The sequence below is a fragment of the Pipistrellus kuhlii genome, unplaced genomic scaffold (genome assembly GCF_014108245.1).
Source record: "Pipistrellus kuhlii isolate mPipKuh1 unplaced genomic scaffold, mPipKuh1.p scaffold_m20_p_4, whole genome shotgun sequence".
NCBI lineage: Eukaryota > Metazoa > Chordata > Mammalia > Chiroptera > Vespertilionidae > Pipistrellus > Pipistrellus kuhlii.
Genome location: NW_023425540.1, coordinates 58,772,054 through 58,884,098, shown reverse-complemented (window position 1 = coordinate 58,884,098; position 112,045 = coordinate 58,772,054). Strand labels below are relative to the sequence as shown.

The 112,045-nt window shown below is 37.0% G+C and overlaps 2 protein-coding genes across 16 annotated transcripts; both read right to left on the bottom strand.

Moving 5' to 3' along the window:
• Positions 1–3,781: 3,781 nt before the first annotated feature.
• SRP19 (signal recognition particle 19) lies at positions 3,782–10,011 on the bottom strand. 4 transcript variants are annotated; one of them, XM_036409743.2, is made up of 5 exons: positions 9,668–9,827; positions 8,742–8,817; positions 6,741–6,812; positions 6,538–6,649; positions 3,782–4,319 (listed from the first exon to the last, which is right to left on the bottom strand). In XM_036409743.2, the coding sequence occupies exons 1-5, from the start codon at positions 9,706–9,708 to the stop codon at positions 4,186–4,188; spliced, it is 435 nt and encodes a 144-aa protein (XP_036265636.1). In that variant the 5' UTR covers positions 9,709–9,827; the 3' UTR covers positions 3,782–4,185. The 4 variants fall into 4 exon arrangements, with proteins under 4 accessions (XP_036265636.1, XP_036265638.1, XP_036265639.1 ...); XM_036409745.2 differs by lacking the exon at positions 6,741–6,812; XM_036409746.2 differs by lacking the exon at positions 8,742–8,817 and having other exon boundaries at positions 9,668–9,824.
• Positions 10,012–15,552: 5,541 nt separating this feature from the next.
• On the bottom strand, positions 15,553–108,781 carry APC (APC regulator of WNT signaling pathway). 12 transcript variants are annotated; one of them, XM_036409719.2, is made up of 17 exons: positions 108,663–108,781; positions 75,885–76,037; positions 70,834–70,918; positions 68,447–68,648; positions 63,051–63,159; positions 60,339–60,452; positions 51,505–51,588; positions 45,030–45,134; positions 40,107–40,205; positions 36,679–37,057; positions 34,856–34,951; positions 33,533–33,586; positions 29,863–30,002; positions 29,236–29,313; positions 28,843–28,959; positions 24,664–24,878; positions 15,553–22,955 (listed from the first exon to the last, which is right to left on the bottom strand). In XM_036409719.2, the coding sequence occupies exons 2-17, from the start codon at positions 76,017–76,019 to the stop codon at positions 16,382–16,384; spliced, it is 8,586 nt and encodes a 2,861-aa protein (XP_036265612.1). In that variant the 5' UTR covers positions 76,020–76,037; positions 108,663–108,781; the 3' UTR covers positions 15,553–16,381. The 12 variants fall into 12 exon arrangements, with proteins under 12 accessions (XP_036265612.1, XP_036265610.1, XP_036265619.1 ...); XM_036409717.2 differs by lacking the exon at positions 108,663–108,781 and adding an exon at positions 108,450–108,591; XM_036409726.2 differs by lacking the exon at positions 108,663–108,781 and adding an exon at positions 108,450–108,591 and having other exon boundaries at positions 36,679–36,754.
• Positions 108,782–112,045: the final 3,264 nt, after the last annotated feature.

Here is a 112,045-nt window from a genome sequence, read left to right as displayed (position 1 = left end):
CAAAAGAAATCCAAGGAGGACCACACCAAGACACATCATAATTAAAATTCCAAGAGCAAAAGACAAAGAGAGAATATTAAAAGCAGCAAGAGAAAAGCAGGTAGTTACCTATAAAGGAACACCCATACGATTGTCAGCCGATTTCTCAACAGAAACCATGCAGGCCAGATGGGAATGGCAAGAAATATTCAAGGTGATAAATAGCAAGAACCTACAGCCAAAAATAATCTACCCAGCAAAGCTATCACTCAGAATCAAAGGACAGTTAAAGAGCTTCACAAATAAAAAAAAGCTAAAAGAGTTCATCACTGCCAAACCAGAAATTATATGAATTGCTGAAGGAGGTTATTTAGGAAGAGGAAGAAGATAAAGATAAAAATTATGATCAACAACAACAAAATTATGATCAACAAACATGTAACTATCAACAAGTGAATCTAAAAACCAAGGGAATTAAAAAAATCTGATGAACAATATTAACTGGTGAATATAATAGAATTAGAGGTATGGAAGGGGAGTGGACTGACGATTCTCAGGGAAAAAGGGAGTGGGGGTGCGGGAAGAGACTGAACAAAAACTGTGCACCTATGGATGAGGAAAATGGGGGATGGGGAAAGGACAGAGAGTGAGGTGGGAACCTGATGCAGGGGAGCAACTGAGGGGGGGGAAGAGGATCACATTTGTAATAATCTGAACAATAAAGATTTATTTAAAAAAATAAAAATAAAAAAAAAACTTAAAAAAAAAAAAGGTAAGAAAAATCAATGAAATTTTCAATTTCCCCAGAACTTGAGAACACAAGCTCCCAGGGGAGGCCAGTGCTGCTGAACCTCCCACCACACTTTTGAGTACCTTAGTACATGGCTCAGCGACAAATGGAATAGATGGTAACAATGTAAACGGTGAATAGTGATTAAAATTATGATAGGAGGGAAGGTTGGAAGCAGACATGCATGTGGTGGGATAAAGGAAGAAAATCTAAATCCTCCTAAGATGGAAGTTAATATCTAAAATTGAAACCATGAAAACTAGCTGGCTCTTTAAATTATGTACAGATATAATATTGATAACAATAAAGCCTTTTAAAGTAGGCAAAGGATATGAACATAATTCATTGAAATAAATATAAGTGGTATTTCAACATATGAATAAATGCTCAATCTTGCTCATTAGAGAAGATTCTGTTTTTCACTTGACTGGCAAAGAAAAGCTCAATTATGCATTCATTGCAATATGAAGAGCAATACAATGTTACAGCAATAGTTCTGAGATCTTTCTGACACTTATTGCCAAAACAATTTTAAAGTCACCTTTTCTTTAAAAAATATATTCTTTAAAATATACTTTTGATTTCAGACAGGGAGAGGGATAGACACATCAATGATGAGGATCTCTGATTGGCTGCCTCCTGTACGCGCCCCATTGGGGATGGAGCCATAACCCAGGCATGTGCCCTTGACAGGAATCAAACCTAAAACGTTTCAGTCCATGAGCTAACGCTCTATCCATTGAGCCAAACCGGCTAGGGCTCCAGTCATCTTTCTGTGACAAATATTTTGTTAACTGCCCCAATATCCATTCTCCACTACTTTCTTGTTGGCTGCCTCTATCAGGACTAAAAAAACCATATATCCACTTTCCCAGCCTGCCTTGCAGCTGAAAATGGACATGTGCCACAGGTCTGAACCATGAGCATACATACGTAGGCTAAATAGTATATTGTTCCCAGGCTACAAACCTGTTATTGTACTGAACACTGGAGGTGAGTGTAACACGACGATTAAATATTTGTTTATCTAAGAGAGCACACCTAAACATAGAAAAAGGCAAAGTAAAAATATGGTATAAAAGCTAAAAAAGGGTACACCTGTATAGGGCACTTACCATGATTGGATCTTATAGAACTGTAACTTGCTCTGGTGATCCAGAAAGTGGTGAGTGAATATGAAGGCCTAGGACAGGACTATACAGTACTGTAGATTTTATAAACACTTTGCCCTTAGGCTACATTAAATGTATAAAACAACATGAGATGAACGAAATTAAGTACAAGACAAATGATGTAATCAAGAGCCACAGTAAGCACAAGATGTGAGCTGCTGATGGTATAACATGGCAAATGGTTTTATAGCAAACTTTTTTTTATAAGTAGAAAACGTACATTCTAAAATAGTAATAAAGTTTAGTATAGTAAATACATAAACCAGTAACAGTCATTTGTTATTATCAGGTACTAGAAGCCTGATGCACGAAGATTCATGCTAGAATGGGCTTTCCTTTCCCTGGCTGCCGGCACTGCCTTTCCACTCCGGCCCAGCCCTTCTGCTCAGGCCCCAGCAGGCTGCCTCCTTCCACTCGGAGAGCAGCCTCTGCTCTCTCCGCTCCCGACACCCCCTGCCTTCCCATGCTGCCCAGAGGCCCGGAGACTGGGGGTGGGGCAGAATGCCTGCGTCATTGCCAAGGCAATGATGCAAACTTTCCACCCTTCACTTGGTGTCTGTATATGCAAATCAACCACCACCTTTGTTGGGTTAATTTGCATATCACTCCTGATTGGCTGGTGGCATGGCAAAGGGTATGGTCAATTTACATGTTTGTCTATTGTTAGGTAAGATTATGTACTGTGTATAATTGTATGTGCAATATTTCTATGTGACTGGCAGTACAAATTTGTTTACATCAGCATCAACATAAACACAAGTAATGCCTGTTGTGCTCCAAATTTACAACAGCTACTACGTCATTAGGGGATAGGAATGATAGGAATTTTTAGCTCCATTATAATCTTATGGGATCACAGTTGTATATGTGGCCCATCCCTGACTAAAACACTATTAGGCAGCACATGACTAACAGCACTTCCAAAAGCATAGGGAGTCACAGAAGGCAGTTCGCCCAAGAGTCTCAGTGGCAAAAACATAAGGCTAGATAGGGATTCTCTTCAACTTTACAAAAAATTCAGACAGTGCTTTGCAATAAAGATAGAATTAGCAATCCAATTTAATTTATTGAAAAAGGTGTATCTCAAGGTGCTAAAGCATAAGTAATTTTAGAATTCAATGAAAACAATGTCCTTAAGCTTACAAAATAAGCAAATCTAAAGCTTAAACTCCAGGACTGTCCATGTCAAAAAACCAGTTATTGAACTATTCAATTACAGTAACTAATTAAAAGAATATGATCTAGCCCTCACTGGGTGGCTCCGTTGGTTGGAGCGTCATCCCATACACTAAAAGGTTGTGTGATTGATTCCTGGTCAAGGCACACACTAGGTTGTGGGTTAGATCCCCAATTGGGGTGCATAAGGTGGCAGATTGATGTTTCTGTCACATCAATATTTCTCTTGCCTTTCCTCCTCTCTAAAAAGAAAATCATTAAAAATTAAAAAAAAAAAAATCTATAGACTGGGTGTTCATAGACCTCCAAGAGGAATTTACTACTTTCTTCTACTTTTAAGGTCATGCTAAACACCCACTACCCATTTTATTCTTTTATATTTTTATTATTATTTCTAAAATATATTTTTATTGATTTTTACAGAGGGAGAGGTTGAGTGAAACATCACTGATGAGAAAGAAGCATTGACTGCCTGCCTCTTCCATGGCCTATACTGTGGAATCAAGCCTGCAATCCAGGCATGTGCCCTGCCCAGGAATCAAACTGGGGCCTCCTGGTTCACAGTTCGACATTCAACCACTGAGCCATGCCAGCCAGGTTTCCCATTTTATTCTTTTAAATTATCTCTTCCACTGGCATTAATTCATAAGCAAAAACTACATAGTCAGTTTTGAATTTTATTTCATTAGCTTAAAAGGTGAACGATATGTGTTTTAAATCTTATTAAACTCATTTATCTGAACATTTTTACATAGAGCACAGATACAGGATTTCAAGTAACTTATGGCAGAGGCCATTGTCCTTTTAAAAATAAGCTTCTTTCTTCCACAAAAACTGCATTGAAAGGCAAAAAAATTTTCTTTTATGGTATACTGCATAAGAGCTAGATGCAAACTTTTTGTGTAAATTTATTTCATTGTCAACTCTCATGCTAAAGCTGGGAGGCACAAATGTTCATAGTTCAGTTAAATGATACAAACAGAAAGCTTCAGCTCCTCCCAGATACAAAGCAGAAAGCTCCCTCCACGGCTCTTACAGCTGTATGTCCGACTTGATTGTCTTGCCAGGTCACTTCTTCTTCTTTCCTTTCCCTTTTTTACTTCCCTCTCCTTGCTGAAGAGTTTGGTCACTACCTCCTGTTTTTTGTGTCCTTGTTTTTAGTTTAGGAATCATTTCTGCTGCATACAACATTACTGACTTACCTAGGAACCAGAAATTAAGGTTAGTATATAATCCATGAACTAAGATGCAAAAGGTCATTAACTTGAATATCATAAAGTTCAAGAAATCATCACACCACATCAAGAAAATGAGAAGGATTTCAAGAAACAAAAAAAAAGACTATAAAGGCAATGACTAGGAATGGGGCCTTTGGTGGTGAAAGTACTGAGAACAACGCTGAAATGTTTAAAATAATACAATCAAAATTTAAGTGTAAAACAAAAAATTGGGTCTTGGTCCTAGTAATTAACTTGAAAATCCAAAGAGAACTTTTCTACACATAAGAAATTGGAAATAGCATATCATTATAACTTTTAAGCCATGGAAACACACAATATAGTGTACAGATGACATACTGTGGAATTGTTCACCTGCAACTTGTATAATTTTATTAACCAGTGTTCACCCCAATAAATTAAAAAATTAAAAATAAAAATAAAACACTAGGGATGATGCTAGTCTTCTCTTACCATAACCTCCTGTGCCTACTCCCTACCCCTTGCCTTGCTTTTGCCATTAGGTTAACTTCTATCTTAAGACCAGGTATTTTCTTACTTTGTTTTTAAATTTACCTAAGTGGTAATACTATCTCTTGCTTTTTTTCACTAAGAGTGGCTTTTTAGATTAATGAAATTATAAGCAAACATCAAGAACTCTAGGATCTAAAATGGCAATGAACATCTGACAATTTAGTAATTTTACACTCTTAACCTAGGAGCAATGATGGACTTTCAGAGGTTTACAAAATGTTCACAAAACAGTATTTTTGGAGGAAACCATTAATAAGTTTCATCATATTATCAAATAGGTCCCTAACTTAAAGAAGTTTAGAACCATTGCAGCCACTAAGGAAAACAGTATGGAGTTTCCTTAAAAAATGAAAAGTGGAACTGCCATTTGATGCCCGTGGCCCACTTCTAGAAATATATTTCAAGAATCCCAAAACACCAATCAGAAAGGATGTATGCATTCCTATGTTCATAGCAGCATTATTTAAAATAACTAAGATTTGTAAACAGCCCGAGTGCCCACCAGTAAAAGCTGTGGTAGGTACATTTACACAATGGAACACTATGCAGCTGTAGAAAAGATGGATTCTTGCATGGGTGGTGTGGCTCAGTGGTTGAGTGTTGATCTGTGAACCAGAAGATCATGGTCAGAGCACAGGCTGGGGTTGCCAGGAGGCGTCAATCAATGATTCTCATCAATGATGTTTCTGTTTCTTTCTCCCTCTCTCTCTTCTTTCCCCCTCTCTCTCTCCCCTCTCCTGTAGGACCACATCATACCTCAAGAAATGCATTAAGTCCAACTGCTGAGCACACATCTTGAATCTCTGTAGCTGTAGGATTTTCAACAGCCTGAACAATTAAAAAAAACTCTCTTTCTCTCCCTCTCTCCCTTTCTTTCCCCCTTCCTCTCTGAAAACAAAACAAAAACAAATTATATATATGATCTCTTACTCTTTGAGACAGCATGGATGAACCTGGAGAGTATTATGCTAAGTGAAATAAGCCATTCAGAGAAAGACAAGTATCACATGATCTCACTCATATGTTTAACCCTTTGCACTCCGAACCATTCTGGACATTGGCTACCAGCTACTCAACGCTAACGGCGGAAACGTGCGTTGAATTAACTCAATTCCCCGTAATCACTAATAAACTGCAATGTCCCCTGAGAGGGGACATCCGAGTGATATGCTAGAATTCCGATGTCCCCTGAGAGGGGACAGCAGAGTGCAAAGGGTTAATGTAATAAAAAAAAAATAAATTGACCCACAAAATAAGCATGCAACAGACTGAAGAATCTCAGAGTGGGGGGAGGAGAAGGTACAGATGGTAACAGATTTTATATACTGATATGCATAACCCATGGACACAGACAACAGGATGGGGAAGACTTGAGGTGGGGTGGGAATTGGGTGGAGGGGGGCAATGAGAGTAAAAAGGGAGAGACATCTGTAATACTCTCAACAATAAAAATAAATAAATAAATAAATAAATAAAAGAAAACAAAAAAAGTACCCCAGCCTCCAAAGTTAGAAGCACTGTTTACCCTGCATCAGTGGTAGTCCTTTCTCTAAATTAGTATGTAGAACACACATTATTTTTACCTTTCAAAAGTTCAGAAATTTCTTTGCAGTGTAGAGGAATGAGTAACCTATCCCCAAATTTTACTCATTCATTTAAAAAAACTTACGTGATGGGAACTGTGTAAGACAGAGGCTGCCATCTTCCTGTTTGAGTTGAATCCGGACTCTGCCCCTGTACTGGGCATCACGATTCCATTCTCGGGAGTACATTTTGTTTTTCTAATACAAAAGAAAAACAGGCTTTGTTTAAGGATGTTATTATATCAATGAGATGAGAATGGAAAATAGTAAAGGAAGGACCACATCATACCTCAAGAAATGCATTAAGTCCAACTGCTGAGCACACATCTTGAATCTCTGTAGCTGTAGGATTTTCAACAGCCTGAACAATTAAAAAAAACACTAAACAGCTTAGCTTTAAGTAGGTACTACAATACTGTGTAAATCATTTCAAATACTATGATCAAAACATGTATCAAACCCAAGGTTTCCATTTCTACTAGATCCAGCTGTTTCCACTATAACTTAAAAAAAACAAAAAAACAAAAAAAACAAAAAACAAAACAAAAACCTGGAATACTGATCAATCCTTGTGTTGTTCATCTCCCCTCCAACAAAACATACACTTCACAAGTGGAAGGACTAATTTGTTCATCAGTATATTCCCCAACATCTGGCATGATACTTGGAGCATAGTAGGTGCTCAGTGAATACTGGTTAAACAATTATTACAGATACAACCACTTTAGAAAATTATTTGGTTCTCTCTATTAAAGCCAAAAGTATGCATTCATTATGGACATGCAATTGCACTTTTAAGTATATATTTTAAAAATGCAAAACTATGTTCACTAAAGACAAATTCAAAAGCTCTATTTACAATAGCCCCAAACTACAAACAACCCAGTTATCCATCGATAGTACAGTCATACAAAGCAATACTACATAGCAGTGGTTGTCATTAAGGTAATGTTGCCCCCTGTCCCATCCTCTCAACATTTGGCAATGCTTTAGAAACATTTTTGATTGTCACAACTAGGATGGCGTAGGGCACTGGCATCTAGTGGGATGCTAAACAACCTAAAATACACAGGATAATTATCTGGCTCAAGCCAAAACCGGTTTGGCTCAGTGGATAGAAAGGTCCCAGGTTCGATTCCGGTCAAGGGCATGTACCTTGGTTGCAGGCACATCCCCAGCAGGGGGCATGCAAGAGGCAGCTGATCGATGACTCTCATTGATGTTTCTAACTCTCTACACTGTATCTCTCTCCCTTCCTCTCTGTAAAAAAAAATAAAATAAAAATAAAATAAAATAAAAAAATAAATAAATCAATAAAATATATTTTAAAAAAAAGAATTATCTGGCTCAAAATGTCAAAGGTGCTGCTGTTGAGAAACGCTATTACAAAGCAATGAGAATTAAATTTCACTCAAAAATGTGGATAAATCTCATAAGCTTAAAGTTCGGTGAAAAACAGATGTAAAAGTCAGTGTGTAATGCATTTTAAATAAAACTCATAAACAAGCAAAAGTAATCTATGGTGATGGAAGTCAGCAGTGGTTCTCCTTGTATGTGAGTATATATGGAAAGGACAGTGACTGGGAGGGGATAGAAAGGAATCTTCCTGGATGCTGGTAATGTTTTCTTTCTTTAAATTAGGGCGATTACCCATGTGCACTCATTTTGTGAAAATTAAGACACTTAAGATTTTTGTATGTATGCTTGCTATATATCGATAAAGTTCAAAACAACTTTTTTAAAAAATATATTTTTATTGATTTTATACAGAGAGGAAGGGAGAGAGATAGAGAGTTAGAAACATCGATGAGAGAGAGTCATCGATCAGCTGCCTCTTGCACATCCCCTACTGGGGATATGCCCGCAACCAAGGTACATGCCCTTGACCGGAATCGAACCCGGGACCCGAGCCGACGCTCTATCCATTGAGCCAAACCGGTCCCGGCAAAGTTCAAAACAACTTAATCATTCTCCAAATTATCTGACAGCTTGCTACCAGAGGGCTGTTTCAGGGAGTCAGGTATTATTCTGAACCAAAGCTTTGGTGTCTTCTCTTTTATCCAGAGGCAGCAAAACAGACTTTCTTTTACACATTTAAGCAGAAAGTGAGATATAAAATAACTCGAGAATAACAAAGTCAAGGCTTCAGACCAAGTTACCTTGACCCTGTTGTCAGAATACAAAATGTGCTTCTTAAAAAAAATAAAAATAAAATGACATCAATTTTGAAAATAAAAGGTATCAACAAAGTCCCTTCTCCCCTGAAGGGCCAAGGTACCAGCCTGCTTACCTTACTGATGGGGATTCGCCTGCCCTCTGCGATGGTCTTCTTGTTATTTAAATAAGCAGGGTAAATACAAACAAACCTGCCACAGAAAAAATACAGCTGGTATCACCGGAGCAGTGTTCCCAAAACCTCACCCCTTCATCCCCTCATTATCGTGACTGCCAGTACACCCACACTATGAGTCGCATGCTTTTTTCTTTATATTATCTCCCTTTCACTTAACTTACTTAAAAAGTAAACTTTAACTCACTACCTTAAGTGGAAAAGAACCCTACTTGCTACAGAATATTTAAAACAACAGTGTCTTAACTGTTTGTTCACTTAGATACAGGTCCCCGCCACAAGGGCCCTGTGTGTGTGTGTGTGTGTGTGGGGGGGGGGGGGGTGGGTCCTCTCTCGTGTATAGAAAGTACGGCGTTGGCCCTGACCGGTTTTGCTCAGTGGATAGAGCATGGGCCTGGGGACTGAAGAGTCCAGGGTTCGATTCCAGTCAAGGGCATGTAGCCTGGTTGCGGGCACGTTGGGGGTGGGGGGGAGTGCGGGAGGCAGCTGGTCGATGTTTCTCATTGATGTTTCTAACTAGCCCCCTCCCTTCCTTTGTTAAAAAAAAATCAATAAAATATATATTTTTTAAAGTATGGAATTAGAGGTATTAATAAACCTAAAAAACTCAAACGAGCCTTCGTGGACGCCGCAATAGGGAAAAAATAGTTCTCACGCAGTTACTCTGTTCGGTCATGCCATGTGCACGGAGCCGCACGGGCAAACCAGGTAACTACCGGGCTACCGGAGGTTGGCATTTCAGGGACCTGCGGAGAGCCCGGTGCGGGGGCCTCCGGGAGGAGCGGACGCCGGGGAGCAGCTCGGAGCCTCCTCGCGCGCCTCTCCCGGGGCCGGGGAGCGGCGCTACCTCCCGCCTCAGGACCCACCTGTCCTGGTCGGCCGGGGACCGCGCCGCGGCGCAGGCCATCTCCGCCCGCGCCCACTGGGGTGAGACCCGCCGGCAGCCCCGCCGGAACGCCGCTGCTCTGATTTCCCAGACAACCCCATTTCCGGCGGAAGTCCTGCCCTCCGGAACGCCTTGGCGTCCCCGGCCTTTCCCCGTCCGTTTGTTCTGGCACCTGTCGCTCGGCGCCGGAGTCCCGGCTCCTGACGTGGCGTTGGGCCCTATCCTCTCGCGAGAGCGTCCGCAAACGCCTGCGATGTTTTTCCCTGGTGTCCTCAAAGCGAGGCGTTTTGGGCGCATGCGCCGTCGCTAACATGGGATTCCTCACCGAGTGCTAGACGTGCTCACCTGTAGATGAATCCTATCAGATAAGGCCCTCATTTTTTATTTAATCATTGGGGTGACATTGGTTAATAAGATCATACAGGTGTCAAGTGTACATTTCTATGATACATGATCTATACACATTGCTATGTGTTAAGCCTTCATTCTTATGATCTTATTTTACCTTTAGTTCTTTAGAGGCCCCATCTGCAAATACAGCCACTGGTTCTGTACTTTTTTTTTTTTTTTTAATTGTCCTCACCTGAGGACAATTTTTCATTTATTTTTAGACAGAGTGGAAGGGACGGGGAGTGACAGAGAGAAACATCAATGTGAGAGAGACACATTGATTGGCTGCCTCCTGCATGTCCCCTGACCAGGGCCAGGGATTGAGCCTGCAAGTGAGGTACGTGCCCTTTACTGGAATTGAACCCAGGACCTTTCAGTCCATGGGCTGATGTTCTATTCACTGAGCCAAACTGGCTAGGGCACTTTTTGTACTTTTTTTCATTTGCTAATGGTATTTAATTGGATTGTTTAGGTTTTCTAAAAACTTGACTTCAAGCTGAGAGTGGTTCTTTTACTCTTCATGTTCAATCCACTCATTGTTTGGTAGTACTCTGTCGTTTCATGCTTCTTTGTGAAATACAGCCCTCTGCCATTTTTCCTGTCCTTATATATCTTGGTTAAGATTTCCTAGTTGTTATTTTTGGGCTAGTGATTTGGATGGGAAGTTTTATTTCTTTCTAACATTGGAGTTACTATTAAATGAAAATACTGATTTTGTATTTTTCTAAAAGTAAAATAGTATCTCTGAACACTGCCTATGTAAGATTAGAAATTTAGCATGCTTTTACATCTTCTCTTCCTTCTAAATATTGTTTCCCAGATTGGTTTGGAGTAACTTGAATTTAAGATTAAAATTATTACAAATTTCATCTTTTCATTTTGAGTTACTTGGGCACTCACATTGAGATTCATTATCAGATTAACCACAATTATTTATGCATTTATTCAAGTTTAATTTTTTTTGCTCAGATGGTTTACTTAAAGCCTTTCTGTTTAATTCTTGGGATACTGAGGCAGAAATAGGTCATGGGTTCTGATTGTCCAGTTCTTTGGAAATGCTCCTCATGGATTTGGGGAATTCATGTTTTATGAATGCAGCATGTGACATAGCCTCTGCCAATCACGGCCACCCAAGCAAGGCTCCAGAAATGAGCAGTGTGAGGAAGCAAGTGCCTCATGTAATGTTACTTATGGCAAGAGTGTTTGAGAAGGCTCTGGTGGTGAGGGGCAGCACCTGAATCTTGACCAAAGCAGCCCCATTCTATGAATGAATTTTTGGCCCATATGCAAACCCTGTGGACTACTTAATATTCTCTAAATGAACAAACATATTTGGTCTTCTAGGGAAGATCTTGTTGATAACAATAAAATTCTGAATGATAGTACTTCAGATATATTAAATGCTAGTTTGGCTGGCTTCAGAATTCTTAGGTAACATTTCTATTCTCTTCCAAATGCTGCATATATGGTTTTACTGCTGCTTTTCATTTTTGGTATTTAATATGGCAGAGAAGAAATTTGATGCCAACCCCTTTTTTTTGTAGGCAACCTATTCCTCTCTCCCCACAGAAAGAGAACGTTTTATATTTGAAATTAACTCACTAAAATGTATCTAAATACGGTTTTCTGGTAGTTCAAAGTTACTTCAGGAGCAAAGAGGGTTTAAAAGTTCAAGTGCCCCCAAACACAAGGACAGGTAAAACCAGTTCTCATAAATGGCAGGGACTGAGATAAAACCAGGAGCTTGCTCTCTGCCTCTCCCCCATATCTGGACCCTTCTTTCTTCACTGGCTGGTTTTCCCTTAGTTGTAGCTTGAGGATGCCAATCATATACAATAACCCTTGGCCTTAACTCTGTAAGATCTTTCAGTTCCAGCTTTCAGTCACCACCAGAAAATGTCTTTGTGACTCTTACTTGAAATCGATTGGCCCAGGCTCTTCTTTAAGCCAGGTCATACAAGTATTTGGTAACTGGTCATTCGATGACGAGTCTCCCCTATGACAGGGGCAAGACTGGGTATGTGGTTCAGTGACCAATTAGTGATGCTAAGTGTTTGGATTCCAAAGGTGATGCAGGTGGAGCAGGTAATGTTTGACATTGTTCTCATAGTTATGTTTCACCAATGTTGCTTTATATTCAATGGTCATCTTCATTAGTATACATTATGAGTATTTTTAATTTAAAAATAGTAACAATCACATAACTTCAAGAAAATGAACGAATAGTCACAAATATAGAGAAAGAATTATCCTGAATATCAGAGGAAAGAAAGTATATTTAGCACCAAGAACAATATTATACACATAAAACATACAGGTTGAAAGAAGTATTGATGGCCTAACAAAAACCAGAATATTGTTTTAAAACCAGAAAATAGTTTTATAGTCCACAGAACAGAGTTAGGGGAATGGCAAGCAAACGACCTGCTGTTTACAGGAGGCAAAGTCCATAGGTTTCAACACTATAAAGCAATATTTTCAGGTCAGCAGAAGAGGAGGAAAATATGCTTATTAAAAATTAAAAAATAATGTATATACTCTACTTCAGCCACCACGACTTGTGAAAAATTACTTCTGTTCAGTAATTTTAGTGATTTGACCACTTCAATTCTTTCTTCATCTCTTGGCAATAAATAGATTTTGCATTTCTGGCACTCGTATTTTTTTCCTTAGATACAAAGAAACCCAGTGATAACATAAATTCAAATGTAGTGCAACTGGCTTCTACCCTCAGCAACAGATTCATCCCTTCACTTAATCTTATGGTAACATGATCTATATATATATATATATATATATATATATATATATATATATATATATATATATATATATATATTTTTTTACTATACTTACGGTACTATTTGATCCTTATGGCTTACCTTTTATTTCATTATTTCCTGCTTATTAACTGTCCTTTTAGTGCCCAGATAACTTGTAAAGTTTACTCTCAAAAAATATATTTAAAAAAAAAAGTTTACTCTCAAATACCAATCTAATTTGCCATACAGTTAATGGATTGTTAGTCACTCCCACTGTATATTAACCAATTAGGTACATTTACCTTACACCTGAAATAATTTCTAAGTTGCTTTTCATAGTCTCTACTATTGCAAATACAAATGAGATACTTGCTGAAATTGCCTTCACAATAACTGCTTCAAAGGGAACAGCAGCTGGTCCCTCACACTCATCTTCTATAAAATTGCTTGTTCATGTCTGGTAAACGTGTCCACTATTGGGAGTGGAGATGAGCTATATCAAATTGCATAGCTCAGTATTCAAGTCTTTCATGCCTAAAGGTGAGGAAAGCTTATTTGTTGATATAACTGTCAAGGTAACTGGTAAAGGTCCAGTTGTTGAGAATGACTAGAACCGAAGGTAATAGGGCAGTTGCTCTCCAAGTGTGGTTCCAGACCAGCACCGCCACCTGTGAACTGTGAGAATTGCAAATTCTTGGATCCCACTCAGAATCAGAAAGGATAGGAGTATGGGCCCAGTTGTTTTAATAAGCACTTCTGGTGATTCAAATGCACTGGCTTGAAAACCATTGCTGTTGTGGTTTGCTGCTGTCCAAAGCTAGATATTTCTCTCAACAGGCATCACAACTATTAACTATCCTCAAAACTAAGCTCAGTATGCCATTTAAGTAACAAGCAATATCTGGTGTTAGGACAGCACCGTGAACTTCTAAAAGTATAATTGGGACTTGCCCCTTTACTAATTCTCTAACAGGAGGGTCTCAGAGAACAACTTCCCCCACAATGGATAACATGGACTGGTCCTTCTCCCAGTAGATGTTGCCTTTAGGAATTCCTGAGTTTTCTGGCATGTGGAAGGCACCCTTCATTTCCAGAATTGATAATATTTTGCCTTACTTGAAAAGGACCATTTTTTCCCCCTTACTTGGAAAGGGAAATTTAACTTTAATTGGCTTACATCCCATTTCTTTCCACAAGAGCACTCGAAGCGGTTTATAAAACCTGGTATGCAATAAATCAGAAAAAATAAAAAATCAGGACTAAAAGAAGAGGAAAGAAATATGACCTATATGCACATAACCCTATTGAGTAAGGCAGACTAAGAAAAATACAAATAGAATAAATTAGTATTGTTATTCACAACTATTTCATTTAGTTAAAATCTGACAAAATTTAAATGTAGATATAGTCCAAAGATCAGTAAAATGAGGTCTTTGTAAAGTGGTGCAGAGAAAAGCATATGGACTTTGGAGTAAAATGCCTTAATTTTAGCACTCTATTTACTGGCATTTTATTTTAGAAAACCAGCCTCATTAATGGTAGGTAATAGACACAGGTAAGGGGTAATTAACTACATGATGCGATTCCTAGGGCACAAGATAGATGTGCTGACTCCTCCTCACCCCTTTCCCAGTGCCCCACTGTAAGTATCTTTTTCTGTCTCCAAATGCAGAATGCACAAATCTCCTTAAAAATAAAATTTCATTCAACAAATGTATTTATCCTCCTCACCCTCTGATCTTTTAGGACAAACTCTGGGAAGATAAATGATCTTTATTTAATAAATGTATCAGTTTATCTTCATGAAGAGGATTCTCCCTGCCATGTTAGGAAGAGGCACTAGGACACCTATCCCACAACTCTGCCTGTCAAAAACTAAGTTTTCCTCAACAGGCACTGGTTTTAAATAGTCTTTTGAATATTCTAATGGTATTACATCTACCTTTGATGTTGCATGTGTTATATTTTCTGAGAATGGCAAAGTGCTGATTATTTTTGGTTGCTGGGATTTTTGCCTTAAAACACAGAGTGATAAGCCCTAGCAGTTTGGCTCAGTGGATAGAGCATCAGCCTGCAGACTGAAAAGCCCCAGGTTCGATTCCAGTCAAGGGCACATGCCTGGGGTTGCTGGCTTGATCCCCAATGGGGGCCGTTCAGGAGGCAGCCAATCAATGATTCTTTCTCATCATTGATGAAATCAATACAAATATTAAAAAAAAAAAAAAAAAAGTCCATTCCAGACCCAGCAGCAACAGGGAGAAGATGAAGTTACAAGACAGTTATGTTCCAAGTCAGGCTTGGAAGAGACAACTTATACCTAAGAATAAACATTTTTTCAAGTATAGAATTCTATTAAGAAAAAAAACACAACTCTATGTGGACCTGTTATGTTCAATGTCCAGTCTGTGCTAGGCAATTTACGTTGGTATTAAATAAATTTGTTTTAAATCAACTCCATGAATATGGAACATTAGGAAGTGCTAGTCACATAAAGGAAAAATAAATTTCAGGAATGGTTAAGTGCCAATGCATGGAATGGTTAAATGCCAACAGTCAGCTTCAATAGTTTTTATTACAGTAGGAGGAATTTTTCTCTTAATGCATAGAATTTGAAGGGAAAAAATTACATAAGCTTTAAAAAGAGGCCCTTTAGACAATTATTAATACAAATGTGAAATAAGACCCTTCAAACAAATACCAATTTCAGTAACAGTTTACATACAGTAATAATTTATTCTGAAATGTTCTGTTGAGACAAATTCATGTCTCATAATAAAAGAGCAGCCATCTCACCTCAAATACCAGAATATACAACAAGTTACAGCATAGCAAAAAAAGTTTACCTACTTTCAGATAAAATCTAGTTCAGGTAAAATAGTTTCATCCAATGTTTTACAATAACACAGATTTTTTTTTTAAGCACAAAAAGTGTCAATTGTTACACTGTAGCTAGCTAATGCACATCATGTGACCACAGAACTGTTAATTGAACCATCAGTTTCTTTCATGCAGTAAAGCAAAGCAGGCTGGGTAAACTTGCTAATCAGGAACCATATTACTGTGAATTTCACAGCCACATGATTATGATGTTAGATGGACTCACAAGGACTAAAACAGAAGGTGGTGGTGGTTTTTTTTGCATAAATACCAATTTCTCCCTGATGTAAGTTTAGTTAGTTTATAATCTAGAAATGATTGGTAACAGCAATATATCATATCTTCTATCTGTACTGTTCATTATTTTAAGACAAGCAATAATTAAAGGATGATGGGAGGGGATGCTACTTAAATACATGTAAAACATTCTGTACAAATATACTTGGCTTTACCATTTTCTTCTTAGCTATCAAGAGTGCCTCCCAAAATATGACCAGTGAAGACAAAGTATACTATCAAATATGGCTTCCAGAACAAAAACCTTCTAACAAGAATCAAACCTATTTACAAAATTGTCAGTCTTTTCAAGTTTCACTTGAAACAAATTTTCTACATAGCAATTGTAATTAACACATAATTTTCTTAGCTTAATTAGTTCAGCTCTTCTAAACAGACGTCACAAGGTAAGACCCAGAATGGCGCTTGGGACTTTGAGTTCCACTGGATTCTGTGCTGTCAGTTTTTGAATCTCGTTTCTTTGAGTTATTCACTGGCGTTGGGATCTGAGATGGCCGGGCTGAAGTGCTATCTGCACTGCTTTTCCTAGGGCTTGGGTTGTAATTAAAAGGAGTCACTCTAGCAGCTACAGCCCCACTAGGTGAACTGTGTTTGCTTGAGCTGCTAGAACCAAATGGGGTACGCTCAGCTATAGAACTTTCATTAGTCTCTGCTGCAGGGACAGGATTACTTTGTCCTGGCTTCGCCTCAGTTCCTTTTTGGTCTGGGGCATTTACCTGAATAAAAGAATTCAGGCAGTTTTCCAGACCGATGGTGCGGATGGGACCACTGCCATTACCCACATTCAGTTTTCCCTGATTATCTTTAGAATCTTTAGCATTTGGATTTCCCTTTTCTGAAACACTGTCAATCACTGGGGGAGTATTTCCTGTGGGAGATCTTCCAGATCGAGGGTTGTTAATGGGACAGTCCTCGATTCTCACCCAAACATCCTCTGTTTTAGAAACAGCAGGTGCCATTTGATAAATCAGAGTCTTGGATTCAGCACCATTTACAGCACCTGTGGAAGCAATATGAGTACAATTTGTGGGAGAAATTTCACTTTCTTTTATTTTTCTCCATGTTCCTTTTATAGATACTTGGTTTTCTTTAGTTTGCTTGGTTCCTGAAATACAGTTCACATATTTTTCATCCTCGCTTTTTGCTTTTTCACTGGATTCTGATGAAGCAGAAAGAATTGAAGATGAACTGCCAGTTCTTCTCCAAGTGCTTACTCGAGGAAGGGATGATGAATGTTTGCTGTGCTCACGTTTCCAGGTTCCTGACCTATTAATTGGAAGTCTGGAAGGACTTTCAGAATGGGAGCGTGCTATATCATGGCGCTTCACAGGTCTTCCATCATTATAATCTACAGTGGGACTGAGATTAGGGGGAAGTTTTCGCCATCCACCAGACTGAACAGACGAATGAAGAGACATGTCAGGAAGGGAAGGACTTAAAACTGGAGTCTGTGCCTGGGACCTTGTGGGAGAATCTGGTCTAGAAGATGGAGAAAGTGATTCAAATGAAGCAGATTCCTCCAATTTTCTCCTTAGGGTTGGGCTTGGAGCTTCTTTGATGAAAGTTGACTGGCGTACTAATACAGGTCTCTCTGACCTATCAGATTCACTTCCACTTGATTTAGTTGAAGACATTCTAGAAAGTTCTACTTTTTTATTAGATCCATTGCTATTACTCATCTGATTCAGTCCTTTGGAGGCAGACTCACTTCTTGGGATACTACTGCCATTCTTGGATAAACCTGTTTGTTTTGTAAGGTTCTGCTGGCTCGTCTGTCTGCCTGGAGATGTGTATGACATTTTCCCAGAACCCGAGGACTTAGTTGAAGCAGTACTAGGGGATGATGTCCTTGGCAGTTGAGATAATTTGTTAGGAGGACTTATTCCATTTCTACCAGGAGAAATTGAGTTTCGCCCTGGAGACTGCATAGGTCTACTTAATGGTTGCTGGGCAGGTCTTGAAGGAGTGGAATCTCTAGATCCTGATCTAGAAGGCCCTTTATTTGATCCGGCCAGCTGGGATGTCTGCCTGGTAATAGGGCTTAATTCTGACTTCACTGATGGTTTGGTTCCTCTAGGAGAAGTGGTGGCTGTCGGACCTTCACTAGGGCTCTTGGAGGCTGGAGTCTTAAAGGGTGGGCCTTTTTTAGAAACTGGACTTGTACTTGATGAGCTATTACGAACTCCCGGAATGTGAATCATTGTCCGACCTCGAGAGATTGAAGGCATATTTGCTTGAAGGGGCTGTTTCAATTGGCTTGAAATTTCTGAATTAGATCGAACCTTTCCCGTAATCAAACTCTTATAAACTTTTTTCCCTCCTTTGATGCCTTTATTTTCAGATTCTACCTTTTTAGTTTCCAATGTACTTTTCTCGCCAGGTTTCAGAATTCGTGGGCCTTTATTACTTGTAAAGGGTTTTTCCTCTTGATCGGGTGTAAGATGAAATGGTGACCCCAGAGAGATTCCTGATTTCAGTGAAAGAATGGAATCTGAATCAGACGAAGCTTGTCTAGACAAACATGCAGCAGCAGCGGCTTGATGTAAACTACTTACTATGGAATTTGCACCTTCCTGAATGGCTTTCCAATCAAAATTTTCCGAGTCAGGGGATAAACCATGTTCTGAATCTGGTCTCTGTATATCTTTCAAATCAAGTGTCAAATCTTCTGCTAATATGCCACCCAGATTTCTGGGACTATGCTTTTCATTATCACCTTTGAGCCTTGAGGGCTTCTTCTTTTTTGGCATTGCAGAACTTATACATTCCTGCAGTAGGTCATCTTCAGAGTCAATACTGAGAGAACTGAGAGAGCTGTTTCTTGAGAAACAAACTGGCGTATCTTCCACATGAAATGATTTAGGAGCGTAACCCGATGCCTGAGGTTTATTTGGTTCTCCCTGGGAGGCAGGGGGCCCGGTGTCTTTGATAGGTTCACTCTCTTTGTTGTTGTTGTTTTCTTGATCAATGTCACTAAGAGAACTTAGAGAGGAATTTCGAGAAAAACAAACTGGAGTATTTTCAATAGCAAAATTCTGTAATTTTTCATCAGCTGCTGCCCCTCTGTCTGGTATGTCTTTGGATGACTGAGGAAAAGTGGACTGCTTCTGCAGCATGGGTTTATTAGATTGTCCTCGATTTATTGGATGCTTTGTAACAGTTTGTGTCTTATTACCCGATTGTTGGCTTGTGGTTAGTTCTGTCTGACTGTTAACTTTAGCTTCTGATTCCTTATTGTCTTTTCCCTTCCTTAATTCAGCCTTTTCCCTGGAAAGGTCAACATCATCATCATCAAAATCTAGAGAACTCAAAGAATCATTTCGTGAAAAACAGTATGGAGTTCCTTCAATAGGTGTGTAATGATGAGGTGAATCAAAAGTAAAGCTTCCTCTGACTCGATCTTCATTGTTTGGTAGCTTATCATTGAAGTCCTTGGAATTATTTTTCAGGTTCTGTTTCTTTGAATCTTTGTTGTCTGAAAAAGTTCTTTCAGCATTTAAATTATTTTTTGAATCTGTATTTTTTTTTACATGTGCCCTATATTCAGTATTCTGTGGCATAGGTTTTACTGGTGAAGTAGGTTTCTTCTTCTGACCATCTAATTGATTCTTGTTATTTCCAGATGAAGACATAGATGCTTGTTGGACCTGGTCCATTATCTTTTTCACACGGAAAGGCTTGTGACTTTTTCCTTTGGGCATGGCAGAATTAATGCATTCTGCAAGAATATCACCTTCTTCTGTTTTACTGTCATCCAGTTCAGGTATAGTCACAGATGAGGTTTTTCCTCTTTGAGCCTCATCCATACTTCTGCCTTCTGTAGGAATGGTATCTCGTTTTTCAAATTCACCTGTTTGTGCCCCTGCTCTAACCCCTTCTACAGCAGTTAACTCATTCGGAGGGGATTCTATTGTGAGATCACTTAGAGACGTAGCTGTGGAAAAGTTTATAGGCGTCCCTTCTACACAATATACCCGTGGCATATCATCTCCTGGTGTAAAACTAACATGCTTTTGTGCTTGCATCCTGTTTTGTGATGGTAAAAGTTTATACACAGGCAGTTGACTTGGTTTTCTTGCAACAGGTGGAGGTAATTTTGAAGCACTCTGGGCTGGCTTTTTGGCTTTGCGTGAAGATTTTGTTGGCATGGCAGAAATAATACATTCTTCTAGTATTTCAATATCATCATCATCTGAATCATCTAATATATCTTTTTCAGAATCAGCAGGTTTTTCAGCCTCTTTTTCCGGGTTTTCATTTGAGTCTTCAGGCTGCTCAGATTCTGTTTCATTCACATTGTCATTTTCCTGAACAGGAGGCATTATTCTTAATTCTACATCTTTCTGTATAAATGGCTCATCAAGGCTCAGAGCACTCAGGCTAGATGAACAAGAAAATCCATCTGGAGTACTTTCTGTGGCAAAATGTAGTAAAGTATCAGCATCTGGAAGAACCTGGACCCTCTGAACTGCAGCATTAACAGCCGCTTGCTTAGGTCCGCTCTCTCTCTTTTCAACATTCGGTACTTTATTTTTAGGTGCCTCTTGTTTAGCTTGCACTGTTTGAGGAAGAGGAGGAGGAGGCGGCGTCTTACTTCTGCTTGGTGGCATGGTCTGTCCAGGGCTATCTGGAAGGTCACTGGGGCTTATAATGCCACTTACCATTCCACTGCAGGGTTCACTCTGAACAGAACTGGCAATTGAACGACTCTCAAAACTATCTAGTGAACTGACAGACGTGCATCTGCTAAACATGAGTGGAGTCTCCTGAACGTAGTGCTCTGGTGGACTTTTAGGTGTCTGGGCACCACTTTTTGATGGCGATTTGGCCCCTGAAGAAAGTTCAACAGCTTTGTGCCTAGCCGATTCTGAAGATAAACCAGAAGCCGGGAGTCTGTTGGATTTGGTTCTAATGTGCTGTGACACTGTTGGAACTTCATTCACAGAAACTTCAGTTGCTCTAGTTCCACTGTTTTCTTTTATCTCTGCTACCTGTAGTGTATTAGCAGAATCCGTTTCCTGTGTCCTCTGATCACATCCCATTTCATCTTCAGCTGATGACAAAGATGACAAAGAACTACACCTTGAAAAACATATTGGGGTGTCTTCTACACAGTAAGTCTGTATGGTCTCTTGGTTGATAGAGGGAACTTTACAAGAGGTGGCTTTTTGAGTCTGACCACTTCTGCTCTGTGCTGAGCTTGGATGGAGCGGATTCTGCCTCTTGGCATTAGATGAAGGTGTGGATATATTCTCACTGCTTGTAGAGATGTGTTCAGTTTTAGTGCTTTGTCCAGATGAACTCTTTGAGAATGAAAACGATGGTTTCTGTGAGGGAGGAATGTCTGTGGAATATTTTAAACTATAATCAATAGGCTGCTCCACATGATGTTTTTCTTCATTATATTTTATGCTATAATTTGTTGGTCTCTCTTCTTCTTCATGCTGCTCTTCCTCAGAGTAACGTTCACTATAGTTGGTTGGCTTATCATCTTCATAATCATCTTCCTGACACAAAGACTGGTTTACATTTTGATTAATTCCATGATTAGAACCTACTCGATTTGTTTCTGAAGCACTAGCTCCTCTTGACCTATATGGAGAAACACATTCTTGCTGTCCAAAATGTGGTTGGAACTTGAGGTGTTTATCATCAGTGCTCTCAGTATATACGGGATAAGTTGTGCTTTGACTCCTTGATTGTCTTTGTTCACCGTGTTTCATTTCATCTTCTATTATATGTTTGGGTCTTGCCCATCTTTCATTTTGTGAAGGACTTTGCCTTCCAGAGTTCAACTGCTCATCTGAATACTTAAGACTATAATTTATTGGTGTATCTAGTTCTCCATCATTATCATCCATATGATTTGCACTATGTATTTTATGGGCTAGATCAGCTGGATATTGACCATAGCTGCAACATTTACTTTCATCATCTTCAGAATAAGATTCAATTGAAGGTTTCATTTGCCCTCTTTTACCATAACCATCACTACTACTGACACTATTTAAACTATCATTTGAAGATCTCTTATATTCTAATTTGCCATAAGGTATAGGACATGTCCTATTTGAATTTTCCGACTTAGTGAAGTTATAAGTATTTGAATGTGTGTGAGCAGTAGAACTTCTTCTTAGTGCATTTCTCTCATCTGTCCCACAATGCAATTCGGTGGTAGACCCAGAACTTCTGTCTTCCTGAGAAGTGTGAATTGCTGATACCTCTTCCATGACTTTAGCAATTTGGGCTGCAGTGGTGGAAATCTGCAAACCTCGTTTTGAAGAGGTTCCTGGATTTTCTGTTGGTGGGTGGTAGTTAGCTAGGGTAATTCCTCGTTCTCTCTCCAAACTTCTATCTTTTTCAGAACGAGAACTATCTAAACTTCCCCGTGATGAAGAGGAGCTGGGCAACACTGTTGTATTTAAATACGGTGATAGGACAGTCATGTTTCCAGTATTAAAATTGTCTGACCTATTATCATCATGTTTATTGGTGTCAAAAACATAGTCACCATAGAGACTTTGCTTGTGTCTTTGCTTACCACGATGAGATGTCTTGGGACTTAAATTGTCAATATTGTCAAAAGTTTCTGATAAGTGCTGAGCATCTAATTCTGCTTCTAGAGCTTTTTGTTTCCTGACATGAAGAGATGGCAAGCTTGAACCAGGAGACATAATATTGGCATCCTTATACTTTGCGGGTCTATTTGCCATAAGATTCCTTAAAGCTGCAGCACTTCCCATAGCAATCATTTTGTGCTTTGAATGAATGAGGTTCTTGAGCATGCTGACTGCCCCCATGTCCCATAATGCCTCCTGGTCTTTAGGATTTCTTGCTGAGAGATTCCACAAGGTTCCACATGCATTACTGACTATTGTCAAACTGTGAGATTTTAAGTGTTGTAATAAGGTTTGCAGGCAGTTGTTCTCTCTTAGGATTTGCCTGAAATAAAGACCACAAAATTAAGGTCAGAATCTGTAGTAACAACGAATAAAAGAATAAAAAACAAATTTAAATCTAAATGTAATTACTAAAACAGGCAAAATAAAATTGTACCAATTTATACTATAAATTCCAAGCATTCCACATCTCCTTTTGTTATGTGTTAGTTCATTTAAGGTTTATTATTTTAAAGTACTTCTTTGTCAGACTAAAAGAAGTACAATGTTCATTAAAAAAAACCAAAAAACGTTTTTATTGATTCCAGAGAAGAAGGGAGAGGGAGAGAGATAGAAACATCCATGATAAGAGAGAACCATGGGTCGGCTGCCTCCTGCACCCTACTGGGGATCGAGCCTGGAACCCGGGTATGTGCCCTGACCAGGAATGGAACCTGTGACCTCCTGGTTCATAGGTTGATGCTAAACCACTGAGCCATGTTTGCTGGGCAGTACAATGTTCATTTTAATCTATCTTGCATAGCTTATATGACCTGATAACTCATTAAATTTTTTCTTGAACAGGTACATTTACCTTATTTACATAGTGACAGATTTTCCCAATTTAAGGACGATAAGTGTATCTTGCTGAAAGGGACTTTGTGGTAAATTAATCAATCAATAGATCTTTATGTATTCAAGGAGCATGCATGCTATAAGTACCCTGATTAGGAAACTGACTTTTAGAGCAATTGTTATGTCTCTGGCTAGATTCTGTGATACTGCCACCCCCCTTACAAGTGCTTTCTGGAAACATTATTTCTAAAATTAAAAGAAAGGTTTTCAAAACATTTAAAGATTAACTATAAATATAAGGGTTAAGAATCAACTTTGGGATCTGAGAATCAACTTTGGTTCATTTCTAGACATCTTTATGATACTATAAACTTGTATTACTAATGAGTAAATTAGAAATTAAAAGTTACTTTTTCACCACAACTCTATAAGGATACTTAATGCAGTGTAAGCTGAAGTTAATGACAAAATATTTAGCTTTAGTGGACTTTAAAAGTGATTGGCAAGGATGTACAACAAAGTTTTAAAATGTTCTTCTTTCAGCAGTGCTTACTGAATTTAAAAAGACTTCTTTGCATAGCAGAAAGGGCTATAAGGCTTCTAATTTACACATCAAAAAATTGAAGAAAAGATGTGTATATTCATATGGTCCTTTTACTAAGTGTACTACACGATCTGTTTAAAAACGAGAGAAGAACCATGTTGAATAAAATGAATATGCTGTGAAAAATATTTTTGTTGGCATAATACAGAACCCATGTTCTGAAAATGTGTGCTCTGTATCTGAGGTGCACTCTTAGGTATCATAGGTCTAGTAGTCTGGATGAGTGGCTGTTGGCTAAATAATATGGTTTTGATGTTAAGACACCAATTAAAAAAACATAAATAAATGTATTATCTGGATCATATCTATAGGTTTTGTTTTTTTGTGATTTTAACCTTTTCCTCTATATATGCATTATACCTCTTAGCTATCATTTGTTCATTTCTAGACATCTTTGTGATACTATAAACTTGTATTACTAATGAGTAAATTAGAAATTAAAAGTTACTTCCCCCCCCCCCCCCCCCCAATAAATATAATTTGGCTTAGAACTTGCATAAACACACAAAACAAATGGGTCTTTTTGAGGGATTGAATTCTACACCAATTTAACAGTACACTAATTAAAAGTAATACAAAACTCTGTATTTACCTGTGATCCTCATTTGTTGCTATTAAGCTGGACACATTCCGTAATATCCCACCTCCACTTTCAATAATGGCTAAAGTATTTGTCTGGCTCCGGTAAGTGAGAGTGCCAACCAAAAATGCAAGTGCACCATCTACAGCACATATATCAGCTTTATTCTCAGTGCAATGTGCTGACAAATTCCATAAGGCACTCAATACACTTTTGAGGGTTGATTCCTATTAAGAAACAAATTATGTGTCATCTAAGTAGAATTGGAATTTGTCCCTCATAACTTCTATGTTTACTTCTTTTGAGTAAATTTTTTTTTTTCTTCTTCTCTGCTACTCACCCCTCACTAGTAATTAGGAATTTTCCATTTAGAAAAACTTGCATAAAATAACGAGCGGAAGGAACTTAAGTCACTGGTATCCCACTAATAAAAGCAGAACACAGCATTAAACTAATAACCTTCCTGAAATTTATCCTAAGTGTTTAGACAGTACACACATATCTTAAAAGAGCTTATAATAGCAACAAAATTGATGTGCATGCTGAAAAGATAACATTTATCAGGATAAGAGAAACTACAGAAATTACAAAAAACCTTCTATATATTGATATAGAAAGATATCTAAGAAGTATTATTAAATGAAAAAAAAAAAGCAAGTTGAAGTGCAGTATATACAACATTCTGGTTGGATAAAACACACATACACATATATAAATATGTAGTTGATTCAAAAATAACAATACAAATTATTAAAAAGAAAGCACACTGGGAAAACTCCAATCCTTAAAATTCCCAAAGAAACAAAGTAATTACAAAACAGAAACTCCCTGGTATACAATATCATAGAAAACTCTCAAACTATAATTGCCACAGAAACACTCTGTATATATAATTAAGGACATTTGGTCAAAACCTGCCATGACCCTGATGCTAGTCTTTCTCTTATTACAAATAAATCAAGGAATAAATATGCCTTAGAAATCTACTGCATTATCACAGTTAGAGGTATTCTAGAAGATACAATCATAGCAAACTGATACCTGCCTGAAGGTGCTAACAACTTAGTTTGGGGAAAAAAGATGCAAACCTACTTCCATGAAACGAAGTACTCTAAAGGAAAGATAGTTGCCACCTAAATTTAATCAAATAAAAAACTTCGTGCAAGAAAGCAACTTAGTAGAAGACCTGTACACTCAGGGACAATTTCTTCTGACAGGGAAAATAGAATGAGGAAAGGCTTGGAAATGGGAATCTGCAAGAAAGAACTGAAGAACAGAAGAAAGACAGAGAGGAGATCAAAGTCCATCTTGGGGAATAGTGGGAATTAAGGTTAGAGAGGTCAATGAAGGTCTTGAATGTCACAGCAAACGTTTTTGGCCCAATCTAAGAAATTGCCACTGTATTATTTTTATCGGAACAGTTTTATTTATTTTTATTTTTTTAAAATATTTTTATTGGCCGAAACCGGTTTGGCTCAGCGGTAGAGTGTCGGTCTGCGGACTGAAAGGTCCCAGGTTCGATTCTGATCAACGGCATGTACATTGGTTGCGGGCACATCCTCGGTAGGGGATGTTCAAGAGGCAGCTGGTCGATGTTTCTCTCTCATCGAGGTTTCTAGCTATCTCTCTCCCTTCCTCTCTGTAAAAAATCAATAAAAATATATTTAAAAAAAATATTTTTATTGATTTCAGAAAGGAAGGAAGAGGAAGAGATAGAAACATCAATAATGAAAGAGAATCACTGATAGGCTGCCTCTTGCTTGTACCACAATGGGGATCAAGCCCGCAAATGGGGCATATACCCTGACTGTGAATCAAACCATGACGTCCTGGTTCATAGGTTGATGCTCAACCACTGCACCACACCAGCCAGGCAAGGAATAGTTTTAGATTATACTTATGAGAAGGTAGGCAGGGAAGAAATGCTTTCACCAATTAAGATGTAAGATAAGAACTCAATTTTATAACTGACATAAAGGGGGAACATTCAAAGTATCCTGAGAACAGAAAAAACACACACAAAAAACAGCAAGCGTTTAGAGCGAGCTCTTAAACTTCAACTGGCCAGGGGATAATTGAAGATAGGAAAATAGAAGTTGCTCTCTATCAGACTATTCGTAGAGGGATGAGGATTTTGTTTCAAAGAAGCTTTACAATTAGAATTAGAGGAAATAAGAACAAATGATTAGAGGCTAAATTACAGGTGGCAAAAACAAAGGGAGGGAATTAAAAAAAAAGTGTAATAAAGTATTAAATATAGGTATAGGTAGGAAAAACCCAAGTTAATGTATAAATCTAGATTTTGTTAGAAGAAGAATTAGGAGGGACTAAAGAAGGTATACCAGTAAGAAATGGAGCAAGTCACTCCAGGGTCTTGGCTGTTACAGGAAAAATGGAAACTGCAGGAATTAGAATAATTTTTGAGAAAAAAAAATATAGGGTTTTCTATAGATAGATGAAACATAAAAGGCTTTCTTCTCTATCCAGTCAAGAAGATATAAAAGACGAGTAAGAGACTTACCATCTTTGAGTGAACAGTAACACTTGGGGCACAGATTGCAAGTGAAGGAAAGGTTCTATTGTGCAGAAGAGTGAGAGCCAGCTAAATGGAGTTAAAATGATGCAATATAAGGGAAATATGAAAGGTAGTTCTGATTTTCTTGGTCATTAGTAAATGAAAATGAGGAAATGATGATGACCTGAGAAATGTTCATATTGACTGAATGTAGAAAAGAGGGAACAAACAAATTTTAACCAATATACCATGTGTAATGGTATCTCCCTGTAGTTTTAATTTACAATCTCCCCAATGATTAATGATGTTGAGTATCTTTTCAAGTGCTTAATGGTCAAAGATCATCTTTTCTGCAGCATTAGTACCAGAATTTTTAAAAAAAAAATGTATTTTATTGATTTTTTACAGAAAGGGAGAGAGAGGAATAGAGAGTTAGAAGCATTGATGAGAGAGAATCATCGATCAGCTGCCTCCTGCACACCCCACACTGCGAATGTGCCCGCAACCAATATGCCCTTGACTGGAACTGAACCTGGGACCTTTCAGTCTGCAGGCCGACGCTTTATCCACTAAGCCAAATCAGTTTCGGCAGTTCCAGTGTTCTGCCAACTCAGCAGTGTTTTCTAATAATTTTTTAGTTGGTTTTCCAAGTATAAAATAATATAACTTAGCAAAAATACATAAATAAACAAACAATAAAAAACAAAACTTTTTGCCTTTTCTAAAAAGAAAATTTTAAAGAAAGAAAATGTAGGCTGTGATTCTAGGAGGACTGGATGGGTGAAAAGAAACGTGGATTAGCTAAGAAAACTTGTTTAGTCCTTCTCAAATTTCAAGTTTAATAATAATAATAATAAAAGTTTAGTTTCTGAAACAGATATCCCACCTGGACATATTTCCTTTTACAAACAAATTAATATTTGAGGATATCTCACTCTTGAGTGAGTCTGATCACTTATTGCTAAGCTGACCATGAAAATTTGAAAACTTTGGGGGACTGAGATTTTTTATTTTGTTAACCCTCACCCGAGGATATTTTCCCATTGATTTTGAGAGAGAATGGAAGGGAGAGGGAGAGACAGAGAAACACTGATGTGAGAGAGACACATTGACTGGTTGCCTCCGGCATGTACTCCTACCAGAGCCAGGGAACACATGCCCTTGACCGGAATCGAACTTGACCCTTCAGTCCTTGGGCTGACACTCTATCCACTGAGCCAAACCAGCTTGGGTGGTGGATTAAGACTTTAAGAGAACAGAGACAACACATATACCAGTGATTCTCACTTGGGGGCAATTCTGTCTTTCCTCCCTTCTGGGGAACATTTGGTAATATCTGAAGACATTTTTGACTGTCTAGACTGAGGCGAGGGTGTACTGACATCTATTGAGCAAAGGCTAAGAATATTGCTAAACATCCTAACAAAGCACAGTTCAATTTCCCCAAATAATTATCTGGGCCAACATGTCAATAGTGGTGAGTCTGAGAAAGTCTAACTTACAGTAGGCTACGGTAAAACCTTTTCCATCTTAATACCTCAGGAGCTTGGAGTAGTCTAGATTAAGGACTGGTGAGATAAACAGGTCAAGAATTAGGAAATCTCAGTGTGGGAGAGGGTGACAAAAAATATCTAAGGATGAAATCTGTATTACAATACTAAATGTTTTCAAAGTACCTTTTTAACTTCCAAAGCACATTCCATCAATGCTTTCACACTTCCAACTTCACGCAATGTCTTTTTACTATTTACATCTGCTCTCCAAGACAAATTCCTCAAAACACTTGCAATAACCTGCAAAATGAATCGAGTTTAGAATACTTGTATTAAAATGATTTATACTGTCTGCATTTTTTATTTTTAATGCTAGAAGAGTAGAAATCCATTAAGAAATTCCTCTTAAATGCTAATATGGTGTCAAAAGGAATTCCTATAATTATTTTCCTTTATTCTGATGTTAATATAAATGTAATTTAAACATGATATTAAAAACTGAGCCACAGCTTAAATTAATCTAAGGATATTCACCAGCTGATATCCTAGAAAAACACTTCAAATTCTAAGTAGTACCTGCTGTAAGTCCTCACTTTCAGATTTTAGTTGGGCCACCAGTGCTCTCATGCAGCCCTTCATAGAGCATAGGGTAGCCTGCAAAAATCAGATATGGAATAGAGTCAGTAACAAGGCAATCTGAAGGTGTGCTTCATTTTTTACTACTAAATTTCAAATACAGTTGTAAGAGTTTCTACTTTAATTATAGCTAATATTTTCTCCATAAAAGATTTAGAATCAGATTACATAAATGAAAGACAAATACTCTCCTAATTCTTTGTTATCTGTTCTTCTCTTGGCAAATTAGAAAAATAAAGTGAATAAATGATAAAAAATGAGAAGCAAAGGGTTTTTAAAGTCCTCTCATTTGGATACAACCACTATGTGTGTAACACACTGGTCATGAGGATTTTCAGATTTTTTGTAATTAAATAAATCCACTATTGAGTTCTATCTTTTGCTCTTGTTTAATCATAACACAACCAAATGAATAAGGATGTACAGTGGGATGTGAAGTTCAGGTTTTTATTAGTCAGTGTTTAATGAGGAGAGTGATAAAAAGAAAACCAGTGAAAAGCAGTTTGTTTGAAGTAAACTAACTCATCACACCTGAGATAATTAAGAAATGGATCTTCTAAAACATACCTTGTTGGCTACATCTCCAAAAGTCAAGTTTGTCAAAGCCATTCCAGCATATCGTCTTAATGTAATACTGTAGTGGTCATTAGTAAGCCCATACATTTCACAGTCCACTTGCAACAATTCTGCAATGGCCTGTAGTCCCCCTAATTTAAAAGGGCAAGAGGAAAAAAAGAATAATCTAAAATAAAGCAAACTGGTACCAAGTTTATAATTTAAATATTAGGAAAAAAATCTCAAGAATGAGAATACATGGTTTAAATTTGTCTTTAGAATTACAAGCTACAAAAAATGTTATAGGACTTTTGTGTAATACATTTATAAAGTACAACTGACAACTATTCAATTTTTTGCCAGTTTCTCCACCCTCCAGCTCTTGCCTTACTAAGTGAAATGAGCATTATACTCTATTTACCACACATACCCTATATCTTGTCAAAGATGGAGAAGGCCATTTTTTAACACTAGGTCTTCCTGAATGGAAACAGGTAACTTGTTTTTATTATTAGGACTTTACACTCTTCATTGTTGCATACACTTGCTTAATTACTTTAATACTTTTTACTTGCTGAATAATTAATCCTTAAGAATACTGAAAGTTATCAATGAAACTGTGCATGAAGCAAAGCTTATTTTTTAAATGAAAAATAATTATTTGTTCAAATTGTTACTAAGTTCTATAAAACTACTTTTTTATGTTTTTTAAACAGTTTACTTTTCTTTGATACTCACAGGTGTCAAATACCAACTATACTAGGATTTAGTTATTTTCTTTCCCCTTGATTCCCACCACTGGGTATGCTTAACAATGCCCACAGTGGTCAACAAATAGGAGGGCAAGGAGAAAAATGATGAGAAAGCAAAGGAAAGACATAAAGGCAGGGGTAGTAAAAACAAAACAAACAAAAGGAAAAGCAAAATGGTGAGGGGGTGAACAAAAATAAAAATGTATGGCGGCTATTCAAATATTATTCATCAACAATATTAATCATTGTGGAAATGAGAATATTGTTTTGTCACAGAGAAGTGGATTAAACAAAAAGAAAGGCTGAATATAAACAGACAATTCTTAGATACTGTAAGTCTAAAATGTCAGTTCATTAATCTGAGAGAACCTGTACATTTAGTATTTTGCAAATAACCCGGAAGAGTCAGTATGTAGAGGAATCTGCAAGTTTGCAAATCAAGCAAAGTTGTATCTTGATTCAAGAATTCCAGGCCAGGAGATTTAAGTATAGGAAGATTCACACAAATTTTTATAATTAGCAGAAGTAACAGGTAAGTTTGAATATAAATAAGTGAAAATGAATTAGGTTAAGGAAAATCCAAATCATATTTAGGAAGATTTTCCTCCAACTACCCATAAAAATGGAAAAGTATATATAAGAGTGAACAAAATAGTCACTGTCTATATAGAGCTTATAGATTACAGCAAAGACAGACACCGAACAACTAATTAAGTGTGCTGGACTAAGGGCAAAAGAACAGCTGGACTTAACTTAGACTGAGGAGATTAAGAAAAGGGCTGAGAAAATAATGTTTAAGCTGAGACTTAAATGATGGAGTATCTAAAAAGGTGGAGTAGGAATAACAAAGCATTTTAGACAGATGAAATAGCATGTGCAAGGGTCCCTGGGCCTGAAATATACATCATCAAGGTTACATGAGGCTACATATGGGTAGAAGCCAGAACATGTGAGACTTTATGTATCACACTAAGGACTTCAGGTAAGGGAAGAAAAATTATACATGTGCTCTACAGAGTGGTGGCTGAAGGGTGCAGAACAGATTATGACTGGAAGTTGGGAGACAAGACAAAGTACAGTACTGCAGAATATAAGAGATGATGGTGGTTTGAACTGGGGATGAAAAGAAGAGCAATAATTTGAGATATTTAAGCAGCAGAATTACAGACTCAGTTACTAGCTGAGAAGGACAGAATCATGGATATCTTTCAAGATTCTGGCTTGAGCAACTGGGTTGACTGGAATGCCATTTTCTGAGAAAAGAAACCCTGGAAGAGAGAGAGATCTGGGGATGGAGGAAATAAAAATTTCAGTTGTGGCAGTTGAGTAAGAAATGTCTGTAAAACCTTCTAAGTAAAGATATCAGATGACCAATTTGATAATTTATTTAAAACTCAGGAGAAAGAACTTGGATTAAGATGTAAATTTAAAAACATTGTAATTGAAGTGTAAGACACTGTCTAGGGGGAGAGGAGACAGAAAGAGAGCCTTGGAGAGAGCTCTGAGGAATTCCACATGTGATGCTTGGAAAAAGGAGAGGAGCCAGGAAAAGAACTGCAAGTTCTGGCCCAGGAAATTGACCTTGGGCGGGGATCAGGAGTGGGGGTGTCACTGTTGACCTGAAGACAGTGGCCCTGTGTATTGATGAAATCACCAAAATGTTGAGCATTATAAAGCAGATTCTCAATACCAAAACAAAACACAGTGTGCTTTGTATTATATTAAATCCTGCCCAGTATAGTGATATTTGTGATAAAGATTCCAAAAAGGCACTAAATGAGCAAAGAGCTGAGTACTCTTGTATGGAAAAACTACAAAATCTTAGGATTTGATTCTGAATAAAATAGAAGGATATGGCCAATGTGAACAAAACCATGAAGAATATGGCTGAGAAAAGAACATTCAATAGAATTTAGGATATCAGATAAAAGAGAGAGCCCTTTATGTTTCAGACAAGTAAAAATATGAAAATTCATGATTGTTAGGAAAAAAAAAAGTTTCCCTGAGAAAAAAATGCTAAGATAATGACCATGTCCTTCTATATTTTTCTTAGTGCCTATGTTAGAAAATAGGGCCCATATGAACCAAATAGTACCCAATGTGGTATCTATTATAGGTAATAGAGGACCAACAGCTTCTAGTGACATTCAACAGAATCTTTAATCCAAAAAAGGATAATAGAAGGATGATACAATTTTTAGAGAGAGAAAGAAAGAAAATGTGTGTGTGTGTGTGTATGTGTGTAAATTTGGTTTAGACAGTCACCATTGGCATGAAATGCCTCATTCTAGAATAAGTATTAGGAGCCAAGCATCAATGTTCTATAGATTGATGTTTCATAAAATTTCTTGATCAGAAGAATTACCTAAGTCACTTATTAAATATGATTCCTAGGTTCCCCTTGGAGATTGTTTTACTAAGCTAGGTAGCTACAGGGCCATAGTACCTACATGGCTTGACAAGTAACTAGTGGTCATTATGATCTGGTTTTGGAAACATTAATGCAAATAAACCATTACTTGAAAGTCAGGACTATGTCTTAATCTTTATTTTTACTACCTAACAAAGTTTCTGGGTCAGAGCTAAGAATTAATAAATTAGTAAATATATCACTACTGTTAAGAGTCTAAAACTTGCAGTCTTAATAGGTGCAAACTTCTATGACCCTGATAGCTGCATAATCTTTTTGTATGGAAAATGACAGGCTCAGATGATTGGGTTTAGGAATTTCCCTTCACCTATTGGGGACTTTCCCCCCTCCTTATCCCTTATAGTCAGATATTTGATGCTTTCTTACTCTATTCTCCACAATCCACAAACCTTGATCCTACTTTTGTTCCAGTGCAAATTCAGAGGCTAGGAATGAGAAGGCAATCCTTTGTGCTATGTCCCAGCAGTCACACCCCCAGATGCCCCATCCTGCTCCTCACCTGAAAGCCCCTGCCCTAGCTCCTGTGATGAAATGCCCCGGGTAGCCTTCCTACCTGAAGAAGGAAGAGGAACAAATACTGAGTCTACGATTTACTTTGAAATTCAGATGATTAATGTGTCAGTCCCAATCTACAGTCCATTGGAACACAGGGACATTTATAGAAAAATCTTGGCATTAGCTTAAGCTTGGATTAATTTTTCTGTTTATTATTTTTTATCCCCTTCCCATTACTATTATTTTAAAAAAAACAAAAACACATTCAAACATAAAACTTTCACAAATGTCAAGACTGTACTGAGGTGGGAGAACCCCTAAAATTATACTCAGTTCCACAGGAGGCTGAGGGAGGTGGTGGGGGAAGGAGAGACTCAGGTGGGCCAACTGCTAGGGCCTGTGGGAAGAAAAGCATGGCTGGAGAACAGGCCCGAAGTCAGAAGCACATAGCCTCCAGAGGTAATGACTCTGAAAGAGACAACACTCATTTTGGCTGTTCAGATTCTCTGTTTAAGCCTCATGACTTTGTCACTTTTAAGATAAATGATGAATGATAATGATGAGGGTGACAGGAAAACAAAGTGGGGGCTGGAATGCAATGTAACATAAACAGCACAAAAAGCCAGGGCACAGCTACACTAAGATGGGAACCCAGTATACGGTCTTGCTTGTGGCACCACTAGAGAGATCCAGTTCACATGAGATGGCTCAGCAAGATGCAATTTATAAATATCACCTGTGCAAAATGAACCTAGAAATCAAAGAAAAACCGTTACATGAAAAAATGGGGTGCACAAATGCAGGTGTGATTAGTGTGTGTGATAACACATACCTAAAAATGTGTAATCCTTCCAAAATTAACAGAATGTTTCTGATTTAAATTAAAGCATAATGCTTTTCCATAATAATCAGTTCCAAAGATACCATGCTGCTTATCGTGAAAATCCAGTCAAGGACTGATAACTACAAAGGTAGATGAGTATCTTCTGGTGTCCATCAGAAGTGACTCAGTTTAGGAACAATGAAGGAGCTCCACATTTCAAAATAATTCAAATGACCCTCCCTGCCAGCTGTCACATAGAGTCTACCTTGGTAATTGGGGCAAGAAGTGGCCTATTTAGTAATTTTTGCTGTCTATAACTGAGATCTTGAAAATCCTAGTTTGGGGTAGCAGCCTCTATTATAGAACCTTTTCTCCTCTGGAAATCAGACTCTCATTTGCTACAAGGAGGAAGCAGCTGGTAATATAAGTTATGGCCTTATATTCAATTTCAACAATGATGAAATCTTTATTTTTCTATGGCATTAAGAAACATTTCTGTCTTACCAAGTTCATTCATTGCATGTCTATGTTCTTCATCAAATGAAAGTTTCATTAGAACACACACAGCAGGACAGATCTGATGTTCAACAGGAGCTGGCACTAAAAAATAAAATTGACATAAACCATAATGCTTTGTTTTCTCAAAAGAAATGATGCTTATTATACTTGAAAATTACACAGGGCTCACTAACATATCCCTAATGCATAGTTTAATGGTTCAACAAACATTTGCTGAGTAGAAAATAAATATTATAAACATGGAAAAGAAAATATGAGTAAAAGGCTTTTCTTGGTTCCATAAAAATGTTTCCTATTCAACTACCCTTGACCAAGTCTGTTAGAAAAATGTTTACTATTCAACTGCTCTTGCAGGTTTTTGCTATAACTAAAGTAATTTAAAATTATGTTTATTATATGAAAGAATAAAAACATTTTGGTATAAAATTGTTTAATTTTATTTGTAATTTCTAAATAAACTATTGTCATGAGTGTGGGTTAGAAGCACACCATCGTGTATAATGTAGTAAAGAAATCTAGTATAAATCTAGTAGAGAAAGTTTACTTACTATATTGACAGATACTAGGTAAATAAAAATTTAAAGAAAAGGCATCCAAGAAAATGTACCTCCACATTTAATATTATACACAAGATTTCAAAACTTGTTACCTAAAATAAAATTTAAAAGCAAGTCTATTTTCAGAAGCAATAATAATTCATTCTATTTAAATTTTTTTGAGGTTCTCAAGAGTCAAAATGCTAGTCATTAATTGTGAGCAAAGAAAACAATTTAGAAAGTCAATGTTCTCCCAGTAAAGTATCTTATTAGTTCTCATGCCTAGGACAAATATTTATAAAGGACTATTTCTTTTGTGTGTTTTTTATTCTTGAAATTTTTAATATTTTAAATAAATTTACCTAAACTAAAAATAAAATTTGCTAAAGCTTCACAGGTCACATTTTTACCACCATTCCCTGGATCCTGCTTCTCAAATCAATAGGTTAATATGACAGTCCTTTGTGGTGTGCATGTGTGTGTATTTTCTTATCAGGTGAAAGGAAAAATCTTACCTAACATACTTACTAATTTTGGTTCTTTCTATAGGAATGAGTTATGTGCCCCATGTTCCCTGTGTCTGAGGGACAGGGGCTGGTGGCCAGGGGTCTCTCATGAGGAAAGAGCTGGGTGGCTGATCACCCCCAGCAATAGGGACCCATTGCCTGGAGCAGGATGGTACAGTAGGAAGCACACTGAGTGAGAATCAGGAAATCTGGCTCCGCTTACGAACTGTGAGGCCAGAGGCAAATCTATTAGCTTTTCTGAGTCTCAGTTTCTTCATCTATAAAATGGAGATAATACCTTCCCTTCCTACTTCACCAGGTTATTGTGACGATCAAATAACAACAGATATAACAGCTCTGTATCTACTGAGTATAGAGTGAAATGCAAATGTACAAGATAATGGGTTGGTCACTAATTGCTGAAAAAACTTATGTAAAGTTTCTTTTTTGAACATCTATAAAATAAAAGAGATGTGCAATATAATTGCTCAGATTCTTTCTAGATCTATTATGCTATAACTCTGTATGTCTCTCTTGATTTCCTGTTCTTTTTCTTTGCTGCATAACATTTTCCTTTGCTACATTTTTCTTAATTTTAGACTTAAAACAGACTTAAGCTTTAAACTATGTTAGTAGCATAGATGGCTAATATGCATTTCACCTTCCTATTCATAAAGACAGCATACAAACTAAAAAAGTTTTCGTTTTAAAAACGTTTTCATTTGTTTTGTAACATGCACTGTGATGTACACTATAAGGTACATACTTGGATTTTTGTCCTGGTCCATGCCTTGTTCGTGGGCTTCCTGCCACTCCCAACAGGTTTCACAGTAAGCGCGTATCTGTTCCAAAAGATGAAGGACTCGGATTTCACGCCTGCCTCTCTTGTCATCAGGCTGTGAGTGAATGATGTTGTGGAGTGCTGCACTGGCCCTGGCCCGAGCCTCTTTACTGCCCCGGGAATTTCCCAACAACACAGAGTCTTTGTCATTGCCATGTAAAAGCTGGATGAGGAGAGGAAGACATCCAGACTGTCGCATGGATATACAGCTGTCTTGGGAGCTAGACATAGCTAGCAAAGTTCGTGACATATCATCCTTATCATGAGTACCAAGCATTGACAACAATGAATACACCATTTCCACCTGTGGGCCAAATGAGTTTAGAAACAAAATTATGACTATAATATCCAAAAGCCAACACCAATGAAGTGATGAATGGGATATTTATTGTAATTCATTATAAAACAAAATCAAAAACCTCTTTCCATGATGAAGTAATGAATGTTATTTCAAAATTTATATAATCATCACCAATTTGTTTATATGAGTAAATAATAGTAGTGGTAGTATACAGCAGTGTTTTTCAACCTTTTTTGGGCAAAGGCACACTTGTTTCATGAAAAAAATCACGAGGCACACCACCATTAGAAAATGTTAAAAAATTTAACTCTGTGCCTATATTGACTATATATAAAGTAATTCTCTTGAATAGGAATCAAATAAACACAAAGAAAGTATTTTATAATTACTTTATTATGAAATATTAAGTAAACAAAATAGTGAAAAATTATAAAATTCTTGTCTTGTCTGCACCTACGGCACACCAGGCAACATCTCGCGGCACACTAGTGTGCCGCGGAACAGCGGTTGAAAAACGCTGGTATACAGTGCTGAAAGAGAAAGTAGGTTCTTACATACTTAAATTGTGTTTATTTGGATCAGCTCGTGATAATTCATTCATTATGATGAATGAAAATCAAGTAATTTCACAGAATGATGATGATGGTCTATCTAAAATTTTTGGAGTATTAAAAATGTTGTTTTACTTCTTTTAATCTAAAACTATAATTAATAAATATAAAAGTTTTCAACAATCATTATTTACTAAGTACTAGTTTTCAGCAATCACTAACCTTTATAGGATTATAATAGTATTGTTAAAATATATAATAGTACTGTTAAAACTATAAAACTTCTCCCTTACACATATAAAAAATACTTTGTCATAAAAAGAAGAATGCTATGATCACATAAAGAGTACGAAGCAAGGATTCTCATACAATTTTTAAAAAAGGCAATTGCTAAGCATCATCTCTCTGACAACAAAGTCTAAGGATTTACTTAGAAGCAAATTAGAAAAAGGAAACAGTATCCTGTTACCTTTTTAAAAAAAATCCTCACCCAAGGATATGTTTTTCATTGATTTTAGAAAGAAGGGAAAGAGAAAGAAACATTGATTGGTTGCCTACTGTACAACCTCCTCCCCCTTTCCCCGGGAATGGAACTTGCATCTTGGGTATGTGCACTGACTGGGAATTGAATCTGTCTCCTTTTGATGTAAGGGCAATGCTCCAACCAACTGAGCTACACTGGCCAATTATCTTGGACTATGATCAGCTTCATTTTAAAGGTTGAGAAAAGTAGAGGGTATTATACACAGAATGTATCATGTCTATAAATCAGTGGTTCTTAACTTTTGGCAATGCCTTGGAGAAATTTTTGGTTGTCACATCTACAGGAGAAAGTGCTATGGTTGTCTAGTGGGTACAGACCAGAAATGCTGCTAAGCAGGCTACAATGCAACAAAGAATTATCCAGTCAATAGTGCTCAGGGTAGGAAACTCTAAATGTGTAAACACAGACTATTCTTAAATATGGAAGTTTTAGGAAGGCCATATATAATTATGGATAAATGGGCTTCCAAATTCTGGCTCCACTACTTATGAGTAAGCTGTGTGACACTAACAAGTCATCTGATTTCTCTGAGCCCATTTTTTTTTCAGTTGCAAAATGAAGGAATTAACCTAGTAGGGTTTTCTCTTGAAGATTAAATGAATTAATACATATATAGGGTAGTAGCTGGCATTCAAAAATGTAGGAAGCTCTTGTATTATGCATAAATTACTTCAAAAGAAAAAGGTATTATAGCTGTCAGTTTTCATGAAACAGTAACGTTGAATATTAGAGATTTTCTTTATAGTAAAAATTATGTATTGATGTTGGATAGATCTGGGGTTGAATTCCAATTTAATTATACAATAGCTGCCTGAATTACTTTTGTATGTTTTCTCATTTAACAGAGAGAAACAATATCTCACAGGGTTTGAGAAAATTAGAGATAACATACATATAACTCCTATCACAGTTATTAGCATTCCAAAGGTCCCAAGTAGTAGCTATTTTGAGTTATTAAAAGAATTAGGTCTTATATTAACAATATAACCACTACAAAATTCTTTTCTTAAATCAACATTAGTTATTTCAGTAATGCTTTTCCTAAGAACCATTGTATTATTAAAATAATGAGTGTATAGAATATGCTATGAAAACAATTAATGGAATTTAGATTTAATGAAAAATAAATTGTTTAGTAATATTAGACTTTCATCCTTTATTAATATAATATTAAAGTTTCTGGCTTTAAAACAGTAATAATTACTTTATTTTCAAACATGCTATTCCCAAGTCCTAAGATATTTGCTAACATCTGAGAGACCCTATAAAAGCTGACTTATCGGCAATGGATAACATTCAATTTCAATAACTGTTCCATCTATTTAAATAAATATTTATTAAACACTCATTATTTGCATGCTCTGTGCTAGATGCAGTACATAATACATAAAAGACAGCCTCTGTTCTCCAAGAGAGTTTCATGCACTATAGTGACTCAAACGAGGCAGAGACTACATGGGGAGTTGAGAGGACCATGGGAATCAGAAAATGTTTTGTAAAGAAGCAAGCTTGAGAAGAGTTCTGAAGGCTGGCTAAAGCTTTGAGGGCTGCTGTGAGACGGGGTAGACAGTGGAGATGCGTGCCACTGCAGGTAATGTGTGGAGGATAAAGTCACAGGGAGAGCTCAGAAAAGCAAGTAAGCCAGCGATGCTGGAGCTCAGGATACTGGCAGAGAAGTGGATAAGGCTGGGCAGGGGGGGGCGGGGGGGGGGGGGAGGGGGGGAAGGGTAGGGGGGATATGAAAAGAAACCAGCTAATTTGGCACTTTTAATAATCCCTATTTTCTCTTTATTTGTGCTCCTTTGTATAAAAAGATGTAATTTCTTTAAGAAACTGTGATGATGGCATCAAAATTCTCTATTTAAAAGAGGAAAAAGAATGTTTTTACTGACTTAATCTAACAAATATTAGAGAAGTGTTCATAGTATTAGTGACCAAGTTTGTGATCTTCTGTTACCTTGGTTCCCAGATGACTTGTCAACCTCCGAGGAGCAGAGTGTGTGCTACTAGAACTCAAAACACTGGCTGTTTCATGATCCATCCGTGTAGCCGAACTCTAGAAATTAAGCAAATTATAGATGGTGTAATTTAGATTGTATATAAATATAGCTAAGCTCATGTTAAGATACTCTTTACGACAGACAACTAAATATAGCATTAAAAGCATGAACATTGCCCTAGGCATTTTGGCTCCCTAGATAGAGCACTGGCCCTCGAACTGAAGGGTCCACGGGTTCGATTCTGGTCAAGGGCACATTCCTGTACTTTGGTTACAGGCTCGATCACCAGCCCGGATCAGGGCATGTATGGGAGGCAACCAATTGATAAACACATTGATGTTTCTATGTTTCTCTTCCTCCCTTCTACTCTCTCTGAAAATCAATGGAAAAGTGTCCTCAGGTGAGGATTAACAACAACAAAAAAAAGCAAGCAAGCATGAACATTATAATTGCTCAAAATGAATGTTTTTACCTATAAATTTATTAGGTAAGTTTTAGAGAAAAACTGAAGAAAAGGAGATTTGTTGCAAAAGACAGTTAAACTACACTCCAGAAGAAACCAAACACTGAAGAAATTCTAAGAGTAATATTTTTTACAGATCCAAAGACATGCAACCACATTTAGTTAAACATAAATTGATTGACAGAAAACTCCAATGATGAAAGGTTTTAAATTACTACAAAACAGACTGTAAATTCAGTATAGTCCAAGTTTTCTGGGAGCTCACAGTATAGAGAAGACTGCTTAAAGCTTCTATTAGAGAAGGACTTTTAAAAGGCAAGTGGACAATTAAACCAACAAATTGTATTAAATGCTGTGAGAACAACTTTATATATTTCACAGAGGTGGGAACAAGGAAAATATCCTGAAAGAAGTGCCATTTAAAACTAAGGGAAAAGATGAGTAAAACACATACAAGTGAATGAAGAAGAGAGTTCCAGGCACAGGGAACATTATTTGGAAGACCTGGACATATTTAAGGACTGGAAAAGTTGAGCTGAGAGAGTGGAGTGAAACAGGGTAAACAGAAATACTACTGGAAGAGTTGGTAATACCCAATATAAAGAACTTACATGCTATTCTATGGAGAGTGGGTAGCCACTGAATTGTTTAAACAAATAAGTGATATGATCGGAATTATGTTTTGGAAGGATCACTCTGATTATAATGTGATGAATCTTACCTAATAATAGACAAACATATAAACTAACCATACCTCTGCTACACCACCTGCCAATCAGGAGTGATATGCAAATCAACCCAACGAAGATGGTGGTTAATTTGCATACACTGGCTCCAAGTGACGGGGGCAGAATACAGGTGTTCTGCCCCACTCCCGGTCTCTCAGGGCCTCTCAGCAGTGTGGGAACGTGGGACTGGAGCAGAAAGAGGCGGCTCCTGGGCCTGAGCAGAAAGGGGCTGGGCCAGAGTGGAAAGGCGGTGCAGGCAGCCAGGGAAAGGAAAGCCCATTCTAGCACAAATCTTCGTGCATCAGGCTTCTAGTATACTAAAAAAGGCAAGGCTGAAGGCTAAAATAAAAATTAGAACTCTATATAAACCGATGTAATTTGTCATTTTTAACATTTGCACGAATGTACCATGTAAGTTTCATGAGGCTAGGGACTATCTGTCTTTTTCAATTATCTATTTTCAGAGTCTAATACAGTATCTGGCACAAAATATATTTCTTTAAAAATAATTGCCCTGGCTGGTGTGGCTCACTTGGTTGGAGCATCATCTGTGCACTGAAGGATCGTGGTTCAATTCCTGGCCAGGGCAAATACTCAGATTGCAGGTTCAAACCTCCCCCCTTCAGGGTGCGCATGGGAGGCTACTGATCAATGTTTCTCTCTCCCCCCCTCCTTTCCTCTCTTTCTCAAATCAATGAAAAAATACACAACTATTACTAATTATTAGTAACAACAAGAATGTTACCTTTAATAAGTATCTGCTATATGCTAGGGACTATGTTAAGTCATACTGCACTTAATTCTCGTAACTACCATACTAGAGGCCTGGTGCACGAATTCGGGGTCCTGAGAGGGGCTGGGGGGGGGACAGGACTGGGACACAAGTGACCCTCCAGGTGGGCAGTGGGACACCCTTGCTGGCCTGGGATCTGGATCCATCATTTGTGCCAGCTGTCAGGAGCTACGTGGCAGCTGCTTTTATATTGTTTCTTCCTATGGAACATCTAGGGAGGGGAAGTGGCCTAGGTGCTCAAGGCCAATTTCTTGGTGGCGCTATTGGGATCCTGCCAGCAGGTGGGTGTCTGGCCCATTCTCTGGAGATTGGACCTGCAGGACTACTGGGGGATTGAGTGGCTGCTTCCAGGCTGGAGGGCCTCTAAAATGAGTTGGTCAGCTGAGCAGCGCTCCCACTGTGGGAGTGTACTGACCGACCATCAGGGGGCAGCTTCTGCGTTGAGAATCTGCCCCCTGGTGATCAGTGCTCATCATAGTGACTCGTTTGGTTGTGTAAGTTTTTATATATAAGTTTTTTTTTTTTTAAGAAACACCAAAACTCAGAATTTACTTGTCGAAAGTTTTGTTTCTTAGTTAGTTGGTAGGGAAGTGGGATTTACTTCAGAGCTACTTGACCACTAACCCACAGTTGATGGATAATTTAACTAATTATTTATTAATGTACATTCAGATTATTTCTATTTTTGCTGTTATAAATATTATGATGAATCTCTTCCAACATGTGTGAATACTCTTTTTTTTTTTTTAAATATATTTTATTGATTTTGTACAGAGAGGAAGGGAGAGAGATAGAGAGCTAGAAACATCAATGAGAGAGAGTCATTGATCAGCTGCCTCTTGCACACCCCCCACTGGGGATACGCCCGCAACCAAGGTACATGCCCCTGATCAGAATCGAACCCGGGACCTTTCAGTCCACAAGCCGACGCTCCATCCACTGAGCCAAACCGGTTTCGGCAACATGTGTGAATACTCTTGACTGTACCCTGTATCCTGCCCCCGTCACTTGGAGCCAGTGTATGCAAATTAACCACCATTTTCGTTGGGTTAATTAGTATAAAATATTAGATGCTGCAATTATGAGCTATAGAGTTGGCACATTATAAATTTAGATACATATTAAAAATTTGTTCTTCAGAAATGTTATTCATTTTGCACAAATAGAGGCAGTATATGAGGATGCCAGTTAACCATTAGCAATACTAAATGTTATTGCCAAGACAATGGTCTCAAAAAATATCTGACTTTGGTTGTAGTTTTTTATTTATACATTACTAATAAAATTAATAATCTTTCTACATGTTTATAAGCCATTTCTAATTCCTTTTCATTTCTGTTCATGTCTTTTGCCCATGCTTTAAAAATCTTTTTAAATCCTCACCTGAGGATATTTTTCCTTTGATTTTTAGAGAGAGAGAGAGGAGGAGAGAGGGAAACACTGATGAGAAAGAAACATCATCGATCAGCTCCCTCCTGCATGCCCCGAACCGGGCATGTATCCTAAAGGGGAATTGAACTGGTGGGTGACCTTCTGGTTCCTGGGTCGACACTCAACTGAAACCACACTGGTAGGGCAACAGTTTTCATTTTTTACATCAAATGTAACCTATTTAGGATTAATTCTAATGAAAGAATTAATGAAAGAAGTATGATAAGATTTCAATTATTATTTTTTAATGAATACCCTGATTATTGGATAGGTAGAGCTTTGAAGTATATAATAACTGGAATATGATCCAAAGCACTAATGGTAAGTCTAATCCTAAGCAGAGAATTTTTTTTCTGTCGAGAATTTTTCCTTTCTTTCTACTTATGTGTAGAAACACATAAGCTTCCCATGTAATTCCCTAAATTACAAAGAAGTAACTCAAATGTGCTATTTAAATATAATTCCTTTTGCACTAATTTACCATCCATCCATTGCAGTTTTCTCCGTTGCAATGCTAACTACTAATACTAAAGTGAAGTATCTTTTTGTTTTAACGTAGTAAAATAAATTTAAATACTTACGTATGAGAGATTTTAAGCTTTACATTTTAATGAACTAAAAAGCATGCTTTTTTAAAAAAATAAATAATATCAAAAGTAACCTAGACTCTAAAGACAAAGTCTATATCAACAGTAGAAAAATTACTTTAAAACCAACTCAGTGAAATTCTAATTTTTAAAAAACCACTCATTTACAGCATAAAAATATTCACTGAAACAATATGGGGCATACAGAATACCCCAAAGGAAAATTCAGTCATATTAGAATGCATCCAATAAAATTAATAGAAAACTAATGGCAGCACAGTACAGACAACAGTTCTGTATTAACAACAACAAAAAAATGAACTGACTTCCAAAATGTTTCTAAAAATGATGTAACAATAGTTAAAACACAACTAGACTATATCTCTTTACGTTTTATGAGAACTAATATAATCTTTTCCAAGAAAAGACTTGGATTTTTAGACTTATGTAATCTTGAAGTACAAGAGAAAACAAGAACTATAGCAAGTCCTTAAGATCATTTTTAAAAACATAAAAATGTCTTTGCAATGAATGCCTCAAAGACAGAGCAAATCTATTCAATGAAAGCAGTAATAACTAGGTCAAATCACACATATAACCAAAATGCAACTTAGTATTTTTATTTTTCAAAAAACTCTAGCCACACCAATCATTTTAGACTAAAATAGAAACACACAATTTACATTATGAAACAGTCTTAGGAATTTGAAAATATTATTGTTAGATGTATAAAGAAAAATGATAGCATTTTGGTACCAAATTCTTCTAAAGATATATATTTAGGACTAAGGAAACAAACAAGATTTACAGATCATTCTGAGGACCATATTTAAAAAAAATACTTAAATAGCTTATTTAAAAAATAATAATTTATATACCTGACCACTACCAGAAGTTGCCACGTTGATTTCTGCCACTCCTTGACCTTCATTCTGCCGCTCAGCTTCATGTGAGCCAGCTTCATGCTTGCTCTGAGATGACCTCTGTTAATATGGATTTAACATCATTACATAAAAAAAATGGTGTCTGCTTTTTCAGTTCACAGCTTTTTTCTTTCTTATTTTAAACCTCTGAATGCATAAATTATACAGGTTTACAAAGGCATGAAACTACACTTCAGACTTCATAACCGCCAGCATGGCTGGCAGTGGACTATTTTGGTAAGAGGAAAGTGAATTGTGTCCCTCGAGCATTAGAGCTGCATGAGACAAAGGATTTTCTGAGACTCAGAAACACCATCCTCCACCAGCTGTGCTCACATCACTATCAGGAACATAACCCAATTAGAACAAATAACGATTCTTTCTGCAAGGCCACATAATTCTGGCATTTAACAGAGCTGCAAATATAACACTTAAACAATTATCTAAGCTATAAATACCTTCCGTGAAACTACACTTATACGTAGAATATATATGCTAATAAAAATCATATTAAACAAAGATAAGCTCTTAGATTCTGATCTAAGTAAAACTAAAAACCTTTTCTAATGTAACCATCATTTGTTATATGAAATGAAAATGACATTATATCCAGTAAAAGCAATCATTTAGAGAGAGTCTATTCAGTATGAAACAGTCACTTTGTAAAAATAACACTGAAGAATCAAATAAAGTTTCCCATTATCTTTTATAGAAACAATTACAAATGTGTTTGCTCTAGGAAAATGGTACTCTAAAATAAAAATTATACTTTAAAAAATATAACAAAATAGTGGATAATTATCTCACAAAAATGGCTTCACTAGAAGCTCTTTAAACATTAAGCTTTCCTATACCATTTATAATGTGACCAAAAATTAATTCCATTAATAAACTAGTTAGTTTATTTACATGTAGGCTAAAAGTAAGATAACTCCAATAATTCAGAAATAGAAAAAATAGTGCCACCTGAAAATCACACATAAAATTCAACTAAAGTAGAGACTTACAAAGTCAATCTAGAAACAAAAGGAACCAAAACCTATAAAAACCACAACGATTTGACAGTAGCACCATTGAAGATGTTGATGTATAAGCAATTACTGAGCACCTGCTATGTTAGTTACCTGCATTATGTGATAAGGAATATAGTGCTAGTAAAAGCAGACATTGTTCTATGCACTCTTGGAAGTTATAGTCCAGTCAGGAATACTTCCAAGTAATGAGAGAAATAACAATAAGTTAAGATTTTGACATATGCTCTGAAAGAAGGGTACAAGGTATTGTAAGAATACTAGAGGCCCAGTGCACGAAGATTCCTGCAAGAATGGGCCTTCCTTCCCCTGGCTGCCGGCCGCTTTGTTCCAAACAGAGCCACCTTTCCACCTTCCCATGCTGCCCAGAGGCCCAGAGCGAATGGGGTGGTGCAGAATGCCTGCATTTTTGCCATGGTGACGAGACAAGCATCCCACCCAGGGCACTCGGTGCCTGTGTATGCAAATTAACCCACAAGCTTTGTTGGGTTAATTTGCATGCTACTCCTGATTGGCTGGTGGCTATCACAAAGGTATAGCCAATTAACATCTTTTTCTTTTATTAGTGTAGATATAACAGAAAGAGTTATATGGTCTAGGAGTTTGGGGAAGAGCTCTCTTAGGAAGTGTTTGAACTGAGATCTAAAGAATGAATAGAAATTTTTGGGAAAATGATAGAGGTAGAGGATAAAGTTTTTAGGTAAGTAGAAGATAACATGCTGAGGTGGAAGGAAGCATGGCTTGTTCTAGAACATCAGGAAATCATGGTGTGGAGAATAGAACATAAAGATAATAAAATAATCTTACTGATTTTGTTGAATTTTAGTGTGATTCTCAGATAGCACTCTTGCCCCAAATAATTACTAGTTGAGAAATGTTGTATGTAAATTTATTTTTAAAGTCAATTTTTATTTTTTTATTTTATTTTATTAATGAGAAAAGTTGTATGTAAATTTATTTTTAAAGTCAATTTTTATTTTTTTATTTTATTTTATTTTTTAAAATATATTTTATTGATTTTCCACAGAAAGGAAAGGAGAGGGATAGAGAGCTAAAAACGTCGATGAAAGAGAAACATCGACCAGCTGCCTCCTGCACACCCCCTACCGGGGATGTGCCCGCAACCAATGTATTGTACATGCCCTTGACCGGAATCGAACCTGGGACCTTTCAGGCCGCAGACTGACGCTCTATCCACTGAGCCAAACCGGTTTCTGCTAAAGTCAATTTTTAAATGGTTTAGGAAAATAGGCAACAGAGATCAGTTTGGAGGCTAATATATTACTGTAAATGTCAGATGATGGCACTTTGCACTAGGCAAGCAGTGAGGGAGATAAAAGAAGTTGGAGACAAAGGTAAATCTGAAGGATTTGGTGGTAGATTGGATACGGTGAGTAGAGGAAGAGATCTGGTGTCAAGAATTACTCTTATGTTCCTTAGCTCACACAATGGAATAATGATGATGTCAATCACAGAGATAGGTAATAACTTAAGGAGGATAAGGGTTTTCTGAAGGAGATGGAGAGGTAAGAAGAACTTAGGAAGAGATAATTTATTATGTTTTAGATTTGCATCACCTAAGTGGAGATGCAGAGTAGGCACATATATTTAGGAGACTGGAACTCAGGGCTAGAAAAATGAATTTGAGAGCCAATATTTTATAGATGGTAACTGAAGCCCTAAGCACCAAAGAGATGGTCTTAGGGAGAGACAACACACAGAAAAGGGAAATAAGCCTTAAGGAATGCCTACAATTAATGCCACATAAAGGAACATGAGCTTTAAAGGCCAAAGAGATGGGGAAAAAATACAAAAAGTATTGTCATAGATGCCAAGAAAAGAATATTTCAAACATCAGGAAATATTCAGTAATGTGAAAAGTATCAAGATGAAGATTGAAAATGCCAATTTCATTCACAATATAAAAGCCACTGATGGTCCATGTTAGTGAAATATTGGAGTAGAAATTACACTGGCTTGCATTAGAGTGAATGGTGGGGAGGCAATGTAGACTTGGAGTCTAGAAATACCTTTGGAATAGGGATTGGGAAAGGACAGGAGGGACCAAAGGGGACAGATGAAGGAAGACAGTTGCAGGGAGCAGTGGGATAGAGGAAGTTTCATTTAATATTTTTAAACATAAGATTTGAGTCTGTTTAAATGTCATTGGAAAAGTGCCATAGAAGAGAAAGAAGATAAATATTTATGAGAAAAGACATAAGAGTTAAAAGTTTCTGAGCAGGCAGATGCTGAGAATCCAAAGTGCAGGAAGAAAGAAGGCAGGCAGAATGTTTCCTGATAGGAAGAGAGGCAATGTCTATGAAAGCTGCTGTTTTCTGTGAAGGAGGGGGTGAATTATTACAGGGCGGAGATCAGGGTTGAAATCGTTATTTCCAATAGAGGGAGAATAGGGTTTCTAGAGAAACACAGGCATGCAGGATGATGATGATGAATATGGTAAACTTAAAAAAATCTAATGTTTACTATGCATTTATCATTTGTTATCTATTAATTTATTTAATTCTCATACCAAGTCTATAAGGTAGGTAGTTATTATTCTCATTTTACAAATGAAGAAACTGATACACAGGAAAGATAAATATCTGACCTTCGGTCACATACCTAGTAAATAATAGAGCCAGAGCTGGGATCACACCCCAGCCTGATTCCGGAGGCCAAATTAACTTTTAACACTTACTACCTTTCTTTTTCTTCCTCCTTTCTTATTTACTTCCTTTGTTCTTTCATTGATTTTTGCAACAGGCCTGCCTGCACTCTGTCCCAAACTAGTGCTAACTCTAAAGGCAAAGAAGCTACTTCTGATTCCTATGAAAGAATAATCCTAACTCATTTCTATTGTTGCTGGATAATTTACCAAAAGTTTTCTAGCTTAGGACTAAAAAAATTTTTGTTGTATTTACATGTCACAAAATTCACATATTTTGAGTGTACAATTCTATGATTTTTATTAAATTTTCCCAGCATCACCATAATCCATTTTTAGAACATTTTCATCATTCCAGTAAGATCCTTTGTGCTCATCTTCAGTTAATCCTCATTACTGCCCGAAGCTGCAGGCAACTATCGATATTTTCTGTATAAATTTGCCTTTTCTGGACATTTCTTACACATAAGTAAACATGTGTCTGGCTTCCTTTACTTAGCTATATAGAATATACCATCAATTTGCCTCTTTTTATTGCCAAATAGTATTCCACTATAAGGATATACCACATTTGTATCATTTGTATTCATTCACCAGGCAGTATATACACATTTGCATTGTTTCTACTTTTGGGCTAGTATGAATAATACTGTCATAAACATTGAAATTAAAGTCTTTGTGTAGATATATGTTTTCATCTCTACCTAGAAGTGGAATTACTGGGTCACATGGTATCGCTATGTTTAATATTTTGAGGAATGGTCAAACTATCTTCCAAGTTGCTGTACCATTTTGCAATCTCACCAACAAAGTATTTATTTACATTCTTGACAATGCTCATTACTACCTTTATGATTATAAGCATCCTAATGGATGTGAAGTGGTATCTCATTGTGGTTGATTTGTATTTTCCTAATGACTAATGATGCTGAGCATATTTTCGTGTGTGTGTGTGTGTGTGTGTGTGTGTGTGTGTGTATTATTGATTTCTTAGAGAGAGGAAGAGAAGGATAGAGAGTTAGAAACATCGATCAGCTGCCTCTTGCACACCCCCTACCGGGGATGTGCCCACAACCCAGGTATATGCCCTCAACCGGAATCGAACCTGGGACCTTTCAGTCCACAGGCTGACGCTCTATCCACTGAGCCAAACCTGTTTCGGCCAGGGTTTCTTTGGGATGGGGGCATTTACCTATTTCTAAGTAACCTGCTTGTTTTGCTAGTTCTACAATTTTCAGTTGAATGTACCACTTATTGATTTCTCATTATTGCACCCTCAATACCACACTTATCCTGTTCATCCATCCTTCCAATACTGCTTTATAGTTAGGTCAATTTTTCACCATTTACATTATTTTGACTATTAAGTTCTAATCATGGCTGACAGTTGCTGTACTATGATTGTTTCCTTTACAATTTCTTGCTGTTCACTGCGTTAAAGGTTTTGTTTTATGTATCTGATGTTAAGTATTTATGGCATCATCAATTTCTCTCCTACTGTGTCAATTTCCTTTCCTTTCAATAAATTTAAAAACATTAAGTAGTCTACTGATCTAGTCTTCTTAGATTAATCTCTTCTGAAATCTTTTCATCTGTTCTAATATGGACTGGTTATTTTCTCTTATCAGTTGTGTTAGAATTTCCCTTAATTTTCATTCTGGGGAGTCTTTCATTTCTTTCTCTTGTATTGTATTCCCTATGTCTTGGATCCCAAATTTACATTTTTCTTGCTTTACATCTTCATTTAACTTAACTGTATCTTCTAATAGCTTCCAGAAAATGGTACATAAAAATACATATTTTGAAACTTTGCTTATCTAAAAAATACATTCTACTTTTAAATTTAATAGGCAGTTTAACTAGAGGTAAATTTATAGACTGGTGTGGTATAATATAAAATATATTTTGTCTCTGTCCTTTGTTTCTTGCACAGAACTTAAAAAATACTTGGAAATTCTTGATTGTGTAAATAGAGTGACTCAAGGAGGGCACCTAGAAAGCTTCAGGATGGGTACTGGTCACCAGAAAGAACCACTACATTACTAGAGCATTGAAACTCTGGGCCAGACTGACCTCCAGGGAGGGAAAGGGACTGGAAACTGTGATTCTGGTTACTCTTCGCTAAAATAAAATAAGTGATCAATCATGTAGCCACTTATTTAATCAGGCATGCCTATATAATGAAACCTCAATTAAAATTCTGGACACCACAGCTCAGTGGAGCTTCCAGGTTGATGAATACACTAATGTGCAGGAAGAGTTACGTGTCCAGATTTATAAGGAGAGAGCATGAAAGCTCTGCATCCTCCATCCTTCCCTTCTCCAGATCTTGCCCTATGCAGTTCTTCATTTGGCTGTTCCTGACTGTATACTTTATAATAAAACTAACTGTAATGTACTTTCAATTTGGAGCCATTTTAATGAATTATCAAGCCTAAAGGGTGGTAGGAAGTCCCAAATTTATAACCAGCTGGGTGCCTTGGCTTCTGAATTGGGGGCAGTTTGTGAAGAACTCTGCCCTAACTGTAGGACTCTATAAATTTTTAATTGTCTAAAAGAAGGAAATAAAATTAATCAAGCCTTTGATCATTTAATTTAATGAAAAAACTTAAAAAAAGTATATCAATTCTCTAGAACATCTATATTTCAATGATGCCATAGTAATTGTATGTTTTCTTTTCTTAGAATAACTACCTATATTTAAATCTGCAAACAATACAGACAATTTACTAACCTCTGCTTCTGTTGCTTGGGACTGTAAAAGCTGTCGTATACGAAGTATGTCCTTCTCTATTTGTTGAATTCTGGTTACTCTTCGCTAAAATAAAATAAGTGATCAAATTAGATCTAGTTTTATTAAAGACATGAGTGTAAATAATCATACTAAAGCTACCACTTAATATCTCAGGATTATGCTAGACAATTCTTAAGTTAGAATTTAGATATTTATATTCACACACTGATGACACTTAGGTTCAGTTCAAATTTTTAATACATCTAACTTTATTTATTATTATTATTACTTTTTTGTTAATCCTCACCTGAGGATATTTTTCCTTTTTTTTTAAAGAGAGTGGAAGTGAGGGGTGGGGGTGGAAACATTGATGTGATTGGTTGCCTCCCACACACGCCCTGACCAGGGCCAGGGATTGAGCCTGCAACCTAGGTACATGCTCTTGACCGGAATCAAACCCAGGACCCTTCTGTCTGCAGGCCACTGCTCTATCCACTGAGCCAAACTGACTAGGGCAATACATCTGACTTTATACAACAGATTTATATCTCTGTTTAGCAAAATGGTACAAATATATGTCAAACTGTATAATGCATATAATGTGAAAACTTGGTATAAAAGCTATTCTCAAAAAATATATCAACAAAGGAAATTATACATGAATTTAATGTTTTATATTATTATATTAATCCAGATGTCATTATAATGTAATAAATTATATAAAACATGGTATGCCTGTAAAGGGAAAGAGCATCGTTCTATTTAAATGCTGATGTTTATTAAACAAAACAATAATTGATAAATATTAAATAAACATCAATATTTAAATAGTATGATTAACCTTCCCCATAGTTAGTCCTATTACAAGTCATTAGTACTTTCAGACTTAGCTTTCCCAAATATCTACTGCGGCTAAAATTATTTTTATTCCCAACACTGAGATCACAATGATGGTCAAGCTTTTGCTTACCCACTATCCTGAAATCATCAAGTGAACAGAAAACAGTAACTACAGATCAAATAATGCAGAATTAAAATAATCAAAAAAATTCTTTTGGAAAAAGCTAGTAATTTTTAAAAATACTAGTGGAAGTGGGAAAAACTAAATCTTTTACATATAAAAAACTCTTGCAAACTGAAATTGCTTTTAATTAGCTTTATGGCAGATCAAATATATAGGTTTTAAAAACAAGTATTGCAGTGTTGTCATTTTCTGAAATAATTCTATAGTTGACATTCTAATATTGAGCTATGAAACACTATATTAATAAGAGTAATTGTTTTGATGGGAGAAAAAAATGTTAGAAGCTAGATGAAATTATTTTCAAAGATATTTTTAATTATAAGCTCCATCAATAAAAGATTTCTGAGCATGTATAACCCAATAGATAAATAATAAAAGTACTTAAACAAATAGCTTTAAGCATATCCTGTATAATAAAAGCCTAATATGCTAAGCGTTCGGTCTTCTGTTCAACCAAAGTGTAATATGCTAATGATATGCTAAGACTGCTCAACCACTTGCTATGATGTGCACTGACCACCAGGGGGCAGATGCTCAACGCAGGAGCTGCCCCCTGGTGGTCAGTATGCTCCCATAGGGGGAGCACCACTTGTCCAGAAACCAGGCTCACAGCTGGCAAGTGCAGTGGTGGTGCTGAGAGCCTCTCCAACCTCTACAGCACTGCTAAGCCATCAGTTGAACATCCCCCAAGAGCTCCGGGACTGCGAGAGGGCGCAGACCAGCTGAGGGACTGCCCCCCACCAAATGCACAAATTTCATGCACCAGGCCTCTAGTATAGTTATAAAACCTATCAACAAAACTTACCCAAGATCATATACTAGTTTTGCTTAAATAGCCATGTACTCCTTTTTCTTATTACCATGGTAAAAATGCTCATTGCTGCTATTATCCAATGTTATGATAATCACAGAGAAGCTCAAAAAAGTGCTCAACAACAAAAATTCTACTTTTCCTTCCTTTGTAACTCTACAACTATTATGCTGGTTCTCTCTATCATGATTCTGAAAATAGTGAACTTAAGGTAAATAATATTCTCTAATAAACAAATCTTACCAAGTCTAATTTACATAATGAAAACATGATGAAGGAAAAATGCCTGTACTTTGGGTAGTTTTCTAAAAATATTGCAAAGATGAGTGATCACTTCTAAATATTTTCTGGTTTTACAGAAACAACCAAACTACCCACAATTACTAGCTTTGTAATATTTTATTGGTTTCTCCTTTCTCTATATAATTAGCTCCCCTCTATCAATAAAGTCCTAAATTAAAACTTTTAATATTTAGAGGATGAAAATGAAAATTATATCTAATATTCCTCTTCATAACACTACATTTCTGTATTGCCAGTATGTCACTAAGTCCTTAAGTCAAATATTGTCCACTGACGTAGGTGATTTCTGACATGACAACCTTTGTGTTTCTGTTCTTCAACGTAAAAATAGCCAGTATTTTCTTTTTTTATATGACAATCTTGAATATTTATGAAATTATGTTTAACAAAAAATGCTTAATTGTTCAGGTATTTGAAGTTGGTATGACTCTGAAAAATAGTTTTAAAAAATTATGATAGTAATACAATTCAATATAGATTCAGGATAACCTCAACAAATTAGAAACAGAGACTAAATTAACATGATAAAAGAGTATCTATCAGAAACCTTGGGTACTAGTAAACAAAATACTTAATGGTAAAATTATTGAATCCCCTTTAATACAAGACTAGACAAAGAAGACCAGTATCACGGCTTCCTATTCAAAGATGTATTTGAGTTCTTATATCAAAGAAAAGGAAAAAGAAAAAGTGGAAGAAAACTGTCATTATTTGCAAATACTATGGCAATTTATATAGAAAATTTTAAAAAATCTTCAGATAATAACATAATATGAGTTCAGGAAAATTACTGGATACTTATTACTTAAAAGCAGGCGTCTTCAAACTACGGCCCGCGGGCCACATGCAGCCCGCAGAGGAGTCTGATCCGGCCCGCCAGATTTTTTGGGCAGTGAGCACAGCCGAGGTGTTACAGTAGGAATTAGTAGTTCATATAGTCCGGCCCTCCAGCTCTCTGAGGGACCGTGATCTGGCCCCCACTTTAAAAAGTTTGAAGACGCCTGCTTAAAAGCAATTTAGTAATGTAATTTAAAAAATATCATTCACAATAGTATTAGAAACCATAAGCTATCTAGGAATAAACCTTTAAAAAAAATATAGTAACTTTATGAAGACTAAAGTTCTTATAAAACTCTATTGAAGGACATAATTTAAGTCATAAATGAATAGAGAGATGTAAAATTAAGAACAATACCTAGTATTTACTGAGTGTTTATTATGTGTAAGCGTCTAAATGCTTTGACAGTATTAAATCACTTAATCTTTACATTTTACAGTTTATCATTATCTGTATTTTACTGATGAGAAAACTGAGGCAGAGATCACAGTGCTGGTAAGTAAACAGGCCTAACATTAGAAGCCAGAAGGTCTGGCTGGAATCCATCCTTTCCAAGAAGCAAACTCAATATTATAAAGATAAATTCCTCTCAAATTAATTTATAAATTCAATATAATTCTAATCAACAGTCCAAAAGGCTTTTCTTTGAATTAGATAAGGTGATACAAAATTTCAAATGAAAGAGTAATCAGACAGCATAACCACATTTTCGCAAACAAAAATAAGAAGAATTCACCCTCCTAGGTACCAAGGTTTATAAACTATAGCAAAATAAAACAAGTGTGGTATCAGTTCAGTCATAGAGAAAGTAAAATAGACTAATGGAATAGAGTCCAGAAATATCCAGAAAAAAATCAACTTAGCATATGCCAGAGACGGCATTACTTATCAATGGGGAAATACTCAATAACCAATAAATGATGAGAAATTTAGTCAACAACATAAATTGTTGGAAGCTACCCATTGTTTTCACTATCAGAGAAGTGTAAACAAGGAGCTGATTGTTTAGTGGATATAATGGCAGCTGGAGCAATTTCCCAAACAGTCTCATGTAAATCCTTACTAATAAGATTGTCCTTTACTGGAATTGCCTGCCTAAGAGCTATAGGTGTATCCAAAACTAAATAAAAGTATGGAAAGGCCTGAGCATGAGTGGCGTTCTTTCTCTTGCACTGGGCTCCTGCCTGGCCCCCCAATTTCCAAATTATTATTATTATTATTATTATTATTATTATTATTATTTTTAAAGATATTTTATTGATTTTTCACAGAGAAGAAGAAAGAGGGATAGAGAGCTAGAAACATCAATGAGAGAGAAACATTGACCAGCTGCCTCCTGCACACCCCCTGTTGGGGATATGCCTGCAACCAATGTACATGCCCTTGACTGGAATCAAACCTGGGACCCTTCAGTCCGCAGACCTACGCTCTATCCACTGAGCCAAACCGGTTTTGGCCAAATTATTATTTCTTGTCTTGTCTCTGTCATTTGCATGCAGCCCTTCTCCAGAGCCCAAACCTTGAACCACGTGGGACGTGGGTCATCACAATAAATATGCAGGTATCTATATGTATCTGTGTGCATATATATGTGAACATTTAATCAGTATGTATTATCTATATATATAAAAGGCTAAGTGACCATCACATTGGAAACAACCAAACTGACTGAGCAGGCTGCGTGGGTGACTAGGCCAGCAGTGGGGTTAGTGAGGGGCGACCAAATGACAGCAGCAGGCTGTGTGGGGCGACCAGGCCAGCAGGGGGGAACAGTTGGGGGTGACAGGGTCAGCAGGGGAGGGCAGTTGGGAGGGACAAGGCCTGCAGGGGAGAGCACTTAGATTTATTTTTTACATTTAAATTTTGAATCCATTTGTAATTTTTCTTGGACAGATATGAAATTCAGTTAGAATTTTCATATCAGAAGATTTGAAATTTCTACTGAATTTTCCTTCTTCTAAATAGGTTGCTAATTGTACTATTACTTAACATTTCAACCCAAATTTATAATGTAACTTTTATTACATAAACTAGAGGCCCAGTACACGAAATTCTTGCATGGGGAGTGGGGATTGTGTGTGTGTCTCTCAGCCTGGCCTGCACTCTCTCCAATCTGGGACCCTTTAGGGGATGTCTGTTGGTTTAGGACTGATCCCGCAGGGATAGGTAGACCTGCCAGATGACCCCTAACCACTTGCCTGTCTACCTGATCACCCTTAACTGCTTGCTGGGGGGCAGGGCCAGCTCTGGGAGAGGCTGTCTGTCTACCTGATTGCCCATATCCACTGGCCTGCCTACATGATCACCCCTAACCGCTGGTCTGCCTACCTGATCACTCTAACTGCTGGTCTGCCTGCCTGCCTGATTGCCCCTAACCACTTGCTTGGGGGCAGGGGCAGCCTGGTGAGGGGCCATCTACCAACCTGATCACTCCTAACCGCTGGTGTCCACCTGATCACCCCTAACCACTTGCCTGCCTACCTGATCACCCCTAACCACTGGTCTTCCTGCCTGATCACCCCTAATCACTCTTCCTGCCTGCCTGATTGCCCCTAACTGCTTGCTGTGGTGCAGGGCCAGCCTGGTGAGGGGCTGTGGCAGTTCTGGTCTAATGGTCATTATGGTCATGATGCCATTATGGTCTCTGGCCTTTTATTATATAGGATTCCATGTAATCTTGCATCTCCTTCTACTTCCCATTCTGATTTACTTGCCTATGTACATTCTTGTGCTATCACAATGCGATTATTAAGACATCTTTACAGTAATGTTTAATGAATGTAAATCCCCACTTACTGACTTATAATTGAAATATAACAGTATATTGATTTTAGGTATATAACATGAATACTAAAGTCTCTTTTTGTTAATGTTTCACAAATAGTGCAGCAATGACAATCATAAAATCTATACCTATATTCTTATTGCCTTAAGTAACTGTTTCTATAGGACATATTCCTAGAAGTCCTACAAAATTACCAGGTCAGAAGGAATATGCATTTAAATTTTTACAGGTAGTGCCACACTGTCCTCCATAAATGTATCTATCAATTTATTCTTACAAAAAACAGGGTAACACTGTTCTTACTTTCACACTCTAACAAGTACTGCATGCCATTAAACTGTAAAGTTTTTGCCACTCTGATAGGCCATAAAACAAATAAACAAAATCACCACCTTCATCTCTACCATAACGACCAACATAAAAACAATCTATTTTACATTATATTTCCCTGATGACTAATGATGTCTACTAACCACTTGTACTTATTCATGATAGGACTACTCATCATATCTTCTGATCATTTTACTATTTGGTTGGCTTATTTTTAATTGATTAGTAGGTGTTCCTTGTATATCAGGAATATTAATTCCTTACACATATATGCTATTATACAAACATTTCCATTATTTGCCTTTACACTCTCTACAACATTTCCTTAACCCTAACCTTGCTATTTCCAGGATAAATGAATGTTTGTATTTCTAAAAATGTGAACTGAAATTTCTTTAGAGTATTAACTACCAAAATAAAGAACAATGTATTCCAGAATAAAATAAAAAGTGACCATATCAGCACATATCTTAGCAAAATGACCAAAAAAATAACCAATCTATCTTCTAGCACAGGAGTCAGCAAACTGCAGCTTGTGAGCCACTGACCTAGACTCTCGATTCCAATAATTACAGGTTGTTGTTGTTCCTTGTGATTAAATCCCTATCCCAGTGGTCGGCAAACTCATTTGTCAATAGAGCAGCAAACCATGGCTCTCGAGCCACAGTTTGACGACCACTGTTCTAGCATATAGATTAAACTGCCTGAAATATACCTACTTATATTACACAAAAATTCACACCTATCACGTCTTTATGTTCCTCTAAAAACAAAGATCTCTAAAAACAAACACTTAACAAATACAAAAACATGGACTTTTATGTATAACATTTATATATTCATATTCTAAGAAGATAAAGTTATATAAACCAAAGTAATATTTTTCGCTTTTTTTGGTAAACAAATCTGCCTGACATTTTATTTTTTATTTATTATATAAAAAAATTTTTGCCCCCTCCCTCTGCCTGACATTTTAAAAGTAATTCCTTGAAAATCACAAATACCACAAATTCTAAATTTAATATATAGTTTTTGGAAATCTTTGTATATTCTTCATTTTAATTCTTTGTCACTTATATGGGGATAAATATCTTCTCTGAATTTATAACTTTCTTTAAGGTTTCTTGTGAAGATAAATTCTTTATTTTTATACAGTAAAATGTATCAATCTTTTATAACTGTTTTATAATTTATTTTAAAAATCCTTTTATTTTCTACTGAAAGGTTTATTTTAAAAGTTTTACTTTTGACATTTAAGATATTAATCTGAATGGGACAGGGTTTGGGAATTTTAAGAGAATTTATTATATATACATATTATAACATATGTATGTATTGAGCATCTAGTCTCATTGTGAAACTAACAGGCTTGGACTATGAAAGATATATGGTTTGGTATTTAAGTATCACCTTAATCTACAACCATACTCCAGCACAAATAGCATATACATTATGATTATGAAGCTATCTCATAAAAGATGAAGACTTTGGGGAATTAAAATGTCCTGTATTGGTGATTTTAAAACTATGAAATAAACTTTTCAGAATATAAAAATGCAGTTATATTACACATATGAATGTAGTTCTCCCATTTATTTGCTAAAAAAAATCTTTAAAATAATTTTTTCCTCCCAATTTGTTCATATATACACACACACTTTTAAAATTTTCCATGCTTGCTTTGAAACAGATAAGGCAACCAGCAAAGCCTCTTCAGGGCTTAAAAACTTAATATCAAATTCAATTTATGGAAATGCTTAACAAATAACAAAGTCAGTTAATATTCTCTCCTGACATAGTTAAAGGTTGAAATAGGGAAGTGTTTTCTATCCAACTCATTTCCTATTTCCCAATGTTCTCTTTATATGTTTCTTTCCTTTTTCCTCAAATGAGAGTATCCTTTTACTTTTTTTAGTATATAACTTAAAGAGCAGCATTTGGAATGTCATTACACACACTCAGATTACAGTAAATAAAATCTCAAAGGAGGTGGCTATCAGCTACGAGATGATCAGCATCTAACTCTTTTCCCACTTACAATTCTAAGGTAAAGCAGAAAAGTACCAGGAAAATGAAATATAGTGGAGGCAGAATTATGTGAACACTGGTTATGTTGTTTAGTGGCCATGGTATATTATTCTTATTTTGAAACTAGAGGCCCAGTGCATGAAATTCGTGCATGGTGTGTGTGTGTGTGTGTGTGTGTGTGTCCCTCAGCCCAGCCTGCACCATCTCCAATCTGGGACTCCTCGAGAGATGTTCGACTGCCCATTTAGGCCTGATCCCATTGGACATTTCTTTTCATAATCCAGGACTGCTGGCTCCCAACTGCTCACCTGCCTGCCTGCCTAATTGCCCTTAACCACTTCTGCCTGCGGCGTGATTATCCCCTAAGCACCCCCTGATCGACACCTAACTGCTCCCCTACCAGCCTGATTGCCCTAACTGCCCTCCCCTGCCGGCCTGATCACACCTAACTGCCCTCCCTTACTGGCCTGGTCCCCTCCAACTGCCCTCTCTTGCAGGCCTGGGTCCCCCCAAAACTGTCCTCCCTTCAGGCCTGGACACCCCAAACTGCCCTTCTCTGCCGGCCATCTTGTGGAGGTCATCTTATGTCCACATGGGGGTGGCTATCTTGTGTATTGGAGTGATGGTCAATTTGAATATTACTCTTTTATTAGATTTTTAGATAGGATAATGTCAAAGATAGCTTGTGCTAGCTTTACTTTATTAAATCGGTTACCTGTGCTCGTTTTTCCATATCTTGGCATGTTCCTAGTTGTTCTTCCATTGCAACTCTGATTTGCCTTGCTTCATATTCCAATTGCCTCCTGGTCATATCAGTTTGTAAGGAAAACTGAAGCCATAAATAAAATTAAAGTGTTAATATCTCACGCTTGTGTGTTTAAGAAAAAAAGTACATAAACCAACAAAGAAAATAAATATGTATGTTATAGTGCTTGAGAAAATTGTATTTCACTCCAAGCAGTCCTAAAATAAAAATTATAGGTCCTAGGCTCAGTCTGGGTCCCTAATGTGAAATGCAGAATTGAAACATTTTTACTGCCCTATCAGCACTAATGTCTAATTAAATTGTACTATTACATTTAACATGCATATAATTGGTCCAGTAAGCCTATCTTTAGTTTCCTTCTGATTCTTCTTCATTGAAGAGGTACTACTTTTAATTATTAAAAACTACTATATTTGCCGAGACCGGTTTGGCTCAATGGATAGAGCGTCGGCTTGGGGACTGAAAGGTCCCGAGTTCGATTCCAGTCAAGGGCATGTACATTGGTTGCGGGCACATCCCCAGTAGGGGGTGTGTAGGAGGCAGCTGATCGATGATTCTCATCGATGTTTCTAACTCTCTATCCCTCTCTCTTCCTCTCTGTAAAAAATCAATAAAATATATATTAAAAAAAAAAAAACTACTATATTAATGTGGACAATATAAAAAAATAAAAAAGAGGTTCATTATCCTTAAGTTTGTACCTCAATTTAAGGTAAAGATTACCATATACATGCAGACTAAACAGAATTCCATTTGTAAAATGAAGAAAATGGGAAAAGAAGAAGCTTTATGTAATATAGTCATAAATCGTGAGGACAAAATCAACACAAGCCCAAAGATTCCAGATTGTATTGTCAGTTAACTTAGAGGAGCTCTGACCCTTTTCCTGTTCCTATAAAGAACGTATTCCTACAGGCATACCCAAATCACGGGCTGCAATATGGAAGAATGTTATTTCTAATCCCAATTAGCCAGCTGTAACTCTACTGATGCGTCCTCCACTTCCCACTACACTCCACAAAAAAAGACGAACATGACACAGAATGTTGCAATAATATGCTTTAGGTCTGATATTTTAAAATCAATGTCTACATCTTGATACACATGTCCATATGAAAATGTTTTTAACTTGGCTTCCCAATAGTAAAAGCAAAATTCGTAAAATTAAAAATAATTATGAAATGCAAGCAACTGAAATTGCTAACAATGCCAATTATTTCATAGTAATGTCTTACATAGCCCATCAAATAAATATGATTATTAAATAAATTCATTAAGGAATAATTATTTTACAACTGATCTTTGTTTCAGATATTAACCAGCTGCTCTTGAATTGTCACATACATCTGATCCCTTTCCTAAACCTAACTACACACAGGCAGTGGTCTCTAAATTTGTATGTTTTAATTATCAAGGTGAATGCTGAACAAAACCACACTTTGGTATTTTTGTTTGTAAGAGTAAAAATCCCACCAAACCTTCCTTGTTCGGAATGTCATTATACACACTCAGATTACAGTGCTAACAACTCTACAATAACTGTTTTTTCACTATTTGTGTCTCCTTATTTCCCAGAAAGGTGTTAAGGACATTGTCAGGGAGGAGGATCTTCTCTCTCCCTCTGAAAACCCTGAAAGACTGAGCACTTAAGCTTCTAGTTCTAGCTCCTGCCAGACAATACCTACTCAGGCAGCCTGGCTAACTACAAGTTTTAGAAAAAGGATTTTCTTCTATTTTTGCTTTTAGTTTATTATGTTCCCTCAAAGGTACTAGCAAAAAATGAAAAATCTAAGCTAAGAGAGAAAGATATATTTTAAATATATCTTCTTAAAATATTTTAAAAGTTAGAAAAATATTTATAAACAACAGTTGAAATACAATCTTGGTTGAAATTAATTTATCTTAGAAATGTGCTTATATGTGCCACCTCCATGAATTAAATAGGGAGGGAGAAGCTGACAAGATTAAATTCTTTTTTATTTTTTTACACAGTTATATTTGTTTGCAAAACAAACAAATTTTAGTACATGCAAAGAGTTTTAAGATCCAGGTCAAAAGCTATTGTCATTTATAATAAATAAAAATAGCACTCAAATTATCTTCAGAGATTTCCCCCCCCCAAAACTATCTGGCATGATTCCTATAATATGGTTAAAAAAATGGACAGATGGTGAGAAACACTTCTACAATGTATGTTTGGCAACTCAATATACAATAAAAACAACAACAGTTGCCTACCTAATTTCTGAGTCCTTTAGAATTCAAACAATAGGTTTTCGGAACTCAGGGCTTAAAAATAAATATTTGCTTGAGCACAATGAAGTTTTATCATCATTATAAACAAAAATTCATTAACTATTACATATTCAAGTTTAAAGTTAGCGTAGTTATCCCACACTTTTAATATATAATTTAGATACTTTTAAAAATCAAGTTAGTACCCTAGCCAATTCAGCTCAGTGTATACAGCGTCGGCCTGTGGATTCAGTCCCCAGTAGGGGGTGTGCAAGAGGCAGAAAATCAATGATTACTTCTCATCATTGATGTTTCTATCTCTCTCTTCCTCTCCCTTCCTCTCTGAAATCAATGAAAATATGTTAAATAAAAAAAAAAAATCAAGTTAGTAAAATCTATAATAAATCATATTGCCAAGCTACTTACGTTTTCAGTTAAAGGAAGACTATCTATTCTTTTAGTGAGATTCTGAAGTTGAGCGTAATACCAGTCTTTTTCCTTTTCTTCTTTGTCAATATCAGCAAGAAGTAATGATCTGTTTTTTGTTTTAAAAAAAGGTTAAGGTTACACAATGCTAATATACAGTACATCACAGCAATTCTTATTACCTATTACTGTAAAGTTCTCTCTTCAAGTTAAAGTATTAATAACGAATAAATGAAAAACATTGATTTTTGAAGATGTGACTTACAATGTTATAATCATTAAAAGTAGAATATTAAAAAGGTTGTTTTCAGCTAAACAAGATGCTAATCAACATTATAATATTTACATTTCACCAAAGGCATTGTCTTCACATTCATGCAGTCTAAGAATATGATGGTTTGTAGTATAAAGTCCATTTATGACAAACCTCCAAACTAATACAAGGGAAAAGAAGGTACAATAAAGAAAAGGAATAGGTATGCAAAAAATGAACTTAGAGTATAAGAAGCTACTGAATTGGACACAAATGTAGTTTTTGCTTCTCAGCAGCCAAAATAGTAAAAAATATATTGTCACTGTACAATATGAAGTTATTCTGAGGGAAACAACATTTTTCTTAGTTTGGAATTTGAAGATGAATTTATGTAATTTCTGAACTACCCAAGAGATGTTGTCCTCAATGACAATCTATAAATGAAGGTACTCTATATGATCATTATAAACATAAATGCAAGCTATGAGTGTCACTGAGCTAAAACTCAGTTGGTACAAAGCATATTATGCTAAGCAAAATAAGCCAGTCAGAGAAAGATAAATATCACATGATCTCACTCATTTGTGGAATATAATGAACAACATAAACTGATGAATAAAAACAAATCGAGACAAAGAAGCATCGATCAGATGTACAAACATCAGAGGGAAGGTAGGGGAGGGAGGGGATAAGAGGGAAGAGATCAATTAAAGGACTTGTATGCATACATATAAGCCTAATCAATACACACAGACAGCACAGGGTTGAGGGCATGAGTGGGAGTGGGGGGGGGGGAGGATGGGGGAATAAGAACAAATATGTAATACCTTAATCATTAGAGGGAAAAAAAGTATGTGATCTCTTTTCATGTGACTCTTTCCCAAAGCTGCTATTACCATTTTCTTGTTTGTTTATATTTCCAGAGATATTCTTTAACTATGTAAGGATATATGTAACATTCTTAAACATAAACAGTACCATATATGTTACCTTATAACTTATTTTCCACTAAAAAAATCTACCTTGGAGAGAATTTTGTATCAGGCCCAAAATATTTTTATGCAGGGACATAGTATTCCAAGGTATTTTGGAATCCATAACCAGTTCTGTGGTAGAGGACATTCAGGATCTTTCTAACCTTTTGCTATTATAAAGAACTAGAGTCCCAATGCACGAAATTCATGCACTGGTAGGGTCCCTAACTGCTGCTGGCCTCCCTCCCTTCCCCCAGCTGGCCCTGCCCCGTGGTTGAATTCCTGGACAAACTCCTAATCGAGGGGACAATTTGCATACTACACTTTTATTATATAGGATGCTGCACTATCTTTACACATAATTTCACACATATGCAACCATGTATACTGCCCTTGTTAGATGTTATTTATGTACCTATTAACTTCACCAATGTAAATGTTTTATTAAACTTTTTTATTGTTGTAAATGTAGGTTGCTTTTCCTCCAAAAATGGTCTCACTATGGTTTTAATTTGACTTCTTTTAGTATGAATGAGGATAAGCATTTTTTAGTAGCCATTTGTATTTTCTTGTCTGTGACTTTTTCTTACTTTCAGAACCTCTTCTATGTTAAGAATAACCACACTTTATCAGTTATATGGGTTGTAAATATAATTTGTCAGTTTGTCACGTAAACTTTGTTTACAATGTTTGCCTTGTAAGACTTTTTTATATTCTTTTTTTTTTTAAACCCTCACCTGAGGATATTTTTTTCCATTGAGTTTTTGAAAGAGGGGAAGGGAGGGAGGAGGAAAGGGGAGAGGGAAAAAGAAACATCTATGTGAGAGAGACACATCAATTAGTTGCCTCCCGCATGCATCCTGACCAGGGCTGGTGATGAACCTGCAACCAAGGCATGTGCCCTTGACCAGGAATTGAACCCATGACCCTTTGGTCCATGGGCTGATGCTGTAATCATGATCAAATTGGCCAGGGCATGATATTATTGTTATCAGATTTGTGGATATTTTCTATTATGGCTTCTGGAGTTTGCTCATACACAGAGAAATGCTCCCCACTCAGATATTGTTACTTTAAAATCCTATTTGATTATAATTTCTTGGAAAAAACTGTATGCATATATGTGGAAGGTTCTATGCTTTCTAAAATTCTCTTCCCTTTACTTGAGAAGCAATTTTTAAAATAAAAAACAAGCCTTCACTTTTGATGTGGTAACTTCAATAGTGAGGGAACCCATGATTGGAAAATAAGCCCTTCTTATGATGCAGCAACCTTAGAAGCCATATTTCCTTCCCTTTCTAACAACAGAAGCAGGAAAAAGCACTGTAGAAAGCCTGAACCCTTTTCAAAAGCTGAGCACCAAACTAGCATAAAGATAAGATATGATTCTATTTTTCAGCTTTCCTTGATGAGAACCAGTAGGACCCAGCAGGACTTAAGTAGGCAAAAGAGATAGATAGGTGGTGACACTCTGATTACCCTTTAATAAATAGGCTTATGAAATAAGAGCTGGGTATGTAAAGTGAGAGGTCAAATGTTACTGATGGTGGTAGAGTAAGGGAGAGGTTAGAGAATAAGGACAAGTTTTACTACAAAGTTTAAGCTCAAACTATATATATATATATATAAAAAAAAATGCTTTGGAAAAGCCATGGCTATAGTGTCTTGAACCAAAATGATAACAAGTGGTTAAATGATAGTAGTTGACCTTGTAACTCACACAATCAGTGCTAAAAACTCAGAAATTAAACTAGGTCTAGACCCAGAAGCAGGTAGGTCTTTAGAGTTTAGTGTACTAATGGTTTATACAGTGACTAGAGGTTTGGTGTATGAATTCTTGCACCACTGGGGTCCCTCGGCCTGGCCTGTGGGATCAGGCCAAAACCAGCACTTTGACATCCCGAGGGGTCCCAGATTGCACGAGGGAGCAGGGCAGGCAGAGAGATTCCACCAGTGCACAATTGGGGCCGGGAGGGGTTGTGGGAGGGCTCCAGGGCATCTCGGCTCATATTGCTCAGTCTTGATTGGCAGGACACCAGCAGCAAACTAACCTACCAGTTGGAATGTCTACCCCTGGTGGTGAGTGCATGTTATAGCAACTGGTTGATAGTCGACTGTCTGCCCCCTGATGGTCAGTGCATGTCATAGTGAGTAGTTGAGTGGCCTTAGCATATTATGCTTTGATTGGTTCAATGGGTGACCAGTTGACCGGATACTTATCATAATAGGTTTTTATTTTATAGGATTGTCAATAGTTTTAAAAATGCCTCTTCATGTAAGCCTCATGTCTTCTTAGTCCTCAAGCTAATTCAGAATCACCTAGAAGAGTATGGCACATAAGTTATTAGGTATTTAATAAATATTTGTTAAATTAATGGCTAACATGACAATAGCTAACATTTATTAAGTGCTCTCTATATAAGATATAGTGCTAAGGACTTTTAAAAAAATCTATAGATTTTTAAATCTCCTTCTATAGACAGGAAAACTGAGAATCAAAAGGCTTATAGAGCTATTGACCTGGTTTTGAATCCTAGCTTGACTACTTACTAGCACTTATCTTGTGCAACACAGAAAAAGAGAAAAAAAAAGGCAGAGAGAATTAATCTCTGACTTAAGGGAGGTCTAGAAAGAAAGAATAGAAGCATAGGGGAGAACATAATCAAAGAAATAACATACAGAGTTTTCAAAAGCTGTAGAAAACAAATTTTCAGATCAAAAGGACACACTAGTATCCCGCACGATGAAGGAAGAAAACACACACACACCAAGGCATTGTAAAAGCTGCAAAGAGGAAAAATGGTTGTCTACAAAGATATAAGAATCAGCATGGTATCAAATCTCTCATCAGTAACATTGATAATGAGAGGAAAATGAATTTGAACCTAGTCCTACCAAACTATCAATCAAGTGTGAGAGCAACATAAAGATATTGTTACCTAAGCAAGGTCTCAATTTTCTTCCCTCCAACACAGTGAGAACAAAGAGGATACAAGATCTATCAGAACTACACACACAACACCCTCTCCTCTCTCTCTGTCTGTTAATAAAATAAGGACTTAACCTACACGAAGCAAAGTTCCCAAGAAAGTCAGTATGCTCACATGTCCTTTGCCTCTTAACAGAGCTCAAAGGGGACAAAGATGAAAGACCATGGATCCTAGTTAGCTTCTTCTTTTTTAGCATAGTATTTCCTACACTGTCAGACAGAAACAGTCCAGGTTCAAGGTACAAAACAGACTCATGTGAACTTAAGAGATGTGACTCATGTGAACACTACTGGTCCAGATGACTATTCATATTTTTGTAGATGGACAAACCTAAAACCAGAGAAAGTAATAAAAGGTCATTTGTTTCTCAGTGAGATATATAATTTCGAATGTTAATATTTGATTTTGACAACTCTATAAGGTATAACCATATCCCAATTTTACAGATGAAACAATATCAAAATTTAATGATTTGACCAAGGTTCCAGAGCTAATATGTAACATTTTTATACATGTTAACATTTCTTAAATGTCTATTAGAATTTTTAGGAATATAAAGATAATAAAATTTCATGCATTGAGGAATTTACCTTTTAGGAGACATATATTTTTGATAAAATTTTTGATAATGTTATATATTATGATATTTGTAATGTGATGATTTTAACTGCAGGAAAAATACACTGGCTGTGAGACCAGAACTCATTCCATATGTCAAGCAATGTTTTTGACACAGAAATTGATTAATTAAAAAATGTTTTACTTGTGGCACTTTTAAGATGTCTTCCATAACGCAGTCACCTTATAGTAGATCTAGTAGTTATTTTAGTTCAGAAGATAAACAGAAATGCAATTTTAAAAATCAGCTACATATCTTAACATAGAAATTGGCATCCTGTGTAGGACCCATTGTGTGTATTCATGTGACAAAATATAAATCTTAAAATCCCAAGAAATTGCCTCCTTTAAACTTTTAGATTTCTTATAGGGACAATCAGCCACATACTATCTTTGAGTTAATAAATGCAAAATGTTCTCTAAATGTTAGTGGTCATCCATCGTACATGCTTCACAATTCATATCTTGCATTACAAAATGCAAAATAATAGCAAAAATTGAGGCATACAAATGCTTGCTATTTAATGAAAAAAAAAAAAAAAAAAAAAAAAAAAAGGTTACCTCTCTTTCTCAAGTTCTTCTAAATAACCAGTATTTTCTCTGCTTCCGTTTACAAATCCTCTTCTTGGAAATGAACCCACAGGAACAGGACTGCACTCCCCTGAACGACTGGATACAGATCCTTCCCGGCTTCCATAAGAACGGAGGGACATTTTGGACCGTAGTTTTACTCCAGGGAAATTACTGCTATCTAAGTTAAGCTCTAAATAAAATAGAGACAAGTTTTAATATAATAATTGCTTTAAATAGTTTAATTCAGTATTATTGTTTTAAAAGTAAAATCGCAGGTTCATATTTAGCTCTCAATTTTAACCACTTTATAATTATAAAATACTTTATACGTATATATTACAGTAAGCCTATAGGAGAACTAAATTAATGTAACTATTAAGCAGCCAATTCATGCAGGGAGAAGAAATCCTTATCATAAATACTGATGCTCAGAGATTCACCGACTCCTCATTCTAGAGAAATGTAAAGGTAGGAGAGAGAATACGCAGAAGAATCCTGAAAACTAAAGATTAGAAAATTGCTAAGCCTCTATTAGGCAGGCTCTCTGAGAGCCTGCAAAAGGACAGTGTACTAAAGCATTGAGTCAGTAAAAGGACACACTTCTTGGTTCAGAAGCTTACAAATTCCTAACAGAGGGAACCACAAATATACATGACTGAATAACAATTGTTTAGAAACAGAATGGCTAAACTTTCTCTCCAAAGTTAGCTTTAGTCAGAGGAAAAGAAGTCTGTTATAGGAAAATTAGACAAAATATCCTTCCTTAGATTCATGCTAGACAATAATACAATTAGGGAACAAAAGGTAATTTCTTTGCCTAGCTTCAGTTTTAATTAAGCATTTTCCCCATTTTGACACTGGAATTTTAAGCAACAAAATGAGACATTTTTTTAAAACTCTGCTAAAAATGGCTTATAACCAACTTATACATCAGAGGATAAAGCATTTGTATTCCAGATGGAACAGAGAAGGACACTACATCAAATGAGGCAATGTGCCCAGTCTGTGGTACACAGTTTTCTAAAGGCCTAGTTAGTGACCAGCAGAATAGCAATGAGCCTTAAAAAAATATTGAAATGATCAAGGAAGGCATCTAAAATAGTTTATTCAAAGCCAGTAAAATGTTTAACTGAGAAAATAACACGAAAATACTTTTTACATATTTTTACTTTAACACTTATATCCTAACTAGAGGCCTGGTGCACAAAATTTGTGCGGGGGGGGGGTGTGTGTGTGTGTCCCCCCTCAGCCCAGCCTGACCCCTCTCACAGACCAGGGATCCCTCAGAGGATGTCATACTGACAGCTTAGGCCCGCTCCCCAGGGAGAGGGGGGCTTAGCCACAGTCTGGCCTGCTGGCAGGAGGCAACCTGGCTGATCAGGGGAAGGTGCCACCCCCATCACCCCACTGCTGCTGCCACTGCCAACCTCCTCAACCGCCTAGGTGTTTTCATCAACACAGACTCCAGTCCCTTCACCATGAAAAAATGACAACTTTCTTTAGGCATTTTCAAGATGTCTCTTTCATATGATATGACATTTCTTTTTTTCTTTTTTTGTTTCCTCACCTGAGGCTATTTTTCCATTAATTTTTAGAGAGCGTGGAAGAGAGAGGGAAAGACAGAAAAACATCAATGTGAGAGGAACACTTCGATTGGTTGCCTCCTGCCTGAGCCCTGACCTGGGCCCCGAGCAGGGAGGAGCCTGCAACTTAGGTACATGCTCTTGATCAGAATCGAACCCGGACCCTGCAGTCAGCATGCCAAGGCTCTATCCACTGAGCCAAACCAGCGAGGGCAGAATATGACATTTTTTAGACCCTCCAGCAGCAGACCTTTGTTTTTTCCTCCAGGGGTGAGGTAGAAAAACCCTAGATCACCTTCTTGGATTCTTATTAGGCAAGTTATCAAGAACAATGCGAGTGGCATACTGGGAGCTTAGCCAATGAGCGGTCAGAAAAGATGGGTCCTCTCTCCTCTCTCCTCTTCCCTCCTGGCCTGTGCTTGGCTTCAGTGACTGTGGTGGGCCGGGGTGGGCCTGCCCTCGACTGTGGCAACTTGGGCAGGTCCCCCTGTCTCTGTCTCTGTCTCCGCTTCAGGCCTCATCTGCACGCGTGCAGCCTCCTCCTGACCGGTCATGACTGTTATGGCATCCCAATTTGCACATTGCCCGCCCCCTCCCTCTCTCTCTCTCTCTCTCTCTCTCTCTCTCTCTCTCTATATATATATATATATATATATATATATGGGTAAAACCGCTATACTAAGGAAACTGATACCAACACCCAAATCAACAGAAGTTATACGTGGCTATACATATCTAAAGCTGACAACTAAAGCATAAAATTTTATTTTAAAACACTTTTTTAAAATGTACCTTTGAGGCGCTCTAATAAATCAATCTGTCCAGAAGATGTCATAGCTTCATCTTCAATACTTCCTTGTAGTTGTTTAAGTACTTCCTGTAAAAAACAACAACACAATATCTGAACATAACAAAATTCTAAAAAATCTTCTTGAAGAATAATTTTAAATATTTTGGTACTTAGGTATGGTAGATAAAAAGTTATTTTAGATAAGTCTAGAAAGCACTCCACATATATTACCTAGTATGAATTAAGAGCAACAAATTATATTCCAACAATGTGATATTTTGTAATAATAGTAAGAATGAGTACTCTCTTGACAGTTACTATATGGATAAATTATCTCTAACTTTTAAAATAATACAAGGTGGATTATTCTCATTTTTGGATAGGTCAACTGAGACTCAAAGAGTTTACCACGCTAGTGAGCAGGAAATTTATGCAAGAGTAGAGGGCATCTTTATCACAAATGCTGATGTTCAGAGAAATTTACTGACTCTTAGTTCTAGGTAAAAGGTTAAGAGAGTAAGTAGACTAATTCTTTTAAGTAATCAGAAAATGGCCAATGAGGCTGGTTCAATAGTTATGTATTTAGAATCTGTATCTCTTAGGCGTGCACCAATGTGACTATAAAAAACATCAAATTAACACATTATGATAGGCTGTTTTATTTAATGCCCTAAAAAAATCAAGCTTTTATATATCACATTTAAGTATATTCTTCTAGTACAATTTACATTTAGCAGATATGTGACTATATACTTATTGTCTCCTGACTTTTGATGCCATTATTTCTTCCCCATCTAAATTTTTCTCTTGATTTGATTTGTCAAGATCCTTGAATGTGATTCTTTTTCAAATTTAGACTGTAAATATTATAATTTCTCCCCAGTCTTTGGTTTTCCACCCTACACAACTCCAATATCTGTCACTTACCTTTATATACTTTGTTTTCCAGTTTAGCCTGATTCTCAGGTGGCACCTGATTCCCTAGCCCTAAAGATTTGTCCCTTGGAGGCTATGAGCTTAAGTATTTAACCTCCTACTTATGTAAACTTCAAAGTATGGCAAACATCTTGAGGAGATCTGTCTTGTAAAAGTTATATGTCTCTTCTATAGCAAGACTTTGCTTAACATTCTGTCTTTCTAGTCCATTCCCAGCATCCTTCACTACAAAAAAATTCAGCCAATATCCCATGGGGAAATCTACCCATGCATTTGGATCTCCTCTAAATATCAATACTTCACATCTGCCTACATGTTTGTCAAGACCTCCAATAGTTTTCTTCCTCCATTGAAATCATTCTGCCTGTAGCAATAATAAATACTAGTTTGTACCCAGAATCAACATGTATCCCTGGGGAAGAAAATCACCATGATCATAATTAGCCCTGGAGTAAAAAAAAAAAAAAAAAAATACAGTATTTACAACATTAAAGTTTAATTACAATTTCTGAATTTATCTGATTCCAGGTCAACTAAATCCAATGAAATCTCTATTATACTTTATTATATTTTTATTAAAGAAATGTCAAATATATACATAATTATAAAGAATATCATAATAAGCTTCCATATATCTTCACATCCTGCTTCAATAATTATCAACTCATGGTTTATTTCATTTATTCCCATACCTACTTTCTCCATTTCCCCACCTCCACCCAGATTTGTAACAATCTCAGACATCATATCATTTCTTCTGTAAATATTTTAATATGTATATTTAAACATAGATTCTTTCTAAACACAACCACAGTGCCATCACTATACCTAAAAAACATTTAAAATATTCTCAAATATACAGTCAGTGTTCACAGTGTTACATGCCTATTTTGCTGTGGTATACAAAAATATTTTTATAGTTTGTATCAATGCCATGTGAACAGCAAACAGTGTTCTCTTTTGCCACTAGATGGTATTATTGCATAAATAGCAGGCATTCTTAAATGATCTCATTGGAGGGACACACCTTGCCTTTCTTTGGGATAAGTAGCTTAATGATTAATAAACGTGATTCAAGATTGTACAAGGTATTCCAAAGTCTAATAAGTGATTTGGGGTTGGGGGTACACAAGATAACCATTGTTTTGGATAAACTTTAATCCAGCGTAGAGTGACACTGTTTCCAAGTGTCTTTTTACAAATCAATATTCTAAAACAAAATAAACAGGTCACAGTTTCTGCTCTTTAATAGCTTACAGTCTCTTAAGGAAGAGAAATGTAAATAATTTCCTTATAAGGTTGTAACTGCTATGATACCATATGCCCAATCCTAAAGACATATGTGGATAGATTAGCAAGAATGTCTTGTAGATGCACATGTTGGTAATTATCAATTCATGGTTGAATTCAGATATATCTTAAATGTCAATGTTCATGTTGTATATTATATCACCGGATAAGTTGTCAACCTGATAGTCCATTGTAGAAATTTAAGGGTCTGATTTGTCATTTACTCTGACATTCCACTTCAGCATAGAAATGGATCTAAGGGTAGGATAAAATGCCTCTTAAAAATGAATTTTGAATTTGTTCAAGTAGTTAAAAACTTCAAAGACATCTCAGAGCTATCCACTATAAAACACATTCAGATAGGCCAGTCAGGAGTTCTCTGCAAGATATACCTCCAAAGTAGATGAAAGAGTAGTCCTATTGGGAATTTTAAATTTTGTATCTTTGAAATTTTTGTCATGTCATGTAAAACAATTGCAGATACATTGTACTGGTCAGTGTTAAAATACGAAACTATTCTTTTTTAACCTAGTAGGTAACTAATTTGGCTGTTTTTAGGGACACCCATAGTTTGTGGTAAGAACATACATTTATTTATAGTCTTCATTATTTCCAAAAAGATTTGAGGTAGATATCTTGGAGATTTATCATTGCTAGGGAAAGTTTTTAGAACAGAAATAGGCAATTAAAACAGAAAAGATTTATACACAAATAGAAAAGTACACGAGTAAAAAGACTGAACTGTTAGAATATTGACTATAAAGGGTAAAAGAGGAGCAACAATAGTTCAGTAATATATAGAAGCTTGAAGAATAAGGAAGACCTCAAAATGTACAGAAAAAGGACTCAGAAGAGAATAGACAATGAATCAGAAATAGGAGTAGTGAACAGATAGGAGAATAGGGTATAGAACCCAGATGTTGAAATAGCAGAGGCGCAGAAAGAACATAAAGCAGGAAAATTTTTTGAAGGAGGTAACAGTTTTATAGATGAATTCCAATAAAGTTATTAAATTCAGTGAGAAGTAAATCTACCTTAATAATTAAAAATTAAAACAGTTGTAAGTCTTAAGCTTGATTGGTTTGAAATTAGAACATATTTTCCCCATTGCAGATTGAGTATTTTATATCTTTTCTTAGAGGTTACATAGCTTGTCATGTTATTTGGCAAACCAATTCTAGAGTTTGAAGGTACCATGGAACTCCTCTAGGGTAGTGCAATGTCTGTATTTTCCTTTGGCAACTTAAAATTAACTCCAGAAGAGGACCAAAGGTGATGCAATTTAGCTTGAGACAACACCAGGAATAGGACTAGGTACTGACTTTCATTCAGGACTCTTCCTATTAAGGTCCTGTGATTTTCTTAATAATCTATCAGAGCTGCATTTAAGTAGCATCAAGATCTGAGAGAGATGGGGAGGAAGGCTATGGGCAACCTGATTTTCTTGATAGTCTATAAACACAGCATTTAAGTGGCAACAAGATCTGAGAGAGTTGGGGAAGAAAGCTACCTATATAACAAAAGCCTAATATGCTACATGCCCAGTTGAGGCTGTTCAACAACCAAAATGTAATATACTAATGAATGCTAAGGCCACTCAACCACTCACTATAACGAGCACTGATCACCAGGGGGGCAGACAATCGACCAGTCGCTATGACATGTCCTGACCACCAGGGGGCAGATGCTCCAACCAGTAGATTGGTTTGCTGCTGCTGTCTGGGCAATCGGGACTGAGATGGGCTAGACATGCCCTGGAGCCCTCCCGTGTCTCTCCCCGGCCCCAATTGTGCACTGGTGGGGGCCTGGCCTGAGCTCTCTCGCAATCCAGGATCCCTTGGTGATGTCGGAGAGCCAGTTTATGCCCAATCCCGCAGGCTAGGCCAAGGGACCCCATTGGTGCAGGAATTGGAGCACTAGGCCTATATCCTATCTAATAAAAGAGTAATATGCAAATTGACCGTCACTCCAACATACAAGATGGCTGCTCCCCTGTGGACACAAAATGGCCACCACAAGATGGCTGGCAGGGGAGGGCAGTTGGGGGTGACTAGGCCTGAAGGAGAGGGCAACTGGGGGGGACCAGGCCTGCAGGGGAGGGCAGTTGGTGATGACCAGGCCAGCAGGGGAGGGCAGTTGGGAGCAACCAGGCCTGCACAGTAAGACAGTTAGGGGTGATTAGGTCAGCAAGGGAGGGCAGTTAGGAGCAATCAGGCCGGCAGGGTAGCAGTTAGGCGTCAATCAGGGGAGTGGTTAGGGGGTGATCAGGCTGGTAGGCAGAAGCAGTTAGGGGCAATCAGACAGGCAGTCAGGTGAGCGATTGGGAGCCAGCAGTCCTGGATTGTGAGAGGGATGTCCAACTGCCCGTTGGGCCTAAACGGGCAGTCAAGCATCTCTCGAGGGGTCCCAGATTGGAGAGGGTGCAGGTTGGGTTAAGGGGCACACACACGCACACACACCCATGCTCGAATTTCGTGTACCGGGCATCTAGTATTTAACAATTGAGATATATTCTCAAGTTATGAAGCTAGTTCCTATAAATTACATAGAACATCCAGCCTCATAGAGTGATGCTTAAGCTTAAAAATAACTTAAAAAATAACTAGTTACTGAGGTTTTATACTTATTTCTTTATATGACTCACTGAGTAAATTCAATACATTTTATTTCAAAGTATAAATGTTAACATTTGTAAGAAAAAGCGTTTACATATTACAACTTAACTTAAAATATACTTTTAAGAAAGTGAAGTGTCTAACCCAAGTTTACAAGAGGGAATACTAAATAAAAATGGATAAACTACAATTAAAAGTCACAATCTTAATACCTTCATATTAGATGCCTCAGTTTCCAGTTTTGTAAGATGATTGGAATTATCTTCTAGCTCTTGTCGAAGATTTGAGTTCTCCATCTTCAGTGCCTCAACTTGCTTTAACAACTGATCATATGAAGCTGCAGCCATCCTTGGCTACCCTTGGACCTATAAGGTTAAAAAGGATTTTGAAATTCACTACTAAAAATATAGTGGCTGCTTGTTTATAAAGAAAGGGATAAAGAAACAAAATTCTTGAGACATTTAATAAGAAGAATTTTGTTAATATTTTAGTTTAGGTCTCAAAACAATATTGTTCAAGGAGAGTAGCATCTAAGAGGATGAAACGATGGAGTCTTAGTTGAAGACAAACAGGACTAAATTAGAAGAGAACTTGTATAGTGTCTGAACACATCTGACTTTTCAGAGTGGATGAGATTTTTATCAGGTTAGAATTTTTTCAAGATTTTAAAGATATTAAACCTGGCGTAACAGGCAAAACACCTAGAAAATATAATTATTAATAAGAAATTTATTTATATTAGCAATACTAACTTATTTCTGAATTTTGTCCGATAGTCACAGAATTTTATTTTTTATTTTTATTTTTTTAAAATATATTTTTTATTGATTTTATACAGAGAGGAAGGGAGAAAGATAGAGAGTTAGAAACATCGATGAGAGAGAGTCATCGATCAGCTGCCTCTTGCACATCCCCTACTGGGGATATGCCCGCAACCAAGGTACATGCCCTTGACCGGAATCGAACCCGGGACCCTTCAGTCCCCAAGCCGACGCTCCATCCATTGAGCCAAACCGGTCCCGGCCAGTCACAGAATTTTAGAGCCAGAATGGATTAATGAGATTAACTAGTGCATCCCATCACTAAGGCTAGTCTTAAACACCATGCATGAAGAAGTAGGTCTGAAGTTTCAAGAAGGCCTCATTAAAAGGCAGTCATTTAACAAAGTGGACACAAAGGAGAGCGTTAGATTGAGACTTCAAGTCTTTTTTTTAAATAAAAGATTGATAAATAAGAATGACGAGTATCAAGTTATTATAATTACTCAAAAGGATGAATATAATAGGCCAAGCTATGGCATATGAGGTCTTGGAACCCACTAAGCTCAGACTGAGGCTAAAAGATACTTAAAGAAAATGAATAATTTTAGGAGTATAGCTTGTCAAAGAGAAATTAAACAGAGTCTGAAGTTAATCATATGACTGTAATAAGAAGAGGAGAGACAAGAAAATATATAGAAGATAGCCAAGTAATAAGAGGTTTTTATCATGAAGAATATTAGAAAGCAAGGAGTTATATGAAGACTAACCAAGTTAGGAAGACCCAGATTCTCTTTTCAGTTTAATCCCAAGCTCACTTTGGAATAAATAAAACCTGCCTACCATAGTTCTTTTTTTTTCTTTTTTTAAATCTTCACCAAAGGATATATTTTATTTTGATTTTTTTTAGAGAAAGGAAGGGTGAGATGGGGAGGTCAGGGAGGGAGAGAAGGAGAGAGGAGAGAGAGAGAAGGAGAGGAGAGAAGGGGAGGGGACTGTTGGGGAGAGAAGGGAAGAGTTCTCTGACTAGGGATCATGGTATACAGGATGATGCTCCAAACCACTGAAGCACCCAGCTAGGGCAATCATAATTCTTTAAAAGTTAAAAAGTATTACAAAATTTGTACTTAAGCAATACTTAAAGATCATGACATAAAATTGTTTCTGTAATAAAATGCACTATACAAATTAAGGCAGATAGGTTACAACACTGGCTAGTCATGACAATATTGGAGTTCACCAACTAAAAGGCCCTATCAAGGGAAATCAAGGGACGTAGGTCCTGAAAGGTGGAAATCACCCACAAAAGTCTTTATGATTGAAAAGAATGCGCACCAGACTTTTATTTGGAAACTTGAGTCTTAATTTTAGGCTTAGTTGTGGTTAACTTTTGCCCCTTCATTTTAATTCATTTTATGAACTGTAAAATGGACATTTACTACCTGCTCTAATATAATTTACAGATATACTGTTAGAATTACGTAACAAAGCAGGATGAAGAGTAAAAGTGCTAGGTAAATACAAGTTATACTATAAAAACAGACATGTAACATAACTTTCTTATTAAGACTTAATGTTGATCTACTATAATAAGACCCTGTCCAGCCAACCAATGGACAAGAGGTAAAGAAGTACCGGTAATTGAAAAAGATAGAGGAGATGTCACAAAAATGAAGGAGAAAATTTTACCATTAATAAGCAGGTCTGGAAACAGGTAGCACATTAAAAGCCTGTGACAAAGGTAGAAATCAGGTAGGACTTAATAATGTAAGCCCTAAAATTTTTTATTTCAAGTAAAATTTTAACAGGTGATTTTGCACAAAAATAATAAAAAACAAAATAAGAAGAAAAGTAAGTAACACAGAGATGGATACATATAAGTATGCTAAAATACAGAGGATATTACCTTACACAATCACAGAAAGAGCCAGAGTAGAAACTATTAAAACTGCTCTTTAAAAGAGAAAACATTCAACCCTTCAGATGGACAATTAGAACATTCTATCATCTTTGTTTTCCTCTCCAGAAGACAATCATTAAAGTGCCTTCTGTTGTAGGAAGAAAATGTTTCATATAATTTTATCGGAAAAATAAGATGTTTCATGGAGTAATAGTGTACCTTATATTCTTTTAGGATATTGCAGCCATCCTTCCCTAACTCAAAATTGCTTTATGCAAAAATTGAGAAATCAATCATAATTTTACTTTGGAATGCTTTTTATACAATCACAAGAATTTCATACCAAATACAGTTTAAATGCAAGTAACTCAATATTTAGGGGGGAAAAAACTTATAAAATGGGAAAACATCTGAATCTTTCACTTTGGTGACAGTATACAAATATTCCAATTTGTTTTTCTATAGTAAAGATGCTAACCTAAGAGTAGGGTAAGGGAGAAGAAAGCTTTTACTGTTTTGTCTCAATGAATGAAGGGGGGGAAAAAGTTGTATTTGTCAATATTTTTAGATAGTTCTTTTCAGAGAAAAATACCAACAGAAAGAAAAGAAACCAAAAGAATCAATCATAAAACACTATTTCTAGTCAACACAAAGAATAAAATTAGAAAGGAATACTATTGGTAGATGATATAATTATATACCTGGAATATCCAAAAGAATCAACTAAATATTGCTATAATAAGATAAATTAGTAATGTGCTATAGTACAAAATATAAAAAAAATGTTTCCTTTATATATACAAAGAGAAATCAGATAGAAGATGGAATAGGAGGAAAGATCCCATTTACAATTTAAAAAGTAATAAAATAGGCATAAAACAGTGTCCAAAATGTATGAAGAAAACTTTAAAACACTTCTGAATGATACTGAAGTAGACTTCAACAAAAAGAGAGACATACTTTGTTCTTGTTTATGTAGGTTCAGAAATGTAAGGCGCCATTTCTCCCTAAGTTAATTTATAAATTTTATATTGTCCCAATGAAAACAGGATATAAAATTTGTTTGTTTTCTGCCGCTAGATATATATTAAAAAAACACACACCTAACAAGCAAAAATAGGAGAGCAGGAGGAATATACCTACCACATTTAAAAATACTATACAAAGTCTTTATAAGTAAAGCAGTATATAGTTAATTATATTTTACTAACAACTTCTGAGTCTTAATAATTATGATTATTAAATATTATGATTATGTAAGATGTTAACATTAGGGGAAGCTGAGTAAAGGGCATATAGGAACTCTACTGTTTTTCAACTCTATAAATCCAGTTACTTAAAAAGAAAAAGTTGTAAAAAAGCTCTGCTATTGGCATATGAATAGATTTACCATTAAATACAATTTTAAAAATCCAGAAGTAAATATATGTAAATTTGGTAAGCCATCACAACATGTGAAAAGATAGACTTTAAATAAGTGGCAGTGGAAACAGGACAACCATGAGAAAGAGGAGAAAACTGCATCTATTCCTCAGATTAGGATAAATTGTAAAAAAGCCCAGAGATTTAAAAACATTATATGACATCTAAATTATTGAAATAGATTTGTTTTTAAATTAAAGATTAATTGAATTAAATTAAATACACCCTCTTCCAAGGAGGATGTTATGGAGCAAGAAACAATAACTGATTTATTAATGAGTATAAGGCATATTGAGGGTCAATTGGAGTTCTCTGAAGTGATGGCTGTTATTAGAATGGAGTAACAGAATGGGTTCTTAGGACAGAAGGAAGGCCAAAAGGCACATGAAAACATGCTCAAAGTCACTAATTGTCCGAGAGGTGCAAATCAAAACAATGCGGTACCATCTCACACCTGTCAGAATGGCCAACATCAACAAATCAACAAACAACAAGTGTTGGCGAGGTTGCGGAGAAAAAGGAACCCTCGTGCACTGCTGGTGGGAATGCAGACTGGTACAACCACTGTGGAGAACAGTGTGGAGTTTCCTCAAAAAAACTGAAAATGGAACTCCCATTTGACCCAGTAATCCCACTTCTAGGAATATATCCCGAGAAACTAGAAACACCAATCAGAAAGGATATTTGCACCCCTATGTTCATAGCAGCACAATCTATTGTACAATAGCCAGAATTTGGAAACAGCCTAGGTGCCCGTCAGCAGATGATTGGATCCAAAAACTATGGTACATCTACACAATGGAATACTATGCTGCCATAAAAAAGAAGGAGTTCTCATCATTTGCAGCAACCTGGATGGAATTGGAGAGCATCATGCTGAGTGAAATAAGCCAATCAATGAAGGAGAAACTCCACATGACCTCACTCATGGGTGGATGATAAAGATCATTATAAACTGATGAACCAAGAGACAGATATAGAGAAAGTAAAGCAACAGGCAGACTGTCAAATAACAGTGGGGAGGGGAGGAAGATCTGGAGGAGATAATAGATCAACCGAAGGACTTGTATACATGCATATAAGTACAACCAATGGACACAAAACTCTGGGGAGGGAGGGGATGTGTGGGAGGGAAGGAGGGGGGCAAAAAAAAAATTAATAAAATATGTTTAAAAAAAAAAAAAAAAAAAGAATGGGTTCTTAGGGAACAAATGGGAAAGTTTTTATTGGGGTAAAAGCATAACTACTTTTAAATAAGTAGGAAGCAACCATGCAGTGGAATACTGTACTGGCATTCAAAAGAAGACATTAATGTAAAAGAACAACAAAAAAGTAAAATAAAAAAAGAAGTGTGCTGATCACTATGTTGCATATGGTCTGTCCTGTTGTAGTAAAAATAAAAGGATTGTATAGATTTAAAATGTTAGGATAAAAAACAACAACCGACATTGTCTCTAGAAAACAGGTCTGAGATCTGCAGAGAAGAAGCCTTCCTTTTTATTGTACACCCTGTTGTAGAGGTTGAAGATTCAACCAAAAAGTTGAAAATACTACCTATTAGAGAGAAGAGCCCAAACATATAAAATGAACATAATTCTAAGGTGGGAGGTGGAGAAGGGAAATTGATTAAAGAAAAAACAGAAAACCTTAATAGTTCTGTAACTTTTGAAAAATTGTGGAAGTATTTTTCCTCTCCTCCTAACACCAATAAACATACAAACAAAACTCCACTGATACAAATGGTTGTAGACACCTTCTACCAAAATTTAATAAACAATTTGTACCAACTTTATTCAAACTTTCCAAAATATAGAAATACTTAAAATATCTTCCCAGACGAAACCGGTTTGGCTCAGTGGATAGAGCGTCGGTCTGCGGACTGAAAGGTCCCAGGTTCGATTCTGGTCAAGGGCATGTACATTGGTTGCAGGCACATCCCCAGTAGGGGGTGTGCAGGAGACAGCTGGTCGATGATTCTCTCTCATCGATGTTTCTGACTATATCTATCCCTCTCCCTTCCTCTCTGTGAAAAAATCAATAAAATATATTTTTAAAAAATATATCTTCCCAATGCAACTTATAATGCCAATATAATTGCAATATAAAATCAAAGGTAGTGTGAAAAAGAATGATTGTAGGTTAGTATCATTCATGAATATTGATACAAAGATCTTAAACAAAATATCACAAAACAGAATACAATAATATACAGTAAAGAAACTATAGGAGGGCCAACCTGAGTTCAGCCAGGAATGTAAGGATTGTTTAACATAGATCATTTATATGTATCATGCACTGCATTAAAACATTATAGGAGAGCCCTAGCTGGTTTGGCTCAGTGGATAGAACATTGGCCTGTGGTGAGGTCCCATGTTTGATTCCTGATGAGGGTATGTGCCCACGTTGCGGGCTTGGTCCCCAGTGTGGGGCAGGCAGGAGGAAGCTGATCAATGATTCTTTTTCATCAGTTCCTAGCTCTCTTCTCTCCCTCTCCCTTTCTCTCTGAAATCAATAAAAAAAAAAAATTTTTTAATTAAAGGAGAAAAACCTTTATGATAATATCTATAGATTAAAAACAAACAAACATTTAATAAAAGTCATCTGTTCAAGATAAAAACTCTTAATAAGGTGGAAATAGAAGAGAAATTGCCAAAAACCTACAGTAAATAACTATTTACAGTGAAATGTATGAGGCATTCTTTTAAAAACCAAAAACAATTAAGATCTCTACTATTGCACCACTTTTACTCAACACAATCCTGTAAGTCCTAATTAGCACAGTCAATGGTTAAAAAGGAAAGAGTAATGATTGGAAAGCAGAAAACAAAACAGAAAATTCTTAAGAAATATGAAAATTTATCAAAGTTGTCAGATAAAAAAACCAATATACAAAAAACCTGTTTTAATTCAAAGCAGAATGAATCATATGCATTTTTTATTATTTTCCCTTCTACCTCTCATTCTCTTTTCTACTAAGGTACCATAGATGGCGACATTCAGTCTCCTATCTACTATATTCTCCCCACCCCCTTTTCCTTTTCTTACAGTCTATAAATGGCTATATACATTGGCTGGATTCCATTCAAGCCCATCCCAAATGACGGTAAGCTCTAAGATGGCTAAGTACCTGAACAGGGGTTGGCAAACATTTTCTGCAAGATAATAAATAAGCTTCAGATGATAAGACTTTGTGGGCGAGATGATTTCTATCGCAACTACTTGACTTTGTGGCTGTCACACAAAAGCAGCCACAAATATGTAATAAACTAGGCACCTGTTGCAGGAATATTCCTGCAAGACTTCTGACAGGCTTCCCTCCTGCCACCGCCATCTTTCTGAGCTCTCCCACCTCTCCCGCTTGGCGGGCAGGGCGGGGCAGGGCGGTCACCAATGCTGCGCGTGCCCGACCCACTGCGCCTGCCACTGCCACTGCCCCACCCCACCCACAGGACTCACCTCACCTGCTGCCCCCGCTGCCTCCCACTGCTGCCGCCTCCATGGCCGCTAGCACTGGCCCTGCGCACCTTGCCCCGCCCCACCCTGCACACACTGCCAGTGCTTTCCCTCCAGCAGCGGTAGCCGCCTTGCTTTCCACTTTCCCTCCCACTTCCTTCTATGCTGTCTTCAGTCTTCACTCCTCCCTCCCTCCATGTATGTAAATTAAATGCCATCTTTGTTGGGTTAATTTGCATACCCACTCTGATTAGCTGGTGGGCATGGCTTGTGTAGCAGAGTGATGCTTAATTTGCATATTATTCTATTATTAGGTTAGATGGGCCTCACCTGCTCCAGTAAAACTTAGTTTACATAAACAGTGGCAGTTTGCAGACCCCTGGCCTCTAGTGTATTATATTTGTGCAAGGGCCTTGGCCAGTGGCTTCCACCTGCTGCCCACTGTGGCTTTGTCTGGAAGGGCATTTGATCTAATTAGCATATTATCCTTTAATTGTTATAGTTACTAGAGGCCTGGTGCATAAAATTGGTGCCTGGGTAGGGTCCCTAGGTCTGGCCAGTGATCAGGGCGGATCGGGGCCTTCTGGCTGCCGGCTGGGGCCTCCCTTCATTCTGTGCTGCCCCCTGGTGGTCAGTACACATCACAGCGAGCAATCAAATTCCCAGTCAGTTGAACTCCTGATGGCACACTTTGCTATTAGGCATAGACAGATAAATAGATAGATAGATAGATAGATAGATAGATAGATAGATAGATAGATAGATAGATAGCTGACATTACTCCTGCACCAAAAGAAGAGCTGGTGTACCTAATAGTTGATTCTAGAGAAATCAGAAACCACAGATATTGACTATTAAAACTAGAAGACTTAGAAAGTACTTCAACTAATGTTCTCATTTTACATTCAAGACACTTAATATACTTCAAAAGCAATTTACTTTACGGAATTATCTGTGTTTCAAAGAGCAAACCACCACATTTCTTTAAATTACAAAGCATTTTAGATGATATAAACCTTTAAATAACCTAGAAATAGTCAAAGTAATCAGTATTTAGCTAGTAAATAACATTTCATGTAGTTCTATTATAAATTTCTTAGAAGTTAGCTAAGACTCTCCAGAATCTTTCATAGTTCAGGCATTTAGTAGGTACTCAAATATGTAGTGAATGTCTTTTCTCAAGTATCATTCATCTTTTCTAGTTTATAATGCCCCATGCCATGCCATCTTTTGTACTATGTCAAGTTTCACTCATACTGTAATACAAAAAAAAAAGAGGGGGGAGGTGGAAGGTCAAAATTAAAGAGAACATTTAACAAAAAGATTGGTTAAACTATGTGAAATCAGTAACAGTAAAAATAAATAAAAATGATAAAATAAAAATCCACAGTCCTAGCTGATATGGCACATTGGATAGAGCGTTGGCCTGTGGCCTTAGGGATCCCAGGTTCAATTCTAGTCAAGGGTGCATGCCCAAGTTGTGGGTTCAATCCTAGTGGGGAAGCATGTAGGAGGCAGCCAATCAAGGATTTTCTCTCTTCATCGATGTTCCTCTCTCTCCCTCTCCCTTCATCATTAAAGTCAATAAAAAAATATTTTAAAAAAATTTCCAGCCCTGGCCAGTGTGGCTTAGTCCTGTGTACCAAAAGGTCACTGGTTTGATTCCCAGTCAGGGCATATATTCAGGTTGTGGGTTCAATCCTCTGTTGGGGTGCCTGTGGGAAGCAGCTGACTAATCTTTGTCTCTCATATTGATGTTTCTGTCTGTCTCTCTCTCTCTCCCCCCCATCTCTAAAAAAATCAATAGAAACTTTATTTTTTAAAATTAATCATCACCTGAGGATATTTTCCATTGATTTTTTAAATTTTATTTTAGAGAGAGTGGAAGAAAGGGAGTGAGAGGGAAGTGTAAGAGAGGAGGGAGGGAGGGAGGGAGGGAGGGAGGGAGGGAGGGAGGGAGGGAAACATCAATGTGATAGAGACACTTCGATTGGTTGCCTCCCACCTTCACCCTTACGAGGGCTAGGGATTGAACCTGCAACCCAGGTACGTGTCCTTGACCGGGAACTGAAAAGACCCTTTGGTCCCCGGGCCAATGCTCTAACCAAGGAACAATACTGGCCAAGCTGAAAAATAATTTTTAAGGGGTGAATTAATTTGTAAAAGTCCACAAAACAGCCTGCCAGTGTGGTTCAGTGATTAAGTATCAACCCCATGAACCAGGAGGTCTTGGTTTGATTCCAAATCAAAGTACATGCTTGGGTTTCGGGCTAGTTCCCTAGCAGAGGGACAGGCAGGAGGCAGATTGATGATTCTCATCATTGATGTTTCTATCTCTCCCTCTCTCTTTTTTGCTCTGAAATCAATAAAAAACATTTTTAAAATTCACAAAACAATTTATGTAAGAAAAGCATCAATAAATAGTTCTGATTCAGTTTACAGGCATGCTTATAACTGTAACTTTTGATTTTTTTAATCACACATTTCTAGCCATATCAAGTAATAGTGAATAATTTCAGACCTATAAAGCCAACAGTTCAGTCTTAAATATTAAGCAGTAACTTCATACTAAAAGGGGAGGGGGGAAATCAACTTTTCTTATTTTAGTTCTTCTTGTTTAATTCTTTAAAAATCTCAAATGAGTGTTTTATATATAAGTAAGTATACATATGATTAATAAGACACTCTAACAAGGGGATGTTTGAATGTCATTACGAAAACAAATGCCTCTCCATTTGTTTAACTACCAGGTATTTTACTAAGCATTCTTACATCATAGTTAAAAACCCATAACCAAGTTAATGTTTCTTCTTCATTTGATGATTTATCAATGATTTATATTGCTTTCCAAATAATTTGTTACATACTATTTTGTATGTTATGTAGTAAAGACATTATTTAAAATAGAGTTAAAGTAGAAAATTTGTTTCTTACATCCTACACAATAAATGACCTTGGATAAAGTCACAACATACCTTTTAGGAGTAGTCTAATATTTAAAATAAAATAAAAAATGCTACACTGGTCTGTTTAAATAGCAAGGTGAGATAATTTATGTAAAAATAAGAATCATAAACTCTCAAAGACTATATTAATCAGGGTTCAAAGAATTGACTGGTACTAGCTATTAAATTTCATTTGGGCCGAAACCGGTTTGGCTCAGTGGTAGAGCATCGGTCTGCGGACTGAAGGGTCCCGGGTTCGATTCCGGTCAAGGGCATGTACATTGGTTGCGGGCACATCCCCAGTGGGGGGTGTGCAAGAGGCAGCTGGTCGATGTTTCTCTCTCATCGACATTTCTGGCTCTCTATCCCTCTCTCCTCTTCTCTGTAAAAAATCAATAAAATATATTTAAAAAAAAAAAAAATTTCATTTGGGATTTTAATGTGACATCTTTAATTCTAGCTAGTTTCCATCATATTTTAAAAAGAGATCTTAAGGACTATTAATCTGAACTATTAATCCATAATAAATAATTCTTAAAGCCATAATATATATTTTTAAAAAGAATAAAGTTATTTTAATTTATTGTTGAAAAGTTTACGGTCTTATTTATTCAAGACCAAGTCCTTATTATCTTGAAAAAAATTACTGAAACAAAATGATAGGATCTCTCAAGACTTTCTATTAGGTCAGCACTATTTAAGAGATACTGTCACTGTTCCTGGAGGGCTTTACATAGCCAGTGCAGTGCCACCCTGTTCAGGAAGTAGGGAGGTGAGGCAGGCTGGCTATCATGAATCTACATAAAGATAATCCAGTTTAAAAAGACCCTATCAGTCCAAAATATGTTTTTAGACATTGAAGTAAAGGGAAATAATTTTAAATGCAATGAAAGCACATTATATCAAGAGCATATGTTATGAGTACTCACTAAACAGAAATACCATTTATTAGAAAAGCCATGGTACTATAATTTAAAATGTTTGCCTGTAGACTTTATTCAATGATATCTAAAAGCAACCAAAGAGTAATATAAAATTACTTAGTACAGATCTTAAATATTAAGTCTATGAAAAATGTATCACTATCATTTTTCACAAAGAAATTGACATAATAAAGCGATTTATTCTTGAATATACTTAATGACAAAGTATAAAAAAAAAAAAGGTCCACTTCTTCATACATAAAGATTTCCCATAAGATTTATGTTAGAGCAAAAAAAAATTGAGCATCTCTTTTGAGGTGTAAGAATCAAAGTGTCTGACACATTCCACTGTTAAAATATTCATAACCTCATATTTTTCGTACTTAAAAAAAAAAAAAAAACAATCCCCCCCATTCAGGTTACAATTAGAAACTATGGCTTCTTGCAATGGACTTCTACCACCAGCACTGCTGCATGGCTCTTATTCCTCTGCAGTTGTCCTTTCACGCTAAAAGAGGGAGAAAGCATTGCTGCAGTCATCTGCAAAAGCCACTACCACTGCACTGTGTAACTAACAAAGACGCTGGTATTTTTCTGCCACCCTCTTTACAGGGAGTTAGTTCACTTAGATGTTTTACAAAAGCAAGCACTTCTGATGACCAAATTTCACCAATCAACCAAAACCACCCTCAAGCTCAGCAATACCTGCCTCCTCCTCTTTGCCAAAGCAGCCCTTTCCTCTAGTTCAGCTCAGCCATTAGAAGCAGCTTTGTATCCCCTTTTTTGGCTACCACTGCATATGTCCCCGTAGCCAGAGAGGAAAGAAGCCTTTCAATGGGTTAAAGCTTTTGCTCTTCATCAGGGATATGCTCCATTCTTTGTTGTCCTCTACCCATTTCCTTAGGTTATTCTACTCTACTCTGTCAACAGGCATTATAAAAACAAAACCTCCTCCTATCTTCAAAAACAGCTCTTTCTCACCAGCCTCCCCTAACACTCTGACCCCTCCCCCCTTCTTCCTCTTCTGTCAAAAACCCTGGATCAGAAGCACAGGAAATCCATCTCCTGTGCTGCAGTGGAAGGGGGGAGGGGAGGAGACGCCCCTGCATCCACGCTTGGCATGTGGCAGGAGACCCTGTGCCAAGAAAAAAACCACCAGGTCCAGATAGTACGAGAAAAAAAAGTCTCCCCCCTCCCTCTGCAGCAAACCAGGGCATCGTGGCTAAAGCACCTACCCCATTTCCGAGCCCAGCAGCACCTCCATTCCGTCTCCAGTGTCACCAAGGCTGGATGCGCCAATATAGCCACATGTCGGTCACGTGAGCCTGTGCCCAGCCAATCGGTAGGTCGCCGACGGGAATGGGGAGCGCCCTGGTCCGCATCCAGCGGAATACACAGCTGCATCGCGCTCTGCTTCCCAACCCGCAGCCCGCACTCCACGCTGGGCAGCAGGGCACAGGGTCCCGCCCTGCTGCATAAGCAGCTGAGCCCTAACCTGCTCTGAGGCTTGGGGGTATGCCCTCACTACCCCTCCCCCTCCACCAGGCAACCCACCGAAGCTTAAGGAAGCGGTCATGCATAATAGATAGGGTGGGGTAGGTCCACATGGTGGAAAGATTAGCATGAGATGCTGGAAGTAGGTAATAAATTACATCTCATTCGCTAAGATTTACATATTTGCAGCACAGATAAAAAGAATACATTATAATAAATAATGTCATATTACAAATCACTGATTTGTTAGGTAAATCACTCAAACTATGTTTGAATTAAAAATACAGTTACCAGAAAAGCTATGACAATGTGGCCAAATCATGGAGTCACTGGGTTAAATCTTTTTTTTTTAAAATATATTTTATTGATTTTTAACAGAGAGGAAGGGAGAGAGATAGAGAGCTAGAAACGTCGATGAAAGAGAAACATCAGCTAGATGCCTCTTGCACACCCCCTACCGGGGATGTGCCCGCAACCAATGTACTTGTCCTTGACCGGAATCGAACCTGGGACCTTTCAGTCCGCAGACCGTCGCTCTACCACTGAGCCAAACCGGCTTCGGCTGGGTTAAATCTTTGCTCCTGCCACTTATTAGCTCTGTGATTTTAGTCATTTAAAGGCTGTGCTTCAATTTCTTCTACAAAAAACAGGAGAAGTATGGAACAGGGAAAGTAATATATATGAAGCAATATTTAGAGCAGCCACTGTCACTGTAAGTACTGTTGGCTACTAGAAATCTGAGATTTAAATGAACACTCAATGCAAATTCTGTATTTCATTTAAATCTAACCAAGTAAAGCTTACATTACTAATTTTATGAGTTAGTAATACAAAAATCCAAATAGTAAAACATTTAAAATGTGATTTAAATAGGAGCAAACCAATTTTCATGATCTATTTTAAATTTAAAAGGATATACTTAACTTCAGGGTCTTTTAGTGAAACTAAACCTTTTTTTAATATTTACTATAATCTTTTCTTAATTTTTCAAATTAATAGCATGAAAAGAAGCAACTATTAAACAGCCGTGGATGAAAAAAAGGCTCACAAGCTCAGGGGAGGCCTGAGTGGTAAGCCTTATAAGCTCGGCGACCAAAAGCAAGCACACAGAATAGTCTGAACATAAAAATTCCTCACTAAAAGCAGGTGATGGCCGGTAGTCTTATTTTAGGCCTATGGCTTCCTTGACAAAGGTCAAGCTTTCCCTATGTGAGCCTATATTTTGTTTTTTTGCATCTAAGATAACAAACTTTGAAAATTGAGAGTATTATTCTCTAGACCCCTCAAGTCACAACCATCAGAGCATGAGACCATAGAACCCCTCACTGTTATCTTCCTCCCCCTGCATATCACCTCTGTGTGCTATAAATGTTAATTATTGAGTATTCTGCAACCATCAATGTAAAAGAAGTATGTGTTTCTCTATTTTGCCTTTTTATCCAATCCTAGCGACCTCCCCTCCCCCACACCCACTTTGCTTTCAGCCACATCCTTAATCTACCACCAATGGATTTCATGTAACCCTCCTTACATCTCCTTTTATTCTTGTGTATAAAATAAACTGCCAAACTGCCATTCTCAATCCACTGAGATTTTGCTTACCAGCAACTGTCATCAGTTTGGTTCAAATAAACTCACAAAATTCTCTACAGATTTGGATGTTTCTTATAGCAACAACGTATATTTGGAGCAATTTTAATTTATTAAAAATTGCTTAAATTAGAAAAGAAGGCATCCAAATTGGAAAAGAAGTGAAATAGTCATTATTCACAGATATGATATTGTACACAAAAAAACTTAAAGACTCCATCAAAAAACTACTAGATTTAATGAATTCAGCAATGTAGCAGGATACAAAAATCAACACTCAGAAATCTATGGCTGCTTTATACACCAATAATGAACTCATAGAAAGAGAAACTTTAAAAACATCCCATTTACCAATGCAACAAAAAAGTTAAGATACCTAGGAATAAACTGAACTAAGGAGGTAAAAGATCTGTACTCAGAAAATTACAGGACACTGAAAAAAAGAGATAGAGGAAGAAATAAACAAATGAAAGCATATACCAGGTTCATGGGTTGGTAGAATCAGTATCACTAAAATGTCCATAGTACCCAAAGCAATCTATAGATTCAATGCAATTCCCATTAAAATACCAACAGCATATTTCACAGACCTAGAACAAGCTCTCCAAAAATTCATATGGAATTTTAAAAAAGACCCTGAATAGCTGCAGCAATCCTGAGAAAGAAGAACAAAGTAGGTGGGATCTCAATAGCAGATTTCAAGCTGTATTACAAAGCCACTGTTCTCAAATCAGTCTGGTACTGGCACAAGAACAGACACAAGGACCAAAGGAACAGAACAGAGAACCCAGAAATTGACCCAAGCCAGTGGTTGGCAAACTGCAGCTCAGAGCCACATGAAGCTTGAGAGCTCCGGTTTGCTGCACTGTTGACTAATGAGTTTGCTGACCACTGACCCAAGCCATTATGCTCAATTAATATTTGACAAAGGAGGCAAGAACATATAAAGGAGTTAAGACAGTCTCTTTAATAAATGGTGTTGGGAAAATTGGACAGATACATGCAAAAGAAATAAAACTAGACCAGCAACTTATACCATACACAAAAATAAATTCAAAAAGGATACAGGACTTAAACATAAGACGGGAAACCATAAAATCTTAGAAGAATTCATAGGCAGCAAAATATCAGACATATATAGTAGCAATATCTTTACCGATACTGCTCCTACTAGGACAATGGAAATTAAGGAGAAAATAAACAAATGGGACTACATAAAAATAAAAAGCTTCTGCACAGCAAAAGAAACCACAAATAAAACAACAAGAAAGCCCATTGCATGGGAGAACATATTTGTCAATGTTATCTCTAATAAAATTTTAATTTCCAAAATTTTCAGGGAACTCATACAACTTTAAAAAAAAGGAAGATTAACAATCCAATAAAAAAAATGGGCAAAGAACCTAGACAGATACTTTTCAAGAGAGGACATACAGAAGGCTGAAGACATATATGAAAACATGCTCAAAATCACTAATCATTCCAGAGGTGCAAATCAAAACAAAAATGATGTACCACCTCACATCTGTCACCTCACATGGCTATCATCAATAAATCAACAAATGACAAGTGTTATTAAGGATGTGAGAAAAAGGAACCCTTATGCACTGCTGGTGGGAATGCAGACTGGTGCAGCCATTGTGGAAGACAGTATGGAGTTTCCTCAAAAAATTAAAAATGGAACTCCCATTTGACCCAATAATCCCACTTCTAGGAATATATCCCAAGGAATCAGAAACAACAATCAGAAAGGATATATACACTCCTATGTTCATAGCAGCAAAATTTATAATAGCTAAGATTTGGAAACAGCCTAAGTGCCCATCAGCAGATGAGTGGATTAGAAAACTGTGTTACACATTTACACAATGGAATACTACGCTGCTGTAAAAAAAGAAGAAACTCTTACCATTTGCAACAGCATGGATGGAACTGAAGAGATTATACTAAGTGAAATAGCCAGTAGGAGAAAGATAAACATCACATGATCTCACTTATTTGTGGAATATAATGAACAACATAAACTGATGAACAAAAATAAAGTCACAGTCATAGAAGCATCCAACCGACAGTCCAACCAAAGGGAAGGCAAGGGAAGAGTAAGAGAACAACCAAAGAACTTGTATGCATGCATATGAGCATAACCACTGGACACTGACAGTAGGCGGGTGAGGGCATGTGCTGGGGGTGGGAGCAGCTGGGGAGAAGTCAATGGGAGGGAAAAGAAGACTTATGTAATACTTTAAACAATAAAGAATTTAAATTTTTTTAAAATGTAAGAAAAGTAATACACAAACAGCAAAATGCTCAGATATACATATAAGGTGTTCATAGTAGTTATCCTTGGAATTGAAATTATGGAGTGATTTTTGCTTTTTCTTTATGGTTTTGAATATTTTTTCTTGGTCTCTCTTATAATGCCTGGTACACAGCAAATACTCTCTAAATATTTGTTACATTAACAAATGAACTGACCACATATTACTTAGGAAACTAGGAAAATTATATATTAAAAGTTTAAATAAATATAATTAGACAAACTTTCCACTCATGTTAAAATGAAGAAAACATGTGAATCAATTTCATTCTGTCTTAAATATCCTATTTGTCAGGATGACTTAATTTTACAAAAGGCTTTCAAAATCCTCTTACTCAAAGTGCATGATTCACTGAACATGACTTAACCATTTATATAGTCATTGACTATTTGTGACAAATTCAAACAGATATTCCTCATAAAGCCTAAAAATGTACCCTGTCCTTTCTGGAGAGAAAAAGACCCTTCAAAACAAAGAATACTTTGTAGCAGCTCCTAAAAATAAGGTCTCAGTACCCTAAGAAACATCTTTAATAATTCTTGACTCAGACAATGATTCAAATATTATTTAGCAAACCAGTTTATAGCCAAAATATTCGTTATGGTTTTTACTATTTGTATTATAGAACTTAGTGATTCAAATGATAAAATTTTAAAGAAACCTAATGTTCAAAGAAACCTATGAACATTACATGTTCATTAATCACTATGATTCATATCTAAAAGCAAGCCAATCTAAAAATGTTTCATTTTACAATGTTGCCAACTGAGTTAATTCAGTAAGATTTTCAAACCAGTTTCCTTAGAGATTCCATAAAGTTTTGATTTGAATTTCATTTTTAAAATATAGTCAGCTTTTAAAAAATATATAATAAAAAATGTATGCAATCAAAATATAGTGGGCCAAATTTGAACACAACAAAGATCACTCAAGCATTAATTTGTGCCACTAGGTTTCTACATATCTCAGAATAAAGCTCCTGCCATCCCTGCTTAAAAATGTCATACACACTACATATACAGTAAAGTTAAAAATATTTTCTGACAAAAAATAAATACAGAAATAAATTGAATCTTAAGGCTATTGTAAGACGGGCATTGACAAACATGCCCCTGATTTAAAATATCTGTGGTTCATTATAATTATCTTGACTATTTTTAGTAAATGTTCAAAAGTAAATGTAAAATATGAACATACAACCCACCTTTAAAAAAGCACATAAACTTCTGAACCTGACATGCATAAATGGGATGGCGACATGGAATCATGGAAGTATTTCAGAAGGAAGGTGAGGGTGGTGGGGAATGATTAACCAGGGAACTTACATGCACAGAAGCATAGCCTATGGACACAGACAATAGTGTGTTGAAGGGCTGGGAGGGGTGGGTGTGGGATGAAAGGGGTCAATGGGAAAAAAAAGGGGGACATATGTAATAGTTTCAAGAATAAAGATAATTTTTTTTAATTAAAAAGTTACTTGTTCCATTACTATCATCCTGATGATTACTGCTGCACCTGGCTCTGTAGTAGATGTTCAATTAATATTTATTGAATTAATGCATTATTAATCATTAGGAAAAGTGAAAACAAAAAACTCAAACAGCCTTCAAAATGTCTATGTGGAGTCCACAATAAATATTTCTTAACAGAAATTTTTATCAGTGAAATAACTAAAGAGTTCTCTGAAACATATCTATAACAAAATTTCTTTAAATTCAGGAGACATTTTTATGCTAACTTAATTAAATAATGAAAGATAAACAGAGTCTGGAGCCATGGCAAATACAAGGTAATGTCTGGTAGTGAGCACATCAGTAAAGCCAAAAGAAATCACAGAAATTATGAATAAATCAATAATGGCTACTCTGAGATAATTCTGTTTTACTGCCCCTGTATGTTAAATACGTTCAATTTGTATTAAGTTAAATATGCCCTGGTGTTATTCTAGTGAATATGCTACATTTCAGAGTAAAAAGATTTGGCAGATGTAATTAAGGCTATAAATTAGCTGACTTGAAAATAGGGAGATTATCATGAGTAGACCCAAACAAACCCTTAAAAGCTTCAAACAATTCACTTACTTCCCAATGAACTAGAGTAAATTTCCTTACCTTGGTTTATAAGACTGTGTAACCTTGCTCCTGCTCTCACTCCTACTCTCCTCCCCTGCATCTCCCTCCTTTTCCTCTTTCTTATGTCTGTTCACTGTGATCTAGTTCATAAGTCGATGTTTAACCACTGACCCATGATAGCTGGGCCCAACTCCAAAATCGTAATAAAAAATCTTAATTACCATAGTTCTAATCGTGGAAGCATACCTCTTATCCCTCTAGCTCACCCAACTACCTCCAAATGCAATATTCCTTTACCTCACTGCGTTCTTGAATTCCATGTTCTCATCATTTTTCAATATCATCTTTGTTATCCTCCTTTGGCTAGCATTAACCATTCCTGTTCAATCAATCAAACCTTTCATTCCTTTCTCCTATTACATTTCGCTGTTAAAACTCCAATTCTGATTGAACTGAACTATTATTTCACTTTGCATGCCTGCATCAGAACATTTTATTATTTAGGAAGGGGGGAAATCAGATAACAGGACTGGATGGTATCACTTTAAATTCACAAATATAAACATGAAAGGACATTTAACATTGCCTGAAGACACTACTGTTTTTCTTAGAAAGTCTCTTTTTCCAGTCTCCAAGTTAACTTCTTCATATTGGTTTTCTCTCTTCAAAGCTGTAATAGATTTATGTTCTTACCTATAACACTCTTGAGTTGAAGTCTACTGCATTCCATTAGAGAGAAGTTCCCTCATATTTCCTCACCAAGACTATTCTGTTTCTTCCTATTAAAATGAAAAACAAACAAAAAACACACCCTTGCTCCTCACTTGAGCAATGGGTTCCAACTACTCTTGTCTTTTCAAGAAGTCACCTTTGATTAGCTCCTCTCTCTCCTGTATAATCATTTTCTCCTTTTCTACTGAATCATTTCCATAAACACACAAACATACTCCAGTGTCAGTCATCTTTACAAACTCCCCACACACACACACACAGACCCTAGATATGACCTCATTTCTCTGTTCTATTCACAGCAAAATTTCTTGATCTAGTAGCCTTCACTTACTGACTCAATTTTTTCACCTCTAACTCACTCTTTAACCTACCTTAATTCTAAACAATTTCTTGACATCCAACTGTCCAGATCACCAATTACTACTATGTGGTTAAATTCCACTGCATTTCAACTTAGTATAACAAACACTTTAAGTTATATTAAAAAAGCACATCACTTTCTTTTACCTGAAACAGATATTCTCTTGGCCTCCATGACATATTCTCCTGGTATTACTTTATCCTCTAATACCCTTTAATGGTTTTGCCTCTTCATTTGTCTTCTAAAAGATGGAGTTTCTCAGGGATTGTGCTAGGACTGCTTTCTCTCTTCAATTTTTTCTCACCTAGTCCTAAGGCTTTAAACATCATTTATATAATGCTAAATCTCAAATTTTTATCTCCATCCTGACCATCTCCTCTAAAATATCCAACTATCTAGCTGATATTTCACTTGGATGTGCGAGTTATTTAAGACATTTGATTTATAAATCTCTCTGCATCCTCCCTACCAGATTTAAATCTTTCACATTCTTACTCCTCTAAAGATCATCCTCAAACATATCATATAGGCAATATTTTTCTCAGTTTTATCATATAGCAGCAACCTTATTCTTCCATACTCTTCCAGCAGAATATGCCAGCACCTTACATTTTTTATTACAGCTTTAACTCATTATTTTGTAAATGAAAGATACACATTTCCACTAAGATTTCTGAATGACAACTGGACCCCAATAATAGGTTAAAGTATCAACATCTATAAACAAGGAGCCAAGATTTCACTAACATGTTATAGCTAGAGAATGTATCCTACAATTTTTAAGAGTATGACAGCATTAGTATCTTTATACATTCCCAGTTTATGTGAGTCTTCTTCTCATCAGACATCAAACATAATAAAAAATAAATCACTGCAAAATGTTTGGCAATCAAACAAGCATTTTCCTGAGTAGTGCATAAACAACAAAAAGGTGTGTAGCGTTCTGAAGGCCTTGGGCTTCTTTTGCATAAATTCACCTTGAAATCACCAAATATAAGAATACTTATCCAATCCTTATTTAAATTGGAGGGTTGAGAATGTAGTTTGGAGGTACCACAACCAATGTCTAAGAAATTCTCAATGATCTTTAAATCTATTAGCTATTCCAGCATTTGTATAATGATTTCCCATGCTGATTAGAGCTGACCTGTGTAACCATTAAGATATTGAAGAAGTGTGTGACTTCTGAGACTAGGTCAAAAAGACATTGTGGCTTCCACCTTGGTCTTCTGTACTGTTCACTCTGGAGCCAGCTACCCACCGGGTGGACTAAATATGCTAAATGTTAACGGAAGAACAATATCATTCATCCACTGTCTGAAGTACTTAGTCTAACACAAGGACTGTTTCATGGGGGATATTACTGAAGTAAAAATCTTCAGGAAACGTAACAGTGGAACTCAGGAACATATGCTGAGGTTGAATGTCAATATCAACTGAACTCTGAATTTAGTCATAGATAGCAAACTTTAAGAGTTAAACACTAAATTTACAAATTGAATTTAAGAAGTATAAAATTGCATTTGTAATGAATATATGGATAATCAAGACACATTAACACTTACCAGGTATTAATAGTTACTGATAAATCATCTACTAGCTTTGCCCTAATATCATATGACTGAAAAGCACTTCAGGAAACTATGAAGAGGGAGAGAGCTGGATTTTCAGTTTAATTTTCTTTTTTAGTCTCTGTTTTCACATGTTTAAAATGGGAAATAAGTAGGAAAGGTGAGCACGTGAGAGACCTAATGATATCTAGGGTCTCTTCCAGTTTTAAAATTCTTTGTCAACTCATTTAATCCTTCAATTTTCTGAAGGTAAGTGAGGAAACCTAAATTAAGAACTGCTTAAATCTAACAAAGCAAGGAAGTAAAGAAACTATAAATAACAAGAATTTTCAACTTACTATTTTCTTTTAGTTGAGAGAAAAAAGAGCCAAGTAGATACATATAAGAATTCTACGTTTTCTTAAAAGAGAACTGCTTTTGCATTTTGTTGATGAATAAATGTAGTCACAAAGTGATGGGTATGATTAACTCAAGTCAAATGTCTTTAAAACAAAAATATAATGGGTATGTTATATTAAATTTTGTACACCCCCTACCCATAGAAGAATGTCAATTTATGTAAAGACTGCTCCAGTTTAGTGTGCCAGTAGGATTTCTTTTTAAAAAAATTAATATATTTTTATTGATTTCAGAGAGGAAGGGAGAGAGAGACAGAAACATCTATGATGAGAGAGAATCATGGATTGGCTGCCTCCTGCAAGTCCCCCACTGGGGATCAAGCTCATAACCCAGACAAATGCCCTTGACTGGAATTGAACCTGGGGACCTTTCAGATCGCAGGCTGACATTCTATCCACTGAGCCAAACCAGCTAGGGCAGTGGTCAGCAAACTGCAGCTCGAGAGCCACATGCGGATCTCAAGCCGTGATTTGCCGCTCTGTTGACTAATGAGTTTGTCAATCACTGAGCTAAGGTAAGATTTCTTTATTTATGTCTTTTCCTCCTATTAATCTCAGAAATCAAATGAAATTATACATTTTTCTTTTTCTTTATTGATTAAGGTATTACATATATGTCCTTATCCCTTCATTAACCTCCCTCCACCTCCCTCCACTCATGTCCTCACTCTCCTGGTGTCTGTGTCCATTGGTTAGGCTTATATGCATACATGCAAGTCCTTTGGTTGATCTCTTACCCTTACCCTTCCTTTCCCCTACTTTCCCTCTGAAGTTTGTCTGATCAATGCTTCTCTGTCTCTGAATTATACACATATTTTAAATACACGTGGGTAAAGAGATTAAAGATATTCTGTCCCTGAGATATACAAACAACACTAAAAAACACAACATTCACATAGCATATAGACAGCAGTCATATTAATTATTAGAAATCAACCTGCTTCCACTCAAACATACTAAAGAACAAATTTGATTTCAGTCCCTCCTCGGCTCAGTGCATTCTCCTCCCTCTTCACATATCTCCACTTCAAAAAGGTTCACGTTATATCCTCTTTGTTCACTGGCAATTCCTATACCAATGTACTACCTACATACTACAAGTATTTACATCTATGCCAGCCAAATAAAATATCCTCTGTCCTCTCCCCTTGGGACTTTGCAAAGTAATAGGAATTTATGTGATAACACATGTGTAAGTATTAAATGGAAACAGATTAATGTTTATATTTTCCAGGAATCTCATTTGTACTAAAAAAGAGCTTAAACACACAGGAATGATTAATGTAGAAATGTTAAAATCCTCTTTGAACAAGTTAGTTAAAATATATATATATATCTGGACTTCAACTTGTAGAAATAGCAGACTAGGAAATCCAGAACAATCATTCTGAAGTCAATTTTAAAAGATAGGCAAAGTATTAAAAGAATCTTCTTAACATCAAGTAACTACCAAATAGTAAGGAATAAATTACCAGCTCAAATCCACCAAGTCTTGAAACCCAAAAAGGTGAGCTTAGATTTTACCTTTTGTGGGTTTTCCAACAAAGAAGCAGCACTTACGAAGCTGAATTTTGTGATCTGTTGCCTGTCTTGCAGGACTGGGAGACAAAAGATGGAATTTAGGACCTACCAATGATAAGGACTGTAGTAAAAACACCCTTGGCATTGGGCTGGGACTCTAAAGAGAGGCACCCTAAGAAGAGTAAGAAGAACCAGAAAGTGGCCCAAAAAAGTAAAAAATTTGAAGTTGGATCAAGATGATCTTATATTCCCAGGCAATAGCAAATGAAAATCTTCTCTAGAGAAAAAGTAACTTCATCTTATATATTAAATTACTTCTACAACAGAAAACAGAATCATACCAAGAGACTTGACAATATTGGAATTATCACTACATTCAATGGAATAAAAGACAGCTTAGTTTAACTATTTGCGCTTAGAACTAAAAACTATAAAAAGTGACATGAAGAAAACACACACAAACATATAGTACTAAAAGATAAAATAACCTAGGAATTTATTGGATGGGTTAACAACAGATTAGTAGAACTAGGTGAAAACACTTTGAACTTTTAAGATAGGTCAGACCAAACTATCCAGAATAAAAACTAGGAGGACAAAAAAGAAGAACAAAAAATGGGGTAAAAATTTGAATAAGACAGTCTAACATACTAAACTGGAGTTCCAAAAAGATCAGAAGAACATGGAATAAAAGAAATATTTGAAAAAAATAATGGCTAAGAAATTTCCAAGACTTACAAAAGATACCCATCCAGACATTCATGAAGCCCAAAGAATCCAATGCCTAACCACAGCATAGTAATAGAACAGAAAATCAAATATAAAAATCTTTAAAAAGAAGCCAAAAAAAAATAATAATAATTTTAAAAGGAAAAAGAGACACAAAGACCTGAGGTCTCAAAAGCAATGGAATGTGTTAAAATAAAGTAACCACCAACACAAAATGTACTGAACTAAAGTCACTCCTAACCTAGAATTCCATACCTAGCAAAAATATCCTTCAAAAGTGGGGTAAAGATGTTTTCAGGTAAACAGACTAAAGTAATTTAGTTCTAAAAGGCATGTTTCAAATTCTTCAAGATCAAATAAAATGATCCTAAGTGGGAAACCATAGGAAACAGAAAAACATGATAAATACATATTTTAACCGAGTGGTCGACAAACTCATTAGTCAACAGAGCCACAGTTTGCCGACCACTGCATTAACCTAAACTAAATATTGACAGCATAAAACAGTAACAATAACGAGGGAAAAATAAAACAATTATTAAATGCACAATGAGCCCTAGCCAGTTTGGCTAAGTGGTTAGCATCGGCATGCGGGACTGAAGGGTCCCAGGTTTGTTTCCAGTCAAGAAGGAGTATATACTTGGTTTGTGGGCTTGATCCCCAGTTGGGGGCGTGGCAGGAGGCAGATGATCAATATTTTCTTTCATCATTGATGTTTCTCTCTCTCCCTCTCCCTTCTTCTCTGAAATCTATAAAAATATATTTAAAAATAATAAAAATAAAATGCACATTATATAAGTAGGACTGTGAGTAAGTAGAATTAAAATTAAAGTGAATCATCTGGGAAGAGGATAAAAGTATTGATTAACATCAGACTTTATAAGACTCATATTGCAATTTCTCAGATAACTAGTAAAAGAGAAAAAGAGGTAATAATTTCCAAATAATAATGGGGATAAATCTGAACAATAAAATAGTCAACTTATCTAATGGCAAGAAAGGAGAGAAAAGGGAACAATTATTAGGGTAGATATAAAGTTCATAATAAGATGGGAGATTTAAATCCAACCATGTCACACAGGAGACACAACTAAAACACAAGAATTCAGAAAGGTTGGATGCAAAAGAATGGAAGAAAAATATACATTGCAAACCATAAAAAGAAAGCTGGTACTGTTATATCAATCCCAAACAAAGCAGCCCTTAATAGAAAAAGCACTGTCAGAATAAAAGAGGAACACTTCATACTGGTAAAGTCACTAAGAAGTTATAACTATTACACATTTCTAATAACTACCATATTTTTCGGACCATAAGACGCACTTTTTTCCCCCCAGAAGTGGGGGGGAAAAGTCCCTGCGTCTTATGGTCCAAATATAGCCTACACATATACTTTAAAAAAAAAGTTTTTTTTACTTGCCCGGCTCTGTGTGGTCTCTGTGTGCTTGCCCGGCTCTAAAATGGTTCTAAATGCTGCTGTTTACTTTACAGGGTTGATTACATGTGTTTATGGCTGTGATGTTGGGTTTTAATGCACATAAAATATTTTAGGACACTATTTGTTTCAGAATCTTTTTTTCTTCATTTCCCTTCTCTAAAAACTGGTGCACCTTATGGTCCGGAGCGTCTTATGGTCCGAAAAATACGGTAACTTTACTCTCAAATATCTAAAGCAAAAGTTGAGAGAACTACAAGGGAAAATAATAAAATCCATTATCAAATCCACAATCATGATGGGAGATTTAACACACCCTTTTCTATAATATAACTGATAGATATGAGAAAAGATCACTAATGATGCTTAATATTTTAAATACAAGGTTAACAAACATGACCTAATGAATATAGAATATTGCACTCAATAAATGCAGAGAGAAAAAAGGCAATACATTGAGACATAGTGCATATCTCAAATTTTAAAGGTCTAAAATCACAGACCTTTGAAAAATAGAATGTGTTCTCTGATTACACTGTAATATTAAAAATCAAAACAAATTTAAAAATAACTAGAAAATCTCCATGTTTAGAAATTAAGAGATATAATTTAAATTTCCAAACTAATACAAAAGTCAAAGTAGAAACTAGAATTAGAAAATATTTTATAACATGAATTATAAAAACACGATATATAAAAGTTTGAGTATTATAACTAGCTAAAACAGTGCTTAATAGGGAAATGTTTAGCAATGTGAACTAATGTCCCCAAAACATTCAATTTAAAAAAATTTAAATGTTGAAAATATTGAACAGTAGTGAACTACAAGAAATTAACAAAGGAACAAAAGAGTAAGCCCCAAAAGTAAAAGAAATAAAGAGCACGAATCAATACAACAGAAAACAAGCATACAATAAAAAGAATCATTAAGATTCAAAATTTGGTTCTTTTCAAAGACTACTAATTTCTGGTGAGACTGATAAAAGAAAAGAGAATGTACATATAGCCAATATCAGACAGGGAGAACAGCACTGGGATGGTGAATGTTGGTGTTCCATTTCTTGACTCGGGTAATGACTTCATGTGTTTTATGTATTATTTGCAATATATGTTGAAGCAATCCTTAGAGATGATGAAAAGGTTGACCTAGTCTATCACTCAAGTGCAGCCATTGTGTAGGTCCTAATTTTTGCCCCATTATGATTCATTTCAAACCAATTAACATATATTGGGCCTATAAAACATTGTGCAATCTGACAACATGCCTTATGAACTTTAAAAATGTTTGTATACTGCCCTGGCCAGTTTGGCTCAGTGGATAGAGCGATGGCCTGAGAACTGAAGGGTTCCAGGTTCAATTCAAGTCAAGGGCACATGCCCTGGTTGCAGGCTCAACCCCCAGTGGGGGGCATGCAGGAGGCGGCTGATCGATGATCCTCTCTCATCATTGACGTTTCTATTCATTAATGTTTTGATCTTTCTCTCTCCCTCTCTGAAATCAATTTTTAAAAAGTTTGTATCCTATAATCCAGTAATTCCATTGTCAATGAACCTATCTTAAAGGTCAAAATAAAGAGGAAAAAGAATTTAAAATGTGCTAAGATGTTCATTGCATACATGATTTTAAAAATGGGAAACAACTAAATAACCAACTACAAGGATTTGTTAAAAATAATTCCTTCAATGGGATTACTATACAGTCAATAAAAATAAGATTTACAAAATATTCTAGGAAATGTATACAACTAATGTTAAAAAAAAAAAAAAAAAAAAAGTAGACACATATAAAAGGGAGGAGAAAAAGGCCTAAGCACAGAAAAAGAGAGAAAATGAAAGTAGGAAGAAGGGAGTAGTGGAAAACTATACTGGTTTTCTTTATATGATGAGCTTATGGATGTGTACTTTTCATTGCATTTCCTGAATTTTCTTTAATGACTATTTAATAGTAGGTATATTACAAGAACTGAAGCAAATAATTATAAACTTAATGTATCCTAAATATAGAAAGTAACTACTTCAAACTGTACTTTTAAAATTTTTAATTTTTATCTCAATATGGTATTTATTAGGCAAATTATTCCCTAATATTTAAATTATAAAAATTAATGATATGCTAACTTTTAGAGATGAGATAATTTCTAATTATAGTTAGTATTTAAAATAATATAATTTTAAAAATAATTAGATCTCCAAAGATATATCATTTTCAGCTTACTTGCCTAATCAAGAGATGGGAGGGTAAACTTCCTCCTGCTTTTTTAATATATTTTATTGATTTTTTACAGAGAGGAAAGAAGAGGGAGAGAGCTAGAAACATCGATGAGAGGGAAATATCTATCAGCTGCTTCCTGCACACCCCCTACTGGGGATGTGCCCGCAACCAAGGTACATGCTCTAGACTGGAATCAAACCTGGGACCCCTGAGTCTGCAGGCCGACACTATCCACTGAGCCAAACCAATTAGGGCTCCTCCTGCTTTTGATGGCTGTGTGAAAACCTGATACAGGGAGCAGAAAGAGCATGAGAAGACAAACCTGTGCACAAAGTCAGCACACTAAAGATAAAGACGGAAAGAACCTGGATTCTTGATAACATTGTACAGTTCAATTGATTAACCATGAAATCCTCCAACTCTGGACTTTTTTTTTTTTTTTTTAATGTGAGCTACTGTTTAAATCAGTTAGTTAGGTATTATATAACCTGGGGCCGAACTAATACAAAATGTATTTAAGATCTGACAACTGATTGAAAGTAGGAGAACAACCAAGATGACTAAAGTTTCAAGACTGGGTGGCTGAGAGAAAAGGTGGTTAGAAAAGAGAAATTAGGAGAAAGAGGAACACAGATACACACATGCACACCTAGGTGAGTGAAAGTCAAATTGATTCAATTTGGTATGGCTTAAGCTTACAATGGCACATGTAAGATAGAGATCTACTATACCAAGCAGTTAAAGTGGGAAGCAGAGTTACAGAATTGAGAATCATCCACACAAAAAATGATAATTTATAGCATTAAAAAAATGATACAGCCCTAGCCGGTGTGACTCCGTTGGTTGGAGCATCATCGTCCCCTACACAAAAAGGTGGCAGATTCAATTCCTGGTCAAGGCACAGGTTAGATCCCTGCTCATAGTGCTTATGGGAGAATACCAATCAATGCTTCTCTTTCACATCTCTCTCTTCCTCCCCCCTCTCCTCTCTCTAAAAATCAATTTAAAAAGAAAAAGAAAAAAAAGATAAGATCACCAAGAGAACCTAGTGAAAAGCATAGAGACCCTTGAGAATACTGTCCTCAAGGGTCTCTAATTCCACCTTACCCTCATTTAGATGGAATTTAACCACTGGCTAGGCCAATCAGAATAATTTCATTCCTCCTGACAATATTGTGACAGACATGGCAGCATGATCTCCTTCGTTTATTCAATAGAGCTTAAAAATTCTGGGAAAAGTGTAGAAGAGAAGCCTTCTCTCTCCCTTTGGAAGTAAATAAAGAAAGCTATAATAATAGAAACATTGCTGATAGCCATCTTTTTCCTAGGAGGGAAGCCTGTCTGAGCATGAAGTCCAAACAGGTGGACCAAACTGAGAGAATAGCAAAAAATGGAATCTCAGCCCTGATGACATAAGCCTATGAACAAACTATTCTTTAAGCCAATTTTATCTGTACTTTTCCCAATTACGTGAGCCAATACATTTCTTTTGTTTTTATTTTATTATTTTTTTTTATTTTTTAAAATACATTTTTATTGATTTTTTACAGAGAGAAAGAGAGAGGGATAGAGAGTCAGAAACATCAATGAGAGAGAATCATCAATCGGCTGCCTCTTGCACAGCCCCACTGGGGATGTGCCCGCAACCAAGGCACATGCCCTTGACCGGAATCGAACCTGTGACCCCCTAGTCCCCAGGCCGATGCTCCATCCACCGAGCCAAACAGGTTTCGGCCATTTCTTTTGTTTTTAAACCCAGTTTGCATCCTAACTGATGTAGGGCAGGGAAGAGGTATATTTAAGAGGAAGAGCAAAGTCAAAACAGTTCAGAAAAGGTGAAGAAACTTTCAAAAGTAGGATAATTAGGAACTCCAATGCAGAAGAACCAAGATATCAGGTCATTTCATTCCTATAGGGTATATTTCAGAAATGGTCTAGGAAGCCAAAGATGACTGAGCAAAGGCCATTAGATTTGGGAATTAGGAGGTCATAAATGACTTTTCAATAGCAGTATCAGTGCTGAAATATAAAGGCGGTCAGAGTGCAAAGGAAAGACTGACGTATTTATTTATTAAGAACTCCATCATGTACCAAACACTTGGATGGACATTTAACATGTGTTAAACTCCTTTAATTAAAACCCTGTGAGGTAAGGATAACATTCTACTTTATAGATAAAGAACAGAGTCTGAGTAGTAACTTGCCCAGCCATGTAGCCACTAAGTGGTTTTAACAGCCTTCAAAACCCAGACCTACATGGCTCAAAAGTCAATGATCTTTCTAGTGTATCAGGTTAGTGGATGAAAGAATGAATCTTTAAAGAATGAAAAATCAGTGCCATGTAGGCTCACGATTCAGACTAGCTTCCTTGAACCATGCATTAGGCAGCCCTGAAAAAGTTATAAGCATGTATGTAGGCTAGGGAGGAAGAGACTGGAATGATAATGGACAGTTCCAGAGAAAGAAAGATGGGGAGGGATGATCATGGACAAATCTAAAAGAGGTTGCTCTTGAAAAAAAAAAAGGAAGGACATTTCTTCCTCAAAGATATGGGTAAAGAAATGAGACTAAAATGGAAGAAAGGCAAATAGAAGGAGTATATCTCAGATGGTTGAGATTTCTCTCAGTAAAGGAAGAGATCAAGTTATTTGCTTTAGAAACCTTTATGAAATGAGACAAAAAGGAACACAACCAACACTATCCATCAGAGAGCAGAGAGCAGAGCACAAATTGAAAATTAATGTCCTTATATAACTGTCTCTTGCATTCTTCAGGATGTCTAATAAGGAGGCTTATTCAGAATTGGGGACTGGAAAAGTAAACCTTCAGAAAGTAACCCCACCTCCAACCCCCTCATCAGTAAGGACTTAGTAAAAACTGACCACCAGGGGATTCTGGTTCAATGAGCAGAGAGGCAGAGGGGTTCATAACCAGAGGGTGAGAGATAAAAATTCGGTCCCATAAGAGTGGAAGAGTGAGAGATTTTGATTGTTTGTGGGTTAATAATGTCTTTCCACACAATGCTTCAAACTATTTTGCCAAAGGCAACGGCGAGACATGGATTGGGGTTCAGCAGTCCACTTCTCTCTTCGGAATCGACAGGCAACCATCTTTAACAACATCCAATGCTTGCTTGTGAAAAAGTGAAGTCTAGCAACAAACCAATGAGTGAACTATAACCCATACAGTCAAACATAAAATAACCACCTTTTTAAAAAATATATATATATATATATTCTTGATTTTTTACAGAGAGGAAGGGACAGAGCTAGAGAGCTAGAAACGTCGATGAGAGAGAATCATCGACCAGCTGCCTCCTGCACATCCCCTACCGGGGATGTGCGCACAACCAACTGTACATGCCCTTGACCGGAATCGAACCTGGGACCTTTCAGTCCGCAGACCGACGCTCTACCACTGAGCCAAACCGGCTTAGGCAACCTCCTTTCTTTTCAACTGAAAAATTCTACTCTAAATTTGAGAAATTCATTAAGAGGTCATAAAATCTACAGCAAAGGCGAAAACATACGATGTGTCGCAAGGCAGAACAAAAAGTAAACAAATAATGTCAAGCCAGTTATAACTCACATGTTAAAGATTTCTGGTGACAAATTCCAAAAGGGCAAGGATAGTTTGTACCTCAGTAACCTGAAAGCACCCGGCATAGCTTAAACAAACCGATATGGCTCAATTTCATGTTAACAAAAAGGGTCCCCTTTGCAATTATAAAGCACAAGCTATCATTTTTATTATAGTGCCGCGTTTACAATTTTGAGACTCAACGAATGGTCCAACCATAGGAAAAGATTCAGGGCAATCAGCCATGACAACTTGCTCTGCTACCACCACCAGGATTCTGCAGTTTGCACTTACGAACTCCGGCACCATCCCAGGTTATTGAGGAGCTTCTTTTACCATTAATTCTGACTCCTCCTTGCCCCAGTAAAAAATAAAGGAGGGAGAACGGAGACAGGCACGGACTAAATTTTATAGACTATCTCAAGAATTAGAAGGGCTGTTCAAGAATTATTGTAGAAGGGTTGTTCAGTAATAGCCACAATGGAGAATCCAAGAAATCTGAGAAGCTGAAAAAGCTTTTCTCCATTTTATCCCTTTCTAAATAGAACAAAAGGCTTGTACAATATGGATTCTTTCGTGAGTAACTTAAGCTCACAATGAATAAAAGAGTAAGTCCCTTATCCTCTCTTGTGCCATTGCATGTTCTTTTACATTCATAGGGCATTTAAAAAAAACTAAAGAAAAAAAAAACAAAACGAGCACTTCTCAATTCTTTCACTAGATCTAGACAGTTTACGCTCCACCTCAAAAGTGAAGGGGCTAAAGATTTACGATAGCCAGAAAGAGATTAATTCAGACGAATAATCACTTGCCATCACAGGCACCATTCCTCTGTTCTGCAAGAGTTCAATGGGCCACGGAGTCAAAGGCTCTCCAGTCATGCCAGTCTCCTGGGGGCTTCATTTCCTCATCAAGAGGAACAAAATTCACTGGCCTCCGGATAAGCAAGCCTTTTTTTTTCTTTCTTGTAACTCAATATGCCAGGCTATCGGGCAATCTTTCCAGACAGTTAAAAACTTTTAAAGGAAACAGAGGGTGGAAGTGAGGGAGATGGGGGGGAGGGTGGGGACGGGCGACCCACCCACCTAAGGCGGGAGGGGCCGCTCGTCGGGGAGAGGGTCCCACCGGAGCCCGGCAAGGTGCGAAGGGCGCCGGGCGCCAGGACCCCCTCCCGCGGGGTGAGGATGGAGGAGCCGCCGAGCCAGGGCCAACGGGAAGCCGGAGAGGGGCGCGGGGCGGGGAGGGGGAGGGTTTGGAGCCTGCGGAGCCGCAGAGTCGGGCCGAGCTCGCCGCTGGGGGGGTCCGCGCCGCGGCGGGGCAGAGCCGGGGAGGGAGACGCCGGCGGCGCCTGCAGCCTCACTCACCTGCCAGACGTCCGCCCCGCGGCCGGGGAAGCACGGACGCCGCCCGGGCGCTTCCTCTCCTGCGGGACGCAGCCTCGGCCGCCGCCGCCGCCGGAGCCCCAGAACCCGAGAGTGGAAAGTGGTCCCGAAGCGGGCAAAGCGGCCTCCGGACCCGAGCCCCAGGAGGCGTACATAAGGGGACGCGGGGGCCCGGGAAGGCAGTTCGTGGTTCCCCTTCCTCACCGGTACCCGACCGCGCTTCCCGGGAACAGCATCGCGCCCACCTCGGCCCGCTGTTCCCGGGCCTTCGCCCGCAGCTCCCCCCAGGCAGCGGCCGGGTTTCCGGCGGCAGCACTCCGCCCCCTCGCTACTGGGCCTCCGCCATCTTGGTGGGGGCGGGACGAGCGCGGTGCGCCTGCGCATTCCGAGAGGACTGTAGTGCGCAGCCGCGGTGGCCACTGAGCTTTGGCCCTTCGGTCCCGCTTCGCCCTCAGGTCTCTTGCACCATTGCCCAGACCTGCTCCCTTCCTGAATCGCGCTGCCTGCCGCCAAAGAGCCCCTTCCTTCCGCGCACCCCACACTCAGTTTTTTCTGCAAACATCTATCCAGTGCCTACTGTTATGTGCCAGGCCCCCTGCTAGGCGCTGATGGTAGAAGGGTTCATAAAAGGAGACTCCAGCCCTGGAGGAGCTCCCATTCTAGTGAAGAAGAGGGAGATGAACGAATAATCCCCTAAATTCCAGTTTTGTAGCTCTCCCCCGTTTTAATTCAGAACATACCCTTTTAAAGGAAGTCCTCCCCGTTTGTCTCACAGATGGACCAGTTCTTTGCCTTGCCTTACCGCTAGCAAGGCAAAGAACTGGAACAAATAATATTCTTTGAGTTTCCGTTATATACTAGATAATTGATGCAGGCTCTAGATTTATAGCAATAAGAAATATAAGCTCATGAGACTTAACATTCTAGTGGGAAAGAATAGACAATAAAAGGCTATAAGTGTCGGGTGACCGAACACTTAGCATATTAGCTTTTGGTGTATATATAAGTGGCCATATGAGGAAAGAAACACACAGGGAGAAAGCCAGGTGATGACAAAGGCAGAGATGGAGTTACAAAGCTACAAGCCAAGGAATACTAAAGACTGCTAGCAAACCACCATAACAGGAAGAGGCAAGCAAGGATCTCCCCATAGGTTTCAGAGGGATGATGGCCCTGCCAATACCTTGATTTCAGACTTATAGACTCCAGAACTACGATACAAAAAATGTTTATTGTTTTAAGTCATCCAGTGTGTGACACTTCGTTACATACAGTCCTAGAACACACCATCTTCTGTGTGTGGCAGGGCCTGAAACAAAAGAAAGAGATGGGAGTGGACAGTGATGAGGTCAAGGCTACTGCCCAATTTGGCAGCAAACCAGCGATAAGACCTCAGACCAGGTTCTTTTTTTTTTTTTTAATATATTATATTGATTTTTCACAGAGAGGAAGAGAGAGGGATAGAGAGTTAGAAACATTGATGAGAGAGAATCATCGATCAGCTGCCTCTTGCACACCCCCTACTGGGGATGCGCCCGCAACCGAGGTTGACCGGAATCGAACCCGTTATTTTTAATATATTTTATTGATTTTTTACAGAGAGGAAGGAAGAGAGATAGAGCTAGAAATGTCGATGAGAGAGTAACATCGACCAGCTGCCTCTTGCACACCCCCTACTGGGGATGCGCCCACAACCAAGGTACATGCCCTTGACCGGAATCGAACCCGGGACCTTTCAGTCCCCAGGCCAACGCTCTATCCACTGAGCCAAACCGGTCCCGGCTCAGACCAGGTTCTTATAAGACCCCACTGACCACGTTCCCTCATCTGTGTGAACAGGGACAATGATAGCTGCTCTGCCTACAGCAGATCTGCAGTGAAAACTACAAGTAAAAAAAAAAAAGAAAGAAAAAGAAAAAGAAAACTGCGAGTACTCCTCCAGAGGTGCTGTGTCCAAGACAGCCTGACAGCTACTGAGAAACAACTTTGCCAAGGGTGGGGTTCCTGCTACGGAGAATTTTACAGTCTGGTTGTGAAGAAAGGCGCTTTCCTATAACATGATAACTAGCACAGGCCAAGTGCCAAGTGTGTGGTCTGGATTTGATTCACTATTGATGTCAAAAGCAGGAAGGAGCACTGTGGACTGGGGTGCATGAGGGAGACTTCATGAAGAACCTTAGCAAAGAAGGAATCTATTAGGACAGTGGTTCTCAACCTTCCTAATGCAACGACCCTTTAATATCAACAACAGCTTCTCATGTTGTGGTGACCCCTAACCATAAAATTATTTTCGTTGCTACTTCATAACTGTAATTTTGCTACTGAATTCATTTGGTAATGAATTGTAATGTAAATATCTGTGTTTTCCGATGGCCTTAAGCTCTACAGCAGCGGTTCACAACCTGTGGGTCAAGGATATTGGGAGGATTAGGAGGATACTGGATACCTGCAGGATCTCCAATGGAAACACTCAACATTATGCCCACACCTGGTCCCAAGAAGCCACCACTACAGCCACTGCTGGATACAGATACTGAAACTGGGACCACCAATACCACTTGATGTAGGGCAGCGGAAACTAGGTACAGTCACTGTCACTGTCACTATTCTCAGTAGGAAGAAGGAGGTTCACTATGACTTCACAACCCTAACATTTGGTCCCAAGCCTGGGGGCAAATGATGGAACTATCCAGTCATATGTTAACACTCTAGCTCAATGCTGTCCAACAGAAATATAATGCAAGCCACATATGTGATCCTAAATGTTCTTGTAGCCACATTAAGAAAATTAAAGAAAAAAAGTAAAGTTAATGTTATTTAAATCAATATATCCAAAATATTATAATTCAGCATGTGGTACTAGATGTATGGGACTAGTGGTATCAAATTTGAGTGCACAGGCCTAGCTGATAAGGAATCCATGAAAATGAGAGTGTGGTCTTTTGATTTCCATGGTGTGATATAGGTTCTGCTACAATTTCCCAAACACAGGAAGAGGGGTCAGATGCAATCTTGTGAATGGAAGATAAAGTCAAAAGGAGACCAAGACTGGATTTTAGAGAAAGAAAAATGGTGAAGTAAGGACTTTTATTATTTATTTTGTTGTGTATTGACTGTGAGCCACTGAAGGTTTCTGAACTGGGGAAATACCACACAGATGTAGATAAAACTAAAAACGTTGGAATTGTGTTTAAAGTGCTGAATTTTAATTGTGTTTAATTGAGTTAGAAGTCCTGGGTTTTAGCTATGCTTTCTATCTGTGCAGGCTTAGGCAAGTTGTGTGTCTGGATCTCTCTTCTCATCTTCAGAAATGGGGGTGATGGTATCTATCTCTCAGGCTTGTTGTGAAGATTAAATGAAATAGTGTATGTGAAAATGAATACCATCTAGCAAGCACTCAATAAATGTTAATTAAATCTAAATGAATCTGAGTATCTAGTTAGAGATGTAGGTAAACAGCTAGGAAGCTGAACTATTTCCCAAAAGCCAAGAGGAATATTCTAAAGGAGAAGGAGAGGGAGAGGGAAAGGGAGGGGGAGGGGGAGGGGGAAGGGGAAGGAGAGGGGGAGAGAGAGAGA

Coding starts and splice junctions, on each gene's coding strand:
- APC (XM_036409719.2), bottom strand. CDS start 76,019: ATGGCTGCAGCTTCATATGATCAGTTGTTAAAGCAAGTTGAGGCACTG. Junction 37,058..40,106: donor CAAGTCATCTGGGAACCAAG/GTAACAGAAGAT, acceptor TTTGGCCCACAG/GTGGAAATGGTGTATTCATT. Junction 28,960..29,235: donor AAAGTGAGGACTTACAGCAG/GTACTACTTAGA, acceptor TTCATTTTGCAG/GTTATTGCAAGTGTTTTGAG.
- SRP19 (XM_036409743.2), bottom strand. CDS start 9,708: ATGGCCTGCGCCGCGGCGCGGTCCCCGGCCGACCAGGACAG. Junction 8,818..9,667: donor TCCCCGGCCGACCAGGACAG/GTGGGTCCTGAG, acceptor TTTCTGTGGCAG/GTTTGTTTGTATTTACCCTG. Junction 6,650..6,740: donor GACTTAATGCATTTCTTGAG/GTATGATGTGGT, acceptor CTTTTGTATTAG/AAAAACAAAATGTACTCCCG.